General features: G+C 44.4%; 1 protein-coding gene across 2 annotated transcripts; it reads right to left on the reverse strand.

The window, feature by feature from the left end:
• Positions 1 to 40,972: 40,972 nt before the first annotated feature.
• On the reverse strand, positions 40,973 to 121,252 carry Cad74A (cadherin 74A). 2 transcript variants are annotated; one of them, XM_077648754.1, is made up of 41 exons: positions 120,601 to 121,252; positions 119,924 to 120,048; positions 119,741 to 119,830; positions 119,453 to 119,652; positions 119,240 to 119,329; positions 119,037 to 119,135; positions 118,111 to 118,245; positions 117,895 to 118,023; positions 115,906 to 115,984; positions 113,655 to 113,800; positions 113,174 to 113,362; positions 112,387 to 112,554; positions 110,171 to 110,326; positions 110,017 to 110,084; positions 109,649 to 109,898; positions 107,569 to 107,811; positions 107,404 to 107,476; positions 101,119 to 101,297; positions 100,146 to 100,272; positions 98,210 to 98,355; positions 95,449 to 95,584; positions 93,728 to 93,958; positions 92,298 to 92,470; positions 92,024 to 92,176; positions 89,280 to 89,402; positions 87,898 to 88,087; positions 82,874 to 83,100; positions 82,246 to 82,446; positions 78,045 to 78,155; positions 75,601 to 75,721; positions 73,082 to 73,336; positions 70,348 to 70,460; positions 68,771 to 68,941; positions 67,789 to 67,877; positions 65,870 to 65,962; positions 64,366 to 64,498; positions 59,117 to 59,241; positions 58,973 to 59,004; positions 56,016 to 56,046; positions 45,427 to 45,456; positions 40,973 to 45,246 (listed from the first exon to the last, which is right to left on the reverse strand). In XM_077648754.1, exons 2-41 carry the CDS (start codon positions 119,988 to 119,990, stop codon positions 45,159 to 45,161), a joined length of 5,460 nt encoding a protein of 1,819 aa, XP_077504880.1. In that variant the 5' UTR covers positions 119,991 to 120,048; positions 120,601 to 121,252; the 3' UTR covers positions 40,973 to 45,158. The 2 variants fall into 2 exon arrangements, with proteins under 2 accessions (XP_077504880.1, XP_077504881.1); XM_077648755.1 differs by having other exon boundaries at positions 119,741 to 119,851; positions 120,601 to 121,009.
• Positions 121,253 to 144,179: the final 22,927 nt, after the last annotated feature.

Genomic DNA, 144,179 nt, shown 5'->3' on the forward strand with positions numbered 1-144,179 from the left:
TGCCGTCCGTTTTCCCAGAAGGTGATGCGCATCTTTCGGTTCTGTGTTGGAGATCCCGACTCGACATTTGAGGCCGCATAAGGACCGCTGGAAAAGGGCCTTCGTTTGTTTGCTCGACGGGCAGCCGAATGTTCCGAGATAGTCTCTGTTTGTCTGCCTTCACCTCTCAAAAACACATCTCTACGGTACGAGAAATTCAACTGAAGGAAATCATAATGGTTTAGGAAGGCCAAGTCCTCAAACTTATACTCCAAAAAAAAATAACGTAACAGATCACTGCGGCGACCCACACAGGGACAATAAGAAAGCATTGGCGCCTCCTCGGCACTTGGTCGAGCTACCCAGCCCAAGTGGAGTGGTAATAGCGGGGGCGGGCTGGGCCCGGGTTTGAAGCCGCGTGCCTTGGCTGGGCTCGTGCTTTGAGTTTACTCTAGGCACTCCGCAGAGCACCTGTAACGTGAAGATGTTCGTGAGTTGCGACTTCACGGGTTCCCAAGCACATGTGAGCTCGGCACACCCACTTTCATCCGTGGGTGGCGTTTGGCTGTGTCCGAGGAAAAGGGGATCCTCGCAGTAGAGCCAACGCCATGTGTCTGGACATTTAAGGCGCCAGTTTGGCCCCAGCTTCCCATAGACGGCACTCCCTGGCTGACCCGACTGGAGGATATCGGCATACGCCTTTCCCCGTTCGTCCCTCCACCTTCCAATTTCCCATTCTTTCTCACAACTGCCCAGTCTCCTATTCCCTTCTTGGCTTTCCCTTTGATCCTCGCGGCTTCGACTAACATCGTATGGTTGACCCTGAGTTACGTCATATTTGGTTTTAGGCTTATAGCTGGAATAAGCATTTGGCGTGGGCAGGACTTAATATGTTCGAAAAAAACTCAAGAATGAAGCGCCTTTTCCCTGACAAATTATCTCTTTCCAACCAATGGCGTCTCCCTATTCTCATGAGGCAACTAGTGTCACAATGCAGGGAGGGGCGTATGAGAAAAGGGATAATCCCCTACCTGCATTGTGACTCTAGCAGTTACGTGAGAATCGGCCGACGCCATTGGCTGGAAGCCGCTCCTTTCTATTGCATACGACAATATAAGTTCCTTCTCCGTTCCCTTGTTGGGCGCCATATTAGGCAGATGGTACCGTAGCCCAGCGAGAAATACTTTTGAATGCTGCTTCTAATGTTACAGCATTAGAATTCACATCAAGCGATTCGCGTCCTACGTCCATCACAAAAGTTGCTGATTGGTCGCAAGAGGTCATGTGACCTTATAGTGTCATCATAACCGCCCTGATGGTTCACCCTCATTAGTATAAGGAAGTCACGTGACCCTGTGACTTAATCAACACCTACCCAACCTACCGTGTTGCGAGCTCCCTGCGTTCGTGCCAACTGGTGGCTATAAATTGATTCGCTTCAAATCAATTGTCATCTCCAAACCTTAGCACTTCACTTCGTGCGATTTCACATCCTCCCTTAGTCCCAAAAGTCGCTGATTGGTCGCGAAGGTGATGACATCACCAGGTCATATCACCACTTACCGAAAATTCAAAACTGAAAAGCAAGGGCGGAGCGCGCAACCGGGAAAGGACAAGACAAGCAGGTTGGAACAGGAGCTCGGTGGAATAACTCAGCCCACAATTATGTGCGTGCAAATAAAGATACAGTTACAGTGAGAACATTGTGGAAGTGGTGAAAAAATTGACACACACGCACAGATATATGTAGCAGCAACCATCTTCCTAATGCTGTCGCATTCCACTCTTAAGGTGACTGAAGCGTACCCATAACTTTTTCCAACTGCCCTCCTGCACAGTTTTTCCTAAAGGACACGAAAAATTTACAAGAAGCAGCTAGTTGGCGGAGGCTGCAAACGGGAACATTCTTTAACCTACATATACTTATCAAGATGTACCCTTCACAGTATTGGAACACACGCCCGTGGTGCGGGGCAACCCCCACGCTTTGCCATATAGCCTGGGAGTGTAAGCGAAACTACACGTTCCACCAGCACAAAACCCCGAGTGCGGAGCAGTGGGAGAGCCGGCTCACCAGCTGCGAGCTCGCCACCCAAAGGGCAATGGTGCAGCCCGCAAGCGAAGCAGCACGACTCAGTGGAGTCCTCGACTAGGGGCCCAACCCTGCTTTGAAGGTCAAGAGTCTGCAGACAAAGACCGAACGCTAAACACTTAATGGACCAAATAAAGGTTCTCTCTCTTCCCTACAGTTTCGCTTTATTTATAGCAAACTTCACTCTGAAAAAACTGCGCTGCATGCCTGACCTTTCATTGTTTCTCAAGGGCTCTAACCGATGCCATTGGATAAAGGTTTAGCGTAAAGAAGTTGTCAAACGGCGACCTTTTTGCTGTTCAACTTTCAGCACAAGAATGTTTCAGGAGTCACAAGCGTTTGGAGATATCCGCATAGTAGTAAGCCCTCACCGATCCCTGAATGCGTTTCGAGTTGTGTTCTCGAATAATATACTAAGGAAGCAAAATGTAACCACTGTGCACAGAATCGAAATCAAACGAGACAACACGGAAGCAGCACCAAAGCACATTCACCTTAGCTTCGCATCGAGCATATTTCCTTAGTCTGTGGAGGTATAGGTTGTACGAAAAGTTAAACGCGGACCACGAGGCGCAGAGCTGCGGGAGCCCAGTCATCTCTCAATGTGCCTCCCACGATCATCCTGGCGAGAACTGCAACGCTGAACCACTCTACTGTGCGAGCTGTGAACGAAATCATCCGGTATACTTCCGATAATGGCCTGCCTGAAAAAATTGAAAATGACGTTATCACACTTAAACTCGAAGAAAACATCAGGATAAGACAAACATTAGAACGGTTCTCGTTGCAGAATTTCTAGCTATTCCGATGTGGTGTAGTAGGACGCGGCATAACCGCCTTCCCAGCCCACTTGCAGTCAGCCTGGGCCAGGGCCAATCCGCGCCCGCCCCTGAAAGTAGCTCGCACTATTCCACCACGCCCCAAGGAGGCTGCGCCGACCTTCACGCAAGGCGTCCACATACCACTCAACACACAAGGAGGCCTGACACAAACGCACCCGTGTTTGTGCACGATCCTACAGCGGCTGTAAGCCGACAATGTACACAATAAACAAGCCAAGATAGTTCCGTGATGTCTACGTCGGACGGGCTACGGGATCCTTGGAACGGCCCAAAAAGATCAACCTCGGATCACGGGGCCGCAAAGCAACCAGTCCGCCTTGATGCGCTCTCCGCATTTCCCGGTACTTCCCTTCTCTCCACTACCATTGGGGATTGCGCGATTAAAAAATTGGCAGCGGAATGCACCAAAATAGACGGGAGAAGTAGCCAAAAAGCGGACAGACAGCCAACATCAAGCTTCAAACCAGGGCGGAGTCGTAATGTAAACATTTTGCCACACAGTAATTACCAAGGGCAACCCTGCTGCCTCTCATGTAAAGAGCGCATTTTTGCATTAAAGCGTGCTTATTCACGATGGAGTCCTTGTTCTCATTCCTATCGATGTTCAGAGGAGCTACAGTAATGCTAATGCGGCTGGCGTAGCGCTCGGCGCACATCATGGATCTAAAAAAAAAAACTCACCTGCGATGTAGCAGTAGAAAACACGGCAACAGTGGCGCTGATCCTTCGGTGCATAACCACATCGGAATCTGCAAACGCGCCGCAGCAGATGGGTGCCACAGGCACTGCTGCTGTGGATCCACTTTGAATGGATTCTGATATAACCGCACACTCTGTTGCGGGAACAGGGGGGAATTTAATGTACGGAAGGGAAGACTAAGTCCAAGAAATACATGGTTGCGACGAAACCGCCACCCCTCCCCCTCCCCGACCGCCCCCTCCAAGAGTGACCTTTAAATTCGCCCCTGTGAAAGAACGACAGCTGTTCCCTGGTTTCCACGGGCAAAAACAGCGAGGGGACCACGGTTTCCTAATGTCTAACTATACAGTGTGATGCAGATTTCATGCTTGGGACTTCACTAACCTTCTTGAGCAATGAAAAAAGTTCCACGAAAACAGAGATTGGGCAAGATTTTTTTTATTTTCTGTTTTAACGATACACACCACAATTGCTGTAAGAGAATCTGAAACACACACACTCTCAGAAGAACACAACAAAGTGAAAATCTAAGAGCAAAAGAAAAAATGACAAAAAGAAGAAAAAGCAAAAGATTGTAAAACTGTCACATGACAAAGAGGTGAAAAACAACGACTGGGTTTTACAGAAAAGAAAGGAGGTAATGAGTGAAGACCCTCATTATTAAGGGCGCTTCATTTTTATTTTGGGCGCAGGTTCATCCTGACACCCCGTGCTGCTATGTCTGCCGCCACAGATTCACCACCACGCTTTGTAAAAATCTGCTCTCTCCTATCTTCTACTACTGCTGCTGCTGCATGTCCCTACGTTTCTCCACTCTCTCTGCTCTCCTCTCTCCACAAAATTTCGCACTTCAACCTGTTGGTGGAGAGCCTTACCACATTGCTCCTCAGGCAAAAAAACACTGCTCAGTTCAGACATCTCCTTGAGCTCGTACGCCGAGGCACTCAGTGTCGCTCCTTTATGTCCGCATCTGGGGGACACGGGAAGAGAAGGCATTGATTGAAGAGACTCATAATGAATGGTGCCCCATGTTTTGGTTCCTGGGCGCAGGTTCACCCTGACACCCCTTGATGATGCCTGTCTCCAGATACCCGTCACCGTTTCTGGAAATGTGTTCCGCCTTTCCCTCTCCACCGCTTCATCTTGCTCCTTCCACATGTCTGCCTTGTCATCATCTGTTGTTGATGCTGTATATCCCTGTCTGCTCCCAGTCACACACAAGGAAAAAAAAGAATTAAATGCTGATAATGTCAGTACAGTCCGCACCACAATCACGTACACACACACACACGCAATACACACTCACACCACAAAGCAACTGTCTAGTGTGACAGCTATAGACAAAGTTCCGCCATCTCACGCTGTCGCCGCAAAGGAAAAAGAATCTGCTTCGATCCTTGCTTTTCTGGAAAGCGTCCGCCGGAGCACTTATATGAAGTCGCGCCAGCGGCGCCGCCAAAGAGGACGCAGCTTTCGCCGTGGCAGCGCCACAACAGCGGAGACGTGTCTCCGTCGCCTTGAAATCGCTTGTTGGTTGGGAACCTCCCGTGCTACCGCAGTGAAGTCGTCGGTCTCGGTTTTCCCTCTACAGACGTCTTCTGCACGAAGGACCGTATCTGTCTGTATCTTGAAATCTCGTAAGCAGTGGCACCAGGCTTTCGGAGTGGACGTGCCGGCACTGGAGGCGTACTACCTCAAAACGCCGTGTTGCACTGGCGTTCCATTTGGGCTGTGATGCCGGCAGGAACGTTCACGCATGCCGGAATGAAGACGCCCAGCACCGCGGTGGCCCTGGACAGATGCTCGCAGCCCTGTGTTTCCACGTCTGGAGGCGCGACGCCTCTCTCTGCGACGCCGGCGAGCCCAGACGAACGGCGCCGCCATGGCGCCGCACCGAACGACGGCTGCAGCGTCAGATGGGTGCAGACGCTATACCACCCCGGCTTGGAATACCGCGTCAGCTTCCGGGGCTGCGATTGTTCGGCGCTGCGCGTGGCCTACTTGTACTGGAACTTCTTCGTCGTCGCTTCACTGCCACAGATGACGAATTTATGAAAACGGCTCCAATGGGCCTTCCCCGCTTTACTTCGTCGAGTCGCGCTTTCCTGCCTTTTTAGCAAAACCTAAAGGTGCTTTGGGAGCAATGTTATTCTGGCAGGGAGAGAAAAATACCAGTTTTTATCAATATTTGGTTTCATCACTGCGCACTTGCCACGCAGATAACCACGCCACGCACCAAAATATAAAGAAGTTGACGCTGCACGTGTTTAAGCTATGTTCCATGAACACATTTTTCTTTCAAACAACGAAAAACCTGCCTGGCCAACAAGGCTACAAACCTCTTCAAGGGATGTCCGTGTTTTAGCTATGAAAGAAGCGTGCGGCCTATTAGTAAGCGTGAAATTTAGCTAAGAACATCAGTGCGCAGAGTAGCAGAGTGAATAATTAATTACGAATGACTTCGTGCGGGTAGTTACTGTCTCCATCAGCGCCAGCGTTGCGAACTGCACAATGGCGTCGTAGTCAACCGACAGTCCTTAGCTAACACATTCATGGTGAAGCCGTGGTCGCTGGCATACGCTGGTTGTTCACAGATAGGTTTGATGAAGTCCTAATCATTGGGTAAAGTGCACTTTGACGTCACTGGATGTGGGTAAACATGCCAAGTAGTTCCTCGGACAACGTTCAGATTCAAATTAAGTTACCTACCCAGATATTCTGAATAAAAGTATTTTTCAGCAGCAAACCGCTTACGAGCCATTCTTATCCTATAATGTAAGATTTCACTACAACAATCAATATATGCCCTGATCACCTGACGGCAGTCCTGCATCTTTTTCTATTAACGCTTTTGCTGCCGTGAAAACCGTTCTCAATTGGTTTTCTATCGCAGTCTTCACTGTTCGAACGTGATCGATGGAAACACTTTAATATAAATATTTTGCTATATGTCATTGGTATGAAACATTGTCTTCAATATTTTCAAAATAATGTCTTACAATTGTTCAATTTTCAAGAAATTTTCCCGACAATGCTGGACATGGTTCCACTCAACGCCTGCGACTGGAAACTTGCTAGAATGCATCTCCTTGCATCCATGAAAAGAAAATCATATTTGTTTGCATTCGAACTTTTGTGTCTGTATACCCCTTAAAGCTGGGGACCCGGTCGTTTGATCATCTATCTGTCGCATGCGGTTTTCACTTGTTTCGGTTTCAAGGTGAGTAGCAGGATAAAGTATTCATTCCTGCTGAATAACTGTTAATACTTCAAGAAGCAGCTATGACGCGCTCCTGGCCGCGGTGAACGTTACAAAGAAAAAAGTTAAGAAGAAAAAGTCCAGTATCCACCAGCGGGCTGAACTACATCGGCGTTCTTAGTGGAGGGTAGTTAAGCGAGGCACGGCTCAGTCGCAAGTGCGTTCGCCTACTACACTACGCAGCACCGCTGGCGTGGGCGGTTTAGGCTGTCAGCGAGCACATGCCGTCCGTTTTCCCAGAAGGTGATCCGCATGTTTCGGTTCTGTGTTGGAGATCCCGACTCGACATTTGAGGCCGCATAAGGACCGCTGGAAAAGGGCCTTCGTTTGTTTGCTCGACGGGCAGCCGAATGTTCCGAGATAGTCTCTGTTTGTCTGCCTTCACCCCTCAAAAACACATCTCTACGGTACGAGAAATTCAACTCAAGGAAATCATAATGGTTTAGGAAGGCCAAGTCCTCAAACTTATACTCCAAAAAAAAAAATAACGTAACAGATCACTGCGGCGACCCACACAGGGACAATGCGAAAGCATTGGCGCCTCCTCGGCACTTGGTCGAGCTACCCAGCACAAGTGGAGTGGTAACAGCGGGGGCGGGCTGGGCCCGGGTTTTAAGCCGCGTGCCTTGGCTGGGCTCTTGCTTTGAGTTTACTCTAGGCACTCCGCAGAGCACCTGTAACGTGAAGATGTTCGTGAGTTGCGACTTCACGGGTTCCCAAGCACATGTGAGCTCGGCACACCCACTTTCATCCGTGGGTGGCGTTTGGCTGTGTCCGAGGAAAAGGGGATCCTCGCAGTTGAGCCAACGCCATGTGTCTGGACATTTAAGGCGCCAGTTTGGCCCCAGCTTCCCATAGACGGCACTCCCTGGCTGACCCGACTCGAGAATATCGGCATACGCCTTTCCCAGTTCGTCCCTCCACCTTCCACTTTCCCATTCCTTCTCACAACTACCCAGTCTCCTATTCCCTTCTTGGCTTTCCCTTTGATCCTGGCGGCTTCGACTAACATCGTATGGCTGACCCTGAGTTACGTCATATTTGGTTTTAGGCTTATAGCTGGAATAAGCATTTGGCGTGGGCAGGACTTAATATGTTCGAATAAAACTCAAGAATGAAGCGCCTTTCCCCTGACAAATTATCTCTTTCCAACCAATGGCGTCTCCCTATTCTCATGAGGCAACTAGTGTCACAATGCAGGGAGGGGCGTATGAGAAAAGGGATATTCCCCTACCTGCATTGTCACTCTAGCAGTTACGTGAGAATCGGCCGACGCCATTGGCTGGAAGCCGCTCCTTTGTATTGCATACGACAATATAAGTTCCTCTTCCGTTCCCTTGTTGGCGCCATATTAGGCAGATGGTACCGTAGCCCAGCGAGAAATACATTTGAATGCTGCTTCTAATGTTACAGCATTAGAATTCACATAAAGCGATTCGCGTCCTACGTCCGTCACAAAAGTTGCTGATTGGTCGCAAGAGGTCATGTGACCTTATAGTGCCATCACAACCGCCCTGATGGTTCACCCTCATTAGTATAAAGAAGTCACGTGTCCTGTGACTTAATCACAACCTACCCAACCTACCGTGTTGCGAGCTCCCTGCCGTTCGTGGCAGCTGGTGGCTATAAATTGATTCGCTTCAAATCAATTGTCATCTCCAAACCGTAGCACTTCACTTCGTGCGATTTCACATCCTCCCTTAGTCCCAAAAGTCGCTGATTGGTCGCGAAGGTAATGACATCACCAGGTCATATCACCACTTAGCGAAAATTCAAAACTGAAAAGCAAGGGCGGAGCGCGCAACCGGGAAAGGACAAGACAAGCAGGTTGGAACAGGAGCTCGGTGGAATAACTCAGCCCACAATTATGTGCGTGCAAATAAAGATACAGTTACAGTGAGAACATTGTGGAAGTGGTGAAAAAATTGACACACACGCACAGATATATGTAGCAGCAACCATCTTCCTAATGCTGTCGCATTCCACTCTTAAGGTGAATGAAGCATACCCATAACTTTTTCCAACTGCCCTCCTGCACAGTTTTTCCTAAAGGACACGAAAAACTTACAAGAAGCAGCTAGTTGGCGGAGGCTGCAAACGGGAACATTCTTTAACCTACATATACTTATCAAGATGTACCCTTCACAGTATTGGAACACACGCCCGTGGTGCGGGGCAACCCCCACGCTTTGCCATATAACCTGGGAGTGTAAGCGAAACTACACTTTCCACCAGCACAAAACCCCGAGTGCGGAGCAGTGGGAGAGACGCCTCACCAGCTGCGAGCTCGCCACCCAAAGGGTAATGGTGCAGCCCGCAAGCGAAGCAGCGCGACTCAGTGGAGCCCTCGACTAGGGGCCCAACCCTGCTTTGAAGGTCAAGAGTCTGCAGCGATGCACACTAAGACCGAACGCTAAACACTTAATGGACCAAATAAAGTTTCTCTCCCTCCCCTACAGTTTCGCTTTATTTATAGCAAACTTCACTCTGAAAAAACTGCGCCGCATGCCTGACCTTTCATTGTTTCTCAAGGGCTCTAACCGACGCCATAGGATAAAGGCTTAGCGTAAAGAAGTTGTCAAACGGCGACCTTTTTGCTGTTCAACTTTCAGCACAAGAAAGTTTCAGGAGTCACAAGCGTTTGGAGATATCCGCATAGTAGTAAGCCCTCACCGATCCCTGAATGCGTTTCGTGGTGTGTTCTCGAATAATAGACTAAGGAAGCAAAATGTAACCACTGTGCACAGAATCGAAATCAAACGAGACAACACGGAAGCAGCACCAAAGCACATTCACCTTAGCTTCGCATCGAGCATATTTCCTTAGTCTGTGGAGGTATCGGTTGTACGAAAAGTTAAACGCGGACCACGAGGCGCAGAGCTGCGGGAGCCCAGTCATCTCTCAATGTGCCTCCCACGATCATCCTGGCGAGAACTGCAACGCTGAACCACTCTACTGTGCGAGCTGTGAACGAAATCATCCGGCATACTTCCGATAATGGCCTGCCTGAAAAAATTGAAAATGACGTTATCACACTTAAACTCGAAGAAAACATCAGGATAAGACAAACATTAAAACGGTTCTCGTTGCAACATTTCTAGCTATTCCGATGTGGTGTAGTAGGACGCGGCATCACCGCCTTCCCAGCCCACTTGCAGTCAACCTGGGGCAGGGCCAATCCGCGCCCGCCCCTGAAAGTAGCTCGCACTATTCCACCACGCCCCAAGGAGGCTGCGCCGACCTTCACGCAAGGCGTCCACATACCACTCAACACACAAGGAGGCCTAACACAAACGCACCCGTGTTTGTGCACGATCCTACAGCGGCTGTAAGCCGACAATGTACACAATAAACAAGCCAAGATAGTTCCGTGATGTCTACGTCGGACGGGCTACGGGATCCTTGGAACGGCCCAAAAAGATTAAACCTCGGATCACGGGGCCGCAAAACAACCAGTCCGCCTCGATGCGCTCTCCGCATTTCCCGGTACTTCCCTTCTCTCCACTACCTTTGGGGATTGCGCGATTAAGAAATTGGCAGCGGAATGCACCAAAATAGACGGGAGAAGTAGCCAAAAAGCGGACAGACAGCCAACATCAAGCTTCAAACCAGGGCGGGGTCGTAATGTAAACATTTTGCCACACAGTAATTACCAAGGGCAACCCTGCTGCCTCTCATGTAAAGAGCGCATTTTTGCATTAAAGCGTGCTTATTCAGGATGGAGTCCTTGTTCTCATTCCTATCGATGTTCAGAGGAGCTACAGTAATGCTAATGCGGCTGGCGTAGCGCTCGGCGCACATCATGGATCTAAAAAAAAAAACTCACCTGCGATGTAGCAGTAGAAAACACGGCAACGGTGGCGCTGGTCCTTCGGTGCATAACCACATCGGAATCTGCAAACGCGCCGCAGCAGATGGGTGCCACAGGCACTGCTGCTGTGGATCCACTTTGAATGGATTCTGATATAACCGCACACTCTGTTGCGGGAACAGGGGGGAATTTAATGTACGGAAGGGAAGACTAAGTCCAAGAAATACATGGTTGCGACGAAACCGCCACCCCTCCCCCTCCCCGACCGCCCCCTCCAAGAGTGACCTTTAAATTCGCCCCTGTGAAAGAACGACAGCTGTTCCCTGGTTTCCACGTGCAAAAACAGCGAGGGGACCACGGTTTCCTAATGTCTAACTATACAGTGTGATGCAGATTTCATGCTTGGGACTTCACTAACCTTCTTGAGCAATGAAAAAAGTTCCACGAAAACAGAGATTGGGCAAGATTTTTTTTATTTTCTGTTTTAACGATACACACCACAATTGCTGTAAGAGAATCTGAAACACACACACTCTCAGAAGAACACAACAAAGTGAAAATCTAAGAGCAAAAGAAAAAATGACAAAAAGAAGAAAAAGCAAAAGATTGTAAAACTGTCACATGACAAAGAGGTGAAAACCCACGACTGGGTTTTACAGAAAAGAAAGGAGGTAATGAGTGAAGACGCTCATCATTAAGGGCGCTTCATTTTTATTTTGGGCGCAGGTTCATCCTGACACCCCGTGCTGCTATGTCTGCCGCCACAGAGTCACCACCACGCTTTTTAAAAATCTGCTCTCTCCTATCTTCTACTACTGCTGCTGCTGCATGTCCCTACGTTTCTCCACTCTCTCTGCTCTCCTCTCTCCACAAAATTTCGCACTTCAACCTGTTGGTGGAGAGCCTTACCACATTGCTCCTCAGGCAAAAGAACACTGCTCAGTTCAGACATCTCCTTGAGCTCGTACGCCGAGGCACTCAGTGTCGCTCCTTTAAGTCCGCATCTGGGGGACACGGGAAGAGAAGGCATTGATTGAGGACACTCATAATGAATGGTGCCCCATGTTTTGGTTCCTGGGAGCAGGTTCATCCTGACACCTCTTGTTGATGCCTGTCTCCAGATACCCGTCACCATTTCTGGAAATGTGTGCCGCCTTTCCCTCTCCACCGCTTCATCTTGCTCCTTCCACATGACTGCCTTGTCATCATCTGTTGTTGATGCTGTATATCCCTGTCTGCTCCCAGTCACAAACAAGGAAAAAAAAGAATTAAATGCTGATAATGTCAGTACAGTCCGCATCCCAATCACGTACACACACACACACACACACACACGCAATACACACTCACACCACAAAGCAACTGTCTAGTGTGACAGCTATAGACAAAGTTCCGCCATCTCACGCTGTCGCCGCAAAGGAAAAAGAATCTGCTTCGATCCTTGCTTTTCTGGAAAGCGTCCGCCGGAGCACTTATATGAAGTCGCGCCAGCGGCGCCGCCAAAGAGGACGCAGCTTTCGCCGTGGCAGCGGAACAACAGCGGAGACGTATCTCCGTCGCCTTGAAATCGCTTGTTGGTTGGGTACCTCCCGTGCTACCGCAGTGAAGTCGTCTGTCTCGGTTTTCCCTCTACAGACGTCCTCTGCACGAAGGACCGTTTCTGTCTTTATCTTGAAATCTCGTAAGCAGTGGCACCAGGCTTTCGGAGTGGACATGCCGGCACTGGAGGCGTACTACCTCAAAACGCCGTGTTGCACTGGCGTTCCATTTGGGCTGTGATGCCGGCAGGAACGTTAACGCATGCCGGAATGAAGACGCCCAGCACCGCGGTGGCCCTGGACAGATGCTCGCAGCCCTGTGTTTCCACGTCTGGTGGCGCGACGCCTCTCTCTGCGACGCCGGCGAGCCCAGACGAACGGCGCCGCCATGGCGCCGCACCGAACGACGCCTGCAGCGTCAGATGGGTGCAGACGCTATACCACCCCGGCTTGGAATACCGCGTCAGCTTCCGGGGCTGCGATTGTTCGGCGCTGCGCGTGGCCTACTTGTACTGGAACTTCTTCGTCGTCGCTTGACTGCCACAGATGACGAATTTATGAAAACGGCTCCGATGGGCCTTCCCCGCTTTACTTCGTCGATGCGCGCTTTCCTGCCTTTTTAGCAAAACCTAAAGGTGCTTTGGGAGCAATGTTATTCTGGCAGGTAGAGAAAAATGCCAGTTTTTATCAATATTTGGTTTCATCACTGCGCACTTGCCACGCAGATAACCACGCCACGCACCAAAATATAAAGAAGTTGACGCTGCACGTGTTTAAGCTATGTTCCATGAACACATTTTTCTTTCAAACAACGAAAAACCTGCCTGGCCAACAAGGCTACGACCCTCTTCAAGGGATGTCCGTTTTTTAGCTATGAAAGAAGCGTGCGACCTATTAGTAAGCGTGAAAATGAGCTAAGAACATCAGTGCGCAGAGTAGCAGAGTGAATAATTAATTACGAATGACTTCGTGCAGGTAGTTACTGTCTCGATCAGCGCCAGCGTTGCGAACTGCACAATGGCGTCGTAGTCAACCGACAGTCCTTGGATAACACCTTCATGGTGAAGCCGTGGTCGCTGGCATACGCTGGTTGTTCACAGATAGGTTTGATGAAGTCCTAATAATTGGGTAAAGTGCACTTTGACGTCACTGGATGTGGGTAAACATGCCAAGCAGTTCCTCGGACAACGTTCAGATTCAAATTAAGTTACCTACCCAGATATTCTGAATAAAAGTTTTTTTCAGCAACAAACCGCTTACGAGCCATTCTTATCCTATAATGTAAGATTTCACTACAACAATCAATATATGCCCTGATCACCTGACGGCAGTCCTGCATCTTTTTCTATTAACGCTTTTGCTGCCGTGAAAACCGTTCCCAATTGGTTTTCTATCGCAGTCTTCACTGTTCGAACGTGATCGATGGAAACACTTTAATATAAATATTTTGCTATATGTCATTGGTATGAAACATTGTCTTCAATATTTCCAAAATAGTGTCTTAAAATTGTTCAATTTTCAAGAAATTTTCCCGACAATGCTGGACATGGTTCCACTCAACGCCTGCGACTGGAAACTTGCTAGAATGCATCTCCTTGCATCCATGAAAAGAAAATCATATTTGTTTGCATTCGAACTTTTGTGTCTGTATACCCCTTAAAGCTGGGGACCCGGTCGTTTGATCATCTATCTGTCGCATGCGTTTTTCACTTGTTTCGGTTTCAAGGTGAGTAGCAGGATAAAGTATTCATTCCTGCTGAATAACTGTTAATACTTCAAGAAGCAGATATGACGCGCTCCTGGCCGCGGTGAACGTTACAAACAAAAAAGTTAAGAGGAAAAAGCCCAGTATTCACCAGCGGGCTGAAATACATCGGCGTTCTTAGTGGAGGGTAGTTAAGCGAGGCACGGCTCAGTCGCAAGTGCGTTCGCCTACTACACTACGCAGCACCGCTGCCGTGGGCGGTTTAGGCTGTCAGCGAGCACATGCCGTCCGTTTTCCCAGAAGGTGATCCGCATGTTTCGGTTCTGTGTTGGAGATCCCGACTCGACATTTGAGGCCGCATAAGGACCGCTGGAAAAGGGCCTTCGTTTGTTTGCTCGACGGGCAGCCGAATGTTCCGAGATAGTCTCTGTTTGTCTGCCTTCACCTCTCAAAAACACATCTCTACGGTACGAGAAATTCAACTGAAGGAAATCATAATGGTTTAGGAAGGCCAAGTCCTCAAACTTATACTCCAAAAAAAAATAACGTAACAGATCACTGCGGCGACCCACACAGGGACAATGCGAAAGCATTGGCGCCTCCTCGGCACTTGGTCGAGCTACCCAGCCCAAGTGGAGTGGTAAGAGCGGGGGCGGGCTGGGCCCGGGTTTGAAACCGCGTGCCTTGGCTGGGCTCGTGCTTTGAGTTTACTCTAGGCACTCCGCAGAGCACCTGTAAGGTGAAGATGTTCGTGAGTTGCGACTTCACGGGTTCCCAAGCACATGTGAGCTCGGCACACCCACTTTCATCCGTGGGTGGCGTTTGGCTGTGTCCGAGGAAAAGGGGATCCTCGCAGTTGAGCCAACGCCATGTGTCTGGACATTTAAGGCGCCAGTTTGGCCCCAGCTTCCCATAGACGGCACTCCCTGGCTGACCCGACTCGAGGATATCGGCATACGCCTTTCCCAGTTCGTCCCTCCACCTTCCACTTTCCCATTCTTTCTCACAACTGCCCAGTCTCCTTATCCCTTCTTGGCTTTCCCTTTGATCCAGGCGGCTACGACTAACATCGTATGGCTGACCCTGAGTTACGTCATATTTGGTTTTAGGCTTATAGCTGGGATAAGCATTTGGCGTGGGCAGGACTTAATATGTTCGAATAAAACTCAAGAATGAAGCGCCTTTTCCATGTCAAATTATCTCTTTCCAACCAATGGCGTCTCCCTATTCTCATGAGGCTACTAGTGTCACAATGCAGGGAGGGGCGTATGAGAAAAGGGATAATCCCCTACCTGCATTGTGACTCTAGCAGTTACGTGAGAATCGGCCGACGCCATTGGCTGGAAGCCGCTCCTTTGTATTGCATACGACAATATAAGTTCCTCTTCCGTTCCCTTGTTGGGCGCAATATTAGGCAGATGGTACCGTAGCCCAGCGAGAAATACATTTGAATGCTGCTTCTAATGTTACAGCATTAGAATTCACATAAAGCGATTCGCGTCCTACGTCCGTCACAAAAGTTGCTGATTGGTCGCAAGAGGTCATGTGACCTTATAGTGCCATCACAACCGCCCTGATGGTTCACCCTCATTAGTATAAAGAAGTCACGTGTCCTGTGACTTAATCACAACCTACCCAACCTACCGTGTTGCGAGCTCCCTGCCGTTCGTGGCAGCTGGTGGCTATAAATTGATTCGCTTCAAATCAATTGTCATCTCCAAACCGTAGCACTTCACTTCGTGCGATTTCACATCCTCCCTTAGTCCCAAAAGTCGCTGATTGGTCGCGAAGGTAATGACATCACCAGGTCATATCACCACTTAGCGAAAATTCTAAACTGAAAAGCAAGGGCGGAGCGCGCAACCGGGAAAGGACAAGACAAGCAGGTTGGAACAGGAGCTCGGTGGAATAACTCAGCCCACAATTATGTGCGTGCAAATAAAGATACAGTTACAGTGAGAACATTGTGGAAGTGGTGAAAAAATTGACACACACGCACAGATATATGTAGCAGCAACCATCTTCCTAATGCTGTCGCATTCCACTCTTAAGGTGAATGAAGCGTACCCATAACTTTTTACAACTGCCCTCCTGCACAGTTTTTCCTAAAGGACACGAAAAACTTACAAGAAGCAGCTAGTTGGCGGAGGCTGCAAACGGGAACATTCTTTAACCTACATATACTTATCAAGATGTACCCTTCACAGTATTGGAACACACGCCCGTGGTGCGGGGCAACCCCCACGCTTTGCCATATAACCTGGGAGTGTAAGCGAAACTACACGTTCCACCAGCACAAAACCCCGAGTGCGGAGCAGTGGGAGAGCCGGCTCACCAGCTGCGAGCTCGCCACCCAAAGGGCAATGGTGCAGCCCGCAAGCGAAGCAGCGCGACTCAGTGGAGCCCTCGACTAGGGGCCCAACCATGCTTTGAAGGTCAAGAGTCAGCAGCGATGCACACTAAGACCGAACGCTAAACACTTAATGGACCAAATAAAGTTTCTCTCCCTCCCCTACAGTTTCGCTTTATTTATAGCAAACTTCACTCTGAAAAAACTGCGCTGCATGCCTGACCTTTCATTGTTTCTCAAGGGCTCTAACCGACGCCATAGGATAAAGGCTTAGCGTAAAGAAGTTGTCAAACGGCGACCTTTTTGCTGTTCAACTTTCAGCACAAGAAAGTTTCAGGAGTCACAAGCGTTTGGAGATATCCGCATAGTAGTAAGCCCTCACCGATCCCTGAATGCGTTTCGTGGTGTGTTCTCGAATAATAGACTAAGGAAGCAAAATGTAACCACTGTGCACAGAATCGAAATCAAACGAGACAACACGGAAGCAGCACCAAAGCACATTCACCTTAGCTTCGCATCGAGCATATTTCCTTAGTCTGTGGAGGTATCGGTTGTACGAAAAGTTAAACGCGGACCACGAGGCGCAGAGCTGCGGGAGCCCAGTCATCTCTCAATGTGCCTCCCACGATCATCCTGGCGAGAACTGCAACGCTGAACCACTCTACTGTGCGAGCTGTGAACGAAATCATCCGGTATACTTCCGATAATGGCCTGCCTGAAAAAATTGAAAATGACGTTATCACACTTAAACTCGAAGAAATCATCAGGATAAGACAAACATTAAAACGGTTCTCGTTGCAAAATTTCTAGCTATTCCGATGTGGTGTAGTAGGACGCGGCATCACCGCCTTCCCAGCCCACTTGCAGTCAGCCTGGGGCAGGGCCAATCCGCGCCCGCCCCTGAAAGTAGCTCGCACTATTCCACCACGCCCCAAGGAGGCTGCGCCGACCTTCACGCAAGGCGTCCACATACCACTCAACACACAAGGAGGCCTAACACAAACGCACCCGTGTTTGTGCACGATCCTACAGCGGCTGTAAGCCGACAATGTACACAATAAACAAGCCAAGATAGTTCCGTGATGTCTACGTCGGACGGGCTACGGGATCCTTGGAACGGCCCAAAAAGATTAAACCTCGTATCACGGGGCCGCAAAACAACCAGTCCGCCTCGATGCGCTCTCCGCATTCCCCGGTACTTCCCTTCTCTCCACTACCATTGGGGATTGCGCGATTAAGAAATTGGCAGCGGAATGCACCAAAATAGACGGGAGAAGTAGCCAAAAAGCGGACAGACAGCCAACATCAAGCTTCAAACCAGGGCGGGGTCGTAATGTAAACATTTTGCCACACAGTAATTACCAAGGGCAACCCTGCTGCCTCTCATGTAAAGAGCGCATTTTTGCATTAAAGCGTGCTTATTCGGGATGGAATCTTAGTTCTCATTCCTATCGATGTTCAGAGGAGCTATAGTAATGCTAATGCGGCTGGCGTAGCGCTCGGCGCACATCGTGGATCTAAAACAAAAAAACTCACCTGCAATGCAGCAGTAGAAAACACGGCAACGTTGGCGCTGATCCTTGGGTGCATAACCACATCGGAATCTGCAAACGCGCCGCAGCGGATGGGTGCCACAGGCACTGCTGCTGTGGATCCACTTTGAATGGATTTTGATATAACCGCACACTCTGTTGCGGGAACAGGGGGGGATTTAATGTACGGAAGGGGAGACTAAGTCCAAGAAATACATGGTTGCGACGAAACCGCCACCCCCCCCCCCCCCCCCCCCGACCGCCACCTCTAAGAGTGACCTTTAAATTCGCCCCTGTGAGAGAACGACAGTTGTTCCCTTGTCTCCACGGGCAAAAACAGCGAGGGGACATGGTTTCCTAATGTCTAACTATACAGTGTGATGCAGATCTCATGCTTAGGACTTCACTAACCTTCTTGAACAATGAAAAGTTGCACGAAAACAGAGATTGGGCAAGATTTTTTTATTTTCTGTTTTAACGATGCACACCACAATTGCTGTAAGAGAATCTGAAACACACACACTCTCAGAAGAACACAACAAAGTGAAAATCTAAGAGCAAAAGAAAAAATGACAAAAAGAAAAAAAAGCAAAAGATTGTAAAACTGTTACATGACAAAGAGGTGAAAAACCACAACGGGTTTTTACAGAAAAGAAAGGAGGCAATGAGTGAAGACCCTTATTATAAAGGGCGCTTTATTTTTACTTTGGGCGCAGGTTCATCCTGACACCCCATGCTGCTAAGTCTGCCACCAAAGAGTCACCACCACGCTTTGTAAAAATCTGCTCTCTCCTATCTTCCACTGCTGCTGCTGCTGCATGTCCCTACGTTCCTCCAATCTCTCTGCTCTCCTCTCCCCACAAAATTTCGCACTTCAACCTGTTGGTAGAGAGCGTTGCCACATCGCTCCTCAGGCAAAAAAACACTGCTCAGTTCAGACATCTCCTTGAGCTCGTACGCCGAGGCACTCAGTGTCGCTCCTTTAAGTCCACATCTCGGGGAGACGGGAGGAGAAGGCATTGATTGAAGACACTCATAATGAATGGCGCCCCATGTTTTGGTTCCTGGGCGCAGGTTCATCTTGACATCCCTTCTTGATGCCTGTCTCCAGATACCCGTCACCACTTCTGCAAATGTGTGCCGCCTTTCCCTCTCCACCGCTTCATCTTGCTCCTTCCACATGTCTGCCTTGTCATCATCTGTTGTTGATGCTGTATATCCCTGTCTGCTCCCAGTCACATACAAGGCAAAAAAAAAGAATTAAATGCTGATAATGTCAGTACAGTCCGCACCACAATCACATACACACACACACACGCACGCGCAATACACACTCACACCACAAAGCAACTGTCTAGTGTGACAGCTATAGACAAAGTTCCGCCATCTCACGCTGTCGCCGCAAAGGAAAAAGAATCTGCTTCGATCCTTGCTTTTGTAGAAAGCGTCCGTCGGAGCACTTATCTGAAGTCGCGCCAGCGGCGCCGCCAAAAAGGACGCAGCTTTCGCCTTGGCAGCGGCACAACAGCGGAGACGTGTCTCCATCGCCTTGAAATCGCTTGTTGGTTGGGAACCTCCCGTGCTACCGCAGTGAAGTCGTCGGTCTCGGTTTTCCTTATACAGACGTCTTCTGCTCAAAGGTCCGTATCTGTCTGTATCTTAAAATCTCGTAAGCAGTGGCACCAGGCTTTCGGAGTGGACGTGCCGGCACTGGAGGCGTACTACCTCAAAATGCCGTGTTGCACTGGCGTTCCATTTGGGCTGTGATGCTGGCAGGAACGTTCACGCATGCCGGAATGAAGACGCCCAGCACCGCGGTGGCCCTGGACAGATGCTCGCAGCCCTGTGTTCCCACGTCTGGCGGCGCGACGCCTCTCTCTGCGACGCCGGCGAGCCCAGACGAACGGCGCCGCCATGGCGCCGCACCGAACGACGGCTGCAGCGTCAGATGGGTGCAGACGCTATACCACCCCTGCTTGGGATACCGCGTCAGCTTCCGGGGCTGCGATTGTTCGGCGCTGCGCGTGGCCTACTTGTTCTGCAACAACTTCGTCGTCGCTTCACTGCCACAGACCACGAAGATCTGAAAACTGCTCCGATGGGCCTTCCCCGCTACACGTCGTCGGTGCGCGCGTTTCCATCTTTTTAGCTGGACCTAAAGGTGTTATGGGAGCAACGTTATTCTGGCAGGTAGACAAAAATTGCAGTTTTTATCAATATTTGGTTCCCTCCCTGCGCACATGGCAGGTATAACCGCGCCGCGGACCAAAACATAAAGATGTTGGCGCTGCAAGCGGTTAAGCTAAGGTCCATGTACAATTTTGCCTTTCAAAAAAAGAAAAACCAACCTAACCAACAGACCTACAAACCTATCTATAGGGGACTTTATTGGGGTACAGACACAAATCTCCGAGGTCATCAAAGGATGTGCGTTTTTTAGCTTTGAAAGAGGCCTACGGGCCTATTAGTAACAGTGAAAATGAGCTCAGAACATCAGTGCGTAGAGCGGCAGAGTAAATAATTAATTACGAATGATTTTGTACAGATAGTTATGGCCTGGTCAAATGTTTACAGGAATCCCCCGAGGTGGCGTAGGGCGGGAGCGTCCCGTCCCGGACGCTTGCCGTCCCGGTTAGCTCAGTTTGTAGAGGGACTGCTCCGGTGAACCGGTGGTCCCGGTGTCGAACCCCGGACCAGGACGAATTTCTCAATAACTGCGATGTTTCTGAGAAAGCTGTATAGCTTTCCTTTGTAGCCCTATGGCTGCGCTTGGGGGGATGCGAATGAGTAGTTACTCCCTTATAACAGTTACGGTCTCGGTGAGCGGCAGCGTTGAAAAGCACACAATGACCACATAGTGAACCGACTTACGTGGACTACTTTGACTAACACGTTCCTGATGAAGCCGCGGTCTTTGGGAAACTGGTTGGTCACAGGTGTGTTCGATGACATACAATATTTGGGAAATGTGCACTCTTATATCACTGGATATGGGTGGAAATTCCAAGCGGCTCCTCGGACAACATTCCGATTCAAATTAAATTATGTTGCACTCAACGCCTGCGACTGAAAACTTGTTAGGATGCACCTTCTCACGCCCACGAGACAAATCATATTTGTTTGCCTTCGAAGTTTTGTGTCTCTATACCCCTTTAAGCTAAGTACTCGGTATTTGATTATCTTTCTTTGCATGCGGTTTTTACTTGGGACAGTTTGCGCGCCAGTGGCAGGATGAAATAATCATTCTTTCTGAATAACTATTAACACTTCAACAAGCAGCTATGACGGGCGCCTCTTTTAGGTATCCACTGGTTTCGAGATTTCCTAGGATGGATGTTTAATGCTGCTCCCTTTAGCTGGCTACAGTGGAAGGGGGCACCATGAAATACAACACCTCTAGCTGCCACAATGACAGGGGTCTTCTGACAATGAGCAGAGCTCTTTACTATTGAACTGAACGCATGCAGGCACGAAATTCACACCACCATTTTGGCATTTCGATTTTATTATAGTGCGGCCGGGATAGAACCCGTGATTTGGTGCTGAAAACCACAGTCACTCGGAGCTTTATCCATGGCGTGAAATGTGTGGGCCCGGACGTGAGAAACTTGTCGCCCAGCGAGGTGGGGGGCAGCGTCCCGTGAACGTTCGTTCTTAACCCGTGACACGTTTGTGGCTCTGGCCACCCGCATGCAAGTCCGGCGCCAAGGCCCAGTGATAAGAGCGTTCGACTGCTGAGCCCGAAGACTTAGAATCAAATCCCGAGTCCTTTTCCCGCTTTTCGATGAAGGTAAACTTGCAGAAGACGCCTTTGTGTTGTGTGATGTCAGAGCATGTCAGAAAGGCCACATGTAGGTCGAAACTATTCCGGCCGCTTCCTTTTTTTACTCCCTCCTTCATCCGTTAATTCACGGCGCGGTTGACATGTTCATCGAGAGTGAGAGGTTGCTGCGCCTTTTCTTTCCTCATAACCGATTATTATTGCTCCCGCATACGCACGCAACGTTCCGAGCACGACGCTCCGAGTGGCGGAAGAGCAAGGTTGGTTTTGGCAGCGCTGGATTAAATGACGGGAGGGGGAAGGCTAAGGGGGCTGCAGCCCAGGGCCTCGATCACCTCGGACAGTAGGAGAATGGGGCCCATTTATTCTAACCTGCTTAGTATATGGAACCATGAGCAACGGAACTTCGAGCGACATGTATGAAGCGAGAAAAAGAACGAGCACACGGGGCCCCACGCCTACTGTAACAGCATGAGTTTAGCCTGTTCATATGGGGAGAGCTTGTCAAGCTGCTAAAACAGGAATCCTCCGCCACCACGGTGGGGCCCGTTTTCTTAAGAAGCGAGGTGCGCTTGCTTGGAAGATTTTTCGCGGTTTTCTGTCAGCCCGTCTGTCCAGTGCTGTCTGGAGAGAAGGGGCAAGGGGGAAACACCTAAAACATGTAACGTGGGATGAGGATCTAAATCTCCCTTGCCCCTCGTCACCACCACGCCACTCTCCACCTCTCAAATAGTTCCGCCGCTGTCCTTCTCATAGAAATGATGTGCTGCAGTACCCAACAGTAACTCCCATTCGACTTTTCTTTACCTTGAAGGTAATTTGGGCGGGGGAGGATGAGTCCGACAGCAGATGATGATGAATCTGATGGCATAGTCTAGGCAGGAAAGGAAAGAAAACGTCACACGTGCTTTTTCCAGCGTGCCGTGGGGCATGAAATGTTCACTGTTCGGGCTGGGGTTGTCGAAGAGTGAAGGGGGTGTTGGAGAGCTGGACACAAAGGCCTCTCTCCAGGGCCCATTCCTGCCTAGTGGCTGCGCACCATTGACGGAAAATAGGTCAGACTGGCTGCCTAACTTTCCAGAAAGAAGTAGAAAAAGATGACTCAGAGGCGACGGAAAACGCGTAACTTCGCTCGCGCTAGGAATCGCCCTCTCCCCTTCGTTCTCGCGCTCGGCGCCGAAAGAAAAATCGAGAACCTCCCAGAACAGACGAATGCTCCTAGCCAATAGGAAGACGAGACCATAATGGGAGAAGGAGTGAGTCTGTACTGAAAAGGAGAGAATTTGTACAAGGAACTCTATACAAATGTGAACGCCTGCTTTTGCGCTAGTAACAGAGAGACGCGGCGCGCGTCTATGAAAGGAAGATTATCGCGGGCTGCGATTCAGCCCCGAGCCGCCGGTTAAGCTTGCATAAGCCCGCCCGCTGAGGAGCTCTCGTGGGACGCACCACTCTCGGCAAGCCACGGACCATCCAGGCAGCGTGCGCCAGTCATCGGGACAGCCACCGTTGGACACCTGCGGTCGCGTCGGAGTGACGAGGTGCCCGGTGCGGTGAACAGTTAGCATCCATTCATGTGGAAATGCTTGGTCGGAAGCATCAAAGTGGTGCGTCTAAAAAAAGGCGAAGTTAGAAAGAGAAGAGCGTGAAAAGAAGCTACCAAAGATGACAAAGTACCTACTGAATGCAGCTTCCGCGGAGGAGTATGATCGCTCTACCCAGAGTCCGTGTCGAACTCCCAATAGTACCGACTGTGCTTCTGTGGAGGACTTGCCAACTCCAACACCACAGTTTCCTGGCAAGAAACAAGGTTTGACTCATCTTTGTTGTCTGGATCCTGTGAAAACGGTGCCAACCTCGGTCGTCCATATTTCTGAGCAACCGACGCTAACCGAGCATCATGCTCCTGAGTGAGCAACGTCTATGCTACTCGGCCGAGCCCCTGCCACAGACGTCCAGGTGTCCGGTCCGCCACGCCCGATTTCTACTACTGCTGATCAACAGGTGCCAAACCTCCCCGATGAGCCTCCTTCTACTGACGTGCGCCAGGAAACAACACTGCAAGAACCGACTCACTTGTTTCCTGTTAGTCTGGCTTCAAACAATCATGTTCCCACCCACAAAGTGTGCCTCGAGAGGACGAATGAGACGGCTTCTCGTTGCGGCAAGAGAGAAGTACAGACACCCCCGCAGCAAGAGGTACGTTGCCAGATTCTCCGAAGTGGCCCTGCTAAGTGGCCGGACGTTATTACGGACAGCTTTCGGAGTGTATGCCTTGAGGAAGGGCAATTGTATTTTCAAAAATCGGGCAGAAAATTTTCCGTCTTCCGAAAGGCAATACATAACTCAGAAACGCTATATGTCACCTCATCTTTTCGTGCGAAAGGCTGTAAATGGGGAGGCGTACGAGCGACATTGGTTAGGGTACTCGGAGTCCAAAGGTTCCGTTTACTGTTTCAAGTGCAAACTATTTTCGATTTCAAGCAACCTCAGTGCTTTCACCACGCATGGTTTTTCTGATTGGAAAAGAGCAGAACATAAGGCTTGCGCACATGAAAATAGCGTCGAGCACCGGAACTGCGTGGCAGCATGGCTCGCCCGCTCTAACTCGAGCAGCACAATTGACAAGGAGCTGGTTAAGCATCTATTCACTGAGACCGCTTACTGGACAGAGCGTAGTAGTCGTTGTAGTTAAGCTTCTAGCTGAGCGCAACCTAGCGTTTAGGGGCAGTGGGGAGATTTTTGTTTCACCGAGAAATAGCAATTACCGGGTTCGTACAGGCTTTGAAGGCACAAATTCAAGGGTTTTTAAGGACTTTCAAGGCCCCCAAAGGTTTTTTTTCAAGGACTCATTTCAATTCTCAATTTAGTGCCCTTTATAGTAAAACAACTTTTTTAAAGCACGCTGCAACAAATTTATTGAACACTAAGAAAAAGACGCACTTACAGACTATACTAGTTTGATACTAAACTAAGACAGGTCGTAACAAGCGTTCATGAAAGCTCCTGAAGCTTTGTGATTATTTCTCGCTTTAGAAGTTCTTCCGTCTTGCTTTTTGCCATTTTCCTAAGGCAATTTGACTTCACAATGTGCACGACGTCGCCTGTCTCTTCTGCTTTCTCAGCCAAGTTGTCTGCTGAAGCTGTCAGACGGTTGCTTCAAGTCTTGCTTTCTTTCGCTTTAAGGTATCAATTGTTTCCTCAACAAGGCGCCTCGACTCCCTTGCTTCTTCAAGTTGCTCCTTCTTCTGCGCCTCCAGATATGCATGATAACTATGCCTTGCAGCTGAAACGGAGGCCCTCAACTCCTTTGTTATAGGAATGTTAAGGATGCCACCTGCCTTATCAACGCGTCACATATAACACGTTGTGAGACATACGACAGACTTTCAGGTTTTCCACACGGACCTGCCGGTTGACACTAAATCTTCTTTCCACAGTTGCCTGGCCGTGGCTGAGCACAAGCAAAATTTCGACTACTGTCCAGAGCTCAGCGTAGGATGAATTGAACTTTTGGAGTTCTAAGAAAAAATGCCTAGTCTGTCAGAGCTCTGTTCAAACAATTGCAGCTTGTGCTTCTCCATCTGCAGCATTTAGGCGTACTCAGAGAGAACAGAGTCCCGTTGGTGATCGCTCAACCTTTTTGCAGCGATGACGGCATTCAAAACATTCTTGAGTCCTGCTAGGCACTGGCCTGGCTTGGCGCACATTTGACAGAGATCCAGTGAGGAAAGGCCTCTAACCAAAAGGAATCTTAAAGGACTCTTCTTAAGAACCTTTTTACACACACTAGCAAGGAACTGCTTGCATTCCATTTTAAATACAAACGCATCTTTTGCACTGACCCAGGAATTCTTCAAAATTTGTTCAGCTGCATAACCACTCAAGTGCTGTGTGATTGTTCACGTCTTCAATGTTGATTTTCAACAGGCCTGTAGTCCCAACTGATGCAGAGAGAGCTAAACACTTCAGAAACTTTGCGGGAAGCTTCCTGACTATTGTTTCGGGGTCCCTTGTCAGAAAAAAACACAAGTGGTTGGTCTGCCTGATAGTCAGTCAGGAAAGGCTTCAGAATTAGTGCAATCCCAAGGACAAAGTAAAGTTTTTTGCTTTGACTAGTGGGTCACTGGAGAAACTCGGCAAGTTTTGAAAGGAGGTTCATTTCGGCTGGCTCACTACTTTCTTGCACTCAATGTAAATTCTCGCACCAGGCCACATTGAAAGGGCTCTTTCAATTACATGAACGTTTTCAACAGAGCTATGGGCGACGTACGTACTTAAGGGGAAATGTAGCCTGTCCAGTCACCGCTATGAAGTCTTCTCGCCTCGCCGGGGGATCTTCAAACAATGCACTTAGACTAGAGAACAGAATGTCCACTCCCCACCCGCTGGCAGTTAGAACCGTCCTGTAAGCGTTACGCACAACGCGCGGACCTCAAGTGCCTCAATCTAGGCATTGTATTTGATAGTTTTTTTTGCAGGTGCTCCTGAAAGCTGAAAAATTTCAAGTTGACATTCGGTTCGTCCATGGACACTTGTAGGACCTGAACAAGTGGTAATGGCTCCAGCGCATTCAACAATTTATCCTCGATGTCATCTGTCATCGCGTGGCCCATAAAAACGGATGTGAAGTACCTTGTTATTTTTGGAGATGCATCCCAGTACCTGACGTGTATATCCATCTGTTTCTGATGGAGGTAACCATTTGCGGATTCATCAAACAGAACGACGTAATAGTCGCACTTATCTATTGCCCGATGAATGGATGATAGAAAGAATGGTCCAAGACCATGACACGCCAGGTAAGCGCACTTTTTCTCTCCACATGTGAAGACCTTTGCCACTTCGCTATCGGTAAACATTCTCTTGAACAGATCGCTTGTGTGGGTGGATGAGCTGTACGAGTAATGACACGTGACAACTTTCAAAGCCCACAATATTTCCGCTTCTGTCACTAAATCGTGAGCCTTGTTTGCGGCATTCAAATTCGAGGACTGCGTTTCGACCACACGAACGGATTCGCCACACTCGTGCGATGTCACGTAGTTAAACTTGTAGCTACCTGCTGCGTTCTTCATATGCTTGCGCTGTGTTTCGAACTCCTCTTGTGGCTCTTCAGCGCAGACTCTCCCATCGACGAGATGTCAAACATTTTTCCGCATCTAGCACAATGCGAACTCGTGGTGTACGGCGCAATCCAGTCTTTGTACTCATCATGGCTAAGGCACGATCGCTGGAAATTGCAATTCCTGGGCACTGCGCGTGCCGCAATACACGTGCTCTGAATAAGCCAACAGGAGGCGATTAACAAGCGGTATGAGGACGGCAACTATAAAAAGTGCATGACCGCAGCGAACAAAAAAACCCAACCCGACAATATAACAACATGGAGGACGAACGCCTGAACAGCCCGAACCGAACTGGATTTTCGATCGGGAGGCAACCCTAGCTTTCAATGAGGCCAGTTTATCAACGGGCAATCGCTGAACGCCGCCAATGACTATCATCACGGAATTCAAGGGTTTTTCAGGCACCACTAAATATTTCAATGTTTTCAAGGCCTTGAAAATCACATTTTCAAATTCAACGGTTTCAAGGACCCGTGCGAACCCTGAATTATATGGAAGTGCTTGAGGCCATTGTCAAGTTTGATCCCTTTCTAGAGGAGCACATCAAACGCTACGGGAACAAAGGAAAAGGTCACCCATCGTATCTGTGAAAAACCATTTGTGATGAATTTATCGAGCATATGGCAAAGGCTGTCAAGGAACTTCTAGTTGACGAAGTGAAAAATTTTGATGCAGTCTTGTGTTGCCTTGAAGCTATATCAAAGAACGATGGAAAAAAACGGTGACACTAGAAACGAAACGCACTCTCTCTTCAAGAAAATGACAAAACTAGAGACTGTATTCATGGCAATTATCTGGAGTGAAATCTTGGAAACCTTTTACAAAACGAGCGTAGCACTTCAAAAACCAGGCCTTGACATTTCAACTTCTGTAGACCTGCTGAGCTCTCTATGCTTTGTTAATTTTTTGCGACCTCTCTGTGATACAGTTGAAGAGTGAGCCCGCACGCTAAGTACCAACCAATGTTATCAGGTTGAGGGCAAACGCATATCGTTCTGAGTAAGCACCTGGACGGAAAAAGCGATAGTGAGCTACAAGGGAGAAAAAAGTTTATAGTAGACACCTGCAATGTTGTACTTGACAGTCTAGGCTCTGCTTTGCGAGTGCGAAAGGCTGCCTACACTGAACTCTGCGAAAGGTTCGGATTCTTAAAATTGCTGACAGAAGTTGAGAGCGAGGTCTCTCTGGCACAGCAGGCTGAAAAGTTGGTGAAAACCTACAAAAATGATTTCGAGCCAGCATTTTCCGCTGAAATCGTTCTGTTTGCAAACTTTCTGCACAACTCTGTGTGCCAGGACACGAGTGCCCTGGGGATAATGAAGTCGCTGCACGAAAGAAAGCTTACTGATGAGTTTCCGAACCTTTCTATTGCTTTGCGAATGTACTAGGCATACCCGTGGCAAACTGTGAGACCGAACGATCGTTTTCCACATTGTCGCTGATAAAAAAAATCGCCTTCGTTCGAGCCTCCTTGACGACGAGGTGAACTCGCTTGGTATCATGTCCATTGAAAGTGACCTCCTCCGCAATGTATCCTTCGAACAGACTATATCTGATTTCAGCAAAGCGAAGGCACGAAAGATGCCATTTTAAAACAGGACTTTGCGCTATACATGAATAGTTCCAATAAGTTCGTTGTGTCGCCTCCCAGCCTACACGTTGCCAATGAAACACTGAGCAGTGTAATTCAATATATGCAAATCTTTGTTGTTCGTCTCTTGTTTGTTCTTGTGATATTTAGCATGTTTATAAACAACTGTATTTTTGTTGTTTTTGATAGTGCCATGTTTATTTGGTGTCGTCCTTGCTTGTCTTACCTTTAACGAAAATATTTTCAAATAATGTTTTTTAATTACAGTTGGTAATTTTCATGTGTATTTTAGTGCATTTTATGGTGTTTGTATTGCCTTAAGTATTGTATATATCTATTGCATATTTATAGAGTAACGTGTATAACGATTACTGCAGCCTGATGCTTGAATTTTAATAAGGAATGCTTTGGATGCAACCATGCATCTCCTCAAAGGATTAAACTTAGTGAAGCGAACAAAGCCTAGTTTCAGAAGTATCGACATCTGAGCTGTGTTGCGTTTTATACGTTATTTTTCGTCTTGAGTGCACTAAACTTTTCCTTAAAGCCTAGATTTTTCCTGTAAACAGAATGCAGATTAATCACAAAGTGAACATATGTGTTGGTGTTTACAACAGCACGCGTTTCAAGCAAGTTTTGTTGTTTTCCTTATAATAATAACAATAATAATAATCCCATTGATCGCACTTCGTTCTTTTTAATTTGGTGGAATTAAAATGAAACATGGCATATTTCCAGTAGCGTAGCAGGCGACTGGGGGGGGGGGGGGGGGGTGTCAGTATATGGAAAGGGGGCCTGCATGCGCATCAACCCAGGGCCCACATTTTTCTTAATCCGGCCCTGGGTTATGGAGCAGCTCTTCGAGCAGAAAAATATGCACGAGAGTCCAAATCTGGACCAGTAGGTGAATTGTGTCCCAGATTTTGTAACAACATTTGCACAAGTCGCGAACAGTCACACAAATATTCGGTTTGTATTCGATTCGTTTTTATAGTAAAAACTGTTACAGCTGTCGTTTAGCCATGGAACCCTGTATTGTACTACAGAATCTACAGCATCAATCGTAAGACCCCAAGTACTTACTGAATTAATTCAGTAAAATGTATTTTAATGGCTGCAACCTGCCAACCGTGGCAGATGGCAAAGCGGCGAAAGAAACATTGCCTTCTCCACGTTAATGAGAGGGGGGGGAGATGGAGAGTATGTGGGAAAGAAAGAGAGAGAGAGGGTGGTATTAACCTAAGTGGCTAAACCGAAGCTAGAACAGCTTTGGCTGATTAATGCACAAAAAGCCGGTAAGCTTAGCGCTACAAATCTTTTAACTACACTATTCGTGCACGCTTCGGTAGCGAAGCTATAGCTTATTCGTGCTCGATTCGGATCAGAAAAAGTACCATTCGCACACCTCACAGTGTCTCACGGGACTAACGAACTTTTAGGCGTGCGCTTCCTCCAACAACACCGCCTCTTGGCAGGCCAAGCGACAGAAGTGTATTGGAATCGGCTGAGGCAGCACTCTCCGAAGATGGAAAGGTTTGGCTAGAACAGAGACACGGTGACGAATTTGGAAAGCGCTTCAGTGCCTAAGAAAATTGATGATCTATTTAAAAGGATGTTAAGTATACAGTCTAACGCTAAGTATGAGGGGCCCGAGCTTCTAGCCACCGTACGCCATGTGGCCGAGAAAGCGCGCAAGAATGAAAGATAGCGCTGTCCGAGGGAGTCGACGCCCTTTCGAAGGTGGACGGCAAGTAATTAGGGCACAGCAACCGCGTACACCGCCATGCAGTCGACTACGTTCTCGAAAATGACTTGACTGTACTGCAAGCGTACAAGGAGGGTACGTGGTGTCGTGGTGCTTCCGAAAAGCACGTTTAGGCAGAAGACAGTATAGGTGCCATAGCGAAGAACTTCATACCTGTTGCATATGATAACCAGCAGGGGGCCACGGTCGTCTGTACCTCAGCGCCACCACAATGGTATAAACAGCCTGCCCTGGCAGATTGGCGTGTTCTTCATGTTCTGTGTGTGTACCGACAAGCCGTCGGCAATAAACCTGTTCCCACCGGCCATCTCGACTCTAACAATGGCGACGAGGAAACCACGAACCTGCCGGCCCTGACTCAAGCATCAAAGCGCTGCAGCCATCATGAACGACGCCCAAGAATCAGCACCGTCCACTGGCCATCAGCCGTTCATCAGGCGCCAGAATTCTGTCGGAATTCTGTACCACGACAGGTAACATGGCTATCTACCTTCAGCGGTTCGAGGCTTTCACGAGAGTGAATAAGCTGGACGAGCAAAGCAAAACGGACGTGCTTATCACTATACTGGGGGACGGCGCATATACCTCTTTGCGGAACTTGATGTTTCTGCAGGTTCCCAAAAAAAGACTTATCAAGAGATAAAATGGGCGCTTCTGAACCATTACGCGCTGAAGCGGTCCGTAGTCACAGAGCGTTATAACTTTCATAAACGCACACGGGGACCCCGGGAGACAGTTGACGACTTCATCGTAGAATTGAAGTATTGGCGACGAACTGCTCGTTTGGAACGTTTTTGTCTGAGGCACTCAGAGACCAGCTTGTCGTGGGCGTGCGCAGCGAGGCTATTCGGTGCAAGCTTCTGGCCGCTGAAGACGAGGGCCTAACGTGGGATAAGGCGTGCGTTATCGCCACGTCCATGGAAGCCGCTAAGAGCCACGCGAGAGAGATGCTACCAGGATCCAGCGTGACACGAGAATCGGAGGAGGACGTCAGGTGGCAACGTGGCAACGGTGCTGGAACTATGCGGTCGACCAGCCACAATCCGCGACGGGGGACGGCGGGCGCATGGAAAGTGTCCGCTGACAAGGACAAGATACCGTCTGGCTTTCGTTGAGGGGGTCACCATCACCAACAGGACTGTCTGCACATCAAGGCAAGGTGCTACAGTTGCTCTCGGAAAGGACATTTAGCTAGCATGTGTGCCACAAGGCAAAGCAATTTCACAGGGGAAGAAGTGTCTAGTTTAGAATTGTACGCGCTACGAGAAAGAATTCATCCGTACAAAGTTGACATGAACGTAAACGGGTGAACCATTGCTATGGAAATAGGCACAGGCTCAGCGGTATCTATTATTCCTGAAGATGAATTTGTGAAACATTTTGGACATCTGCCATATCAGCGTGTGCTATTTTGCTTACGGACATACAATGGCTTAAGTGTGTCGTTGAAGGGCACTGTAACTGTAACTCATGGAGGCGCTTCTTATACACTGCCGTTAGTGGTAGCTGCGAATGAACAAGGGCGCACGGTACCGGCATTGCTTGGCCGAGACTGGTTGAGGCACATTCGCCTAAACTGGTCACAGGACTTCAGAGTGAATGCAATCACTAAACAGGATTGGCTGCTAGATAAGTACAAGTACGTATTCATAGGCCCAATTGGAACTATAAAGAGGTTCGAGGGGCTTATTGCTTTGAAGCAGGGAGCACAACCCGTATTCTGTAAAGCCAGGCCAGTGCCGTACGCCCTGAAAGATAAGGCTGAAAAAGCGTTTAAGGAACTGGAAGCGGCCGGCGTGTTGTACCCGGTACGCGAAAGCCAATGGGCAACGCCTGTTGTAGCAGTTCTGAAGAGTGACAAAGAAGCCGTCAGGGTATGTGGCGACTACCATGTGTCCCTAAACCCCTGTATAACGGTAGCTCATTACACGCTGCCATTGCCGGAAGATGCGTTTGCGTCATTGGCAGGGGGGACTTGTTTCAGTGTACTTTATTTATCGAAGGTGTACTTGCAACTTGAAATGGATAGAAATTCGCAAGAGTTGCTAACGATAAACACACACCTCGGCCTTTTTCGCTTCACGCGTTTACCGCTTGCTGTCGCGAGCGCCCCTGCCAGTTTCCAATCGGTAATGAATCGGATATTGGCTGGCTTGGAGGGACAATGTGCTATCTCGATGACGTTCTCATAACAGGAAAGACCAAACACGAGTGCCTGAGACGTACTGAACAGCGGAAGCATGGCATACGTGCCAACGCCGATAAATGTCAATTTCTGAAACACCGCGTCCGCTACCTAGGTCACGAAATTGATGCAGGCGGCATTTATCCCACGAAAGATAAAGTGGAAGCCATATTGAGGGCTCCAACACCGACTAGCGTCTCCGAACTGAAGGCGTTCCTAGAACTGGTGAATTTTTACGCTATGTTCCTTTCCCAAACAGCAACAACCTTAGAACCACTCTACAAGCTGCTCAGAAAAGATTGTCCATGGGAGTGGACAAAAGAGTGCAAGAGCAGCTTTCAGAAATGCAAGTTTCTTCTGAGTGAGGTTTCAGTGCTAGCTTTGTACGACGGAAACAAACCGCTCCGCCTGACGTGTGACGCATCGGCTAATGGCCTCGGAGCGGTGCACGCACCTACTGACGGTCACGACGAGAGACCCATCGCTTTCATATCCCGCACGCTTACAGCGGCCGAAAGAAACTATGCCCAAATTGAACGCGAACCTTTAGCCATTATCTTTGGCATAAAAAAAAAATTCACAAGTACTTGCTCGGTAGGCAGTTCGAAATATTGACTGATCATCAGCCGCTGACGCAGTTGTTCGGTCCGAGGAGACACGGCAGTCAAGTATCGATTGCAAAAGTGCAGCGATGAAAAAATTTCTCGGCCTCTTATCAGTATGTCATCAAGTACAAGAAGGGTCAACAAGTAGGCCACGCAGATGGTTTATCAAGGCTCCCGTTGGAAACAACTGTTGGCGATGAACAGGAAATCAATTTTTTTTCGTCACTATCGGAGGTTCCCTTCACAGCCGAGGAATTAGCTGAAGAAACAAGCAGAGATGAGGTTTTGAGAGCAGTAGTTGACATGGCGTGGCAAGGTTGGCCGCAAGAAACAGAAGAGCGATACCGCCCGTATTTTAATCGTCGACATGAGCTGTCGATAGAGCAGGGTTGTTTGTTGTGGAACAATCGGGTTGTTATTCCGACAGCCCTCAGGCCAAGTGCTCTGTCCTTAATGCATGAGAGCTACCCAGGAATGACGAAAATTAAAATGCTAGCCCGAAGTTGATTTGGTGGCCAAATCTAGACACAGATCTAGAGAGCATAGTCCGAACATGTGAGATCTATCAAAGTGCGCGGAATTCTGCTCAGTAAATACCGATTCAACCTAGGCCAACAGCTGCAAACCCGTGGGAAAGGGTTTACTTGGATGTTGCGGGAGTAGAAGGAAAATCATTGCTGCTGCAGGTAGATACTTATCAAAATGGCTCGAGATAAAAGTAATGCATGGCACATCAGCCTTCGCCATGGTGGAGGCGGCAAAGAGCAGTTTTCCGGCGTATGACCTACCCGGTGTTGTGGTGACAGACAACGGCCCATAATTCAGATCCAGTGAATTTCAACACTTCTTGGAGCAAAATGGTGTTAAGTCAATTTTCCCGCCACCATGTCACCCTCAGTCCAACAGGGCAGTAGAGAGACTTGTGCGGACCACAAAAAATTGCACCTTGAAATTGCACCTCGAAGATGAGAGAGCTGGTCAAAGGCAGTCCTTACAGCACCGCATCGATAATTTTCTGTTTTCATACAGGACGATACCTCATTCATTCACAGAATCAGCGCCCTGCCAATTGTTTCTCGGATGAAAAATTCGGACCAGACTGCCCATGCTGAAACCTTGCAGAATGAGGGTGTGGAAAAACATAAGTGAGAAAAATGCGAGAAGGGGAAACAGCCGCGAGTTTGCACCAGGCGAAGAGGTATATGTTCGCACCGTTCGCTACGAAAGGGTGATCTGGTGGCTTGGAAAAATTGTTAAGGTGCCAAAAGTGACGTTCCTGGTACGTGTAGGCGGGGTTCTTCGGTTTTGTCATGCAGATCACCTAAGATGTAAAGTGTAATCGTCAAGAATTCCCTGGTCCAAATGCCGCTGTCAGAGAATACAGAGCCTCAAAGCGAGGCGGTACCCGAAATTTCACCGAGTAAAGGCACATTAGACGTCGGCACGTCCGTGCAGGCGTCGGGGCCCTTGGGAGAAGGGTCAGTAAGCGAGCAGACTTCCACACAACAGCCAATAGGACCAGTGCCCCTGCGGCGATCCACTAGGACCCGGCAAGTGCCCAAAAGGTATGGGTATGAATGATCGCTAAAGGGGGGGGGGAGAGGGGGGAGTGTTGCACATGATAACCAGCAGGGGGCCACAGTCATCTGTACCTCAGCGCCACCACAATGGTAAATGGTACAAATAGCCTGCCCTGGCAGGGGGGTCGTGTTCTTCATGTTCTGTGTGTGTACCAACAAGCCGTCGGCAATAAACCTGTTCCCACCGGCCATCTCGACTCTTGCAGTACCTACGAATCAGAAGCCCTCAAAGCTGAAGACGGCAGCCATGAAGCTCCTGAGAGACAACTTCGAAAAGCTGTCCCAAGGTGTGAATAATTGCAAGCGGGACTGCCTACAAGTGTTTTTTTTTCTGCGAAACCCCACAAGGCGGACTGCCCTCTGAGAAGCTATCGGGCCAGTTTCTGCAGCAACCCTCACCGTGCAGGACATGTACAACGTTGCTAGCTCGGCAGTGGTTGGAGAAGTGCTCACCGCGGCATCTGCAGCCAATGCATCGTTTTCTGTAGATACTGGATTTATTCCACGGCGCCCCTCTCCCTCACGACGAACATTTCGCAGCTGTGCGTGAACATATCAAGCATTATGCTCCAGTGAGGTTCCAGAGGCCAGGTGGCCTGTCGGTTGACGCCTTAATTTTTAGAACTGCTTTCCTTTTATCTCTCCTTCACCATTGCTGATATTAACGCTTCCTTGTTCTTTCGGAAAAAGACAATATATATTGGCGCTAGCAGTACTCCAGTGTTGTGCAAGGTCCTTTGAACGAAATCTGACAACTGACTTCAAGGCTTTCTTCATGGCAGGCGTGTGTGCAGTGTTCTTAGGTAGGTCGACAGTTTTTCGTTCAGATTTTTTCTGCTGAACTCACATTTGCGATACTGCCATCGAGTATGGGGAAACGGCACCATGAAGGCAGTGTATAACCTAATAATGTAAAAAAAAGTCCTACGAGTGATTTCAAAGCAGCCTTATCATGCCGACGCACCTCGACTGTTCATTACTCAAAATCGTGAAATTACAGAAGTTGTATGACTTTAAGCTACTGTCAACACTTAAATCTGAAATACGGAAACGCACAAATACTTTGAAAACATTGGCAAACTGAAAAGTAACACATCTTTACGCTCAGTGAGGCACACAGAACTCTGGCATGTTACAAGATCTCGCACAGATTATGGATTTCAGATGGTTCAGTCTAGAATTCCACAGGATTTAAATAAATACCACTTCGCAATAGAGATATTGCGTGAACTTTCTAAACTTGACTTATATTCACTTTTTGTATAATGATTGCTAGTATTTCGCTGCTTATTCCAATTAGCGATGTAACAGGGATGTTTGCATTTTGTCTGTTGTTTACAAACTTGCATCGCAGTTGCAATATTTGTTCTGTAAATCTGTGCTACTCACGTCTGTCAAAGCGTCCGCTGTCAGTTATTGGGAGGTGGGACTAGTCAAGCTACTTATATGTAGCTTTTTTCCCACGTTCCCTTCCAAATCTCATGTATCATTTTGCTTTGTGGTAAAAAAAAATAAACTTCAAAGCTCTTACCTAATGACTCCCTGCCTGTGCTTGCAGGAGAGCTTCATCACGCACTTTTAACTTCAACTATGAATTTCCTAGCCACCATTCCTTCAGTTCCTAGAACTGCTGTTAACATCCCTTGATGATGGCCATTAATGCTGGAGTTTTTGCTACATTGAAGTAAGAAGGCACTGTTGCCTTACGAGTCTGCACATTAAATATAATGAAAAGAGAAATTTCAGCGAACTGTTTTTGGTATGAACTACCAGAAAAGTTGCCATCACGCCACCAAACCAGCTTTGACAACCAAATGGATCGTTTAGAAACTGCGAGGTTCACTATAGAGCCCTTCTGAGAGACAGCTGAATCGCTGTTTCAGAAGACGGACAAAGCGAAGCTGGTTGACGCTGCAGTCGCTGAACGGGGGAAATTCGAAGCTGCCTTATCTGCTCAGGGTGCATAAGGTAGCCGTCAAGCAAGGCATAAATGTTTTCTGCTCCCTGTAAACTTTCAGGCTTTTGCTCGCGTATTTAATGCGGCAGGTCAAAAAATCCTGTGTGCACGACACAGCATATGATAACTTTTTCACTTGTGCCACACGTGTAGCATACATTCAAACCCGGATGTATCGAACTGGAAGGAAATTGCGAAACAGTTCTATGTATAAAAAATTGCAATAGATCGGCTTATCTGTAAACTAGAAGAAGCAAAAATATACTGCACCCACGCTAGTGACGCGCTCTTGTAGCGATATGCCGCCTGCTGACGCGCTGGAAGCAAACTACTCGTTAGGCGTTCCTAGGCCTAACCTGCTTCGCATCGAAGCAATAGCGGACGTTCCTCTGTAACCAGCCATTGCCTATAATCAGATGCCTTATGCTGTTATCAGTACACTATAAACAGAATATTCTCATTAAAATTAAGCTTCAGCCGGTTTCCGCAATGCCTTCAGAAGCGAAGCACGCTGGGCACGGGCTGCCACTAGGCTTTGTTAGTTACGTTGACTTCACCGCATAATTGAGACGCTGAGTGGAAAATGAGCTGAAGAGAACGAAAGCCATCTTCTAGAACACCCCATGTTCACCCATTCATGCGGTTTCAGAGCACTAGCGCTGCCCGCAGGTGCCCAAGGCCACACAACCAACCCTGCTCCGTGCCTTTAGGAGGAGCGCCATTTGCGAGGGCATGGCGCGTCGTTCGATCGATATATCCACTGTTGCACTGAACGCAAGTTCGATAAATGTGAACATAAGTGCTATGCTTTTCCACGGAATTTCCAATGGGATGTTGTGACTGTTCAATACAAACAATAATTCGATATATTCAGGCTCGACTGTGCAAGATTCTTCTTACATGCAAGAATGTTTACATCGGCCAAACAGGCCGACATATCAGTGACAGGCTGCGTTTATATCATGCTTTCTTGGCTTCTACTCACGGGGCAAACCTCCCTCACCATTGCAGGCCGTGAATGTGGCTGCTACCCACTGTTTAGCAATGCTTTCTTGGCATTGGGGCAAAGAAGCGTAAAATTCTCAATGTTTGCTTCATCAGGATGCATATGGTGGTGACTGTAATAGCACAACTTGGGTCTGCTTGCTCGAAAAAAAATTTTGGGTTTTTAGGTCACTGGCGACAGATGTGCTGCCTGTCTGGTTTTGTCTGGTTGCCTGTCGGGTTCTTGTTGCTGGCTGCACTGCGCATGCCCCATTAGCCTCGCCGAAGGACTTATTTTCTCCAATAAACCATAGCTAATATTCCAGTCGCCGTATGCGTGCATTCCTTTTTCTCGTGCTTTGTCTATTTGACTGGCTTCCTTTTCAAAAAAATATGCACTCTGGATAAGCTACTGAGCAGAAAAATGTATGATCTTGAGCATGTACGGAGCATAAATATAATCATTTGTAGTATAAGATGAGCACTTTGCAGCACCTTGAGCCTTCATTGGCACTCGTCGACCACGTCACGGTCAGATGAGATTGCATGCCGCGCATGCGCGCTACACATCCCGTTCCGTGCCGCGGCCATTTCCTCTCCTCAAAATCACTACTTTTGAAGCAACAGCTTCACTACTTTAGGTAAAGCCGCTCTTCGCGTGGCACTAAATCTGACCTTTCACCTTGAACCGAGGAGAAACCACGTGACAGCTATGACGTCACTCAGCCGCCTAAACCGAGCGCTCGCCTCTGTTTCTATTGGCTGATGGCGTTCATTTTGTTCGTTGGCGTTGGCAATGCTCTAGACTCCGATAATTTTGAGGAAAGGAAGGGCGCATAACTGGCTCCTTGGGTCAGTGGACGCCTCAATAGCGCTTTGAGGTAAGTCACGGTGGTGAGAGAGATGTGGGCTGCATGCACTAGCGCGGACAACGCTGTGGCAGACACGCGGCATGGCCGCAGTGTTCTTTGGGTGACGAAACTCTCGCGATCAACCATTAAATTAACCACCACCTGCCAGGGTGGCCACGCTGCCTATGCAGTGCGAGGAGTCGTGTCTACTCCGATACATTAGCTTTCGCTCTCTAACCAGGTTGAGCAGTAGTTAAACAGCAGCTAATTTTTCAAGTTGATTTCTGCGACCGGTATTACAGGCCTTTTCACGACCCTCACAGGAACCGGTTTTTTGGGTTGTGGGGAGAGTGTTGGGGAAGCTTAACCCTCAACTCTTTCCTGTTCTGCGAGCCCAGCCCAGTGTGAAAAGAACGCACGTCAGAAAACAAGTGAATCGTGTTAATAAGCTGGTTACTTATATAAATTTTATAATAGTTACCATTATAATTACAGATTTGAACAACCGTACCCTGCCATACCAGCTTTTACAGCTTTGAAAACGCGATTCTGTTCTTCTCTGGCGCACGATGAATTCTCGCCCTCCTGGCACATCAGTGCAAACAGTGCGATCGCACAGCGCACACAGCCCCGCCAGCACGTTCAACGTGACCTCTGTTTCCACTGTTTAGGAAATTATATCCTGGACATTAGGGTTTTACACTTGCACATCCTGCGTATTTCCAGATATGTGCAAAAGCTGATGCTCGGATTCGTGATGTGCTGTCAGCGTTAAACGAAACGCCAACAGAAACAGCAAAAGATTTTAGTTGAAGGAGATTGAATGTTGCAGCTCCTGATTTTTAGTTTGATGCCGTAAATAACGAGGTGTTAATGGACCCGGACTGCACTTCTTTCCCAACAGGTGATATTTCGGTGTTCATGCATCACAGCTGCAGTTAGCCTGTTGGCGTTTCATGAGATGTATGCTCAGGTCGCTGCATGTGAGTTGGGTGATTCCACAAGAAATACAACTGCCTAAATATTTAAAATTTTAAATTTTCTTGATTATTTTATGTTATGCATACATTATTCAGTTGGCCAATAGCGAATTTTGGTTCGTGAAAATTCCAATATTGTGAGAGAAAAAAATTACAAATAACATCGTGGCAGAGGCAGTGTTTTTGCACACAGCGCTATTTTGAAATTTTGCAATGATGAAGAATCGAGATATTCAAGCCATGATTAATATATTACACATACTAAAAGGAAAGATGGAAATATTATGTCATACTTATTCCTACCATTGTGAGGAAGTTACAACTTCCTTGAAAAAGATCTCGAAAACGTCGCATCCAGGCTATATTCAAGATTTTTTTCTCCACGACTATTAGGTACATCTTCGAATTTGAAGAATAGATAAGTACCTGGGTGTGCTAAAAGAGTGTACTGACTTTCATTAGTATTTAAGATAGGGAAGTGCAAGAAACAGCCCTAAATCTGGCATTTTTGAACATCTACAGCAGTCTATTCTAAAATCAAAGTAAAAAAAATTCCTAATCTTTTTTGCAACTTCTGAAACATGTCTTTAGAAGGAGGCAAGAAAGGACATAAAAGAACATGTTGGGTGAACTCTTTTACCACCTAGATATTTATGTACTCCTCCAATTTGAAGATGTGCCTAATAGTCGTGGAGAAAAAAGAAATCTTGAATAAAGCCTCACTTTAGACTTGTGGCATTGTTGAAATTTTTTCTGGGAACCAGTAACTTCTTCACATTACAGAAATAATCCTGACACATTCTTTCCTACCTTTACTTTTAGCACACAAAATATACCCATCATGGCTTGAATATCTCGATTCTTGCATAACTGCAAATTTGTGAAACAGCACTCTGCACAAAAACACTGCCTCTGCCACAATGTTGTTCGAAATTACCCCCTGAAATATAAAATTTTCACAAAATTAAAATCACTACTGACCTACTGAATACTGTCTGCATACTATAAAAATATCCAAGAAAATTAAAAATCTGAACAATTTAGGCAGTTTGAACTCTCATGGAGTTGTGATTACCTGTAGAAAGGTGACCTACCCCAAATGCTTCAATTTTGTTTTTGCTTTCTTCAGAGCGAAGTAAATAAGTCGGTGGTTGATGGCATTTTCTTTCTACTCTTCCAAGCCACAACATGCAAGCTTTGACAAAGAGGCGATTGACAACCACATTACGCGTGGATTTTGTGAATGGCTGGGTGTTAACATAGGCTGAGAAGGTACATGTACAGTTGAAGTATGACCACACTCACTTGTTTGTTCTTCATGTCTACTAATAATTTCACTGCCTAGCTGTACTGGCACTTTAAAATGTGAACTGCTCATAGGCCCCATTCTGGCCAAAATAGTTGTAAATATGCCTTCAAACTAATTCTGAGTGCCACACCAAATTCAAAATAAAAAGCAGCTTAAAACCACCTCTGTACATTCGAAGTCCATGTTGCACTCACGTTGCACTCATGTGGTAGGATCGAGGAGCATGTGGGCATCAGCAAAAGAAAAAAAAAACAGCTTGATAACATGCAATGCTTTCTGCTTTCCTTCAGCAGACACACATAAGTGGTGTCCACAAGCACACACACACAAACTTATGTGCTTTACTCCATAAATCCAAATCCTCTCATTCAAGCCATCTGTCTTATTGCTTGTGTGGCCAGTGTAATGCACCATGCCTACACAAAATAAAATAAAATAAGAAAGCCATAATCTGTGCTGTGCTTTATTCAAGGTTTCATGACAAATGGGCATAACAAAACAAAAAATGGCGTTTCTGTGACACTGAAAAAAGCTCGAAGTGAGTGCCATGTCAAAAATACTGTGGAAAAACATGTATGGGAATTTATCTGTGGCACGTGGAAGAGCACAAGCATGACTCATTCTCACAGCAAACAACATTCTGACACAGCGGCCAAGCAGGTAAGGGAGCGTGAAACAGCCGGAGACAGAGCATTTAATTCTCACTCACCTTGGATATAAAGATGAAATCACATTGACTACATGCTGTTACATTGCCAAGAGGGTAAACACTGGATGAAGAACAGGAGCAAAAAGAAAAAGTACTAGCACTTCTAACAGTACATTACTGATACATGCATAAAACAAATACTTTAGTTAAGCCTGTGGCTCATTATTAATGATACTTTGATTACAATTAAGGTACATGTTTGCATTATACTGGAATGATTGCATCATTGGGGTACACTGCAAAGCACAGACCGCTTTACAAGAAATGCATACAATAAGAAAATAAATACTGAATAGAACACTGATGTCACATAAGGTTGCAATAATAAGTGACACTGCTGTGCAAGCTTAGTGCAGGCACACATTAGCAAATGACAACTGCTAAACAAACTGTGCATACAAGAACGAGCTTTTTTACATATTTACAATACAAAGTTCTGAAGGTCTTCAGCCAAAAGCTGCAAAACAAGAACAGGCATTTGGAATGGAGGAGGCAGCGAGAACAGCACATTATCAAAAAGTGTTGACTGCATGTGGGTGATCATCAATAGCAAATCTTTCGTGTTATCTTGTTCTGGAAGCAGTTGCTCAGGCTATGGGAGCCTTCAAAGTCGGTACCAAATTATTTTAATCCGTTCTTCAGCTTATGAAAAACAAGTACATGGCCATTCGTAATTTTTCTCTAAACATAAGAACTCTCTGTTCTGTGCTCCAGTCACAGTGAGGACTCTCATATACACAGACACTAGCAAGGGTTGGTCCAGCTAAGTTGCTACAGCTCATTCTCGTTTGTATATAGCTCTTAGGTTGACTTAACAGACTTAATAGAGGTTATCGTTTTGATAAAAAGCATTGAGAAATTCCCTGACAGAGAACAAGGACTTGTGCTTGACCATAGACCCCAAAAATAATGTTCGAAACAGATATATGAAACAGATGTATGTGGATTTAAGTACCTCCGCCAGACAGCATATGGGTCGAATATGAAGTAAGACTCATTTCATGAACACTTTAGCTCAGAATGCATTGCATCAAATCCTTGGACGTAAAACACACATGTACAAAAAAAACAGACATAGTGAACCAAGATTCCACAGTGATGTAACAAAGGTTTGGGGTCTGATACTTGCTCTAAGCACAAGTGCTGCTGCAGAACAGAAATATTTGTGAAATAAAGCCAGCTCACATAGTGCTGAAAGGAAATATATTGCAAGAAACTTCATTCAGGATAAAAACATGCCACACAAATCCTCTGTTAGGGGAAATAATTTCATAATTAAATAAACAAGTTCTTAGGGCACTACATTAAAATCTCCACAGCAAATCCGTTCTAGACTACTGTTGGGCCCACCATGTATATTTATAAATGTTACTTTCCAATATCAAACAAATATACCTACATACATTTTTGAATAATTTTTTTATTTCCACTGGATATCATAAGAATCCAGCAAGGCGTCATAGCACATGTACAGCGTATGTGCAATGGCTGACTGGGAAAGTTGAAACAAATGTTCAAAACAGCCTAAAAAAGCTGGAAGGGTGAAATGAAGTTGAGGCCACGAGAGCAAAATTTGTCTCATTAAGGCACGAGATGCAAGGTCAGTGTACCTCAACACAACATACCAAAATGTTGGATTGAACTGCAACTGTGAGTGAAATAGCTCCAATCTGTTGAAATAATCCACAAATAACCAAAAGTAACCCTTACCAACTATTCAGTTCTCAATTAAAACAGCTTCCATAGAGCCTAAGACCTCAAAAATAAACTGTGTGAAAGCACTGTTGTTACATGTGTAACCAATATTACGTAGGCTTGCATTTATAAAGCTGGAAATTAAAGCTGGAAGTGTTACAAGTGAAAACAACACAAACATTAAATTAATTATGCAATGGGTTAGGGCAGCAATAAGAAAGCCACAACTTCCCACAGCTGTTATGTGTATTTTCTTGCAATTTTTCATTACTACTACAAGATCAGCTTCTGTAGGCTGCTGTGGTGCATGGCACCAAATATTTCTAAATGGGCCCTTCGGCCTTCAGGCTTCACGAAGGTTAGCAAGTGAATCTATGAGTGCTAGCAAGACAGGTTCTGTGCATTTGCAGCTAGAGTTTCATATAAATAATTCAGGCACGACACACAGAAAAGCACAACAAAACACATAAAACAGATACACTTTGCAAAGCTACAGCATCCAGTGATCATTTACGTGTGATGGTTCAGTCATACCAAAATGTTCATTCACATGCGCAACCTTTGACACTATTCAAGCTCCCAACAATTCCAAGCAGCAAGCAGAGTTTATTGTGGCCTCAGTATTAAGTGATATGTGCAGGCATATAGCCCCCCAAAAAGCCTTTAAAATAAAGGTACAACATCAAAACATCTGGCCTAAGAGAGTTGGCCCACATGCTAAATGAGGTTAAAGTACAGTATATATCATCACCTCTCAACTCAATTTTCAGGTTGATTCAAAGTAGTGCATAATATAGCTACATAGCAATCTCTTCAGCCAACGCATTATTCAATAATGCATTTAGAGTAAGCTGAACAACAAAGAAAGCGACCAATCTGCAGCCTCAATTAATACTCATGTGTTACAAGGTTTTTGTTGACTGCAACTGAAGACCACAGCATAAACACCCTCAGAAAGAAGCTCACCTGTGATGACAAAATAATATAAGGAGTCTAGCAACAGGGTTCACATGCCGAAATATCAAGTGTTCTTTTCTTCTGCATCAAGTATTGTCTTAGGATAAATATCAGAGAACATAAGCAGCGGTATCACAATGCTTCAGTGCAGTCACTGTATATCAGACTAATTTCAAATCTACATAAAAGCTTGCTTCTCACACAGAAAATGCAACTAGCACTTTCTACATAAAGTTAAAGCCAAATGCTCAGGTTGTATGCCTAGTTCATTCCAGCAACAATGGCACATATACTGAGAACTGACCCGCAACAGCTTGTGCTTGAAATTGGCTTCTTGCCTTCAACAATGAGCATTGTTCCAATGCACAGTCTTGTTTATGCCATTTGCCTGGCAGACTGTGAAGGTAAATAAATAAAACTTTTTTAAATAAAACTGAATTAAAATAAAGTGAATACACATGTATCTGTTTTATTTTAGGTGATTTCTGTTTGCTTTCAGGAGTCCATCTTTTTACAACAAAAAATACCCCCTTGGCAATTCTACTTCGGCATTCTTTAAGCGTGTTTTAATGTATTGTGTATGTTTCAAATAGAAGAAGCTCACTGTTTTGACAGTGACACTGTCTTCTTTTCTGTTTTCACAGTACTTGGACTTAGATCCTGCTTACCTACACAAAAAAGTACTGTTTCAAGTAGTACTACACATTGGATGCTACATAAAATGTATTTCAACTAAATGAAATGCCCAGATAAAGATCTTCATGACTGCATCTTTAGAGCTACCAAAGAGGTGTAGTATACTGGCATTATGCAATGACATGCCACACTGCAAGATGTCTGACCCAGTCCAGTAGTGTGTGTATGTGGATAAGTGGAAGACTTGGCAGCAAAGAAGAGCATCAGAGCCTTGACAATTACAATGTTTCTTGTCAATTTCTCCTACAGCAAAAAGCATATAACAATTGCAACCTAGCAACAATGTTTACTTCTCTCTTCGGTAATTGCACATGTGCAAAAAAGTCGATGTACTGGTTATAAATCACTAGCTTCTTGTGGACAGAAGACTTATGCTCACAAAGTACTCCCATACAGCTAGTTTTGTACAGCATAAATGCTACTCAAGTTCTCTTATGGCTATGCAATCTGCACTGAATGCACATTTGGCCACATTTAAGCATGCATTGGGAAGCTCTAGATTCTCACTGTTGGTTGTGGTGCAGGCTCTCAAAGGCAGTCATGTCAAGAGGTACGCACTACTGAAGAGGCCCATTTTCACCTCATTGTCGGATAGCTTCTGAATGACATGGCATCCAATGCAGGGGCACGGTTAGACTCCTGCCATTCATAGATGCGCTGGTGGCTGTTAAGAAAAAGCACGGGAATGTACACATCCTGAAATAATTGTGCTACCAAAATGATGTGCAGCTACTATTTAGTTTATAATTTATAATGTGCCCATGCCATAAACGCTCATTAATGGCAAAAAAAACAAAAACAAAAACTTAAAAAATGGCACTATAAACAATACTAAAAAGCATACCTTGGAAGAGATATCATGGAGACTGCTGGGCTGTAAAAGCAAAAAGAAGAGCATCTATGATCTGACATGTTGAAAAACTTATTTTTATGGTCAAGCAGAACATACGCAAAAATTGTTCTGTGCAAAGCTCATGCTTTGCACAGAACAATACCCATTTTAGGTTGCGCCAAGTAATAATTGCACTAACAATGCTCAGATAACTGGCTTCAGGAGTGCAAAATGTTTTGGCCAGTGGTCAATTATTTCAACAATTGATTACTACTACTTGCAAGAAGCTATTCAGATGGAGAAGTATATCTCTTCTTGAACAAATGTTGCATTCTCCTTTGTTTTGGCTGCTTCTAAGACACTGTGAGAAATGATTCTATAAGGTACCTGCAAGCACATGTAGTTGCTTGTTAATGCCTCAAAAGGGTGGCTACCCTAAAAAGTTTAATCATGATCCACGTTCAATCCACTGCATGACAAAGGCCTCTCTTCCAAATCATCTTAAAAAGCCCTACCTTGTGCTAGTCATGGCCGCTCTACCCCAGCAGTTTTTCCCATGTACTGTGCAAACATGACCCTTGGCCGCCTTCCACAATACTGTGTTGGTCTAAGAGATCGCCAGTTATCTGTTTTCTGCATTATGCATTCTGCCCAAGTCCAATTCCTACCTCTTTAATCTAGGATGCCATTGCCTCAAGTTTGTTCTCTAATCTAGGGTGCTCTCTATTTCTTAGCTTTACTCCTATCATTTTACTTTTTGATGCTTATTGAGCTGTTTTTGTACTCATTTTAAGTCTTCCATTGTCCTTCCAGTGTCAGTCCCACAGGTGCGTACTGGCATGATACATATATATTGCATACTTTCCTTCTGAAGGATAGCAACAAACCGCTCATCGTAACCTCAGAATGTCTGCTAAATGCACTTAAATCTATTCATAGTCCCCTGTTAAATTCCTTCTCATGGTTCACATCGACCGCAACTACCTACTTAGCCTAAACAGATGACCTTGTTTGTTCACCCCTTCTAGTACGTCCCTATTTATAGATGATGATGTTCAATTTTTGTGGCACAAGGGCAACTAAAGCCAAACAGCCACAGACTTGAATGATAAAATCAGGTCTCTGAAAATGAGACCACGTTGCCTACTTTACCTTGCTCCTTCGGAAGGTTGTAGAAGTTTACTTAAGTCTACTTCACAGCAAGCTTAGGCCTACCATTGCACTTTGCCTATTTAAGTCCTCAGTAGTTCACAATTATTCCCCTAGTTATTTCACAAGAAAAATTGTCACCAAACTGGTTGTTGTTGAGGGATACCCCATTAACTCTTATAACTAAATTCTCTCAACCTAATGTTCTGAATGCACCTTTCCACATTCTCCTCATCTGACAGCTTCTATGATTTTTACTTTCTCAGTCCAACGGAGAACTATGGCCGCTTTGTAGTCCCTGCAAATATTTTCAAGCATATTGTCACCGAAAGCCGGCAGAAAGGGCAGAAGGGCACACCAGGACTAGCCAGGCAGACACATTCAGCGAACGAACGCACGAGCCAGGGAAGACAAAGAAGACCAGCGGGTGCTGTCCCACCGCATGGGGGCGCCAGTAAATGCCTAACACTGCAGCATTGCCCCTCCTCTTGGAAAGGCCATTGCCCCGATGCCGCGGAATGACGGAAATCCGGAATAAAGTCTGTGGTGCCGGACTTGGCAGAATAAGTCCTAGCGGGCGTGGTAGGGCTTCATACTGGCAACGTGGACGATTTCGGATGCCGCCTGCCGACTGGAGGAGCGAACAGACTTCTGCGGGAGCACTTCGTAGTTAACGTCACTAAGTTTTCGCAGTACCTCGTAGGGGCCGAAGTAGCGGCGCAGAAGTTTTTCGGAGCGACCCCGCAGACGGATTGGGGTCCAAACCCAAACTTGATCGCCAGGGTGGTAAAGCACCGCCCGGTGATGAAGGTTGTAACGTTGAGCGTCGCCTTCCTGCTGGGTACGGGTTCGCTGCCTAGCTAGCTGGCGGGCGGCTTCTGCGTGCCGAACGAACACTTCAGCGCCAGCGACAGAGGGACATGCAACGTCTGGCAGTAACATTGAGTCCAGCATAGTCGTGGCTTCGCAACCATGCACCAAACGGAACGGCGTGAAGCGCGTCATCTCTTGAAAAGCAGTGTTATATGCGAACGTGACGTAAGGCAAGATCTGGTCCCAGTTCTTATGGTTGGTGTCGACGTACATGGAAAGCATGTCGGCAATGATCTTATTGAGTCGCTCAGTCAGTACATTTGTTTGAGGATGGTAGGCAGTGATTCGACGATGACTGTTGCCACTGAGACGCATAACTTCCTTAGTAAGGGCTGATGTAATAGCCGTGCCTCGATCATTTAAAACGACCACAGGCACACTGTGACGGAGGACAATGTTAAAGATGAAAAAGCTAGCAATTTTGGCAGCGGTGCCGCAGGGAAGGGCTTTCGTCTCACAATACCGGGTGAGGTTGTCGGTGGCAACTATAATGTACCTGTTGCTCAATGATGATGTCGGAAATGGTCCCAGCAAGTCCATGCCGACCTGGTGGAAAGGAATTCGAGGCGGATCAGTGGGCTTCAATAGGCCGGCCGACTTCACAGGTGGTGTCTACCGACATTGGCACTCGCGGCAAGACTTAACGTAGTGCTGGACAACTGTAGCAAGCCAGGGCCAGTAATACTTCTGCCATATCCGCGCCAACGTGCAAGAAAAGCCGAGGTGGCCGGAAGAAAGGTCGTCGTGGCATGCGCGCAGAACTTCCGTCTCGAAGCACCATTGGGACCACGAGCAGGTACGGAGTGTCCGTGGGACTGTAGTTTCTCTTGTAGAGGATGCCACCGCGCAACCAGAACAACGATAGCTTGCGTGTGAAGAAGCGGGGCGGCAACGAGGTGCAGCCTTCGAGGTACTCTATGAGGGGTCATAGCTCGGTGTCATCTCGCTGTTGTTGAGCAAGGACGGACGTGGTTAAAGCGCCAAGAAAAAGGACCGTAGCTTCTCTTGTAGAGGATGCCACCGCGCAAGCAGAACGACGATAGCCTGTGTGTGAAGAAGCGGGGCGGCGACGAGGTGCAGCCTTCGAGGTCCTCTATGAGGGGTCATAGCTCGGCGTCATCTCGCTGTTGTTGAGCAAGGACGGATGTGGTTAAAGCGCCAAGAAAAGTGGGATCATCTTCCGTGTCAGCAATGGTGTATGGGAGAGGAGCATGGGACAGGCAGTCTGCGTCGCTGTGTTTGTTGCCCGACTTGTACACGATGGTAACATCGAATTCTTGCAAGTGGAGACTCCAATGCGCCAGCCTCCCCGATGTGTCTTTAAGGTTCGCGAGCCAACAAAGCGAGTGGTGATCGCTCACTACTCGAAATGGACTACCATAAAGTATGGGCGGAATTTCATTACAGCCCAAACGACAGTAAGGCACTCCTTTTCCGTGGTAGAATAATTCGCTTCAGATCGCGACAAAGTGCGGCTTGCATAAGCAATCACACGTTCAACACCATCTTGCCACTGAACGAGGACGGCACCCAGACCAACGTTGCTGGCATCACTGTGTAGTTCCGTGTTTGCCTCCTCGTCGAAGTGGCCAAGAATGGGCATAGTTTGGAGGCGGTTTTTGAGGTCGTCGAAGGCCGTCTGCTGTTCTTGGGCCCAGATGAAAGGTTGGCCGTTCTTTGTCAAGCGAGTTAGAGGCCTGGTTAGTCGGGAGAAGTCGCACAAAACGTTGGTAATAGACGCAGAGACCCAAAAAAACGGCGCACAGCACGCTTATCAGTGGGGGTCTTAAACGCAGAGACGGCAGCCGTCTTGTCGGGGTCAGGGCTAACACCTTCAGCGCTCACGACATGGCCCAAGAACTTCAGCCGTTGGAACACAAAGTGGCATTTCTCTGGTTTGAGCGAGAGGCCAGCAGATCGTATGGCCTCCAGTGCTGCACTCAAGCGCTTGAGATGCTCGTCGTAGGTGGCAGAAAAAATGACATCATCAAGGTAGACGAGGCAGGACTGCCATTTTAGGCCAACGAGGACAGAGTCCATCATTCCTTGAAAGGTGGCAGGAGCGGAACACAAGCCGAAGAGGAGCACCTTGAACTCGTACAACCTGTCAGGAGTAACGAACGCTGTCTTCTCGCGGTCCTGTTCCTCTACCTCAGTCTGCCAGTACCCACTGCGGAGGTCAAGAGAAGAAAAGTAGCGAGCATGACGCAGCCGGTCGAAAGAGTCATCGCTTCGAGGTAACGGGTAAACGTCCTTTTTGGTAATTTTGTTCAGTCTTCGATAGTCAACACAAAATCTCAGTGTCCCGTCCTTCTTGGCGACCAGCTCTACGGGCGAAGCCCATGGGCTTGTAGACGGTTGTATGACATCATCCCGGAGAATTTCGTCCACCTGCAGTCGTGTCGCTTCACATTCTCTCGCCGACACTCGATAGGGGTGTTGACGAATAGGCCGCTCACTGTCATCAACTATGATGCGATGTTTCGTTATGGACATCTGCCTGACCTTAGAGGTGGTCACAAAGCAGTCATGAAAAGAGTCAAGGATAGTTTGCAAGCGGCGATGCTGATCAGTGTTCAAAGCAGGGTTCACGTCAGCCTTAACTGTTCGACTAGGTCCTCCTGGAGAGGTGTCCCTGGACGTTGACAACGTGCAGTGGGTGGCGGGCTCGCTAATTTCATCCAAATTGGCGATGGCTATATTTTTCGCCAAGTGGCGGTATTCGGCACTAAAGTTCGTAACTAGAAGCTCAGTTCACTGGTTCTGCAAGGTAACGACACCCTGTGCGATGCAGACTTGCTGGCTCAGCCCCATTTTCACGAAGAAAATTGAGACCGAAGATCAGGTCCTTGGAGCACTCAGCAAGCACAGCGAAGCAACCAGTGAAGATGATACCCCGAATCTCAATCCTAGTGGTGCAGACGCCGAGCGGCATCACCATGTGACCGCCAGCGGTCCGAATTTGTGTTCTTGCCAGGGTGTCAGCACTTTTCACAAGAGGGTAGCAAGACCACGACTCATAACTGAGAAATCTGCGCCAGTATCGACGAGGGCAATCATATGGTGGTTGTCAGCGAGGACCGGTATTTCGGCTGAAACAACGTCATTTTCTGGAATGCGCGTAGTGGAAGGTTGACGGCAATCACATGGTGGTTGTCAGCGAGGACCGGTATTTCGGCTGAAACAACCTCATTTTCTGGAACGTGCATAGTGGAAGGTTCCGGAGTGGAGGGTCGAGGTGTTCGTAGAAATGGGACGTCGAGCAGAGGCTGTTCTGGGCGTCGGGAGGTGGTCGGAGCAGGTGGAAGATCGGGTTGAAGGGTCCAGTCGGCGAGCAGAGGATCTTGTTCGGATTGCGGAGCAACGGCGGCCCTACCCCCAGAGGTCGCCGTCTTCAGTTTTCCCAGCGTGGACTACGGGACTGCCGGATGGACGGCTGGCGACCTGGGGAAGAGAACTGACGGGGCGACGGCGACCTGGACGGGCGCTGTGGCGAAGGCGCAGGGGGGACGCTGGCCGACAGGTACTGCTCGATGTCACGGGGTCGTTCACCATAGCGTGGCCGGGGTGCGTCTGATGAAAACCCTTGCAGGCCCATCCGACGATACGGGCAGTGGCGCAATATGTGGCTGGCTTCACCGCAGTGGAAGCACAGGGGCCAGTTGTTCGATGTGCGCCACACGTGTGCTTTGCTGAGGGGTGGTCATGCGTCGGTGAGGGCAGGCGAAGTCGAAAAGATTTGATGCGGTGCAAAAGGAGCAGGGCAGTAAAACGCTGGTGGTGCTGGCGCAGAGCTGCGCAACACTTCACTGTACGTCATGACATACGGCTCAGGCAGCGGCTGGGGACAGGCCATTGGCTGCACCGCTCGACGGACTTCGTCGCAAATAACGTCCGAGATGGCTCTGACACCCGTGTGTTGCTTGACAGGGCGAAACTTCTGTAGCTCCTTGCGCACAATGCTCCTGACAAGCTCACGGAGGGCCTCACTCTCGGTTCCAAGCAGCGGCGTGTTAGCGTCCATAGCAGTCATATTCGCCGGATGGCCGTAGTGTGCGAACCTCTGCTTCAAGGCGCGCTCCATGCTCATCGCCTCCCGAGCAAAGTCAACCTGTGCTAGGAGGGTCGCGCACGAGTCCTACGAAAAGCTGCTCTTTCACTCCACGCATAAGATGACGCACCTTCTTCGTTTCGGGCATGGTAGGATCTGCACGGTTGAAGAGCTGTGTCATGTCTTCTACGAACATGGCGATGCTCTCATTTGGCCGCTGCGCTCGGGACTGCAGGGCAACTTCAGCTCGCTCCTTACGTTCGTTGCTGCCGAAGGTGTCGAGCAACTGTCGCCAGAAGTCTCGCCAGGTGGGGATAGCGGACTCGTGGTTTTCAAACCACGTCTTGGCGGAATCTGCCAGGGCAAAACAGACATTGCGTAGCTTGCGGTCCTCGTACCACAGGTTAAACACAGCGACTCGGTCGTAGCTGGCCAACCAGCCTTCCATGTCTTCGAACTTGTCGCCATGAAACAACGCGAGAGTGCGAGGCGTATGAAGAAGAAGCGGCTGGGAACTGACGGCATTCTGGGTGGTCTGACTTGCCGCAGTGGACATCATTGCGCGGGGTCGTGCCGTCAGGGGTTGAAACTCAGGATTTAAGCCTCGCAAGCGGCAGCTTGCCTTGTGGATAGGTGTCGTGTCCACGGGGTGTAGCTGGGCGTCGTCGTCGGCTCCCGGGAGCTCTTTGTACATTGGAAAATTACCCAGCACTGCACCAAAATGTCACCGAAAGCCGGCAGAAAGGGCAGAAGGGCACACCAGGACTAGCCAGGCAGACACACTCAGCGAACGAATGCACGAGCCAGGGAAGACAAAGAAGACCAGCGGGTGCTGTCCCACCGCAAGGCGGCGCCAGTAAATGGCTAACACTGTGGCAATATTTACATGTCCCTGCTGGACGCCTTAGATATGCTATGCCAGCATGACAGCTGGTGTTTCCATGGAGTCCTTTTTAACTTTACTGTAAGCAGTCATAATAGGGCCTTGTCATATTCTGCCCATTTTCCTACAGTCTCAATAATAACATGAATGCGATCGATTGGCAAGTGCCTGTTGACATTTAACAGCGTAAAACGCAAGGAACGACATTAAAAACAGACAGTGTAAGTGTTTGCGGTATCTCTGTTTTTTGTGTTGTTCCTTATGTTTTGTGCTGTGGAACATTATGGATAACCAACTAGCCTGCACCCGCACCCTAGTGAGTGCCTCTTCCGAGAACCAGTCTATTTCCTAGGGCAGGATTCCTCAAACTGAGTTACATGAAATCCTTGGGTTCCTTGAAGTGCATTTTGGGTTCCCCGAGCACACTTATCCATGCATGCCTCAACCCCACCTTTTCTTTACCCACTTTCTTTTGGGACTATCACACTGCAGCTGCTCCTAGAAAACTCTATGACTATACAGCCACTCAATATTATTCGAATTTAGGCATTTTTTGAGAGGCTACGAATCTGCATGCTAATTTTTGCATGCATGTCAGACAGGAAGAGTTAGAAGTCAAGACACATGGTGTTCTTCAGCACCTTTCGAGAGCCTCTGGAGTTCCCTAAAGCTAAAGAGATTGAGAAGCCCAATTCTAGGGCACAGGAAATTTCCAAGATTTTATTAAGCATAACCTCAGAAAATGCCTTCAACACAACAGACAATAAGCTAGTGGATCTGTAGTTTTTCGTCTTTTTGTGTGTGTGTGGGTGCGTGTGTGTGTGCGCGCGTGCGTGTGCGCGTGCGTGCGTGCGTGTGTGTGTGTGTGTGTGAATTTGTCCTATACTAGCATCCTCGCATATTTCAGGAACACTTGACGCCACGAAGCATTGTGTGCATAGGGTTGCAAGCTTTTTGAGCACCATATCTTGACCATTTTTCAGAAGACCTGCAATCACTTGACCTTCACATGGGTTTCTTCTTCCCTTCCATGCTTGTAATGTTTCCTTCACACCTTCTTTAGTTTCAATTGGAATTTTAATTTCTTTAGTGCTAATACTGCAATAAAAAGCTTTAAATAAAATACTAGGCAAATTAAAAAAAATAAGGCTGGATTGACTATAGTACCAGCAGCAAGAAAAGTAAATGGAGCACGAAAGTGATTTAAGTGAAGTAAGTGAAGTGAAGTAAGTTTTATTGCAGGACAGCTTAAAAATTGTAGTCAGAAAATGATAAGCATGACAAGTGCAATCTACCATGCTTAGCATCTACCAAAAGCATAAACCTTCACTGTTATGACATGCCTCAATAAATAAAACTTTAAATCTGCATCTGTGGTACATTCGCTTTTCCTGTAAACAGCACAATCCAGAACAGAAATTCTCTATTACTTCAACTATCTTACCCCATTTTTAGCTAATGATTTTTTCATCTTTGTTTTTTACTATGTAAATCTAGCTTCTCCCTGCATTTACTTTCTCTGTGTGCACTTAGGGAAACCACACTCCTTCAAAGTAAGTGAGGGTTTCATCAGTTTCTCAGTCAGCAACAACCAGGCAGCATGGGAGGCTGGATGCAAGAAACATCCAGTCTCAAATAGTGATGCTAGAAAATAGTGTAATCCTTTGAAAGTCAAAAAATCTCGACATTTCTAGAGAAAAGAATGACATGAATAGCAGCAGCGCCTTGTTCTATCCGCTTTGTCACATCATTCTCATGCCTTATTATCCTAGCACTGCAATGGGCTTTTTCTCTATGGCATGTAAAAGACTAAGCTTGAAAGATGACCTACTGCTGCCATGCAACATTGTACACTATCAAAAATAAGTACTTGTAATGCTATATATTAATGCGTTAGTATTAGAAAGGTCTCTACAAGTGGAAATGGCGACTGCTGTTTGTCAGTAGCCCGTGGCACCTGACCTCCGTGCTAGGAACGAACTTAGTATTCTGCCCATATGAACTTCTTATACTACCGTGGATATAACGGGCCTTAGAATGCCACTTCAAACATAACAAACTTTCATGCGTTAACATCAGATATAACAAGCTTTTGTGAGTTAAACTTGCATATAACAAACATTCGTGTATTACCTCAGATATAACAAACTTTCGAGTCCGGACCTCGAATAGTATAACGACTTAGTGTGTTGACCTCGGATTTAATGAACCTAAGTGTACCACCTCAGATATAACGAACTTTAGTGCGTCAACCTCAGATACATGTCTGCTAATGCATTCAAATGATCCACTGAGGTTTGCCTAAGAAATTTTATTTGCGTTAATAGCTATGTCAGTGGTGGTAAAGGCGTGGAACAACATAGGAGAGGGTCTTTGGGAGGCATTCCAGGAAATGTAAATGGAAATGGCCCTACATGCACTACACAGCACTTGCGCACAACAAGGAGATGCAAGACATACCAAAAACACTAAACCAACACAATGAAAGCCCAAGGCAGAAGCCAAAACACTGAAAAGGAGCATGAAGTGTGGAAAAAACCAGAAATACCAGAACAACTGTCCACAGATAAAGCATAACAGTAACAGAAAGCTTTGGAGGAGGCAGGATGCAAGTGTACCAGTTTGCAAGGTGAATGAACAGCGGGGTTGAGAATGTTGGGAAAGGCAAAGTGTCTGGAGCAGAGTGCTGAAGGAAAAAATAAGAATGCAAGAAAGTAGCTACAATGGGAGGCAGAAATGAAAAATGTATATATGATAAAAGCACTGATCAAAAAATGGCATGCCCGGGAGCAGGAACAGCAGCGTGAACAACTACCAGGCAGCTATCATATTTTGTCCCTTTGGGATGTGTACAGATGGGTCCTTAGACAACTTTACTGTTTGTGCACAAAAGGTGCACAAACAGGATGCGGTTGGCTTGTGCACCACACTGGCAAGACGAGCGAGTTGGTGATACATACTACTTGGAAAATAGCACAAAAGATGAAGACCGCAAGGAAAGGAAACAACAGGACCAATAGCACTGGTCCTGTTGTTTCCTTTCTTTGCTGTCCTTGTCTTTTGTGCTATTTTCCCAGAAGAGGTTTGTGCACTCTTTGTGTCCATTTCAAAAAACACTGACTCTAGTAATGGCCACATCATCAAGCCAAAAATGCAAAACATGTGCACTTTGTACCCTGACACAGACAGCAGTAGAAAAATTAGCTGAAAGCAATATAGTATTGGATTCTGCCTGCCACTATCATCACCCTTCTCCTCACACATAAAATGAATAAACACATGAGCCATAAGGTTTGTTTCAGGCAGTAGCCTCTGTCACCTGGCATTGGCTGTGGCTTCTGTTGATTGTTGAGGTTGTATTTAGGCTCAGGGTTGGTGCAGTTTCATTGCAGGTCTCACTTCCAGCAATATGCACCAGTTTTAATGCAATGGAACAATGTTTGCACAGTACAACCACTACTGCAATATTAAACTACAAATGAATATTTCATCCATCATTTATAAACATACTATAAACATTTCAATATGAAAAGTTATTACAATATATACAGCTGGTCTCTTTTATATCACACTAACTTATGCATGAACTGTACTTGGAAGCTACAGTAATAATCAAGTGAAAAATGCTGATGTAAAACCACTTACGTCTGCTCACATAGTCGTCTTGGACCACGCTCTGAAGGTAAAAGCAAAAGAATACACAAAACACAATAAATGCAAAAAGTTTCAAGTGCATAGTGCTCTTGCAATGCAGAAATATCCGAAGTGTAACACTGAGTGTTTCTATTTTTCTAACAATACGCAATGCAATAAAGCTGGCTTTATAAATATATTGTATACATTACTGCAATCACGACTAATGAACTGTTTGGAGCAGACCTTTGATAGAAAGTTTGGTAGGGTACACAAGATGCTACATAAACTGAAACACATCATGAGCTGACCAGGAGTGCACTATTATACATTATGCTATCTAAGGTGTATGCTTTTTATGCAAGCAAGTTAAAAAAAAAAATGTAATTCAAAGCATGGCTTTTTTTACCCTTTCAGGTACATCATAATAATAACTTGACCGCATCCTTGCTGCCATTACCTGAAGCACCCTCCTATTCTGTATTTTAAAGATAAAGCATAGTTGTACCACCAAATTAATGCTTAAAGGACCACAGACACCAAATTTTTGCTTGTGTGTGTTCTTCTTTCAAATGATGTGATGATAGGCATGTGTGAAAAGTTGTCTTTTGGTTCGAAGCAAATTCAAAGTGAAGAGTAATTCTCTTCGAATAATTTCGAACCAAATATATTTGAAATACTTCTGAAACACACACAAAAAAAAAGCTGAATGGCACCATAAGCATTTTTGAAACTATATATTTTTCAAACACACAAGGTCACTACATGAGAAAAAAGAATGCATTGAAGCTTTGTCCCGCCTATTGAACCTGTGTCGAGTTTCTGCAAAAATGGCTATCGGAAATTGGGGTAGCCAAGTTACATGTGGTCCCAACATATGTGTGGAATGCGAGGCCTATATGTGGGTAGCTCCTAATTGTGATTGTGTTGTTACGCAGCTGTTGCTTTTAGGTGATGACTCCCTGACACCTGCTAGGCGTAAACACTGTGTGCCCAGCGTCGTGCTCGTGCCATCACACTTGTTATTGAATTTCACGTGGAGCAGAGCAGCTGCGGCAGCTGTAGTCAGCTCAGAGTCATTCCACGGAAGTAAAGGGAGCCGCTTGTCCTCCGATTAGAGAGATTTAGCATAGCGCGATCCATTTCCGCAAGATGCCACTGCACATGCGCAGATCGCCCTGAGCCAGCTGTTTGCATGCCTGCCCCATTGGAACCAATCAGTGCATGCACACTGAAGGTGTGCAGAAACGGATTGCGATGTGCTAAATGTCACTATTGATGCATGCCGCCGTGCTGGTTACACGTGTGCACCGTGGGTAGCGCGGCCGTCGACACCTGGCAAGTACAGATATAGGCGCCGCACTTTTGCCTGCTCGTGTCTGTTGCTGCAAGCAATCGTAGACCGGCACTGGAATACGCGCGCATTGCGGTGCCATCACGGAGGAAGTATGCTGGACTGAAACCACACACAGTAGGCGTACCAGAAACGTTATTCACTCGAGACAAATACTTTGAAATTTCGAATACTAAACATTCGGACCGAATCGAATGTCGAATACTTTATTATTCGACTGAATATTCAAACTTATCGAATATATTCGCACATGCCTAGCAATAAACATTAGCATACATAGGTAGATTACCCCATGGTATTTTCCTACGAGTGCTAAATAATTTACATTTAACTTTGTTCTTGATGCTATTTTGATTTCAGTTCCAACAACCAAACGATGGCTGTGACACATATGGAGTGTTTAGGTCATGTGAGACATCATTATAGCGAAAAAACATGCAACTAAAGTAAAGTGTCTATAGCCCTTTAAGACAACTCGCATGAGCATCACATTGTGTGGTGTTTATGTAATGTGAGCTCTGTATGACAGCTTGATGTTAAAATACATGACAAATAATTATGCTGCGCTGCACAAGCAATATCAGAGATAACTAAACTGTAGCACTGTTGCCACAAACATTGAAAACCACTGAATGCAGGTGAGTTCCTGCAGCTATTGACAAACATAACCTAAATTCTACTTAGCTCTTCTTGTGAGAAATATTTCATATGATGAGAAATTAACCTGAAAAAGTGGATTTAGAGTCAACTTTATTTTTTTGCCAGCAAGAGGTACAAGTAGGGGGATCAACATATTGCCACTATGTTAGCCATTTACTGGCACCGCCATGCGGAGGGACAGCGCCCGCTGGTCTTCTTTGTCTTTCCTCTGCTCGTGCGTTCGTTCGCAGAGTGTGTCTGCCTGGCTAGTCCTGGTGTGCCCTTCTGCCCTTTCTGCCGGCTTTCGGTGACAATATAGACGGCAATATACAGTATATATATTTTGCGTTATGACCTTTGTAGATTTTTTAGGACATGTTTTCAAAATTGTTGCTTCTTTGAAGCTTGAATGTAAAGAAAAAAGTGTGCAATTCGGTACTTTAACTAGAGCAAGAGGTAGCGTGGGCGTAGACAGTGGACAGCTGACTAAACAAGGGGCAAAAAGGCAAGCTCAAACTCGCCCTCTCCCCCTACTGCATAGGTGTTACCCCTGATATGAACATGAGTAGTCTACATTCCACTGGTTAACGCACATGTAGACAGCACAAATTTTCTGAACACAGAAGCTGCTTTTGAATGTGATGAGCAATAGTTGCCAACAAAAGAGAGAATGAGTTCCCTGTCTCCCTTTCTGACCTACCTGTGCATGTTGCGTATAACAGTAGGGTAACATCTCTCTGGGAGGTTCATGACCTTGTACAGTTACCATGGGCACTTTTACTCCATATTCTCAGAGGATATTTAAAGGCATCTTTAGTCACAGTTCATTTAACTAATAAACTGAACTAGACAAAATTAAGTTATAACAAGAGCATCAGAACACAACATTTTGCATCCAGCAGCTAGCCCCATCTAATGGCATGTACCTTTAGGTTCTGAAAGCAAGAAAAACATAAGGAAAGTTGGGCTAACTCACGTTTTAGTTTTCTTTTGATGTTATTCTTGTAGCTGTAACAAATTACAACATTACTTTTTATACAGCACACATACTACGGATTGCAAACAAGACATAAAAAGCTGGACAAGGGCAAAGCTGAGCATGTAGCGCTGTGTAACTCACCTAGCACGAACAAAGCACAGTATCACAGTCAGTATAAATCCCATAACAGCAATGAGACAAGCAACAATCAGGACACATATTTCAGTCCATTTCATCTTGTAGGGGTTTCTTCCAGGTGTACACTTCTGAACAGAGATAAAAAAAAGGAAAAATAAGATTCAGTTTCATAATCTACAAAAAAAATAAGTTAATGCTAAAGCACAAGCAGAGACAAGCTGTAGAGTACAAATGCAATGTGTCCCTGTGTGCACATTGTTTTACGAACAAGACTGCTCTTGATGACTTCTAGATCTGACCTACCTAGTCTGATCCTCAGAGCACTAAAGTATGCCGCATATACACAGGTGAACAAAATTAAGAACTTTCTCATTCCCTCTATTTGTCTTTAACTGCATTTGGGTCCCAAATGATGCAGCTGTTTATATGTTATTTTGCTAGCAGTTCCCTACTAATTTATCATTCATAATAATGTAAAATAACTTATACAGTTGGGGTCCAACTGCTTCTCAAAACAACGGAGATGGAAGTCACTTATGGCAATTTCCAGTGGGTGAACCAAAACACATGCAGCAACATGTGGAGAGTAAACCACATGCACAACAGGAAAAGGGTTTTAGCAGTGCATTTCAGATGTCTGGAGAATAAATTAAAAGTAGGGGTGTGCGAATATTCGAAATTTCGAATACGAATTGAATATGTTTGATATTCGACGCGTATTCGTATTCGAGAAATTGATATTCGAGAATTTTCCAATATTCGAAAATTCCCGAATACTCGCCAGCGATCGTGTACTGCACAGACTTTTACAAATTCGACCATGCAAAACCACAATATCTGGGCAAATTGATCGAGTTAAAAATTCCAGGAAAACCATACAGAGGTCCTATTCCCTTCCTTCTCCGTCATTTATCACGCGGACCGATCGCATTCCAATGCTGCTAGGCTTGGTCTCGTGCGAAATTCTGCAAGTGGGCTCTCCCACATATCACACCTGCTGCGAACAAGATGGCTGACGGCCCGCTTCGAACAATCGCAACGCGAAATCGCGCTTTTTTTTTTAATTCTTCCGTAACGCGTTACATATTTAATGGCCACATCCGAAGAATGTGTCCTGTCGCCTTCATAACTCTCCGAGCGTGACCTCCGCAATCCCGTTTTGTAAACTACGCTATGCGGGAAAGCCTACTTGCGGAATGTCGCGGGAGCCTCCTGAAGGGGAGCGTCGAGTTGTCACAATAGGGCAAGAGATCCTGTAAAAATCTTGCCTATTGCGTAGTGCATTGTAACCAACACACCTCTTTAGTGGGCGTAACGGCAGTCGTGACAACAATCGGAAGGCCGTTGTCGCTAGGTAAAAAAAATAGCCTGGCCGCGTACGTAGTTTCAGTATCTGAGTTTCGCCGGTAGTCCAATCCCTGCTCCGCGCGGCTTTCGGACGCCGACTGGCGCGTCACAGGTTATTTCCTTTTCTTTTTTAGAAACCGTCTCGCCGTTGCCAGTGTGTGTGTTCCCGGCCCCTTGCTTCCATTTGTGCTGTTGTTTCAGCGCTCCAAAACGGGCGGCTCGTCACGGGCTTACAGGTGTTACCGCGAAGGAGCCACCTGCCTTACTGCATCTCATTTTCGGCAGGTTTTTTATTTCGGGGGGTGGGGGGTAATTTTATAAACCGAGGCCTTCGGATGAACCGGGCATTTCTTCTGGTCCCTTGAACTCCGAATGAATGAGGTTTTACTAGTCATCATGTATTTTTTGTTGCCAGTCTCGTCATTTTATAGATTTTGTTTTGGATGGCCTCATTATAGTTTGGATACTGTTATGCTGTCTAATCAAGTAGTATACATTTCTGTGCACATCATGTTTTTTATACGGTACTGAGGCAGTCTAGTTTTGTTTATTTTAGTTGCAAAGACCATACACTATTTTGAGAAAAAATAAGGGCAACAGCATTTGTTTATCATTTTCTGAAATTTTTTTTGTACTGAATAATATTCGATATTCGGTTGCATTGGTAAATATTCAGTATTCGATTCGATATTCGAAGCCATTTTTTCTTCATATTCGTATTCGATTCGTATTCCAAAATTTCAATATTCGCACACCCCTATATAAAAGCAAAAAAAACTGAAAGGAAAAATGTCACAAAAAATAAGGCCTTCTTCTCAAGAAAACTCAGCAATCTTGCCAGTATGCTTTTAAAATGACGGCAGAAAACATGCTGCGGCATTAGCATAAATTTAGACAAAATTATGCGACTTCCTCTATCCTTCCTCACTGATGCAAAAGTAGTTGGGCATGCCAACACCTGTTTTAGCTTGCTCAAAGGATGATCAAGTCCTCTAATTCTTGATTGACCACCAGAAGTTGAGTGCTTTTTAAAGAACACCGTATGGCTGCTTCCAGGTGCTCCTGTCTGTCAACTTGCAATTGCCATCATTGAAATTAATGGAGTGTACGCATCTTTAGCAGCAGTCAAAACTTGATGCTCAAACAGATTATCTTCATTAAATGAGAAATCCCCCTCTAAATGAACAGTGATGTAGGACTAAACTTAATTTAAAGGAAAACATGCAAGAGCTGGCTCAAGTCCAAAGATGTATGCCCGTGTTTATTAAAAAATAAAAAGACACTTTAAAATGAACAACAAAATACAAAAACAAGCTGTGACATGAAAACCCACTTCGCTCCACATGTACCAGACTGAGCAATAGTGAGAATAAGAAGAAAGAAATAAAAGAATAGGAAAGAATAGGTTCTTCCATGCTTTTATGTGACATAACACTAATTCTTGTATGTACCCCCTTTGCCAAAATAACTGAGCAACAGGTTTTTGCTCCTCAACCGTATAACGAAGCCTTTGCGGCACCATTAAAGACCGAAAGGTGTCAGAATGTGAGGACAAGGGTTCACCTTACTCTTCACAGATTCAAAGCTTGAGGGCTACTTGAAGGCTACCATACCAGAGCTTGAGGGCTACCACAACCACCACCTTCGGTTTTTATTAAAGGGGTGGAGACACCAAATTTTTGGTTGGTGTGTTCTTTGTTTCAAACGTTGCGTATTGCCCCAGGACGCATGATGCATGCTGTGCAATTCATATAAGTGCGGTAAATAATTTTTTATTGCATTATTTATACTGAGCGATTTAATTTTCGGTTTCTGAGCGCCGGGGTGTGCTGCGACGTCATAATCAGGGAAGAGCAGCTACCCTGGTCACATGGGCCCCAAAAGTTGTGACGCTCGTATTGCTGCGTCATCTGCTCTCATACAAGTGCTGTGCATAGCAGCGCGTTTCGAAATCATCTGCCGACAAACTTGATCGGTACTGTGATGTGCTGAGAAAAGCCAAGCGAGCGAGGAATGACACTGAGTCCTGAAACCAAGTGGCTCGCTTCGGCCGATCTCAGTTGACATACCGCGTAAGCCAATGCGGTTTTTGCGCTGTATTTCGCTTTGCCACGCCAACGCCGTTGCTCAACAGACGTCTGTGTCGGTGGCCCATAGCTGATACATTACAGCGACACGATGGCTCACTTTTCCTACCAACCAATACCCGTCTCTGTCTTCACTTCGCGCCGCCCACGCAGCCGCGCTGCGAGACATGCTCAGGGTCCCGTGGCTGCTGATTACGACATCTGCTGCAAGTTTAGCAAACAGTGCATGTATTCGCTAAATGAATGCTTCCAGACAATTGTACAGGGTCCATAATTAACCGCACGGGTACGTAACTCCTCCAGGAATGCGCCCATGACAACGACTGCATCACGGCACTACTTTTGTTTACATATCTGCATCTGTATACATGCACCAATTGCACGTCAGTTAGACAAGAATTGCAAGCTGCGTTCCACTTAGGTTAATCAAGCTCATTTCTTTTGCGCCAGTTGCGGGTTTACTTGTCTGCGCAGTGCGATAACTTTGCAAGAATCACCGAAGAATGCGAGTGCCAGCCTGGGGAATGCTTCATAGCCAGGTTGTTGACATTGCGTAGGACCGGCGTTTCTGACTCGTTGTAACTGCTTTTTTGCTTTTTTTCTATGTGTCCAGTACTTGAATTTAAATTGGTTTATCTATAGGTATGTTCGGCACCCATTTGAGACAAACAAAATGGCTTAATTTGTTGCCCTCAAGCGACGCCGACGACTGTAACTGCCGCCGCGGCCGCCTGCAGCATTGACCGACAGACTGGGTCACACCGCCTACCAGCGGCGCTTCCCGCATGATATATTTGCGTCCTAAGACATAAACAATCCTCGATTTCAGGTGACTGTTGTCAAAACTACGCTCAATGACCATTTGTATTCGCTAAAACTTGTGAACCCGCTCTCCACAATCGCTGACATTGAACATACAAGCCCGGCGGACTCGCTAGGCCTATTCGTATTGCAGGTGAGCCGAAGGGTGAACATATGAAATGCAGTCGCTCGTTTCGCTTATTCATATTACGGAGAAGGTTCAAACCAGAGAGTCATCGTCTCATCGACGGGAAAGTTTCGCTTGGCTGCCGATCTGAGGTGCCGGCTGGTGCGTCAGCGACGGCAGACGTATATGCCGATCAGCACACCGACCGCTAAGTCGCTGAAGCAGTGCCTCGCCGATGTCGCCGTTCATAGTACGTCACATTACTGTGTTGTGATGTCACTGCTATTCACTGATATTGTTCCCAGGGCTCTACGTCACCATAGCGCTAGCGATGGTCATCGATTGTGAGAAAGAGCACTCAGGGACTCATTGGAGCTCAATTAAAATATATTTTAAGCACTTGTTACGTCCAATACTTCGCCGTGGGTGGCCTTACATACAGAGGAAGCCCATAACAAGCTTACTATAGCCTCAAAATTTGATGTCCCACCCCCTTTAAGGTACATTTGTAGCACGTGAGGCATGTTTAAAAAAATTGTAATTATTGGATGTATCATATGGAATGCTGTGGATTCTTTGTTCCCATTTGCAGAATTTAAAATTTTCCACCACAGAACGTTAGGGGGCCTGTGCCATAACTGTCTAACTTTGAAAACTTGCACAGTAAAACAACTTGCGAAATTTCAAACCATAGCTAAGTGGAAAATTTGCACTAAATCTATAACAGCATAACCCTATGTAATGCAGAAGAGGGCTATTCAATAATAACTGTTCTTCCCCCCTTTTTTTTTTGCCAAACATTACTAAACAGACTTCCACCTATGACAACTCCTATGAATGTAGGCAATTTTACAACATAAGAAAATATTGCAAAATATTTCCTAACTCACCTCAATGCCTACAATGCTGTAGTTGTGGTACAGTGCCTGAACCTTATGCGATGATGACATATCCAGCATTTTGGCTACAACGTCAGGGCTCACAACTAGCCCATTCTCAAGCAGCTGAAAGCAAGAGCTGGCACTGCATGGGAGCAAAGCAAGTCACAGCTAAGTGATGCACACCACTAGTGACAGAACCAGCAATCTCACCAAATACACAGGACACTGAAGCATTAAGACAAATCAGTCTTTCATCAAGAAGCAGCAATTAAGCCTGAGCACAGTAATGTTTCTGCTTCCTCCTCTTAACCAGCTCTTTGTGCAATTTTTGCCAATGTTAGTGTCAGCAGCACGAGAATCCATAAAAAGAAAAAACATATCAAAAGCTTCAGCACAAAGTTTTTCAACATATTAATCAAACAGTGCTATAGACAAACTTAAAAAGCACCACTACCAAATCAAGACAGGGTTAACAAAAATAAGTGTGAACACCAATAAGGCAGCCTCCGTCACTCGCATATGGCATGTTCCAAAATTTTGGGTCTAGTTCAGGTGTTCCACAGAGAATTTGTGGACTTTCTAAATGCACAAAAACTGCTCAGATAGAGAAATGTGTTTCCTGTGTTGTAGTTATTGTTTGTAACATTAAAAGGCAGCTTCATCTTTTTATCATAGTCGTGTTTCAATTGTGATGGTAACACATGTTTTAGCTACATGCAACAAATTACTTAGTGCCTGCTGATTACACATCCAACTGTTATATTATGATGACATAAAGCTTTAAATTCGTCCAGAACTGCTATAAACATCCAAAACATCCACAAATCTTAACTTTGTTCACAAATCTCATGTATTCCTCCAGAATATTTTCTTTACTGCACAAATAGTTGATGGTTTTCATCTTTTTTTTTTATCTGCTTCACTGCAGCTTCAAAACTCTGCCCTTTTAACTCAGCAGGTGTTAAACTAGATGGCAGTACAATATGCACAAGGACTGTTTGGCAGTTGTGCCTTGTGTAGCCTAACACTACATGGTCATGCCATTTGATTATTTATTTGGTAATGAATCAGACATACAGGAACATTTTTTTGCCTCACAAACCGCAGAAGACATGTAAGTTCAATTACCTGCAATTAGAGCTGTTGTCATCATCAACACCATCAACTGACAGTTGTTTGCTAATGAAAATGCGACAACTTTGAAAAACTTGTCGTACTATGACTGCACTTAAAGCATGCGACAGGAGCATTTCACCTTTGTCTTTTAACCCTTTAGGTTCATGCATAAAGAAAGCTTTTGGTTTACTACCTTGAGAGCCTTTCATTAGCACACGATTGCCCTTCTAAATGTTTCACTGCAGAGACAGGTTTAATACGTCTATCTCATAAATGCTGCTCAAGTTTGTCAAAATATTTTGTTATTTTGGAGTTATATCAAAAAGAGGTCCTACTGCAGCCACATTTTTTTATTTTCCCTCGTCTCTTCTAGCCTATACAGTATTGCAAAACCCACCTTTCAAAGTCAAGGCTTCCATCTTCCCGCGTCGAATACTGGGTGTCATAAATGTTGGCAGTCACAGCACTGGCAAGAGCTTGGTTCAAGTCTCTGCGCACGGTGACAAGAACATTATTAGTAGATTTTACTTTTTGATCTGAAGGAACATGTGTCTGCATGCATGCACTCAGATTTCTTAAATTCAAACATATGAGCAAAAAACCAACACAATCCTATGTGCAGAGATGCACAGAGATTGTCACACGTAGCTGGTTTTCACCAAGTTGCACTCCTGCCATGCATGTATTTTTGAAGGGTAGATACTTGGGCTTGTCGGTTCATCTTTTTTTGACTGCACAATTTGTGACTTTTAGTATTTCAACCACAAGAATCCCTGCACCTACTGACACTGATGTACCTAGTGTACCAACTGTGCACTGCCTCTTGTTTTGTCTTCTTAAAGAAGGGAGCAGTGCAGATGTAATTCTTGTCTAAACTGGGTGCCACATGCAGAAGCACAACTGTACAATGTTGTGGAGCTTTGTTTTATTTGTTTTATGGTATGGAAAATTCCTTCGAGCTGTGCTTGGTAGTTCTTTGATTTTTGTTGTTTGAAGCTACTCATCATCATGAATATGAGACAAATGGAAGTATAGGTATTGAGTAACAACCAAAACTAAAGAACTATACTAAGTGCAGCTCGAAGAAATTTTTCATATTTAACAAAGTATACATGATCTACAAACGTGTCAAATCTGCTTGCATTTCGTCAATTAGACCAGAAGCTATTGAGCCTCTAATATGCGTCATTTTTGTCACTATCAGTCTTTTTCAGAATTCCAGTTCTAAATAGTTATCCACTGGAGACTAAAACTGCTCTCTAGTTACTGAGCGTAATCTTTTGGTTTAGGTGCATTTAAATGCTGCAGAAGCAGCCTTCTTTTCGCTGAAGTAGTTTCTCCAAAAAAAAAGTGCACTCAAGCAGGCAAGTCGAACAAAAGTACTGTTTTATGCACTCCGTTTCTGTTCACTCCACTCGTGTTAACTGCTATTAACAATGCATGCTATTGAAAAGTAAATATATTTCTCTTTTTTGAAAGCGGGAGGGCCACAGTGACTGCGCCAACATTGTGATAAATGGCCAGTGGCTGTGCAAGCATGGGACCCCAATCTTAACTAAATTTTATTTCAGCTGCTAATTAGAACAAAATATTTCAAAGCATCTTAAAAACCATGTGAACAATAACATGATTAAACACTTAATGCTTAAAAGGCGAACAGGCACAAAGTTTTTGTGTGTCGGTGTTTTTGCCTTGAAAGAGCCTTACAAGCACAATAACCATAAAATTATATTTGGAAAGCAGAGAGAAGCTTAACTAATTAATTACAAGCCATTTTTTACCATATCAGTTTCAGTTTTGCTCGCTGCTAACATGCGGCTCCTGCATGACATCACATTCAACCTGCTGCAGCATTGATGAATATGTGGGCTGGGAAATCTCTGACCTGAGGAGAAATTAATCTGCTCGTGCTTCTTCTATCACGTACTGACAAGCAACCTGTCAGATTCTCCATCACCATAAAAGAGTGACGTCAAAGTTTTTGTTCTGCTTGGATAACAAGTCAGTCATTGCAGATTTCTGTGCGGATGGAAATGTCAAAACTGCTTGCAAGCCACTGCTGAAAATAATATTAGACGATGTTCCACTCAATGCCAGTGATTGAAACTTGATGGATGGCATACCTGTGCTATGCTAAGGATACAAATTATAGTATATCCTTTGTTGGGCTTTCAAATCTCACGTCTGTGCCCTTTGACATGTTACTGATCACTGTGGCTCACCTAACATGCTTATCCTTTCCATCTAAGGTGATAACCATGCGCTATGTATTTGGTGTAATACAGTGTTCAAGCCTCAAGTTAAATGTCAACTTACTTTTCAAACTGGGGGATGACTTTCCTAATTTCTTGCGGCTGTTTGTAGAAGATGAATTTCATGAGGTCTGAATCATGAAGTATGTGAACCTGCAGAGTGAATCAGAAAGAAGAAAGGCTGTAGCCGGTTCATTATTAAAGTGACAAGCACTGCTTTTTCTTCTTACTTTAGGGCACACAGTTGACAAAGTTCTTACATTTAGCATGCGCTTATGCTCATTAGCAATTCATACTCTAAAAGATTCACATTATTATAGTACTATGTGGAGACTACGTGCGCCTTGCTGATTTTTGTTTTAAATAAATACAAATAACTGAAGTGCAGCAATTATTATGGGATGAACATACACGCTTTGTCTCATCGCTAAAGCTGTAAGTTTTCAAACATAGCACATTTTCTAGAAGCAGAATTTGTAAAAGACTGCTAGCTTATTAGAGAGACACTGAATATGAATACAACTTAATCAAATTATTCTCCGTAAAGATTGATTCTCTGGCTATTTAGGAAAATGCTGACATTTGTCCAGCAGCAAAAGATGCATTTATGGCTAAGAAAATCGAATTTGAAATTTTCCTGCCACTCGATTCAAAATTCTGACGTCTACACCAAAAAGAACTGGTTGCCACCATTTTGAAGTGAACGGCGATGTAGCATAGCCTCAAGGATCTGCACCCAAAAATTGGTGCCGATTCACGCAGCTTAACTGTAAAACTGGCCGCTGATGGCAACACCTGCATTTCCCCTTTTTTGGTCTTATCTAGCTTTAAAAAGCTCTGTTTAAATTGAAAGTGGTCTCTTTGTGAACAGAATGTGGTACCTTATTGACTCAGGCTAACTTCACTTTGTTCTCAGTGTCCTTATTTACCCGAGCATGTTCCCACAGCACAATGCCCACAGAGAGATAGAAATAAAGGAGGACCAAATAGATACAAGCAAATAACACAGCCACAAAATCTCAAAGAATGCAATCTGTGTTACCTACCCTCACATGTGTAACAGCAGTGTTCTGGGGACCAGGAGCACTCTGGCATTCAACTGTTATGTCAAAATACCCATCTCGGTATTTTCCCAAGCTTCGAACATTCCTCAGGCTGCCTTTGTGAGCGTCTAGCTCGAACTGGCCCATAACAGGCATTGATTCTTTTGATGATGGCTAGAGGAATCAGATCAAAACAATGATTAAGTTTAGTACCATACTTAGGTGTAAGTTACATATGAAAAAGCATATAGTATGTTTTAAAGCAAATGCATCATCTGAAATATCAACAAATACATGTCACAGCAAATTAACGAATAAATGATCCAATTTTAAAGGAAAGCCTCATGATGGCATGACACTTATAAATCAGGGCAACAAAACCATAAACAACGCAAGAATGTGCTTATCCCTGTGCATCAATCCTTGTCGATTAGTTGTATTTATAGCTGGAACACAACACTGAACGAAGCATCTACATTATCTGTAATGTACCAAACCTGAACTATTAACTTCCAGTTAGCAGCATATAAGATGCAAGCATAACATGACAAACATAGTGCTGTGATGAACAAGACATATACTTAAAATCCAGCTATATTTAGTAGTCATGTAACAAATGATAAGACTAGAAATATGACACCACATTCCTGCAAATGCAAGTGAATGTCTAGAATGTTGGCTCCGAGCCATGACTGTCTTTGGGTCCCCACGAGCATCAGTGACAGCGACTGAGGAGTACAGGCTAGTGTGAGTAGAAGTATCATGATAACAAGGAATATTTTGTACAGCTGACTGATACCCATGACTTGGAACTGTTTTGCACATGCACATAAAAGAACAATCAAAGAAGTACTAATGTGCTACCAGTTTATTTTGCTAGCTTGTCTCTGAAAAGTGCCACGGCACTATTACTGTACTTTGCAAATGTAAATCCACCGTGTTTTCTCATCCTATCAAAAAGCAAGTAAGAGGGTTTCACTAAATATCAAGAGTTGCAGGGACCCTAGGTGTGCCTTCTAGGACATCCATGGGTCCACCGAACCTCATCTGAGGAGAAATGATCAAAAATATTTTCATTAAAGGGGCTTGAAGATCTTAAAGATTAAAGATCTTTTGAGCACTTAATCTGTAACTATTTATTAAAGTCATTTTCTCGGGAAGATGAATCCAACCAAGGAATCTCAACATTTTGTCATGCACTTTTTGTAGAAATTTAGGACCTCATTTGACAAAAACCTGAAGCAAGGCGAGTACACAGGTCTGTAGGGCATTCTGCCCATAGCTGCTAAGTGTCCTGCCCAAAAGGTAAAGATAGAAAAGGAATGGGAGTGCAACAAAATGGTTGTGAGCACAATGTTTAAAAGTTGCACAGACATTACAAACATTTGTGTTCATATCAGACTGAAGTTCGCCCACGTTTTACACACGAAAAAAAACTGTACTAAGAATTTACCAATAAGTCCCTGTTAACTACTTATTTGATGTTTCTTGAATCAGAATATGCCAGATTTTAAGCAGTACCTGAATATATCTATTGCTCTTGTCATATGCAACAAAAGAAAAGGCGTAAAAGTACTTACTCTGTAGTATGTTACATTTCGGATGGAGTACATGATCATGTTTGATGAGCTGTCAGGGTCCCTTGCCTTTAGTGTAATTAGTTCACTGTTGATTTCAGAATTAATTCGTATGCCTAGAAAATAAACCAGCCAAACATTATTCTCCAATAAACTGAAAGAAAGCAAGTGCATCAGAAGGAAAAACAAATATAGAGTAGCTGCAATATGGTCCTGATGTTTAATAAGAAACGCAAATGTCAAGTATGTGAAGCACTGATTCAGCAAGCAGCATCTACTGGAAAGATAGGGGAAAATCTGCATTGGCAAAGGTGGAGAGGTGGGCACAGCAACGCCCCCAAGCGAGTGGCTACTGCGGAGAGAAGGCAAGCAGCACCAAAAACAAGTGCATGTCAACAGCTGATCAAGCCCAGCACACCAAGTAAGGCTAAATGTATATAATGCAACAAATGTAAAAGCATAAAAAGACCATTAGCAAGCCTAAAGCCAATCAAAGTAAACCAAAGTGTAAATGCAGCTAATGTATAGAATAAATTCATTAGCGAAACCATAAAATCTAGCCAAAATAAAGCGAAATTATTTGGCACAACTTTCAGGCTATGGGACGTGGCAAAAGGAAAAAATTGGCGGTGGTTTAGCACTGGTTAAACATGGAGTGGTGCGATAGCTACAGCTGGCCGAGTGGAACTTGCTCAGTTGAATTGCTAAGTGTGTTTCGCCACTCCGTTTCGCTGGGCGTTCCTTCTTTATCTTCGTCCCACTTGATACAGCGCATGCACACAGCTGTGGCAGCTTGGTTTCGCCGGCGCGCCGCGCCACCGGCAGCAGCAGCTGCTCCGCACTACGTGGCTGGTCACGTGACAAACTACGTGACGAACCACATGATCAGCCACGGTGCCGCGCCGCCGGCAGCTGCTCCGAACCACGTGACCAACCACGTGACAGCGTGGCGGTGCAGCCACTCTGAAGGCTCGAAATGCTACCGTAATGTAACTATCACTACAAAAGCATCAAATGGAAAAGCTTCATCCTACAAGCATATTCTGCTTACGCAGTTCATCGCATCAGACCATCCAAGTGCTTGACAGACATTGAACCCTCGCCATGCTTCCCATTTCTTACAAATAATTTTTGCTCTTTTCATCACAGCAGGCAGATGTAAGCTATCCGCTGCATTCCTTCAGCATCACAAAAGCAGGTGTCAACGGTAAAACGAAATCAGACAAAACAGGCTAAGCAAATGCAGCATGTTGCATGCCTGAGTCTTCTGCATAAGAAGCAAAACAGGTATAAAGTCGCATGTAACATGTCACTAGGTGGAGCGCCGCGAACTCCTCGTGGTGCTGGTGCAGACATGTAGCTTTCATTGCAGTGGAAATGATAAGGAGTGAGGCAAATTCTGAGGGGGCAAAATTTGGCTGTTGTTATAAAATTTCCCTCGAAATTCTTGTGCCAATAAATATCACATGCAGTGTTCCTTCAAACTGAGCAGATTCTGCACTTTTATAAAATATGTTTTAGGACTCTTTAAAGCCCAATATACTTTTGGATACAATACCTGCTCATTTGTTTAAGCTGTTGTGAAAATCGAATGTATGACAAAGAGCATTGAAAAGAGCACTGCATTATGAAGCTTGTTGAAGGCACCAGAGACCTTACTTACTAACAGTGTCGAACGAACACTCCATCCATTACATCAACTCAAGAGCATTCTAGTTGCTTCATGTTACTTTGATGGCGTGGACTTTATTTTTTTGTTGCAACACCCATGTAAGGGGCACCTTACAGGCTTAAAACAATGAGCGTAATACAGAGTGCTACACAGGCAGGCTACTTAGACCTGCAGCATGTTTACGGTGCGGCCCAAGGAGGGTCATTTTAGCTTTGAGGAGCATCAAGCTTCCTATGCTGTGACACAGAAGTAGAATTTGGTTAAGTTTAGGGGAACACTACAAAAAGCAGTGCAGAACCAACAATGAGCTAATACACATACACATATGTGCATGCATGCTCAGTGGAGTGGAGCAGTCAGTGGAGCGTTCTTAGTGGCTGCCTTGCAGTCAGTGCTTGTGCATTGTTTAGTGTTGCTAATTTTTGCAATGAATCTTAACCAGCTGGCCCAGCTTTCAGCCTTGTTCAGAGGAACATTTGTCAAGCCAAGCTTGTGGCCATTTGGCAAATCTGGCTTGGCAAGCTGAAGGTACACCCCTTTTCCTAGCCCCTTCCAAGGAACAGAACACTTACGAACTGTGGGCAAGCTAAGTTATCATTGCTAGTTTCCTTCTGAGTGCCAAAGAGCCTCGGAACTTTTAGTAAATTGTGCTATAAGTATCTCACTTTCTTGCTACAAAAACAAGAAGGTTGCATGCTTTCTAGTAGTGCAACATGCCAGGCAAAGCTTTCTACAAGCAAAGTCATAAAAGCACCTCACAAAAAAAAAAGACAAAATGGTAGAGGAAACAGATACACGATACTCTCCTGTTTTTCATTCTTGTGCTAAGTTCTTGGTGTTATCAGTTTAGTCAAGATACACTGACAAGCCAAAGATACACTAATGAGCAAAGCCAAAGCCCAGTATGAAGGCCTACAGAAAACTAAATATCCTATCAATGACAGTCTAACACCAAATACACAATTTTCCTACCTAAGGCCGTACACAAACCCACCTCTAGGTATACTGCATGCCACACATGCTGCTACAGTAGATAATATGCATAAAGCATACCCTTCTACTCACCAAGGACATAGGAAGGCTTCTCAAATGAAGGCGAGTTATCATCAATGTCCTCAACCTTTATGTCAACCAGCAGCTGCGTCTTGTCATCGGGATTGTAGGTGGCATCAACCTGCTCCAAACGCTTCGATGGCATGCTGACTTGCACAGTAAGAAGGTAGCGATCCTTTTGCTCCCGGTCAACTCTCCTTTTGGTTAATATCTCGCCCTCATTGTTGCCAGTCCGCTGAATAGTGAAAACATTGTCCATGTTGCCACCTGTATAAACAATTGTCAAAATAAAAAGCATATTTGAAGTGGACTAGTTAAAAGACAAACAAAAAATAGTGCTTTGCAGCTGACTGACTGATGAAAACCTATTATATTGCAACTCAGTTATAAATTACAAACTGTAACTGTTGTAACTGCCTACTGCAAATTACATTATTAAAAATTAAACAAATTGCCCCTCAGTTACCCAGTCTAGAAACGCTGCAGTAGAAAGATAAGGGTCAAATGTGGGGGGATGGCACCAATGACAGAAAAAGAAAGTCAGGGTTATGACCAGTTCTGGCAGTGCAGTGCATTTAGAAGGCTGAAAGGCCCAATTTTGCTTTGCTTCTGAAAGCTGCTTACTGCTGTCATGAATTACCACACACCCTTTGAACTAGAAGTGCCATGTAAAACAAGGAGCAACATGAACAGAGTAAGTTATTCTGAACCTGCAATGAAGCAAAATAGAAAGTTGGGCTTATTGGTATGCATTCATAACTGAAACAGCAGTATACAAAATATTAATAATAATAATGATGACAAAGACGGCATAGGACAGGCACTTAGAAACGAAAGAATTTTGCAACGTGCTGATTATATACACTAATTTTTAAAAACAAGAAAAGATCACAAAAGAAAAATCTGACGATTACGAGGCACTATCTAGAAAGCATATTTCTTTCCCTGAAAGCAAGAAAATATATGCACACATGCAGAAAGGTCAATCAGACATGCAAACCACTTTTGTCACTTGCAAGTTTAATGCATTTACAGAATTTCGTTACTGTGTAGGCGAGAGCATCTCAGACAGACAGACTGATGTGCCAACATGCAGCTCAAGGAATGTGATTTGCTAAGGAGTGGATCAGGCACACACCTTGTTTTGTATGTGCATAATTGCAGCTGCAAAGCTTTGCGAAAACTTCTGTCATCTTCACCCCCCTGACCAGGGAACACATATGAGATCAAACAGGCCTACAATACTACCAAGCCAGGAGCCGGCTGTGTGAGCCAGGCCTGCATCCTAGTTTCAGGGAAAGAAACATGCTTTCTAGATACTAGTACATACCAATCACTGGTTTTTTAGTGCACTAGTGCATACTGCCCGCAATCACGGATTTCGTTGGGGTCTGCCCGAAGCTACACTGTGACCGTGAAATGCCAAAGATAGGCAGGTGGTAGCGCGCATGTCATGTAGCTTAGCCAATGAGGAAGCGCCGTGGTCGCACAGCTGCAGCCAATGAGAGAGAGGCTATACAAAGGCTGCGGCTGTGTAGCGCGTGTCAGCGAGCGCTCTGCAGATGGTGTGAGATTCACACTGGGGACTCCGGACGGAGCGAACGTGTGTCGCTCGTGCACCCTCAAGCAGTGCTAGCGCACCTACTTCGAATTTGATTAACTATGCAAATCAGCTGTCATTTCTGTTTCTTTTGTTAACTCTTCATGTGTTTCAAAATTCACGCATACATTTCGTGCGCAGCAATAAAACAATTTAATTGCTCTTACCCTGTGTCGTTTTCTCTGGGTCTTTAATTATTTCACACTGCTGTTTGAACCCGAATCTTCAGTCTCTTACAAAACAACTGCTACACAAATATGGTTTCACTCATCCATGTATGATGTAGTGTATCTTTTCAGAAGCAAGATGCAGGCTAATAAGGGCAGCCTGCATGATCAGGAACACTCTAAGGATACAGAAATACCCACATAATACAAAAATTTGGTAAGAAGGATGGTGATCAAAAGAGATTTGATGTGCACAGTATGTACCTAACTTCACCCAGCAATACACTCAAGAAGTGAAGTCCCACGGTTACAAGTTATATTGAGCTAGTTGCATTCACATTGCTCACTTTACATCAGCATCCTTAAAAATGGTTTCAAAAATGAAGCAAAAGTTTTACTGCTCCAAGTTTGACCCTCAAACATCAAGAACAGACAGCAAGTGCAGTGCTGCTGATCACAATTGGACAAAACCTTTTTTGCTAAATATCACTGAGGCACTTCAGTGAACTTCATGCAGCTTTCTATTAGACTCACTATATACGATCTCAGGCGAGAGTGTAGTGATGTCTCTAGTGGCATCGTGACCTTAACGCAGACATAGCATAGCTATGGTACAATTTATCACATAATGTGCATACACCAATGGGCTTCTGGATCAAAGCATGTGAGAGAAACTTGTAGCAATGTAAAGGACTTATTTTATGGTCTTTCAATCTTGAAGCCTAATGTGCACAAACTTATGAACACCAACCAAGATGGCTTACCCACAATGTAGTAATCAATAAAGGCATTCGTTCCAATGTCCGCATCAAAGGCTCTCACTTTGCCAACGATAGTACCAATGGGAATTTCCTCTTTTATCTTCATCACAACAGGCTCAGCATCCTGGAAGAGCAAAGAGCGGTTTCAAAAGGTCATGCTAGAACTAAATGATGCAGCAGTGCAGCAGAGGACACTAGTACTAAATGGCACAATGGAGGATATGCATGCATTCATGTGTGTGGGGTGCTGTTACCATACGCCAACCCAAGGGGAATGTCAGCCCTGCCATTGAAGTGGCTCCTTTATAAGGACAACTCCAGGGGTTTTTCGAACATTTTGAGTTGATAGTTGCATCACATTACTCAGAGTCCTCTCACTTCGCCACAAACAGTTTTTCAAAATGCCAAGTGGAACCATTTAATAAAAGCAAAAACAACAAACCAAAACTCAGTCTGTGTCCAGGAATGTCGCTTTGTGTGACACAGTGATGATGTCACAAACATTACGAGAAAAACCCTTATACACGCATTCAATGGTCAAAACAACGACTAAAAATGAGGATCCCTCTCAAAAAGTGTCTGAGATGACCTAATACAAAACACAAAATTTGGTTTGTGAAGCAGGGAGCGGGTAATAATGTGTGGGTAATGAATGTGACGTTGCAAATTCACTGCTAACCGTAGAAATCGTCTGAACCGAAGCCACGGAAATGGCAGACTTTAAAATCAATTTGCGCCACAATGAAATGTGGCATGGCTGCAAAACTTGGTGGAAGTAATCAGAAACGAGAGAAAAACCTAGAGTATAAGTTTCATCAGAATACGATACCTCCAAAATGCCTGGAGCTGCCCTTTAATTTCAAACTTCATCATTAAAAATTTCAATCCCCTTGAAGCTTGATGCAAATTTTCATTATTATTTTTATTTCACAGGCTGTGTTTCAGGTTTCCTTGACCACTGCTCCATTCCAGATGGGAGGCCTTTGCTTCCAGCACCTATTATGAGCTCTTGCTAGCTCAGCACTTTTTGGGTTCTAAAATACAAGTTTGCGGTGTCAGGGTTTTTGTAACATAACAATGAAAATACAAAATGATAGTTATTCCGAGAAAATGGCTATACTGAAGTTCGTAGTCCTGGAAGTTTTTTTGGCCTGGAAGCACTATAGGCACTATAGGAAGCATTATAGGAGATCTGAGAAATATTTGTAAGTCTGAAAAAATTTACATGTGGCCAGATGATCTGATGTGATGAACTGCGTAAGCAGAATGTGTTTTGGAGCCCGATGCATTTCCCTTTTGCTGTATCCCATTCCCTGAAAGTTGTCCCATTTAATTTCACTTTTACTGTTCGAAACACGCTCTCTTAAAGATGTGGGATGTTGTCTGCAGCTTGCTCTGATGCTTGGTGGGCCTCAACAACCCCTGACACACCAAGCATCATAGACACCGCGCTAGGTGGGTCTACCATTGCCCCACCTTATGCTGCAATATGATTCCACTCTCAACCCCACAGAAATAAGCCCTTCATGGAATTGCAGTGAGCTGTGAGGCTCAAGAAAGATTTGACCAAAATGTGAATGTAGTTTTACAGCTCCATTGCATTTCTCAGCACAAGTGTCACATGTGGCAAGTAATTATTCAATTTTTGACATCACATGCTTTGAAGGGTTTCCCTCTTGCCCCTCATGGGGCAAACGAGGAGAGCAGCCCTCACTGCTTGCAATCAGTGCAGCTGGTGTACACTGCACCACTTAACCCCTTTATCACCCTCCTCTTTGCCATCAGTGCCGCATCCTTCTTGCCTCGCTCTTTCCTTCTCTCCCACTCCTTGTTTCTGATTTCGCCGCAGAGGCTTCGGCCACCCAGACCGGTATGTTTGCGGTGACAGTAATATTTGTTGGCCTGAAGTTCCTGGTGATGATTTTTCACTGTATCATCAAGGTCAGCAGCAATACTTACGGAAGACACTGCAATTGCATTGTGAATTATAGCTGATGCAAGTACCATATAAAAGGGTGTCATCATCAACCAAAATCTCACATTTTTTCCCCACGCTTTGGGTATGCCTTTTTGCTGTACTTAGAGAATGCAAGATGCTAAAAACTGCACAACACTCGGGAACAATGACACTATGCACAACCACGATAGACTCATGTGAAAGACAACAGGAAAAAGAAGCTAGGGCATTAACAATAATGGCTTACTACTACTACGCTATGCTATGCTATGCTATGCTACGCTATGCTATGCTATGCTATGCTATGCTATGCTATGCTATGCTACATACACTTCCACGTCTCAAAAAGCCAGTAAAAAAAATGCCACACATTACTTTGGACATCTCAATAAAATAGCTAACATACCACTGCACTGTGAATAAGACAGGTATGTCATAGACACCGTTCAATCCATGCAAACAATAAGTTTGAGCATAGTAAATTACTTACAGTTGACCTATCAAACTCGGGTTCATTGTCGTCAACATCGAGCACTACAACTCTCAAGATCTGGTGTGCTTCTTGCGGGGGAACTCCCATGTCATATGCCACGACCACAAGCTGTGCATAAAAACACAATGTAAGACCACAGTTCAGAGAAACAAATACTGAAACACAGCTTACATACAGAAAAAGTAGGTAATGCTTTTTCAATACAAAATGTTTATCACCATTAAGTCAGTGGTACCAAAACACAACCATAAAAGGCAGCATTAAACAAGTTAAAGGGCAAGTCCGGCATGCTCTTGACCTCCAAGCATTTTTACTAAAACTTTTAGCAGGCTTTCTGATGTCTTCTGATCCTTAATGTCCAATTTCGCAGCAAGACAGTGTTGTGTTTAGACGGAAATTAATTTTTAATTGTATAGTTTCATGACCTTCATCTGATCAGGACGATTTCTAAGGGCAACACGATAGCAAGGCGGGTGAGTTGGTGATACATATTGAAAAAATAACAGCGCAGAAAACAGGGACTTCAAGGGTAGAAAACACAGGACAAGCGCTGACTCTCAACGAAAGTTTAATCACAGCAAACAGGCAAATATAAGCCAACAGGCAATAACCAAACAATAAAACCACAAGGCACGTGCACTATGTTGGGTCAAGATAGGCAACCTCACTGTCACACAGGAGCAGAATGGTTTGCTGATGCACAATCTTGGTTTCTTTCTCATTTTGTAGGCCGATCAATTGACCAGGGAAATCGTAGAAGCCTACAAAATGAGAACAAAACCAGGATTGTGCATCAGCAAACCATCCCTGCTCCTGTGTGACAGTGAGGTTGTCTATCTTGACCCAATATGGTGCACGTGCCTTGTGGTTTTATTGTTTGGTTGTTGCCTGTTCGCTTATATTTGCCTGTTTGCTGTGATTAAACTTCAGCTGAGAGTCAGAGCTTGTCCTGTGTTTTCTACTCTTGAAGTCCCCGTTTTCCGTGCTGTTATTTTTTCACTAAGGGCAACCTTGCTTGTGTGACATCACAAGCTGCATACCCGTTGAATATTGCTCTGCGTTTGCTGAAGGGAAAAATTCTGAGCTTGCTTTTGGTCATTTAAGACAAATAGTGACCAAAGCTGTCAGAGTCGCCAGTTTAGCCAATCAACAGACACACAAGAGGTTTCGTGACAGTATCCATGATGTCATACTTTGGCCTACCATGAAGTCGTACTTTGGACGAAACCCAGTTTTGGTTTCAGTTTCCTGGTTTTTTGATGTTTTGTTATTGTTTTCTTCGACATTTTTAAGAATTATTTATCAGAACTAAAACAGGGAGGTCCATGATATATAATGTGATAGCCAACTCCAAATATACGAAAATCCTTCTGAGTTGCCTTTTAACTTGTTTGACTGCTGCACCTACATGACTGGGCCTATCTCAAAAACATCTCTACATATACACAAGCATGAAATCAAACACATCACGAAGCCATGTAAGTGCTGTTCCAGCACGGTCGTTACTGCACCATGAGTACTTGTTTTGTGTGCTAGTGCAGTTTAGCTCTTGACATTATGTTTTCAGTACACTGAAAATTTTCATTCCTCCCCGCCACATGCAAGGCCAAGCAAATTGCCAGGTCTTGAGTGGCCATAATAAAGACATACTTCATTAAACTACATACCTGCATTGATACCTGCGCTTTTTCTTTCGTCACTGCAGTAATCATCAATGCAAAAAAAAAAAACTGCCCTTCAGTAATTTGCACAGTGTCTTGTGAAACGAAAATGTAACCACAGGGCAGCCCTATTAAAGCCATCAATAATGCTCACCTCAGAGCCCTCTAATTAAGAGGACCAATAACTATGCAATCCCAAGTATACCAGTTTAGTGTGCAAACAGAAGTTACTGAGGAAACTTTCAAACAAAAACAGCAGCTATTTAATATTTTTATCGGTATTGAACCAGCCCACTGTGACAAAACAACTAGTTTACCTAAGTGCCTCATCCGCTGCACAACTAAAAGGTCATAAGGCACGTTTGTTTGTCTCATACAGCAACATAGGCATCATTCTTTCAGTATCAAGACAACAGTTCGTTGTCAAAACATAAAGAACTTTTAAATTACACCACAAAAAATAATCAGATTTGATACAGTGCACAGCTGAAACTTGATATAACAAACCTGAATTAAGAAACATAATATATGAGAAACTAATTTTTTGTATTCTCTAATACCAGCTCCACAAAAAAAAAAAGGGTCTTTTTTTTTTCCTCTTTTTAGCAAACTAATTTTTACTGAAGCCTCCATTTAAGCTTTAATGCATCACATGCTTGCATTGGGAGCCTGCATTAAAGCAGAAGACAAAAAGCGACCAAGGTGGGCATGTCATTAACATGCACCTGTTCAAGTGCACATGCTGGTGCAGAGTAAAATGACTTGCAAGATCATGGCAGTCAAGTGGAATGTAAAGCTACTGAACCATCTGTGGCGTTATTACAAAATATGCAGCGAGTGGGTGCGCTCTGTATTATGAGTGCACCAAGCGTGGGTTCTGTATTTTTGTGATAAGCAGCAATAAGTATACATTCCCCTCTTCCCATTCCAAGTATACCTAACAGTGATTTCTGCTCGACAAAGCTCATGAACCACTAGAGGATTGTAAATGAAATGGCAGCCTAATCTTCACAATTCACCATGTTGACAGGCAGGGTACCATGTGACGGCAGCCGTGGCCAGTTCAGGATAGCCTGCACAGAGTCTCTGCCCCCAACTGCACACTCGCGAAGCTATCAGACATTAGCCTCATATAAGAGAACAAGTAGTGCCACTGACTTGCAAGATTTCATTTATAAATGCTTGCTGAGAAGATACCTATTTACCAAGAGCTTTTAGGAATCTATGAGGTCATTTTGAGAGCCGAAAAATAGAAATCTTGATGAAATATATGATTCAACTAAGTTCTCAGCTGAATGTACAACTCTGTTATTTAGAGGCTTGACTTCAACAGAAATAAAAAACAAAATATAGAGACACCACAGCATACTGCAGTTAATGACCTTGTTTACCACATGCTCTTCATATGCTGAAGGTAAAAATGACTAGGGGAAAATAAATTCCTTGTTTGTGGCAATGGATACAAAACATATGAGCAGGCCACTGGCAATGGCGGCATTATATGGTGTATTAGCACAATGCGAAGGCAAGATAACCGCTGGTCCTTAAGGGCAACGGAGTGGATTCCAAGAGAAGGCAAGCGTAGCAGGGGGCGGCAGAGGGTTAGGTGGGCAGATGAGACTAAGAAGTTTGCAGGCATAGGGTGGGCGCAGCTGGTTAATTGGAGAGACAGGGGAGAAGCCTTTGCCCTGCAGTGGGTGCAGTCAGGCTGCTGCTGCTGATGATGATGATGCTTTAACTCTACTATGTCCATTTTAATTCATTGTTTGATTCACTCTTGTCTCTCAAAGTGCAACAGCAGGCTGAGTACCATAACTGGTGAATAAACAAGTAAAGTATAATGTTCAACAATATAGCAAAGGAGTGATGATTTGGAATGCGTAACATGGCTTTGGAAATATTTAGGCACAACATCCATTTACGCTTAGTCCATGCAGATCCACACCACGAGAGAGAAATTAGCAGGAAATAAGAATGGCCTGGTTACTGGAGCATATATCGTACTCACATCCTAATTAGGAATGTCAGCTTCGTGATATTTCTCAAAAGAAAAGCATGTAACTAACACACCCTGCTCCTAGTCCCCCATGGGGTCGAAACTTGGAAGCTATTAAAAAGGCTTGAAGTGAGGCTACAAACAGTGAAGTAAGCAAGCGGTATGAAGGATAATGATGGAGACAGATAACAGAGCAGAACATATTATAGTATTGCAGTTGAAATTAAAAGATCTAGCATTATATAGACAGATTCAGCCATAATATAGATGACAAAAAAAAATTGTAGCTTTCATCGCACTATGATTGGTATAAATAATCTTAATGGTATTAAGTACACTGTATATTTCTTTTAAAATATCCTTGCTTTACATCAGCAAACATACTCTCTTCAGTAGTCTGCTGATGCAAAGGAAGTTTATTCTGAAAAGTGGTGCTGACTTTGCGTCGACAACAGAAGCAGTGAACAAGTGAACACTTTGTTAAAGACGAATTGATACACTTGAGCCAAAGGAGCCAAAAGAAATAGAATTTTATGCAAACCGTGTAGTTGTCACGCTTCTCTCGATCCAGGACGGCTGTGGTGCTCACAAGACCAGATCCAGGGTCTATCTCAAACTCCAGGTCTTCTCCAACAGCACTGTGTTTATCAAGAAATTTATATGCTACCTGGCCGTTTGAAGACAGAGCACTATCTGGGTCGACAGCCTGGACTTGGAACACTGAAGCTCCAATGGTGACGTTCTGTAATGCAAAAACAAGAATACATGACCAAGACAGGTTAGAAATTTTAATCAAGCTGCCTTTAATAATTAAAGAGAATGCAAGCTTATTCTCTGCAGTCTCAGCTTCACTACACTTTAATACCTTAAAAATTCTCATCATAGGGCATTACATTGTTGTTAAGCTGCAATTACACTGCAATTAAACTTTTGCAATTGGCCTGCTATGTGCACAAGGAGATGATATTGGACTCTGGATAAATATATGAGACAGTTCCTGCTCCTTACGCAACAAAATTGTCATTCCCGCAAACAAAAAGTCAGACTTCTCTTTTCAATCATCCTATCCAAATCCAGGCAACATACTATCAAAGTTCAATGCGCACGAGTAAAGAATTCTGTTCAATAACTGTGTAAATCATAAATCTGGCTGCTGGCCTGAAACTCACCTCATGCACGTAAGCTACCTCACCCATTCTGGGCCGAATGAAGCGTGGTATGCCATCATTTGAAGACACGTCCCCGATAATGATGAGTATCTTGACATCTGTGTGGAGTGATGGAGAGCCACCATCTGTGGCTCGCACCGTCAGAAAGTATGGCTCTGACCGCCCCCTCCCAGACAGTGGTTGAATCACCGTAATGACGCCAGTCTTGTCGTTGATTGCAAAAAGTGCTGCAGAAAAAAACATACACCAGAAATATTTTCAGTACTGCGGAAACTTCTCCTGCTGAGAGTAACAAGAGAACCACTATGTTTATGTGCATACCCTTGTCTTACAGGTGGTTTCATAAAGTCCTATCAGAAATTTCATGCAACTTCTCTGTGTCACAAAATTTTTCAATATCGTGCCACACACATGGCAATAATAGAGTGTCTGTCCAAAAAACACCGTCTCTTGTGGTTGTGAGCAGAAGTAAGCATGAAATCGTTTGCAGTACCGGTATAGTGAACTAGATGGGGGTAGTGGGGTGAGGGAGGCCAGAGAGCAGCGGCGTCGGTGAGCCGAAAACCACAGAAATCTTGAGCCACCGCGTGGTGGCGCTAGTGCGCCTTTCACCTGAAAGCTGCGTGCCGCGTCCTGCCGCAAGCAATGGCATGTTTACCGGTTGCCTGCAGTTTCATGTGCACGCTTCGCATTTTTTGTGTGTGTGTGTGTGTGTGCAGTATACAGAGATAAAATTATGAGATGACAGACACTGAATGTAATTCAAGGGCTTGCGGAAATTCCCTTCATCCTAAACTTTTTTAAAAAGATGAGAGCATCAAACGCTTCACCTGTAAGAACGGATTTTAAGAAAAATGTGGCAGCATATAACATGGCCTCATCAAAAAATTTCCAAGAATATACATTGTGAACGAATTGTTCTTCAATGTGCACAATTCAGCCAGTTTGGATATTCACTCACATTTATGGCACTCTTTTTTTTTCATCAGTAACAACTACTCAAAAAATTACATATGTGGCATACAGTAGTTATCTGCATGCATAACCTGCAAGCTCAGTTAATGAAGTTGAAAACTGCTAGCCAATGTTTCGATGACCTCGCAGCAACTCACCCTAATGTGGCATAAAAATTAGCAATGATATATCGAAATAAACATGTATCCTTCACACATCTTCTTTGGTTGTCCTCTGCACTTTCATGCTCTGTCGTCTGCTCAAAAAACCCTGGTAGGGCCGTCAAGCTGTTCTCACAGTGTTGGCCAAGGAGCATATCAGTAGAGATGCTCAGAAGATTTGATTTTATTCGATTTGCCACAGGCTACATGGCAGACAGCATTTTGAAACTTAATCCCCTGGCCGGCCGCGGCGGACGTGTTTCGATGAAGGCGGAAGCAAGGCACCCAAGTACCGTTCAATGTCAGTGCACGTTGAAGAACCCCTGTGGTGGCCTAAATTCATGCCTAGTCATCCACTATGGCGTCTCTCATAGCCAACGTATTGCTTTAGAGAGGTTAATCCCATATCTCCCATACATGTTGGTATACTGCAGGCATCCCCTAAGGACAAAACACTGCAGCACAAGTGCCACACGGGCACATTTAATGGCATTAAGTCCCTAAAAGCACACTCAGCAGTGTGAATGGGATCGACGTATGCACCCATCAAGAGATTATAAAGTTTCACTACAGCCCCATAACATACTCACCGAACTCATCAGTACAACAGAACTCAATACCAACAGCATCCAATATATTGTGGCCCTCATGGGGAATTTATTTTTCTGTTTCAATAACGCTATCTGTTACACTCACAAGCTTCCTTTTATGCGCTCAAAGGTCTGCCCTTTTAACGTTAAAGGCCTTCCCGTTCGCCAGAAAATCCGGCGTCGGCGTTGTGAGCGAAAAATAACGAGCATGGCTTTGGCGGGTGGTCCCCAGAGAGCAACCTAGAAGGCAGGGGGGCCACCTAGATCACGCGACCTTGCGGTGTCGTCACAACCTGCACACCGGATAGTGAGCAAACTGCCCACCATGGCAGGTAGCGGTTAAATCAATGACTGGCCGCTCGCGAAGAGCAACCTGGGCCACACAAGGCCTGTACCGCTGGGAGCACTTGCCATCACAGGGCAAAGGCGCACTGCCTAACTGCTGCAGCACTGCGCCAGGATGGGTATGAGGAATCCCAGAGATCTATGAACGTAAAGTAGAGAATGACCGGCATATATATGGGAATTACCCCATTACGCTATCTCGTCATACGCTTACGGCGGAGCTTAAGTGTGCTCTCCAATTTTTGTGCGAGGTATCAGTGCAAAGCAAATATTGTGCGATTCACGTCAATGCTGGAGAGTTTAATTTAAGCACAGGGTTTAGGGCAATCTATCTTTATGTTAGTCGATCAAAGCACTAGTTTACGGAGTAATTTCTTGCATCATCTGAATAATTTTTTCCAGCCACTATCCCGGCCATGGTGACTGGATTAATTGGAGGAATGCAACAATAACCACCACGCGCGCTATGTATGTCGCGAGCAAACAAAAGTCTAGACCACGCTTTGGCAGTCAGTTTTCTTATGCCTTACGTGGCAGATATTGATAGATGTTTCACGCATATACAAGTAAAATTTACTTTTGCACATAAAGGGAGCAAACATTTCTATTTCTGTCACGCGATGCGGCAGAACGGTTTGAGCACTGAAGCGTGGTCCATTATTCTGCCCGTGGCAGTATGTGGTTATGTATGCTCTTGTGGCTTCATAATCAAATGGGGAGCGTCGATGCATAGTGTAGAACCCTAAGCAATTGCAACCAATCCACAGCACCAAATGGCTCCAACAAGGAATTATTCGGACGGAGCAGGACATTCATGCTTTGTAGCCGTATTCAGCTCCGCAAGCTTTGTCGGAGGAAAATCATGGCCTCTGATGGGTGACTTTTTTGCAGACATTGCTGCCATGGTACGCATTCAGTACTGTTGAACATTGGCATGAGTGGGCAAACTTCGCGGAAAACAAGCGCGCATAGTGCGCACAGCGCGACTCCAGCCTGCTTCAGGTGAAGGGAGCTACAGCGCCGCCTGCCGTTGTCCGTGCAAACAGCCTCGGCGCGCCTCTCGCCTTCGACCCACTACCCCTATCTAGTTCAATATAGTACCGGTGTAACACATTCTAGAGACTAAACCTGTTGCAAGGCAAGGTCTTGTCTTGACCAAACACAGCCATCCGTCCGTAGCGTCACTTGGGCGGCAGAATCCAATCAGTGAAATGGAGCCATTGCTCCGCACGAGACTGCAAACGTGCGGTTTGTGCAATGTGTGCGGCTCTCTCGGTTTGCTCACATGTCGCAATGAGTGCACATGCGCCACTCAGGCTGCAGGACTGAGCATACCTACGCTTCTTTGTGCCACAAGCTGGCTTCACCCGCCATGGTGCCAATGAGACTATGAATACGCTGTTCATACATGCACTGCTCTGGAAGCAGAGTAGCATGTACGCACCAGGGGACAGACGGAAAGGTTCATCAAAGTTTGTTTAGGTTCGCCTCTGGCTCAACGTTGTGCTCTCCATTCTGGCACCAGGTCACCCGCAGCCCGCTGACAACAGAAGCTAAAAGCATTTCATGCTTAAATGTATCGAGACAGATTTTTCTAGTGAAGGAGACGGTGCAGGGTGGCCTCCCAAGTAGGAACGTTGGAGGGGGGTTCTATGCATATGACACGACCCAACTCAGCTTCCTCTAACTTCAGTCTTTGCATAGTGTGGATCGCACCCGGATTGAGCAGTTGTCTTGTTCTGTCATCAGGAATAACGATGACAGAACAGTGGTATGTTATCAGATATTGCGTGAAATTGAACAAATCCTGTGACAAGAATCTTGCCATGATCCGTGAAGCTTACAGGGAGGATGCCACATCAAAAAACACGAGTGGCACAAGAAGTTTAAAGAAGGGAAGGAGGACGTCTAGAAGAAGTAACATGAAGGACTTCCATTAACAAGCCAAAATGAGGAAGATGTGGCAGAAGTGAAAGAACTTTTGCACTCTGATCGACGTCAAGCTTGTGAATGATTGCAGAAAAGTTAAATTTACAGAAATCCACTGCGCATTCAATTGTGTCAGATGATTTGCAGTTGAGGAATGTATGTGCCAAATTGGTTCCAAAGGTTTTGTACAGGCAACAGAAGGAAACCCATGTGTCAAGTTGTCAGGAACAGTTAGAACGTATGGAGTTTCAGCCTAATGTACTGTGATAACCAGGGATAACCGGGGAAAAATGCTGGAAAAGTACTTTTCCTGCTGCATTTCCAGCTGAAATGGTTGGAAATGGCATTTCCATTTCTACTTTTAGCTGAGAGTAAAAGGTATTCAAGCTGGAATAAGCTGGAAGTGGAAATTTTCCAGTTCGAGCTAGTGGGAAGAGGAAATTTCCCAGCTGGAAGCATGAAACATTCCAGCTGGACACAATTTCCAATAAACAATCCAGCTGGAAATGAAAACATTTCATTATATCCTCGTACCGTATTTTACATCACAGACATAGAGTAAGATGTCTACATCTAGCCTGAAGCATACATACATGCCTTCAAAAAAAAAAAAAGGACCAACAAAAATCCGCCCATTCAAGCACATATTAGGAAATTCAACTAAAGCCATATGCGTGACAGAGTCAGAATACTAGTTTCATGGCCCCTAATTGTAAATTACCCATTCTACTTGAGCCACAAGTTTTAAAACCAACCTGCAGATACATGTACAGATGCCCGAAAAGTAAAACGGAGCACACAAATGGAGAAAAACTTGCATTGCAGCACCCTCTAGAGAAGGATGCCCAAGCAAACAGCATGAGTGCACGTGGTACACCAAGCTTCCCAGTGCTATACTTTTGAAGTGCAGCTTATTAGTGTTCTGGACGAAACAGCTCAATTTTTCTGCACACTCATGCTTCATTTTATTTTCAGGGCAACTGTACACAAAATGGTAAGAGATCAATACACAATGAAAACAAGAGGTTAAAATATTTTTACATACTGATGGCTCCCATTTCAGGTTCATCCACAAAAGAGTAGCTGATTTCCGAGTTAGAACCGGCATCTTTGTCATTGGCCCTCACAGTCAGAATACTGAAGCCTGTCGGAACGTTTTCTGGCACAACAGCCGTGTAGCCCGACTGGGTGAACTCTGGAGCATTGTCATTCTCATCCTGGATTTTGATCACCACCTTTTCAAACAAGTAATCAACATAAGAAGCAGTGATTAGTTACAGAGAAATTGCAGAAGTAAAAAGAACGCGCATGATTTCAGTCATGCATGTTTCATGAACAATAAAGCTGAAGTGTTTGGCATAAACAATTAAAACTTTTTATCTATATTGAACAATGCACTAGAGACATTGATTAAGTACTGCAAAAGGGTCCAGAGTGATGAGTAAAAAAAAATTCACTGCCTGTATGTGCTGATTTAATGTTACACTTTATTTCCAAAACTGTTTTGTCTTCTCCTTTTAACATTTGAAATGTACCATTCTGAAGGCTTCTACATTAGCTGTCACTTTGATAACAACATTAACGAACAAATGAACAAATTAGCAAGACAAGGAACTAATAAAAATTATTTAAACTGCCACAAAATATAGCATAAAAATATTCAACACATATGTGCAGAAATTGACAGCATACAAGAGTGATGATATGATCACTGCACATGCTCACTGTAATGCATTCCCCAAAGTAATATCCACCTTGTTTTCTTTTAACCATGCATTTCAGCAACAAACACCTCCTAAACGATAAGAAAGAATTTAAAACCGTCTCCCACCTGAAGTTTCATGCTGAATTTTTATTTTGATGAAGTCTAAAATATAAATTATTTAAACAACCACAGAATATAGCATAATACTCCCCTCTGTATCGACTTATGGCCTTGAAGATATAATAGCACAGTACGCTGAGTGAATGAGCCTTTTGTTCTGAAAGGCATGACACATTTTATTTGGTATCTTGCGATACATGCCATATTGTTGGCTGTTGCACTTGTAAGCATTCAATGAGCAACGCCCTGTTTTTGTGCAAATAAAATCTGCACATGCTCCAGCCAGCTCAAAAATGCAGTAAACATGAAGCTTTCACGTGGCACTTTTCTAACACCCAGGACTGCCAAGACCTGTTTTCTGGTCCTACCTATATCATAACAATGATTGCAACTCAGCGGAAATGTGGGTACAGGCACGTGGCACTAAGAATAAATAAAAGACTTTGTAAACAACCCTGACGTTTAATTTTAACAGTAAATTAGAACCTGCTTATCTTCGGATATCTTTTACAGATAAGATTTTAAGTATACACGAGCTACATTGACTGTGCTGAACTTCTGCACAATGCTAAGGAGGCTGCTAAGAGGAGAGAATTAATCACCAGAACTGATGTTCTCCGCTGGTTTGAGGGTGCACCTGGGTTGTCAACTGCAGTCACCTGCAGGTTGTAGAGTGGCTGTTTTTCCCTGTCAAGAATTGCACCTTCCTGGATACCCAGGGCTCCCTGCATGTCAGCAGCACATTCAGTAAGACATACGCTAGCATTTCTTGCTATATATAGTGTAGTGAAGGTTAACCTCCGTGAACAGTGTTATAATCCAAAAGGCATTCTAGAATTTATATTAGCAAAGCATGTGCACTCAGTGCAAGCATTCTTTGATATCTATTAGGATTCAGGTTAACAAAGGCTCAATATAAAAAAAAAAGCACGGCATAAGGCAAATACTCACCATGTCGAATAAATAAATCTCCTCTCCACATGTCAGTCGACATGCCTGACATCTTTGAAATAGAAATTTGACATGCTTACATAGCAGTGTCATACTGTTACAGTGTATACCCTTCCAATTTTTTAACCTGAACGCAAGAGCGTCGACTGCCCGGTGCAGCGGCGCCGAGGCGAAGCAGAGCGGAAATCGGGAGAGGGAACGAGCATGCGCGTCGATCATGCCGCTGTAGCTAGCACAGTCTGCTTGGCTGTTCTCTTTCGTGCGAAGCAACCCCTGCGAAGCAAGTTTTGTGGCCAAGTTCTGAGAGCGTTTGTTTCGTGTTCTGTCTGCAGCGTGTTTGTGGCTCTTGATTGGTGCAAACGCAAACGTTCCAAGCATGACTCTAGCCCTCGGCTAAATATGAGGGTAGCGTCTCGAGAGCATTTGCTTCAACAAATTTAATGCAGCAACATCGAGGGTTTTCTTCAATCAGCTTTTCGTAAGTAACGATTGCAACTGGTTTCATTAACATGCTAGGCTGTTTATCGCAAATCTGCACTCTTTTCATATGTCACCCGCACTACAAGTAGCGGATAACAGTTCGTCGCACCCGCTTGGGGCTCCAATGCATAACAGCCGATGATGGGTAGGAGTTGCTTCGCACTAATCAGAACAGCCTGTAGCAGACGAAGCATTCAGGTTAAAAAATTAGAAGATTGTACAGTGCACAGATATAAGGAAAATACTAAAACAAAACCAACTTCACCATTTTACAGCAGTTATAGTTTTCAAAAAATGTGATCTAAAGCAAAGGCAGGCCGATGAAAAAGGCTGTTCATTCACAAGTGGCATATGTGAATTTCTCTCTCTTAGCACATACATTGCCTAAACACATGAGCAAAAGCCCAGTGGCACAATAAAGAATCCTTGTACATGTAAAAGAAGCAAAAACTTTGTGAAGTTCCTAACGACTTCCCTCGTTAGTAAGCTGCACACACATTGTTTACCAACATAACCAGCAGTTAGCGTCTTCACATCTGCTGTGTCTCTTGTCGTTTTCTTATGTACAGAAATTACTGTAGTTCTGAACGTACTGACTAATCCAGCTGCAAGTATACTTCTGAATGGTAAATGGTAAAACTAAATGGAGCCAGCAGCACCAGCAGCCCGTCTGGAATTCTGACAACATGCAATTATAATTTTTTCGCTGAAGTAGTATGCATTGCCTTAAGGCATGTGTTCTCAAACATTCTGGCCTCAGAGAACCCATCCAGCACTTAAAAAGCCCTGCGGGACCCTTTGTGTTATTGTACTTGCACCTTCCTGCTAGATGCACATACAAAAAAAAAAATGCAGATGCATAGTTCCTGGTGGATAGATTTGATTTGTTTTGATGGGGTCAATCATCCCAAAGCAACTCAGGACATAAGGGACTCCTTAGTGGACGGCTCCGGATAATTTCAACTGCCTGGGATATGCACAGTATATGAGACTCGACCGTCGCAGCCAGGATTGAACCCACGTCTTTCGGGTCAGCAGCCAAGCATCATAACCACTGTGCCACTATGACAGCCCTGGTGGATAGACTTAGTTGGAGATGATCATGGACTGTGACAGACCCCAACTGAAGTGAAACTCTTACTACGGCTTTCAGAATAATTCCCTGGGCATGAGCAAAAATCGGTATTACAAGATGCTCTGTGCAGTGCCCACTTTTGAGTATGGCCACCAACAACAGTCACCACATATTTGCAGTAATAATGGGTAAGCCTGCTGCAAGCTGTCTGTGACAGCATCTTTTATTTTGAACTTCAGATAGTTTTACACCTGCTTATCAAGTTCCAACTCGGTTGAAATAATGGATGTTGACTGTGCTTTAAAGAGTTAGAAGAGTACCCAAGCTTGGCTCATACCGTACTTATTCAAGTCTAGGCCAATAGTACTTTTTAAAAACACAAGACATTAAATTTTTAGGTCGGCTTAGATACGAAGATTTTGTCATGGTATTCATGATGAACTTTTTGCTAGCACCGCAACGAGGAGGGCCTTCACGGGCCTTCAGCCGGCTTACATTCGAGGAAATTTTTTTTTTATTTAGCCTTCAACTGTCGGCTGTCGGCTTAGAATCGAGGCCAGCCTAGATTCAAGTAAATAAGGCATTCCTCCTGCATTCATGCCTATCTTTGTATAGCTTCCTGTTGTTAAGCTCAAATGTTCCTCATGCTTATTTCACAATTTTTTTTACATGCCAGGTAAGGTGATATTAAAAGATGGGGAAGCAATCAATCACACTGCTGTGCAATTCAGAGCACACAAAACTATTTTTTTATTGTACTTCACTTAAGACGCTCATAATTATGGCTTTTGAGTAAGCCGTGAAAACACACATACTTAAGCATACAGGCGCAATACGTACCGTTGTTTCATTGATGCTGAACACATCTGACCCTTCTCCAGAGACGTAATATCTCACGACACCATAACCTTGCTGTGTGTCCTTGTCAGTTGCTGTTATAAGCAGGATAGTGTGAGGGTACTGAGTAGCCTCCGACACCATTGTTACATATGACTGAAAAAAGAAGCCCAAAGCTTGTATGCTCATTCACAAAATCAACAGCCAGCCGATAAAAGAATTGGCAGCAGGGCAAGCACGCCACTTAATATAAATGCTGTCATAATAAAGAGCTTACATTCTGTGAGAAAACTGGACTGTTGTCATTTATATCTTGCACATTAATGATCACTGTAGCAATTGACGATTTCTGGTTGTTTTTATCTTGACCAATGATGGCTTTCACATCAAATGCCAACACCTTTTCTGGCAGTTCTTCATAATCAAGCCTCTGGTTAAGTGTTACAGCACCTGAAAATTTCAGAGCCAGAAAAAAAAAGTTCAGAGCCAGGAAAAGGTTCATGAATTATTACTTGAGTACAAACACAGCAACATGTCACTAAAGATCAAAAGCGACCTGGCTAAGCATCCTTAACCCCTTCAGGCGCTATGAACACAACTGTGTTCATTGCAAATACATAGATTTTTTTCGCAAGTGTGAGGGAGGTAATTTCTTTTGAGACAAATTTAGCATATTGTAACTGGCATGCTTTTCCATGGTACTGCAATTACAATAAATATTATTTCCTATAACAATGAGCTTGGTAGTATGTCTTTTGGCATACTTGCGTAGACATATTTTGTCACCTGTATTTACATCATTTTTTCAGTGCTTCTGGAGTGATGAGCATCTTAAAAAAAAAATTATCTACAAATCCTTCGAGTGCTTAACTGACAAATTTTTGTTTTTCAATGTTACAATTTCCAACAATTGTATGAAATTTTGCACAGGCTTGAGAAAAAATAACTGGTGTTTCGCATTGCAAACCTGACTTATTGGCTTCCTTAAGGCCTGCACAGACTATTTAGGTGGCAAACAGAATTTTCTGAAGAGAAATGACAAATGATCCTGAAAGGTTCAACAAGCAGAACCAACAAAACGTTTGAGAAATTCACGACGCAACATGTTTGATCATCACCAGACAATCAAACTGACTACCTCGTAGTACAGGCAAACAGAATCTGGCAGAACTTCACAAGAAACAAGTCAGCACAAAATTTATTCCTCATTTTCAATCTGATGATTAGAGATGATTGGGCACAGCATTAGGCATAAAAAATGGGATAACAGTTCCTCACTTCCCGGCTTCCTAGACCCTGCTCCGCTTTTTTTTTCTTAATTTCCCAAGATCAAAAGGGGTCCTTAAAGGAATGTGCTATCAAGACGCAGTGGAGCACACACAAAAAGAAGAAGAATAGAGGCAGTAAGAGCAAAAGTTCCAGCACTGTTTTGAACAATAGAAAAACTGACGCGACAAGTGTACAATGCACTGAAATATATAAGAACCTAAAACCAACATTAACTTTTAATTTAATGCCCCCCCCTCTTACAGTGATGTATTTTAGCAGCCTGAACCATTACAACTATGGCAAATTTTTTCTATAATATGCCTTAATATTGATCCCAACATGAAGCACTTTCATACTTCGGGTTGCTTTCATGCTAGTACTAGTTTCATCAAGTTCCAATCAAAAATTAGCTTTTTTTTACACAACAAATTCACTTACCAGAAATGGGGCTAACAGAAAAGAAGCTTCCTTGGTCTGACTCAGGAATCTTTGCGAAGTTGGTGACAGCAGCGTGTGTCAGTGGATCGCGAGCTGAGACCGTGAATATAGTGGAACCAACTGTAGACTCCTCGGGGACGGTTATCTCAATCTTTGGGTTTGCTGGAGTCCACGGAGGAGCAAAAATTGGATTGCTTTCACTGTGCGCTTGGATGTAAATAGTAACCTCCACTGCAAAATAATGCAAAAAGCATGACATAAAGCACTGATCTTATCCATAACACATCAGCAATTAGAGGAAGTTTAAATCACAGATTTAACTTATTTATAGGGGTGTGCGAATATTCGAAATTTCGAATACGAATCGAATATGTTTCATATTCGGTTCATATTCGTATTCGAGAAATGATATTCGTGAATTTCCGAATATTCGAAAATTCCCAAATGCTCGGCAGGGATCGTATACCGCGCCGATTATTGCAATGGCAACTGTCGGCCCGCGCGTTCGCCAGTAGTCCAATCTCAGCACCGTGCCGCTTTCAGACGCTGACTGACACGTCGCTCGTCATTTCTTTTCCTTTTTAGAAACAGTCTCGCCATTCCGACGTCAATGCGCATTCCCATCTCGCTAATCTCGCGATATCTTCCAGCACGCAGAAATTCTGTGCTCGTCACGGGATTACAGGTGTTTGCACGATAGAGCCGCCTCATAAGATTACCGCATTTTCGGTATTTTTTTTTTCGAGGCCGCGGGCCATTTTATAAATCGACCTTCAAATAACCTGGGCATTTCTGTCGGTTCTTTGAACTCCGAATTAATGAGGTTTTACTAGCCGTCATGTTATTTTTGTTTCCAGTCTTATCATGTTATGGATTGCATTTTGCCTGACCACATTGCAGGTTGGATACTGTTATGCAGTTCAATAAAGTAGTATACATTTTTGCGCACATCATGTTTTGTTTTTTTATACGGTGCTCAGGCAGTCTAGTTTTGTTTATTTCAGTTACAAAGGCCATACACTATTTTGAAAAAGATATGAGCAACAATTTTTGCTTGTTTATCTTTTCTGAATTTATTTTTGTGCTGACCAGATATTTGATATTCGATTCGATATTCGAAGCCATTTTTTCTTCATATTCGTATTCGATTCGTATTCGAAAATTTCGATATTTGCACACCCCTAGTTATTTATAAACTACTTTACCAGCTAGTACTATGCGAATGGTCACAAAGGACTGACATCACATAACTATATATCAGCTAGAAGATGAGTGGTCCAAAGAGCTCGTACCACATAATGCCAAAGCAAGTGAGGCAACTTCATATCTTTGAGGACAACGACTACTAGACACAGTGCAAAAAGTTAGTTTGCAATTTTCAAATTTCAGGCCTGAATATCTAGCTCTACCACATGTCAATGAAAGGCCACGTTCTGATGCCATGACACTACCCAATGAAGTTATTTTAGGTTTTTTTATCTCATAGGCTTGGGTTCACTATATCACCAGACAACTTAAAAAGTCCTCAATAATACCTCACGTGCCAAAGGGAACTACAGTATGAAAAAAGTTTAAGTTATGCCATGGTTTCTCAGCAGCAAAGCATGAAGTCCTAAACCTTGCTGCTGTGTTTCATGCTGGAAAAGAAAAACAGTAAGGCAACTCTTTGAAGTACCGTCAAATTCACATTCCTTAATCTCTAACAAAAACCTTATGCCCACCTGTTGTCTTCTGGGGCTGAAGAGCCCCATTCTGATCAACAGCAGCCACATTGAATGTAATGACTGAAGCTGCATTGTAATCCAAAGGGCTGTTGACTGTTATCTGACCTGTCACTCCATTTATGCGAAAAGCATTCTGAAAAATTAAAAAAAGCATAGGAAAAAATTCAGCATTTTTTCACCTTTAAATTGCCAATATCAAGCACACTAAACTCAAATGCATTATATTTGGCACTGCCAATCGATACGCAACAAAACAGCAAGAAAGCATACGTTCTTGACGTCTTTGTAATGCACAGCTTGTTCATCATGGCTCCCAATGTTACCATACTTACCCGAACGTACAGCGGCCAGAGTTTATTGCAAGGGTTGCTTTGCCAGTGGGATTCAATTAAAGCACATGGTGTGTGTTCAATTCTATTATCAGTGAAAAAACTTGTGAATAAGGTTTGGTTTGGTTTATGGGGGTTTAACATCCCAAAGCGACTCAGGCTATGAGAGATGCCGTAGTGAAGGGCTCCGGAAATTTCGATCACCTGGGGTTCTTTAACGTGCACTGACATCGCACAGTACACGGGCCTCTAGAATTTCGCCTCCATCGAAATTCGACCGCCGCGGCCGGGATCGAACCCGCGTCTTTCGAGCCAGCAGCCGAGCGCCATAACCACTCAGCCACCGCGGTGGCTTTGTGAATAAGGAATTCAAAAAGAATAAAAGCAAAAATGTATGTAAACTAACACCCAATGAAAGCTTCTATCTGCAAGAAAACAAGATTACAATTGGTTTTTAGCTGAATAACATAGAAGAGGTAGGGGTCAAAAAAAGAAAGTTCAAAACTTTTCACAACACAAGTTTGTACCACATGACCTCGTCCTTCAAGAAGCTAACGCCTATCACAAAAGCTCCGTGTGAATGACGAATTGAATAAAACATATATGGTATGCCAAACCAAGCTGCTTTTTTAAACTGCTCCACGATACCAATTTTTATCGCTATAATAAATAAATTAGTGCAACTGGCATAAAAAATTATCCAGCTTTCAGAGCTTCCCACTTTTAGTACCTTTATATATAAATAAAGAGATGTGTGAAAGCTCATGATACAGATAAAGGCTAAAATTATTTTTTTATGAGACGTAAATATCCCACTGACGTCACCCAACTCGAAACTTTGCTTTAATTGTAAAAAAAAGCTATGATTTTGTCACGCATGCTACCACACCTGCAATTATTGCATTGCTGCTTTCATGAGCCACCACTGATGTGAAATTTGAAAACTATGTATGTCAATAAACACGTCACACATCACAGATATAAACTAAAGAAATGGGCACAAAGCTCCTGCCTATGAGCATGCTAAGGAAACATACATTTTCTATTAAAATTATGTCCTCACAAAAGAAACTTAGGTTCTTTGCATGATTTCTTGTCACTGCATTATTCCTTGTTTTGTGAATGTGAAACCGACCACTCTGTTGTAATCTCTATCGGCAATGCGGGTATGAAATAAATCCATTTCGTGATGCTCTTTGAAATATGTAAAGAGTCAGTAATAAGAAGTTCATATTACATATTGCCACATGCCTAGCACCGTGCGGCCTCTGCACTTAGTCGAAACGACGACAAAGCGGCAGTTAGCTCGAGAAGCGCGCTCAGGCTGGACCTGGCTCTGGGATTAAAATAACCGACCTCATTCTCGGGTTCTCCCCTGTGCCTACCTGCATGGCTCTCCTTTATATAACATTATATTGATAGATAACGTTTTTTGGGGAAATTTAAGTGCAAAGGATGCATTTCCCTATCCTATAAAAGTCTTGGTGGTGGGGCGAATTGAGTGGCCGGTAGCAAATGCTTTTACTAGATGACTCCTCGGTAGGTGTGGACTCGCCGCGCCTCGGTGCAGCTGCGGCGCGCGGAGCCGGCGGCGTTCACCCGGCTTCGCAACTGTGTTGAACAACACGATTCAACGCTCACCTCGCAGTTGCGCTGAACCACGTCTCGCCATTCATCTGATAAGATAATAAAAAGTGCTAAGTGTTGCCCGACGTTCACAGATAGCCATGGAGGAGTCGCGCGCTGGAACCAGTGCTTCGGCTGTGTATCGTAGACAGCTGATTAAATCTGATGATTCTTATGATCAAGAACGTCAAAGCCCTGGGGGTTGTGGCTCTGTGTATGCCGTACTACAAATTAAGCAGTCGGCCGATAGTTCTCTTCGGAGGCTTCAACAAGACCGAAGCCTCGTTTGCACATAAAATGCGAGAAGACTTTGCACTCGAACTCGGCTCAGATCATCAAGTTTCAACCATGCAGTGGGGCACATCGCTAGACCTGGTCTTCCATAAGTTCCCTCCGGGATATAACCTAGAAGCTAACCAGATTCTAACCACAGCAAACTACTACACAGGCCACAAGACAGTCTTCTCTTTAATCAACCAACAACCACAGCAAACCGTGTCTGACCATGCTTAATCGAGTTTCTGCTCTGTAAACTAGGTTCAACCGGGTTGAACCCCAGCCAATTTTTTTTATGTGAGCCTTATTGAGCTTTATACAGGAGTGAATAATTGGTAGCATACAAAACAAAACCATGCACTAGGCAACATATGTACACACCCACTTGCTGCAGCACATGAATTATATACTAGAAAAATAACCATACTCTTTTTCCCATTGATTAACATCATAACTTTTTAAAAATACGAACATTCCCTTATGCTTTTCTTGGTTTTGATGAATACTGGTTTCCTTTATATACTGACCTTATAGTTATATGTGATAGTTGAAGTGACCAAGGATCCAGTCTTGTCCCTTGCTATGATAGGCTCCTCAATGTCGTACCGCACCTTTGCCCCAACATCAGGATCAACAGCAGTTACGTTCAATACCTCACGTCCAACTGGTAGGCCTGAAGAAAAAAAAAAAGCAGGGTCCTCTGTCAGTTCAGTGCACTTCAAGTTCTTATCTTGCAATTCTCTTCTGTCAATTTTTTTCCCTTATTTCTTACGATTAGTATAAAAAAGCACACAAATATTATATTCTTGATTTCACTACAAAAAGCTGCTGAAATGTAACAGCGACTACATATTTTAAACTTGCCCAGGCTAGTAATGCATGTCAAAAAACAATTCAGGGACATGTAGATAAAGTTTTAACTGTTACAGGGCTGGCATAATATGGATTTTTTTCTTCAGGACACACTACATCGAATGCACTGTGCCTCTCTACCTAATTCTGCACATAAAAAATGCACAGTTGTTTCCTCTATTGTTTTTAAAAAGTACACCACTTCTGAAGTATGGATGCAGTTTTAAAATGTTACTCTTAATTGTTAAATTTGAAATTTAGTAACCTCTTCAAAGATCCTGCACCAAAGTAAGTACCTCTTTTTTACTTCATATCTTACAGTGTTTAAATACACATGTGGTGCAAGATGCTGCTGTTTTTTTTTTTTTGTAGGTCTAGAGATCCATCGCACAGACCAGGGGTACTCAAACTGGGCTCCTTGAACTGCTTTCTGGGCTCCCCAAGCGCCTAACTCCTTGCAACCTTCAACCACCACTTTTCCTTCACCCACTTTCGTTTGGTTTTAATCACCCTGTAATTATTTATTGTAGAGTGTTTCACTACAAGACAGTCATTATTCATAGAATTTGTGCATTTTATGAAGGGCCATTCATCTTTTTTACATGCATGTAACAGGGAGGGATAGAAGCCAAGACACGTGGGGCTCCTCAGCACCTTTTGAAAACCCTTGATGTTCCCTGAAGCTAGAAACACTGAAAACCTCTGGAAAAAAGCATAAATAAAAACGTGAAGAAAAAAAAACTGTTAGACCTACAGCTGTGAAATAATTTTCTGCATCCATTCACAAAAAATACCAAAAAATGCCAAAGCATATTTTGATTTATACTGACTGACTGTACTTAGCTGAAAGCTGAAAAGGATATACATTCATTCACTGGTGCTTTCAGAATAGTGACTGCAAAAAAAAATCTTTTGTACTCTAAAGCTAACAGAAACAAGAAGTCAGAACAATTTCTCAAAGAGTACGGTAACATCATTGTGAAAGGCCAGCGTTCTGCTATGTAAACAAATGCTCACTGGCATGAAGAATTTGCCAAAACTTCCTTCTGTCAAGCCTCCAACAGTTCATGGCAGGCTCAACTCATAGTGTTGTCCTTGACTTATAATGGTAACTTGCAGGCTGTTTAGTGCCCTTTCTAGTTTATGGCAATATCAGTAAATAACATGTAGTTTTTTGTTTAAGGCAGTTTAAAAACAAGAAAATGCCATACATCTTTTTCTTTTTGGCAAAAAAAAAAAAAGAACCGTTAAGGAATTAAATTGGTGTCAAAAATTGAACATCACAATAATTACAACTAGCTTCTATACATAATTTTTTAGGCCTGCTGATCCTTCTCTTGAACACTTCTCAGAGGTTTTTCAGATAATGCTATAATTTTTGTTGAAAAACTCATTCTTTCAAAGTTGGATTAAGGTAATAGCGAATTTATGTTTCTCTTGGTTAAGGAGACTGCAAGCTACATTTGCTCACTCACTCAGTTTATCTATCGCATCAGAGGACACTTACACAATAGGGCTGATGCTTACAGTTGTTACCAATTTGAACAAGCTTTCTGGAAAACCATCCTTCAAACCAACACTCCAGATTTCCCAGCAAGCAAGGGAACTTACTCTCAGTGACCCAGTGTACATAACTGTCCTTTGCAAAAACAGGTGGCTTGTTGTTGACATCTTGAACAGAGACTGTCACTGTGGTAAAGGCCTTCTGTGGTACTACACCCCCATCCACAGCATACACCTGGAAAAAAATATATTTCATTTTTAATACAGGGCACAAATACACTGCAATACCGAAATGGCATTGGCATATTTTCGTTATTTTTGGTCCAATGAAAACAGAGTTTTTAATGCCATAAAAGTGAACCGACAAAATGAATAACAGTACAGAATAACACTCAAACCTCATATGATTTTATAAATCAGTGGTTTTGGTTAATCTCAAAAGAACATCACTGAATGCAGAACTATCACATATGTAAAGGCAAGGAATGTGAAAGGGCACGCCTTTCTTTTGTCATTTTTATCCAGATGCTCTCAACTTTAGTACTTCCAAGCAACGCTATAGGAAAGATACCAACTGCCCAATTCCTTTGACTTAATGTAACAATCCTTTCACACGTGCTTTAAACAGGCAAAGTCTGACTGAAGGAAAGTTTTTATAACACACAACTTTGAAGTTCTTAGCATGTTCAAATTTATTAATTTTTTTTTTGTTACCAGATGTGTGTGCTTCTATCTAAGGTATATTATTGGTAGCACATTTGTTTTTTTTTTTATTTACCTTCTTGTTTTATTCAACCACGTTCTTTTTTTTTTTCAGATGAGCAAAAATGCAGGTATTTTCATCAGTCATTGTCCCAGCAAACAACATATTCAGGCAAGTGCACTTGCTTCACAAACAGAAAAAGCAAAAGTGTTTAATTTAGCTTGCATACACTTTCATATAGCATCCTTTTCAGAACAACCAACACGCAAATGGTTTCCCCAGAGCCAACAGCATTTCGTTCACTGCTAACAATACATGCAGTTTCGTACACTGCAGCACGACAAAACAGTAAGAACGTTACAAGAATTGTGGCATCACCAAAATGTGGTACGAGTCTCCATTCAGCTCCCTGTCCAAATTTGCATTTGACGACGTGCTGAGGATTCCTGTCAGCTTGTTCAGAACAAAATTGTCCCGGGCGCCAGAATCAATGTAGTAGCTGATGTTGCCATCTGGGCCATCTGGGTCAGTGGCCACTAACTGAAGAACCGTAGTTCCTGCAACAACATCCAATTGCCACATATTCACTGTTGTTACAACCTCTGACAGAGTGAATGGTGCTTTTGGATGAGGAAAATAAGTTTGTAAAGAAAACAAAAATGTCTGTTTCCGGCCTTGCACATAAAAAGATAGCACAGTGCACTATCCTCGAAGTGGGCAACCCAAAGACTAGAAGCATATAAAGCCGGCTCCTCTGAACCGGTGATCCTCCCCTCCATCCCTGAATACTACTTCTCCTGCTAGGATCTTGAGAACAAGATTGCAGTATCAATAAGGAAATAAACTTCAGAGCTTTGAGATGCTGCTTTTGTGAGCAAAAGCATGAGCCAAGGCAAAGAGTAGTAGTACTAACAACATGCAATGCGACTATCACAAATAACCCCACAAGCTGCTAGTAGACTGCTATGTCATGATTGCCTCTATGCACAGGCAACTTTAACTGCCTAGGACTAAACATTGCAAAAATTTCACACCCTAGGCCATCATAAATGTAAATGAAAAGCCGTACTAGGGCATGCAAGCATGTGCCTCCAAGTTGAAGTAGAGTAACAACAAAAATGCATGAACATGCACAAAGTGTGCATCCAGGATATGTAGCATTCATACACTGTACATATTCACTACGTACAGCCACAACACACAGAACCCACAATACAAAAAGTGACACAGGATACAAGGAGCATGCTGCAGCACCCTACTTGTCTCCAGTTGGCTAACTGCCTAATTTACTCCTGCGTAATAGACCATCATCATCATCATCATCATCAGCCAGACTACACCCACTGCAGGGCAAAAGCCTCTCCAATGTCTCTCCAATTAATCTAGTCCTTTGCCAGTGGTTGTCTTGCCTTCGCATCACATGCCCTGCCCAAGGCCATTTCTTCCTCTTGATTTTGACTAGGATGTCATTAACCTGCATTTGTTCCCTCACCCACTCTGCCCGCTTCCGGTCTCTTAACGTTACACCTATCATTTTTCTTTCCATGGCTCGCTGCGTTACAGATACAGCAGGTAAAATTAAAATCAACCAATGCTTGCAAGATTTATATGACGAGCATAAAATGGGGAATAGAAGTAAACTACTCGAAGTCGACGTTTGCTCATATCACAAAAAAAAAAGTGCTTTCCTTTGACTATAAAATGGTGTAAACTGCTTGCTGAATGTGCCTAGCTTCAAGTACTTAGGAGTAATCATTCATCATGATCTGTGCTGGTGCACCCATGTGGAGGAGGTCTGCTACAAAGCCTATAAAAAACAGTGGTATTTGAGAACAAAATTGCAGAATGCACCAAAAAATTTTAAGCTAACTACGTACAAGACTTTTATTTGCCAAGTTTTCGAGTATGCCTCATCCGTATGAAGCCCTCACCTAAGTGTATTTGCGACACAGACTTGTAAAAATTCAGAGAATCACAGTGAGTTTTGTTTGCATTATCAGAGAACCAATCCTGAAACAGACATGTTGAAACCTTGCGACCTGGAACTGCTAGAGACACGATGAAAAAAACAACGGTTGAAATTGTTTTTTCAAATAACCAGGAATCAAATAAAAATAAACAAAGCAACATATATTCATCCACCCCTGAAACATAGTGCACGTTTAAATCACAGTGCCACGATACAGTCTTATAAAACACGCCTAGATGGTTTCAAAAACTTTCTTTCCCTCTTGTATTGATATGTAGAATGGCCTTTCTGAATACACTGTAGCAGCTCAAATTTGTCAAATATTTTGAACGCCATTTTGAATTGCATTACAGACAATGGAAGAATTGACAATTGACAATTCATCATGCTGTTATTATTTCACGTAATTCTGTTTGCGCTTTCACGCATGCTTTGTTTTCTTCTGTATTCTGTGTACTTGTGCTTTGACCATATTTATGACCATGAGATTGTGACTGTACCGCTGATGCCTGAAATTCATGCTTCTTCTTGGCAATTCCTCTCCTGTAATGGCCCTCAAGTGAAGGCTACAGTATTCTTAAATAAACAAAACACCTGCTGGAGCAGTTTAATTGCTCTTGTGACACACATTATCATTACATCTAAGACAATGTAATATGGCATGGACTCTAGCATTGAAACCATTCACTGAACAAGACAATCATTCCCAGTACAACTGGTTTATGGAAAAATTCCCAGTTGGTTCCGACTGGAACTTCAAATGGTCCTAGTTGAAACCAACATGAACCAACTGGGAATTGTTCCATAAACCAGCTGAACTGAAGCCTACGGTATACAGAATAGCTAAAAATTCACAAATTCTGCAAGTATCAAGCTGCTGTTGTCATGGTAGCTCTCCCCACTATAAATGTGCTCATGAAACATTTGCCTAAAAACAGCCCTTTCAAAGTTTATTCCACCACATTCATAACCATCAAGGAAGAGCTGCATTGTAAATCATCAAAGAGAACTGTAAACACCTGTTTACACTATGGGCGTGAGGGTGCCACATTCGCATGAAACGAGTCAGGGATGCAGGTCCACAAAAATAGGTTATATTAACTCAGATAGGTTGCCAGGTGACATGGGCTCACATTGCCCGAACCAAACTTGGAGAGAGAACAGAATGCGCTCTCAGCACTAGCAGCACGCATGAAGCAGAAGCTGATCCGCATCGTTGCTTCTGCTTCTTACTGCCATGCCGATGATGACGGCGATAGTGCTACAACAAAACCTTATGCAAGGTATAGTATGCAATGCAAAAAGGGAGAAACACAGAGATAGCTAACTCTCACACACCCCTAGACCTCTGCACTGAACTGAAACTTTTCAAATTCCACAAGCGATAATGTAGCTGCCATTTCAGAATATTTCTAAATATAAAAAATCAAACACATAGATTAAGACAAACAGTACCTTCACCTTTTTCCGTTCGAGAACTAGCCATGTGGCATAAGAAACAGCAAAGTCACTTTCATATATTTTAGATGCACAAAGACTGCTCACAATGAGAGAAGCTGCATTTTCAACTTGCCGTAGCCCTCACATACCATCTCTCTGCCATTTATTTTACGCAACTGACAACCAGCAAAGATTATCTTCATCACAAAATATCTAAAAGAACTATAAACTCAACTCCAAGAGTCTCTCATTTTTTTTAGCGCAAACCCATCATGCTAAAATAATAAATAAACAAACCCCTCACAACTGCTTCCCTGTTTCTTTTAACAGAAAGAAGTTTCTATTGCAAAAGTTCGCAACTGAACAAAGAAACTTGTACTTTACACCAGAGCAGTTGAACTCGCGCTGCCAAGTGTGACGTCCAAAACTGCATGCCACGATGGACGGGCCACAAGTGATGACACCGCTGAACTTTTTTTTTCCTTTTTGTTGTTTTGATGTTTTTGTGCCTTGCACTCCATTATTAATGCAACAGCCTGAAGAAATTACTCAAAGCCATCACAATCTAAAGTGCTCCGAGCGTTGTCAATTCCCAAAGACAGGAAAGCCAATGATCTTGCTTCTTTCAAAAAAGTATTCGCTCATTAAGTGTGGAAAAGCATGTGGTTAGTTGCCATGACTACCTGCTGTTAAGCCAATTTTCCCAGTTAAAAATCTCTCTTTTGGGTGAAAACAGCACATCTGACATTCTTCAAAGGTAATCAGTTGATTCTGGAGCTCATAGCCCCTCAAGGACTTGTAAGAGCAGATGCACAAAGCAACCTTTTAAAGAAATTGCAGCTATGACCTCACTTCTTTCTACTTTCTGCACATTCCTTAATTGACCTGTGACCTGCATTCCGATCACTCATTCATGAATAGAGAAGGCTCACACTCAAACAACCCACCTTGTTCATAATGCTCATTCATGGGCCACTATATAATTCTACATGATCTATATATTTTCATATATGACTCATGCTTGAAACTCACTCATGACAATGACCAAGTTTCAAACACCACTCAAGGAAAAAATATATTCTCATGTGGGACATTGCTGTCAGTGTACCAGCATTTAAATAGGCAGCATAGAAAAGGGACAAAGAAAAGGGATAAAGGGATATGATAAAAATAAATGTCTTTTGTGGTACTTTCCATTTTACTTTGAATGCTATAAAATAAAATAAGGAAGCAAAGAACTGCCTGCACATTGTGAAACCTATCTTTCTCGCAACTTTCACATCTAGTTTACTTATGTATTAAATCATCTGGATTATACTGGAAAAAAAAGACTGAAAAAAGGCATACAAGACAAAAACAGTAAAATATACAATAGATTGAAATCACTGCACCCATTATAGCCCTATACCAACAAGCTTGCAAATTTATGATGCACTGCACTCGTGTACAATATAACCATAAAATACACAGAAGAGCGTGATGAAAAAACAACAAAATGAACACCTTTTTTTGTAGTCATTTCATTCTTTTTTCAGTGTTTCTACACACTTACAATGGCTCATTTGATGAATGAATAATGGTAAAAAGGAATGAAGAAAACAAAAAGGAATGAATCAAACATGAAAAACTGCCAGGTTTGTCAAGTTTCGTTAGCAAACATGATGAAGGAGGACTAAGCAAACATGAAACTTTGCCATGTTTGCCTAGTCCCTCTAGTCACATTAATGAATTAACATTTCCACATTTTGCAGCATGCTGTACTAATGCAAATAAGGCAGAACGATCAAAAGTTGGGGAGCAAACAGGACATACAAGGCATGTGTGCTAGGCCGTTCTCAACATTTTATGAATGTTCATAACACAGTGTACTCTAACACAGTGTACTCTAAGACAAGACAACAAAAAGGTGTGGCAAGCAATTAAAATGCAGGTGTGAGACCTAGGCGTAGTCTTTGTCAAAGGTACACAGGCTTGGGAGGTGCCCTAGACTGGCTCTGTAATGCCCCAAAAATCTACAAATGGAGCTGTCACTGGGGCACGAAGAGAAGCTTCTGTGATGTTCCTAGGCCTGAATATTTTCAGTGATGAGAAGAATCGTTCACACCCTCTGTAACTTCAGGACACTAGAACTACAACAGGAACACCAAGACAATGCCCTAGCAACAACTCTGCTCGCAGACGCCTTGGCCTGCATGCTTTTGCCCACGCAACAGTGCACAGCAGGTGTCTATGACAATAATATGTACGAGAGACTGAGCAAAATAACGATACATACACAATCACACAAACAACCATTGCAAGAAGAAAAAGTGTGCAAGATGTCTAAAAATATCTGAACCTTCCCTATTAACACTGACAGCATGACTAAAGCAAAATGCGGTGACTACAAAAGTTATGGCTCACAACCGGGCAGGATGCTGCTAAAGAGAAGAAATACACAGCACATTTTTTCTGCTCTATATTGACATCCCTCTTATTGCAATGCATGCCCTAACCTACAATGCTACCTCTTCCATGCACTTATAGCTGAACAATTCGCTTTTGCAACAAAGCACATGGGTCTCTTTTATATGGGTGGACGGAGCTGTGTCAGGCAGCAATACAAAGCAGCTTTCCCTCCGAACACCTTTTTTTTTACTAAAGCAAAATAAGCTTCCAGGTTGACTGATTATGCAAACTGCACTCATTCCAATGCCACGTGACTCTTCTTTGTTCTACCTAATACACCCATGCACTATCCCTCATGTACCAACGCAACCTTTTGGCAGCATCCTACATGTTTTGCAGAATGCTAACAAACAGGTCTGCTAAAAGCACATGACTAATGTACCTCACCTTCAATGCCTACCCTGCACAGAACACACTCCTGGGCAGGGCCACCATTTAGCCACCACCTTTTGTTATAAGGGGACAGGGTCCTACCCGATTCTTTCAGAATACATTCTCATGTTGTGTAAATGATGTAGGAAAGTGGCCTTCAGAATCATACAGCACAAAGTGTGTGCTCTGCACTCCTGCTAAATGACTGCATTATATTAGAGTACTGACAATTTTAAATGAATTCCATTTCAAAATAGTCATATGCTAGCATAATTAAAATTTTTGAAACTTGTAAATAATTTTACCTCTAATTTAACATGTATAAAATAAAAGAAATGGCAATTTCATAATTTTACTTGCACTTTGCTGAATAAGTACACACCAGTGAACGTAAAAAGTACTGCTACAATATAAAATTTTGCTAACATCCTCACCTGGTTTGGCATTTTCGTTGACACTTGCCTTGTATGGTGCATTCAAGAAATAAGGTGCACCTTCATTTTTACGCTGAAATTATACGAAATGGAATGTCAACAAAGGAATTTCCACAGGACTGGGAGATTAAAAAGGAGAAACCTCTACTATCAAAACTTTCTCACTTTAAGCCGGATGATGAATGGAATTTCTGATGCAAGCCTTGGCTCCCCGAAATCAGTGGCCTGTATTATCACTTCAAATCGGGTGGCACCATAAGGAGCTGCAGTGACATTCAGGCTTCCAGTTAGTGACAGTTCACCAGTCTCAGCATCAATCGAAATAACTTCTGGGTGAGTGAGATTGGTGGCTTTTATCATGTACTGAACACGACCATTCCCTTGGTTTGGTCCATCAGCATCTGTAGCCTGCAATGATGGCATGTGCTAATTAGCAATCTGCATGTGGTAAAGCAAAGCATTGCAGCATGAAGCATTACAGTGATACGGTGGCACACTAACATCAACACGACAACACAGTCGCTAGGAGCAAGTCGTATCAGCACAGTGAAATATACAGCAGAATTGATCTCATGTTGCTAGTAGTAATGCCCCAACAATGAACAATGGGAACATGCATAGGGAAGATGAGCCAAGATGTCCGATACTTATGCAGTGTGTTGTCAAAGAATGTGCTAGAACGAGATTTCCTTATAAGCAGCAACTGAAACAAGCAGCTGTATCAGTGCAAGTCAAAACTGCTTCAAACAAAAATGTTCTTTTCATACCTGAGCTGTAGATGCCAGAACTTTTCAAATACACATGATTATGCTGGAATTAAAATTACTAAAAATCTTTGCCTTGGCATACCACAACTGCACTTACTCTGCAAATTCCTTTAATAAAACACCACTCAAAACTATCCATCCGAAGCTCATCAGTTTAAGCTTAACCTAAACAGAGTGATGCATCATAGACAATTTTTACTAGGAGGCAAAAAAATACATCAGCATGTATCTCATCCCTTAGTTTCTTCATCCTTCACCGTCACTTTTACAAGCAAGCAACTCATCTTTGCACCAGAAAAGACCTACTATAAATAATCGGGATTGTCTGACACAAGGAACCTCTTGTACTTCAATCTAAGTAACTGATATCATTCTTGAGATTGCCTCTTTGCCAGTCTCCATCAGAGATAAGATGAAACTGGTATTGCGATCATGTGTGGGAAAGTTTCAAACTTGGGTGTTGCACTCAGTAATACGTTATCATGAAATGAATGCAAAGATTACATCTGCTATTCCACGTTCTGTAAACTGTACAGCTTAAGATAAGCTTAAAGATCCCCCCTTGCATTAAATTAATTGCTTACTATTCATTAATTAAACCAAAACTATAATATGTATGGATTGTGTGGGACCCAATTATTAAACTTCACATTAACAGTCTTGAAAAGGTACAGAGCAAACCTGTCAGGTATATTTACTCAAAATTCTCTCTATATGACGGGCCGAATAAATTAATGCAGGCAAGCCTCCATTGATTCAGAGGGTCAGCCATACGGACAGTATTCATACTCTCAAACAGTTAAGAAATAATTTATGTTTGAATCTCTTGTCTAACCCTGATATCGGCACCTAGCAATTGACCCTTCATAATGCCTATCACCTCTAGCACTTAGGCATACTTGCCACCACCATCCTAGTTCATTAGCCCCATATTTTGCACAGACAGATTTCTTTACTATTTTCCTCATTTTCTGCCCCACAACGATATTGAACATTTCATTTGTTTATTTGTTTTGTTTGCTGTTTCATTCAAGCTACTTGGACTTGAATAAGGTCTACAGTATCAAATAAGTAACACTAATTAACACCAAGATAGCTCTGATAGCCTTGTCAGGTGCATTTAGGCCACATGTGTCAAATCGCGTTTAGTCTGCACACTGAAGCACCTATTTCCACTTTACTCATAACATCTGTAATTCCACTATTTTGTGCGGCCTTCAGGGGGTTTTCTTTCAGCACTTTTAGCAGCTAGTTTTACCCTTATATCTAGCACACCAAATCTGATGTAAGTCATATAGCTGGTTCAGTTGATAAAGTAAGCAAAAGACAACTTCTTTTTGAGGCAAAAAAAAAAGAAGTGTTTCACCACAGGGCTGAAACTATATATCAAAGCAGTGCACCCCTTATCAACAAGTACCTTTAAGAAAAAAAAATTCTTAAACATATGGCTGCTAAAAATACAACACATTGTTCCATACCTTCACAAAAACAGGTGAGGAGAATTCAGTAGCATCTTCCACTAAGTCCACAAGATAGCTGTCCTTGGTGAACTTTGGAGCATTGTCATTCACATCCACAACCTGGATAAAAAGGTTTACAGAAGACACCTTGCCACCTCCATCCTGTGCCTCATATGTGAAAGAGTAATTCGGAACACTCTCGTAGTCGAGGCAGCCATTTTTGCAGGTGGCAATCTTTATGCGCCCAGTATCCTTTTCCACCACGAACCTGCACAAAGCAATAAACGCATGCAGCTTGCCAAATGAGGCATGAAGGAACATGCACATTACGTGGTAGTACTGTTTCCCCACATTCAATTTAGGTTTTGAGCAGTGAAGGAACATACTTTTCAGATCCATAGCCCTTCATTGAATATGACAATTTCCCAAATGGTCCACTGTCTGCATCATAGGCCTGAAATAGGTAGAAAAAAAATTGTATGTTAATTGCCAGTTTTGACACTACACTGTAAAGGCTGAATGTTACAATTTTGTGCATACCTCAAGCGAAAAAATAGTCATTCCATTCCTAGCGCTTTCAGGTACCTGTATTAGGTATTGCTCATTCTCAAACATCGGACCATTATCATTTGCATCCGACAGAGACACAGTAACAGTGGCGCTCGCAACTTCAAATCCATGCCGAGATGCCACAACCTACAAGAGCAAAACAAAAGGTTTAATGTAAGCATCTTTGTTGGCACATACACAATGAACATGCAGCAAGGCTCATTAATCAATGCACAAGCTTCTGTTAAGCATATTTCAGCAGACATTGTAGGCCTGTGTGCCATTTTTATAGCATCTTGTTGCCTTATGATGATTCAAATTTTATAATGACGTGCATTACAACACCATGTCCCCCGTTACAATTTTACTAGATAATAAGGAGTATTTGTTTGGTACAGAGCTATCAGGTCAGAATTTGCACATCTGCAATACCACAGTGGAAAGAGAAATGACAGAGAATTAAGCTACATACAAACACTCATTTTTCATATAAGTAAATATGGATGCAAGCAGCGAAATGATTTGAACATTAAAGGAGTACACCTAATTTTGGTGGCATGTTTTTTTCTCTACAATGATGCGGAAGACACTACTATGCATGAATCACCATGTGGTATTCGCCTACGACCGCTAAATAATTTATAATCGAATTTTTTTGTCATGCTGTTTCGGTTTCGGTTTCAACAGCTGAACAATGGCTGTGATGTCAAAGTGTGGTTATATATCACATGAGGCATGAAAAAAACTGCGACATAATTGCTGCTTCATTGTTTTAATTCACTACAGTGCTGAAGCCAGCCTTCCTCAAGAGCTGCAGAATGACAACGAATTTAGATGCACCGATTATATTGCAGTTTTTTATGCCTCGGGTGACCTATATTCTCTCACTGACGTCACAGTCATTGTTCAGCTCAATTGAAACTGAAACTGAAACAACACGAGAAAGAAATTTGATCATAAATTATTTAGCGGTCGTAGGAGAATACCACGTGGTGACCCATGTATAGCAATGCCTTTAGCCTCATTACAAAGAAGAAAACACGTACCCAAAAGTTAGGTGTCTATACTCCTGTAAGTTTTATACCCCCAGTAAAGAGAACAAATGCTCTAGCAGAAATAGGCTTAATGCTCAAAACTATTGACTTTTTTTAAATAAAAGACCTTATATTTTTTTATCATATAAATCTAACATAAATCTATAATATCATGTAAAACATCTTACTTGCTCACAACTGTAATTTTAAGCTACATAGTAGCTAGCTAGATACAAGCTTAAAAAAACACCAGTTAGTAACAATAGGGCACAGTCCGTGGTGTCCTGTATTACCCCACTCACCAACTCCAACAGTGAACAAATTTAGCTCTTTAATGTTTGGCTGTATCAAATAAGCCAAAGGCATCAAAACTGTTCAGCTGATAATTTCGTCTCGTGATCTGCTTCTTGTTTAGGTAACTAGAAAACCTTCAACAAAGGTCTACTTTTTGTCACGGGGAATTTCTGTTCAGCAGTCTTGAATTTGGGCAGATCTTCACTGCAGACTTAAGTTGTATCCGACTATAGGTAAAAAACTGTAGGGCCAGAGAAAACACTACGTTTGCTTCTCTTTTCACATCAAATGCTTATGCAACCAAAAATCATGCGCTGTTGATTTTGCCTACTACATAGTGCTCCATAACTACATTTCCACTGCAGCACCTTGCAAAAAGCAGGAAACATTTGTCAATAAAATAAATGCCATGCGCAATGTCATTCGTCATTTGGTAAATAATTAATATAGTGGATTGCACTGAGCAGCATATGCATATACCACACATACTAGTCACAACATGGCTCTGGCTTCCAATTCTCAAACCATTTATTATTCTGAGGAAGCTATGTTACAGCATTCGCCCATGGTTTTTAAGTGCTGTCATTCACTTGACCTGCTATATACAGTTAGCAAAAATGTAACGGTGGCACGTACTCCTCTCAAGTCTCACAAATCCTAGGCTAGTTTTCTGTGCACCATGACAACAAGAATGATGAATAATGTCTGGAAAGAAACTGAGTGAAGTTTTACCATGACATGGTAACTAACAAACCTAATCACTCTTAGCTCATGCAGACTCTTTTGAAATGGCAGCCATTAATGCAAAGACATAGATGACCTGGAGTGGATCACCATTATCAACCAAAAGCATATTAGCAGGGAGGAAAGAATACTAACTTGAAATACAAATGTGCGGGCATTTTCATCTTCATAATCAAGGCGGCTAGCATCAGCAACCTTGATGAGAACAGGAGTGCGGCCAACTGCTGACAGTGGGTACACAGAAAAGACTCCATCCGAGTTGTTGATGTTTCGCAAGTGCAGCCCAAATCTTGCATTTTCACCCTGTGCAATGAAACAGCCTACAAGTCTTGCCTTGAGCATGCACACAATCATAACTTTAAGCCCTTAAATTCCCTTTGATTAGATATTATATTTAAATATAGTAATAAAAAAATGTTTCCCATGCACATGCAAAAAAAAAAAAAAAACTTTTTAACTCAGTGTTTGACACATGAAAGCCTTACTTGATATACACCCCCTAAAATGAAGTTGTGCAACCTGAACCAGCTGCCAAACTTACTCCCAATATAGCTACAGCGTGCCATTTTGAGCACATGCATAGGGGCAGGAACTATGAGAACCACATCCATTTATTCTTATCAGTGATTAATTTGAAGATATCCAGCAAATAATGCAAGAAATCAAACATGCTAGGACCTCAGGCTCAATGGCAATAGCTGCAACATGGGCAATGTTGCAGCCACTGTGGTTAGGAAGTGCACGCATACAAGTGTTCACATCCCCCACCCTTAACAGCACTTATGTGCCTTGCCCAGCACCTGCATCTGTTTTCTCGCATATCTCAAACTACATTTCCCTGCAAACAATGTTGTCTCAGCAAAAGGCAGCTTTCATACAAATGCATGAACAATAAGCGTGTAATAACAGAACAGCAACTTACAACATCATTATCATTTACAACCATGTTGAGTCCTGGGATGGCAGAGTTCTCTGGTGTGTCTTCGGGTATGACTACACTGAAATTGCGGCTGCTGAACTCGGGCACATGATCATCAGTGTCTGTGATGACAATGTTGACATCTGAGACGGCCACTTCCCCTTTTGGAACCCCATTGACCATCTCAACTGCCTGTAAAAAAATGTTATCAACAAAACAAAGTAAATTTCTTTGTTGAGCTAACACACTTATCATAAGCTCCAACATCGGCAACTCAATTTTCCGCCTTCTCATTTGTCATCCTTAGTACTGCAGTAAGCATTTATTTCTGGCAATTTTTTTGTATGACTGCTTAACCACCCCGCAAGGACGATAACACATTTGGAGCACTTAAACATCTGTGAGGAAGGAACAAGTATAACCTCCTGTAGCAGTGTTTGTTTTGCAGAACCCATTTTTTGCATACAGAAATGGTTAACGATACCTGCAACTGAAAGCTGTAGAGCCCGCCACTCTTCTCAATGTCTTCATCTTCTCGGTCAATTGTCACATTAGAAGTTTCCACGACAACATGGTGAATCCCATTGTCATCAACATCCACTTTTCCCAACCTGAAGTATCCCTTGGTGTCTAAAATGTACAAATGCGGAAAACACATAAAATATGCATCCAGTAAAATGTACTGTGTAAATAAAACAAACTTATGCAGAAAAAATGAAGGAGAAATTGGCAACAGTTGCGCTTAGTAACAGACTGAGCATGCAAAGCTACTGCAGCAAGCAACACAACACAGAGTACAAAGTATAGTTTGCATACAACACAACCGAGCAGGAGTACAACCTAACAGAATGCATCAGTAATAAAATCATGTATTTCATTAACACAGACAGCATCAGAGCAGCGATGAGTAGGAATACACAAATTCAACACAGACATTGTGTGTTTCTGCTCATCTTTAGGACATACAACTATCAGCCACAAAAAATTTCTACTTCAGTGCCTAAAACCATGGAAAGTGAAGGGTTTCAAAGACTGGAACATAAAAGGTAGCCAGAAGATGTAAATGCCATAGAAATTTCCTAGGCATCGCCAACTGCTAGCTGCCATCATTTATTACCCTACAATTGCACAGAGCTTGAAGAATGCTGCACACGTGATCACCATTCATTTACTCAAAGCACGTTACAGTGAGCAGCTGCAAAATAACCTTCCAAAGACACTGCACGCTAAGCACTTAACAAAGTATTTTGTAAGCACACACAATTCACAAAAATAACTTTCAGCATTACTTGCCTGTACCAGGCCCATTTATAACACTGCAGCTCCATAGCTGGTGCAAGTCATTACTAAGAAACTATGAAGTGCTATACACCATTATATTCAGAAGAGCGTGTTGTCGGGCAAGTTGGCTTTGCATGATATAGAAGAAGTTAGCGCAAAACTTAGACGAAGACAGAGAAGAAACACACAAGACGACAGACGAGCGCTACTACCAACTGTTTATTGGGTCTTAACACCCGGAATATATATCCGAAAAAACAAGCATGCGCAGACAGTTGGAGGCACACACGTCATACACCAGCGCCGTGACGAGGCGAAAGGGAATCCAGAAAATCACATTCAGAAGTATAAATCTGTAAGGAAGGATCACTCGCACAGAGATCAGATAGCCTTTTAATGTGGAAGGCCTCCAGCACAAGCCTCGCTGTGACATTCCGGGTGTTAAGACCCAATAAACAGTTGGTAGTAGCGCTCGTCTGTCGTCTTGTGTGTTTCTTCTCTGTCTTCGTCTAAGTTTTGCGCTAACTTCTTCTATATATTAACACCATTATATATAGCAGTGGCAGTTGCTTGCTACAGTAGAACATATCTTCTCTTTAATACCTGAGTTATCAGAGTTACAACACTGGGTACTCGCAGTGGAAGTTTCACCTAAAAGGCACTGATGGCAAGGACATTTACAGTAAAGCATAAAAGCGAGTCACTTGTATATGAAAGTTTTCTCAAACTCTGTAAGCACTGACTTCGTAATTCAGTTTGGCAGTCCCAGAAATCTATATAAGATTATTGTGGTACAGCACAATGCAACAGCATAAATTTATGAGGCCAGTTCTCAAAATTAAAATGACAAAAGGCATGTCATAAAACAAGAGTGAAAATGCGACCAGCCAGGAATCTACACAGCATTAAATACCTACACAGCAAAAGAGGAGAAATCAATCATGTCGCACTAGCTGCTTGTATGTATAAACAGTGAACTCAATATGTGATACACCCCATCACCAGGTAAAGCAATGTACTGCCAAAATGTTAGAAAATCATTGGTAAGCATACAGTACAGTCAAATAAAAGCAAAAAGCTAGGTCACTTGCCTTATAGGACACACTTGAAACATTCTCTCTTTAATAAAATTAACCTGCTACCTCAACATGATACTGTCTGGCAACACTTATGAATTACACGATTAACTTCAATAAGTGAAGTGAAATTTGCCAGTTGTTGAATTGAGCACTCCTTTAAAGCATTATCAAACAATGCTTGAAGTTGATGAATGTCCCAGAGTGCCATGTGAAGTATTATTTGAAAATGGATGCAAGTACAAAATAAAAAGAAAGGATGAAATGCAATTAATGCATGGATGTTGTAAATTTTGAAAATAATTTAAAAGGAGTATCTGACATAAGCAGGATTCAATTACTTTTTCCCACACAACTAGACAAAAGCATCAAACATACCATTAACCAACTTGAATGACAACAACCTCCTGAAGCCAGCATCTGCATCGTGGGCTGAGGCCAAGAGAACTGATGTACCCTGACAAAAAGGATGAGTAAGAGAATCATACGTGCTGTCTTTTCCACTATTTCAACTGCAACCAATAGGGATTCTCATCAGATGACAGGCAAAGATATCAGCAACCTAAGTAGCACACTACCATTATTCAAATGAAGCAGCTCTACAAAGCTGATAAGTTTTATTCTTTACTCCAGTATCACTGGTTTTCACAATAAACAGCAAACACCAGCAAAATGTTCTTAAAATCCAGCTGTAAAAACAAACACGTAACATTAGTAAATTTTATGTTACGTGTTTGTTTTTACAGCTTTTATTTATTTAGTTTTATTTACTTAAACACCCTATGGGCCAGGAAGGGAATTACATAAGAGGGGATTTGAATAAATACTAAGAGCAAAACATCTGGAGCAGAGAGAAGTAGAACAATTCAATGGAAACAGGAAAATAATGGCGAGTTTAGAAGAGCAAGTACCGTTTCATCAGTGAGTGAGTAAAAAGCCATTGGGACAAAATGATACAATGAATGAGAAGATTTGGTGGGGAGAATTTTTAAAATAGTGCCATAAAAATGAGAAACACAAGTTAGAGATCAGTCCTCAAGGAACAACGTATTAATGAAAAAAGCTTATAAAATGTCTTGAAATCGGGGGTAAGATTCGAGTTCTCACTGGAAGGAATGTAAATCGTTCACAATGGCAATGCTAGATGGTAACGAATTCCATTCCGTTATATTCTAGGCACTATAATTCCATTATTGACAAGACCAGAGGCGAATTTCAATATAATTCAAAATTCTATAGCAATGTACACTGCTATTATTAAGAGCAAGCTTTTCCCATGATTAAGCATGCTTTTCACTTTCACAAGCATTCGTATGCATGGTTTGGTTAGTTCAAAACAAAAAAAGGCATGTCAGCAAATCCTAACAGGCTATAACTGAGCTATGGAATTCCCAGAATACAAATTATAATAAATAATGTATATAACATATAATGTATGCAATAATGCATAACAAATTATACAGACAAAAAGGAGAAACCCACACTTGGTGAACTATGAATGCTACAAATGACTAATACAAATTAAAAGTAAGAATTAGCAGCTTTGTTCAGCAGCTCTCAGATAATACACTAGCAGCATTTGTATTTTTTCACAATGCACATGTAAGATAATGCAGCCAGCTATAATCTGGCTGCACACTCATGTATGTGCATAAATACATTAACACCTAACTGTTATACATTTTTTGAAAGCGCTAAAACAACACGGACAAAGAAGGAATAGACAGGGACGAGCGCTCGTCCCTGTCTGTTCCTTCAAAAATGTCTTCAACATGCTTTCGAAAAATGTCAAACATGCACCAACTAGCCCGATCCGCCACTCTTCTAATTGTTATACAACAGCAACTAGGTGCTATTATATACGTGAAAGTCAGAACAGATTATGAAACAGATTATGGCTTGAAGTATTTACCACAATGTTGTATATGTATCAGATTAGCCTACAAAAATTAAATTTAAATTAATTTAATTTAATAAAAGTCAGAAAATAAAACTGCACAAAAGCTAGTCCACTTTGAAACAGCATGATGTCATTTTCAGATGTCTGAAATACAAAGCAATCAAAAATTTCATCTTTTACCTCAGGGCTGTTTTCAGCAACAGTCACTCTTCTAATTGTTATACAACAGCAACTAGGTGCTATTATATACATGAAAGTCAGAACAGATTATGAAACAGATTATGGCTTGAAGTATTTACCACAATGTTGTATATGTATCAGATTAGCCTACAAAAATTAAATTTAATTTAATTAAATTTAATAAAAGTCAGAAAATAAAACTGCACAAAAGCTAGTCCACTTTGAAACAGCGTGATGTCATTTTCAGATGTCTGAAATACAAAGCAATCAAAAATTTCATCTTTTACCTCAGGGCTGTTTTCAGCAACAGTCACAGAGTATGAGTCAGCGACAAATACAGGTGGCTGGTCTTGAACATCATTCACTTTGATAATAACATCAGCTGTAGAATTCATGCGATTTTCCATTGCAAGATCCTGAAACATGAAATGAGTATGACTTGACAACACTGAACAAAAATTAACTGATCAGTGTTTCAAAAATATTCAGGTCAAAATACTAACATTTGCAAATAGACTCATAACATAAGTTGTCTGTTCTTCGTAATCAAGGGGGTTCTTCAGTGTTATTTCTTGAATGAATCGTCCCATCCCAAGACGAACTTGGTTGAGACCAAACAGGTCACATGCTACTGGGGTCTGAAAATCAAAAGAAAGAAAATGCACATAAAGGTATAGCTAGTATTACAACAACCTTGTCTCATAACCAACAGTAAAAACTTGAATATGGCATTGCACAACTATAAATTCAAGAACATCTGATGCTAATGTGATCATGATGCTAAATTTAATAATAGCAGAGATCAAGTGCAGGTGACACAGAAATGCAAATGGGGCTAGAACTTAATAGCAGAGAACTAGAGTCACTCAGCTTCAAAAAATTTATCAAACTGAACTGAGCAAACATGGCCAGAAATGTCAAACAGCACTACACACAGATACATATGTCTTAGTCACAATGATGAATTGGTAGTGTTCATTTAACTCATTCTCCATTCATAAACCAGATATTCATTGAGTGAAGAAATGAAGCAGCCATGAAAGGCATTTTGTAGTTGCTGCCACTGCTTTATCTCTAAATCATACCCTCTCTCCTCAGCCATGACAGTGTGCTGGAAAAAACAAGGTTTGGTCTGGAGCAGCATGTGCAATACCAGAGATGTCCATCGAAACATACACTATCATAATATGTCCTGTATGTTTTCTTCATCAATGATACATTATTAATGTGCTCCATTCTCTTCTAATATATTGCAATATACAGTTTTTATGTAACTCCCCTCACATAAAACTCTGCCTGTAGCCTAGCTCTGAGGCATTCATTTATATACACCACCAACCATAAGCCCAGTGCACAATAATACTTGCAAGGATTCAACCCAGCATTTCAGATCAAAAATGTGAACAAAATGTTGTGTGCCAACACTCACCAAATTCCTCTGGCACGTAACTTCAACATCAGCATTGATTCCCAAGTCGTCATCAGTCACAACGATATTTCGGTAAAGGGTTGTTCCAACTTGAGTATCCTGTCCAAGGAAAATGATGTTCATATTCAAAGTGTCTAATTAATATATGTACATAACACTTGGAGGTATAAGAAGAAACTGTCAGTGACACAAAGTCAACTCACCTCATCAACATGAAATGTGTAAGGGCCATTTTCAAAGACGGGAGGGTTGTCATTGTAGTCGAGAATGTTTACCTCCCTTTGTAGCGAAACCTGTAATGCCCATAATGAAGGCACCAAGTCATAAAGGCACCATCAATGTCCCTTTCCCAGCATTAATCGCTGGCCAATGTCTTCTAATGGAATCTGACTCCGAGCATTCTTTACCACACTTACCGTGTTGGCTTTCTGGCCTTGAATCTTTTCATCAGTGATACTTATAATAACATCAACTGTGCTTTCTTCTTCCCTGTCCAATGGTCTTGTCAACCTCACAACCCCAGTGTCTTTATTTACGCTGAAGGTTCCTCCACTGATATAGTAGGAAACCTTTGTGTGTTCTGGATCTATGGCCCTTAATGTATAGACAGATGCACCTAAAAGGACAAAGCTGCATTATTGTCTTTCTAAGAAAAAGTAGTCAACCAGAAAGTACTTGACATATTAATGTTGAAAGGAACCTACCAACAGGTGTGTCCTCACGCAACGAAAATTTGTCCATGTTTCCACCGACTAGAAATTCCGGAGGGGCATTTGTTTGACCTTGGCACTTGCCTGAAAAGGTACAAAGATAAACTGACATTACTGGTCGTGACACACCGTGAAAACGCTGTTTATCGTTCTCATACTCAACAAAATTAAGCTCACCTATAACCCAAAAAATGGTCAACCACCTCCATATCAGACGTGCGGCGAACGACGTAGCCTCAGTCATGCTGTTGTCACAGAGCTGTCCTACTGCTCATGTCCTTTCATTCGAACCATCACCTCATCTGCAATTATATTTTGACCACACTACAGCATTAATGAGATCATATGACATATATGTGCACCAGTAGTACAGATCCTTACAGGTCCTAACTTCAACAAAGCGAAGATTGTAAAATTGGAATCTCCGCAGCAAAGAGCTCCAAAGGCGCGACCGCATACCACAGTCAGAATTTCTTTCTGCCAGACGGGCAGCAGCAAAGAAGCCAAGGTTAAATAGGCGCACGTATGTTTTTACGTGGTGGCTCTCTCTTTCCTTGCGGCGCTGCGCAAAACCGGTAATTTAAATCTCGCAACAGCCAGCGCCGGGCTGATGTTTTTGTATCCATGGTTGTCTATACCACAAGTAAGCTTGCCGAAAATGCAAACATAAAGACGCACAGAACATACTATCTATAACTCAACAAAAAATCGACGTGGATGTTTCGTAGAGCCGAATACTTTCGCGTCAAGAAACCTAAGGCGCGACTACTACCATCCGTACACAGCATCGCGGCACATTTGAAAGTGACGTGATTAACAAAACATGCAGACAGGTTCGCACGAAGAGGACTTACGTCAGTCGGCACTTATAACATGCCGTCGAGTGGCTTATTGATGCAGAGCGAAGGTATGTATATCCAGAGGTGTCAACGATCACAGGCATTCACTGACCAGCACAGCCACCGACCAGCATAACGCACTGAGCTTCCGGCCGAGCTTAGGACGCTGCCATTCTTGAAGTGCCCTTCAGTGCTTCCAAGACCAGTCGAGAAAGTGTAGAACAAGCCGACAAGATGCGCTCTGGAGTGACGACCGACAGAAGCGGCGCGGTAGACACCTTCGACTTGGCGGCGACGTCCCGAGCGTGGAGAGATGCACCGGACGGGCGAAGTATACTGTTGCTTTTCCGTCCTTCTCGCCTGTCGGTCCTCTTCCTTCCACCAAGTGTAAGGTGAACGCGGAAACTGCGACGCTGCTCGGAACAACCTGCGCGCCGCGCTCCGCAGAAGGGCGGCAGTTCCCAAGGCTTCCACTCGCCGCCAGTCAACGCACTAAACCGGTTTTCCGCCTCCATGACTTGACCCACACTGGGAAGGACCCTGCGAGAGGAGGAGAAGGGTCCGGGGGGGCCCGGTCGAGTCTGGAATTCTTCGCCTTCCCTACTGCGCGCCGCCGACTTCCTCGCGACGATTACGTCAGCGGCCGGCAGCGGACAGCGACTGCAGTAGCGGACGCTGCGCACGCATTGACCGCTTGCCGCTGGCCGCATGCGCGCGTGCTGTCGCAGCCTCCGTGCGCCAGCATTGGCCATTGGGTAGCCTGGACATATTACTTCTTTTCGTAGATTCCTACAAGTACGCTCGTACCTTTGCATAGGAAAACGAGTATGTGACGTGCGTATGCTTCACACGATGAAGAAGGCTGCGCAGTTGAAGGAATTCGAGAGTTACCGTCATCATTAGCCGGGGTCATCATAAGCCACTGAAAAACGAGTTCCCTCTACCACCAGCGATATCCAGTTAACCCTGCCCTAACCCTTGACCACATCACTCCACTTCATTCTCTGCCGCCCCTGCGACGTTTCCTTTGTCTTCGTATCCACTTTAATTATGAAACAAACGGTCATATATTCTGCATATTATACGCCCTGGCCAAGTCCATTTCATTGCAGCTTTATTTCCTGCTGCTCTATTTTAAAACATTATTTCCGTTCTGTCGGTTGCTGCGTTGCGCTTCGTACAATATAAAGTGTTTTATTTAATGTGCTAGCTTATGCTAGTTCTGCGTCCATTCATAAGGAGCGGCATTTGTGACATGGCAGGTAATTCAATCACTATTTTCCCAGAGCTTTCAGACAGATAAAGGTAGCGACGCTTGCAGTAACCGCTGAAGGCTTTTTTCTTTAACTTAACAGCAGCTCAACGTGAGCAACAAGCTTCGAGATCGCTATTGACGAAGGGATGCAAATCGCTCTGGAGAGCCCTGTTCATTTCAAAATGGTCTCGACATTTTGTAAACGTGCCGAACACACTAAGCACCGTCCCCCCTGACCATCTTCTACACACACACAGACGAAGGTCGGTCCCCGGCCGAAACCTCAAGTACAGTGTTCGTTCACCACGTCTGTTCTCTTTCTTCGCTTCCGTCATTTATATATACGCATGTCGCTCTTATATTCTCTGCCACAACATATCGGAAAACAAATCCTTTAAAAGCTGTCGCTGTATATCGTGTTACGCTTTGGTAACCATCCTGTCAATCTTTTTTTTTTAATCTATAGTCACATACCTGTGATCGCAGTTGGCCCTTAGACAGTATGCGCCTATATGATCAGTGTTGCTTTTTAGAAGCCGTATAGGTACATACGTGTATTTGCTATGAATGGCGAAAAAGTTAAGCGGCTGTTGCCGACACCGTCCGCAGCCGCAATAGTACTCCGTGAACTGTTTAACGAAATGTCTGAATTTTCTGTGAGTATTCGAGAGGATGCACTCAGCAGTGAACAGACTTCTAACACCGGATGCTGTGCTTACGGATGGCGCCATGTGGTAGAACATATCGCTTTCGGAACGCATCGAGACGTCATAACTGATATGTCCGCTGTATACACACTGAAAGCTTACACAAGTTTCTGAGCGCTTCGACTCGTAGATCCGTAACAAAGCACAAAAAATGCAGCCGATCTTGTGTAGTTAGTTCACTAAGAAGTAGGTGCGCTAGCACTGCTTAAATAATAATAATAATTGGTTTGGGGGGAAAGGAAATGGCGCAGTATCTGTCTCATATATCGTTGGACGCCTGAACCGCGCCGTAAGGGAAGGGTAAAGGAGGGAGTGAAAGGAGAAAGGAAGAGAGAGGTGCCGTAGTGGAGGGCTCCGGAATAATTTCGACCACCTGGGGATCTTTAACGTGCACTGACATCGCACAGCACACGGGCGCCTTAGCGTTTTTCCTCCATAAAAACGCAGCCGCCGCGGTCGGGTTCGAACCCGGGAACTCCGGATCAGTAGTCGAGCGCCCTAACCACTGAGCCACCGCGGCGGGGGCACTGCTTACCCCTGCTATACTTTTATGAGCGACGCATAGTGCACCGGTGTTCTATGAGACGCACTATGCGGCGTCACCACAGTCTCCTTCGCGCTTCAAGATCACGGAGAAAGAGAGGGAGAGAGCAGGGGCGGCTTGCACGAATCAAATAAGACAGTCGTATTCCCAGTCTAATCTTATTTGCGGCCTAAAACCTCTCTCAGTTTTGAGGAAAGGAGAGGTGCGTAGCTAGCTTACTTTGTCGGTGGACGCCTCAAGCGCGCCATGAACGCCGGCTAAAGCACGGTTACCAAGCTTTTGATCAGCGTTCGTGCTGCGCTTGAGGTGCCCACCGACAAAGTGAACTTGCAATGCGCCTTACCTTTTCTCAAAACCGACAGAGGTTTTAGACCGCCCGGCCCAGGCTTCGGACTGCCATCGGCGAAATCCGTGATTGCGGCTAGAAGTGGAGGGCTCCGGAATAATTTCGACCACCTGGGGATCTTTAACGTGCACTGACATCGTGTGCTGTGCGATGTCAGTGCACGTTAAAGATCCCCAGGTGGTCGAAATTATTCCGGAGCCCTCCACTACGGCACCTATTCTTCCTTTCTTTCACTCCCTCCTTTATCCCTTCCCTTACGGCGCGGTTCAGGTGTCCAAAGATATATGAGACAGATACTGCGCCATTTCCTTTCCCCCCAAAACCAATTATTATTATTATTATTATTATTATTATTATTATTATTATTATTATTATTATTATTATTATTATTATTATTATTATTATTATTATTATTATTATTATTATTATTATGCCCTTTCATGCATTTTGTCTTTACTACACTTGTGCGTTTGCACCGGTATTATATTGTTTTTTTCTCTCCTTAATTGTACATCACGTGTACTTGTTTTCATTAATATTATTTCTTTAATACTGTGTACTCACGCCTGATTGTCTGTAACGCGTTCACTAATTACATTTCTTATTGTGTATGATTGTATTTCTAGCTTGTATTTCAGAGATCTCTTACTCGTTCATATTAGTATTGGCTTTATTCTTTTTTGTATTTTGATATATGCTGTACTTGGCTGTTATCGGTCGTTCTTGTGTTCATTCTCTTTGTTTATTGTTTTATTAGTTATTTATATGTCTGTTGCCTGTTCTAGCTGTTTTCATTTACCGCTGTTCTCGCTGTTTCCTTGTTCTCGCTTTTTTGTTTCATGCTTGCTGTCGCTCCTAGTTTATGTGTCTTTTTTTTCTATCGCCTTGACTGCTGCATTACCTCCCCTGAGTGTCTTCCTTTGTAGTGAAATAAATGTACATTTTGTGCGTGTGAATGGTGTACCAGCACCAAGACCTTTGGGTTGTTCCTGGGCACCGAAAAATAAAGATTGATTATTATTATTATTATTATTATTATTATTATTATTATTATTATTATTATTATTATTATTATTATTATTATTATTATTATTATTATTATTATTATTAGAAGTGCCACGCACTAAATAGCGCGTCTCGACAAACTTAAAAGGGGCAGCTCTTGACAGCCAACGCCACGTGGCACAAATCGTATATTTCATCAGTGTGCGTGTTTTGCACGCTGTGCTGGCGGTGTAAAAGGCTGTGTGACTGCGTGGGCGTCCTGCTTTAGCAGAGACATCGCCGTTTCCGCGTCGTTAGTGCCATTTTTTCAGTGAACCGCCGTGTCCCGCTTTCGCGAAAATATACATAGAGGTGAAAACGGGCGTAAAAAAAAACTAGCAGGAAAAAAAGCGCGGCCGACCCGAGAGATGGAAATAGAGACTGTACCGCTCAGCAACGGCCCGATACATGTAGCTACTTTGTATGCTTTCCACACACACACAAAAATGGCTCCAATTGAGTAAGTGTTTTCTTTTTCTTTCGGCTGAAATATGGGCCCAGAGTAAGACTTTAAAAGCTCCTTCTCACCATCCAGCATCACGAGTTGTGTTCCATGTTCGTTAGAGTTTCTCGGTATTGGTTCCGAAGTTATATCATATATAACTGTACACAGGTTGGAATCCCACCTAAAAATCTGCAGTCGATGTATTCGTTAATATAATCGGCAGAATATTCCATTTGAGTTTAAAATTTAATTTCATTCGGTTACTATAAGTATACGGAACTACAAGGCATTGTGTGCCTTTTAGTTCCCTTTTAGGCTATGTCTGTTGGTGCAAAAGACAGAGCTACATTTGGAATCGCTGTTTTCTAGGACATTTTCTTCTCTATGAGGTGCTCATTTCACAGTGAGCATTAGAGCACACGATATTAAAAGACATATCAGCATATAGCATCGAAAACTGTTGTTAACCGCGCTGACTCCATAACTACTATATGCATCACCATTTTCTGGTGGCAATTAATAATTTTTCTGTTCGCAACTTTCCGACTACGCACACTTGCGCTCTTCCGGCCTCCTGGGGCCTGTGCGGCCCCAGTCCGCCCGTTTTCGCTAATGGTCCAGGTTACACTGTTAACACTTTTAGGCCCAGTGATTCCAGCTGGAAGCACCAGATCTACAAAGGCCAGAGTATGCTTTACCAGAGGAAACAATTTCTGCTAATATCACGATGAATCAACATTTAGCCATTTATCTGCACATGCTAGCTGCCTTTCACTTAACACGCAAAAGTTGTTATCCAGGAAAGCGGTACAAAAAGAAAAGTACCGCCTGCTGCCGCCATTATCGATTGGAACGGCCTCGTTTTCAGCGTGCACAGGAAATAAGGTTACTACTGCAAAACAAAAATTTTAAGTATTTTAAAGCATATAGAATATCGGCAAAAAACATGATTCTAAACTGAATCACTGAGAAAGCCCGTAAAATAAGCACCGCGGCTGTGTTTCAGTTACTTGCGGTTGCTTGCTTCGCGTCTATACAATATTTTTTCACTTTTGGTATGAAAAGGTACGTTCTATCATCGACATACATTCAGTGCACGCGTTTTTTGTTTGTTTTTTCTTGAAAAAAAAGGAGGACCAAGAGTATCTCACACGACGTGGCAAGGTGTTAGACATTGATATCGATTCATTCTATGATAAAATAGTCATCGCACGAGTGCACAGAAAGAGAGCAGAACGCGAAAGTTGAGAACTTGCGTGCGATCTCGGCCTTGACATGTAACGGCGCCGAGAGTTTAAAGCCATCCTAAAATGTACAGCTTTTGTCAAAAATATACAGCCCAAGATATTTGCTTCCAAGCAATGTAACGGGGCTCTCAAACACAGTCCTAGATGTGGAAGGGTCGAGGACGCGAGTTGCCCCCGCCGTTGTGAGATTAGGGTCGCTGAGGGTGCAAAACGAGCCATGCTGCAGGGCTGAGAAGGACACGTCTTGGGATGTATATTTTTGACAAAGACTGTACTGTTACAGAACAAACGCGTGCGTGCACGCCGAACGACAAGCTACCGTAAACAGAAAAAAATACTAACTTCCGCCGAGAGAAGCACGTTAAGATACAAATCCTTTAACAAGTTGTGTGATGACGAAGTCTCCGAGAAATCGTTTCGCAATGTTTTACCTTGGGCAAAAAGCTGGGCGGTGAGTGTTCTGAATGCAAATTGCCTATAGCCCTCCTTAAGCCACGGCTATTAAAAGAGAGCGTGATTTTCCTGCCTTTCACACGCTGCCTCTCAGGATAACCAGGGCTTGCCTTCAACCGACTCAAGCTGCCGTGCGCAATGACAAAAACAGAGGCGAAAGCTGTGTGTCATGTCATATATTGGCATATCCTTGGCAAGAACTGTACAATGCATACCTCTACGTCAAAAAATACAGGCATGGTTTCGAAGCTATTGGCACGAAGTCAACATCTTCACAGAAATCACCCTGCTATGCATTTTTCACCCAATAAGTCCCACCGAGTTAATTCATTTCGAATCACGCAAAAAAAAAAAAAACTTGTGAAGAACAGGAGGAACTTGGATTTTTTTTGTCTTTTTGAATTTTTATCTTCTTTTCAAATGCTATAGTCTCTGGGTATCAATTTCTTGTATCAAACAGTTGTTATTCGGGACTGAAAGGGTTAAAGCACGTTGGGAAAAAGTGTTGTTAAACGAAATAACTGCTATAACGAAGGCAATTAATTATGTTCACACGAGTCCATGTACAGTAGTGAACAAAAAGTTATGATACTTTGAATTTTTTGTAAAAAATTTTAAAATATCGCGGGCATAGTAGAGCAGTTTGCTATTTCTCAGTATATTATACGATGCAATAATACCCTCCCTTTCCGCCAGGAGTTGTTGGGAGTGTTACCGTTTGCCTTCAGTTCATTTTTCATTGTTGTCCTTTCATGGGCACTTCTGAATGCGTTCATTTTTCTTCTGTTATAAGTTATTATTAACTTGCTGTCATTTTCAAATGACAAATTCTGCGGTTACCTGCATTACTGCACATTTTTATATGCAGTGGGTGGAGTGTGAGGTAAACATAACGTCATCAAGGCTACTCAAATAGTAATTATCCGCGACCACAACTACGGGATGAAACTCTACCAGGTTCCACTGGATTTTAGATTAGCGCAGTCCACGCGTTCACAAGTTTTGAAAATAGTTCAGTGGAGATTTCTGTTTTTCGATCTTCTCAGAAGATAAGCCAGAACGACCAACGAAGTTGTCCAAAAAGACATTGTTCGCGCCAGACTGAAAACTCTAGACTGTCTGTTATCGATTTTTAAGATTTGGCCCTGGTATCAGGCTATACAATGACTGAATGGACAGTGAGATTTCAAGTGCGATGTGCTGAGCTAAACGACAGGAGTCCAGCTCAAAACCCTGGAATTTGTGAAAAGAACTGGATTTCCAGGATGAGGTAGATCAAGGGACATATGTTGTCGATGGGTGACGGATGGAAAAGTGCGATTTCGTTAGAAGAGGCGAAGCTCTTTTCGTGCGGGAACGATGGGATTCGTTTTATACGTCGCCTCAAATGCAATTTACGTGGACCTCGTCATCAACTTCCCATGTTAATCCACAGAGGCGGGAGCGTAACGACATGGGGCTGATTCTCCGCTCGTGTAGTTTGCCTCCTTGACTGAATTCAAGGTACCATGACCGAACAGTTTTATCGGGATACCCTTGAAGAGGTTATGCTCTCATGGTAACGTAAGAATTTTTTATTTGGATGTACGTTGCAGCCTAATTATGACCCGAAGCGCTCTTCTACGCTTGTGAAAAATTGGATGAAGAGGATGGCGGACATTATGGAGTGTCCAAGCCAGTCTGCTGATATTATTTCAATTTAACAACATTGGGTAAGCATCGGGCGCTGTCCGGGGGATAGAAAAGTCAGCATCACCGAACAGAAAGTTGACCAGCTGCTGCAAAAGTAGGGAAACATAGACCAGACGTTCACTGACATTTTACTGGACTCCATGCTTCGGCGGTGCCAAGCAGTGATAGACGTAAAAGGCTTACGCGTGAAGCACTGGCGCATTACGTCATTGTGAAAAGGCATTCTAGCCGATACCTTCAGGCAGTGCAGAAAGCAGTTCTTCAAGAAATTGGCTGTGGGCATAAATTTTGGCTGAATATCATTATGCATATTTGCAGTTGCGTAAAAAGTCTGTCTTTGTCGTCCCACCAACCTCGTGCGCAAAGTTAAGTACAGGAAAAAAAGTTAAATTCGAAAAACTGAAATGTTTTTTTTTTCTCACAACTGTTTCTCACAACGAAGCGAACATTTCGTACCAAAACATCACCTGTCATCCCGCCCTGCCCTTTTGTCTTGCGCAAGGCGCTGTTCGACATTCACTCGATGTGGTGTTCAAAACTCACACGTCTCGCATGACGGCGGACGGCCATCTCTCAGCAGTAAAATGAATTATTAAACTACATTTTCTCTCGGCATGCCACATAAGCGTACATCGTTAAAATTCTATCGCACGTGCAGTCGCTCGCCGGCCTTTAGAAATACAGACCATGTGGTGCAAGATATTAGTGACCTATGACATTGGTGTGCATACATTATGATTACACTGCGGTAACGTCCAGGCGCACGACGTGATTGAGTGAAATACACAGTGGCCTGGAAGGCTTTGAGGATGCAGCGGCAACATAGGCGAAGTGTCTATTATAAGCGAGGCCAGAGAGAGAACAGGGCGAAGGTCCGGTGGTGGAGCTGCCCAGCTTCCATGCAACTACAAGGAATGTGGCTAGGGATGAGGAGTGGGAGGCGCAAATTATGATATCGTTGGGCTGGCGGTCACAACGGGAAGAGTAAGTTGTACAACTGTGAGCAATATAACATCCTCCGGGAACAGCAGTTTCTTTCTTCTTTTTTTTTTTCATCCTGTTCACGGAACGTTTTTCATCATATCAGATTGCCATCAACTCATCCGCATCTTCTTCCCCACATGCTGCACCGTTTATTTTCCGACCGACCTCCGGAAAGGTTCTGGAGACCGCAAATAATTAACGCATGGTCACAAACCTAAGTGCGACGACGTACGATTTTTGCTAAATGTATTCCTGATCGCGTATTCCAACTTCGCGCGCGCACATCGGCTGCACGTTTCTTCTTCCGCAGCGAGCGACTATTCATCGGGGACGAGGAATAAACGAGGCTCTGTACTATGCGGTTCACGCCGAGCAGCGCGCTGGCCTTTGTCCGCCTCGACCGCCTCGCACCATTTCCAGACGTCAGGAAGTGCGCCGGGCCAGCCCACGGGCCAGCGCCTCTCAACAGGCTATGAAATAAGAAGAGAAGGGTTACAGACACAATCCTCCCGGCTTATTACATAGCCCCCCCCCCCCTCCCCAATCCCCCGTCAATTCAATAAGGTGAAGAATGCAGTTGATGCTCGAGGCAATGTGACCCGGAGCAGTCGCCGAGGCTTGTCGTTAGCTCCGCACTTTGACGCGGCGCAGTGAAGGGTAAACGTTCGCGTAGATATGGCAGTGCTGGCCTGGAATGTCGCTTTCGCTCCTCTCAAATCATGCTGTTGTGGTTGTCTTCGTGTGTGTGTGTGTGTGTGTGTGTGTGTGTGTGTGTGTGTGTGTGTGTGTGTGTGTGTGTGTGTGTGTGTGTGTGTGTGTGTGTGTGTGTGTGTGTGTGTGTGTGTGTGTGTGTGTGTGTGTGTGTGTGTGTGTGTGTGTGTGTGCGCGTGCGTGTGTGTGTGTGTGTGTGTGCGTGCGTGCGTGTGCGTGCGTGTGCGCGCGCGCGCGCGCGCGCGTGTGTGTGTGTGTGTGTGTGTGTGTGTGTGTGTGTGTGTGTGTGTGTGTGTGTGTGTGTGTGTGTGTGTGTGTGTGTGTGTGTGTGTGTGTGTGTGTGTGTGTGTGTGTGTGAGATATTACACATTGACGCTTCCTTTCAGACTTCATAGAAGTATAATTATAGTCAGAAGTTCATCTCTAACTGCCGAGCGTGTTGAGGGCATTGCAGTATAACACACCAATTGAAAACTTTATTGCCACATATGGAATAATAATAATAATAATAATAATAATAATAATAATAATAATAATAATAATAATAATAATAATAATAATAATAATAATAATAATAATAATAATAATAATAAAAATAATAATAATAATAATGATGATAATAATAATAATAATAATAATAATAATAATAATTGGTTTTGGGGAAAGGAAATGGCGCAGTATCTGTCTCATATATCGGCGGACACCTGAACCGCGCCGTAAGGGAAGGGATAAAGGAGGGAGTGAAAGAAGAAAGGAAGAAGAGGTGCCGTAGTGGAGGGCTCCGGAGTAATTTCGACCACCTGGGGATCTTTAACGTGCACTGACATCGCACAGCACACGGGCGCCTTAGCGTTTTTCCTCCATAAAAACGCAGCCGCCGCGGTCGGGTTCGAACCCGGGAACTCCGGATCAGTAGTCGAGCGTCCTAACCACTGAGCCACCACGGCGAGTCCACATATGGAATGGCAGAACAAGAAATGAATACAGATCGAGAGGCGAACAATCTGCACGACCGTGTTTGTCTCGTGGTCTTCTCAAACAGCTAGACCGACAGCCTTTTTATTTATTTATTTTTTCATATTCCGGCGCTTGTTGCGGCTTCATATCATATACATGCCGTCATGGGAGCGTTCATCATTCTGCTTTCGTTGTTCTTGTGACTCCGCGGAAGGGATGAAGCAACACGCACTGCCCGATATAAACAATATTTACGCAACCGCGAGAGCTCCTAATCCAATTCTCTTGGTCTAGTTTGGTTTAGTTCATGGTGTTTGCGTCTCAAAGCAACTCAGGCTATGTGGGACGCCAAAATGGAGGGCTCCAGATAATTTCGATCACCTGGGGTTCTTTAACATGCCCTGACATCGAACAGTACACGGTTCTTTCTAGTATTTTGCCTCCATCGAAATGCGACCGCCGCGGCCGGGATCGAAACCGTGTCTTTCGGGTCAGCAGCCGAGCACCATAACCGCTGAGCCACCGCGGCGGCTTCCAGTTCTCTTCAGTCATCTTAAATATTTTACACTGTGGCACTTCAGCATACAGACACACCACGCGCTCACAGAAAGCTGCGCTTGAACAATAAAAGAATTCCTGTCTTTTCCTGTTCAGTTTCACTCACAGGGGACCGGATTCGCCTTATTCGTCAGAGTAGTACCGTTGTACTATGTAGTCTCTAGGACAATCGGCTGGTGATTTTAGCGTGTGTGATGTGAACTAACTACATATCGTCTGATTTCACCAGCACACATGCATGATAGAATTGAAGCCCAACTGTCACGTCCACGATTGTGGTCTGAAGCCACCGGCGGATAAGAAATCTAAGCGCTTTGGCTCCAGTTGGCGTGACCTGGAGACTTTTGTCCCCAATAGTTCATAGGGCGTAGTACATGTGACTATGCTTCCACTTACAGAAGTCGCCTGGCAGCTCGCGGCTCGCGGTATGCCTGCGCTTCACGACTGCAGGCAACTAACAGCAAACGGAATAGTATACTCAAGTTCTTATCGACGTGTGTTAAGAAGCCGAAAGAGAAAATGGCTAGTGCGGTACGGCTTTGGATTGCGCTACAGATCTCCGTAGTATTTTGTTCTTTGCCTTTTTCCTTTCCATGCTTGTCACGAAAAAAAAAAAGCGTCCATGCCTTGGCCGGATTTATGGTGGGAACATTGAGGGTGGGACCCACACGGCACTATCACAGGCCGCAGAGAACAGCATAACTTTCGGCAGAGACAACGTGTCGGCGTATTAAGAAGGCAATTGGTTTAAGAAACGTGCAGTATATATGCGAAGAGCTCCATCGACGACACCCAGGTGACTCGATTGAGCCACGCATGCGCACTGCATATGCGGGCTGTCTGGAAGAGAGTAACAGGTTTGTTGTGTCTAGCCTGCCATTGAAAGGTTCGAATCTTTGGCCCAGGAAATGTTTTTTTGCCAAGCGGCGATCAAACAAATTTTATCGCATTATTTTAAATTTTTTTAAAGGAGTTTTCACCTTCGTGGGGTACTGTGCCGGGAGCATGTTCCCAAAGTGCCACGTACACATCCACACTGCAGATGAAGACTCATGCAGCTGCGCTCTCGGCTCCCTTTCTTTATCCTTCGCGCGGCCTTCGCAACCCCCGGGAAAGCACGTTTTATGAACGTCTTACGTAACGACGCACCGGCCGCATCATGTGTCTGAAGCGTGAACGGCCGCGAAACTTACACCTAGCGTGCCAGGGACGGCGAAAGCGTAATTTGAAAACTCCGCACGCTTCTTTTTGATTTCTTTTTCTCGCACGCAGCTTTTAAGCGCACGCAGGGGGCTTTCCGCGTCCTTTTGTTATTTTCCTTTCCACAATACTTATTTTGCAAGAGCAATCCCAGCAATTCGTCGCTCCCCCCCCCCCCCCACCCCCTGGGGTCTCCTATCTTTCTCATTATTTTTTTTTATTCTTCTCTTCTCCAGTTCCCCCCCCCCCCCCCCCCCCCCCCCCCCCCGAGCAAGAATCTGTTTTGCCGCCGACGCGCGGCGTAAACACTTCTTCGTATCCTTACGCAACAGCGCAATCGCTACGGAGAATCGATACGGGTTCATGTTTCTCGGAGTGCTTGAACGACGAGAAGCGAGTCAGGCGATGGAGCAGTGGAAAGACTAACAACTGTGAGGTTCTTTGCCTGCACGACGCCGCTGAATGCAAATGAGCTGTGAAAAAAGAGGCAAAATATAATGGAGAAATTTGCTCCTCTTAATTTGTTTGCCTTTTCGGCTTTTCACTGAAGTCAGGCGTTGAGCGGTTTTCTTGGATGATACCCATTACCAATTTTCACTCGCGGGCTAATACAAAGACTATATATACGACGCGATAACTGTAGTGTGTAACAGTTGACAAGCATAAAGCCTGCAAATGAAACAATGTCTTATAACAACCATGGGCGCTAGTGAAGAGTAGCTGCCTTATGAAATCGCACCAAACAACGTTTTCCTCTTCTTGCCAGCTCACCTAGACAACATGGATTACCTATCTTCCTATAACTACGGGCCCGTGTATGCAGCGCACACTTCAGAAACATGGCCGGTCTTAATTGTTATTCAGGCTAGCTACGCCTGCATAGAATGTCTACCAGGGGTGACGTTAGCTCTGCAATGCAGGCGAAAAATCGCCGCAAAGTGCGGACGCATGACGTGACGTGCGTATACAAATTGAGTTGGCAAAAATTTGGCACGCAAGCCTGTAGAATACTATCCGCATGAAAAAGAAAATGCTAGACTGGCTTACTCTAATAGCGAGCTCCGTGTCATTTGCGCCTCCACAGAAATTGGCCTGTCTGGGAACTACTGATTGCATACAAGCAAGGCAAATGTGACATGCTAAGGTTTGGTAGAGGCGCTCCTTATGAGACTAAACTAGAAAAAAAAAAGTGAACACACCGTATTCGGGGAGAATACGAAAATGTGCACCCCCCCCCCCCCCACACACACACACACACACGCACACACAGATATCAATAGCAATAATTGGAGAGGTTTTTCGCGGCGGCTCGGTGAGTGAGTGAGTAAAATCTTTATTGAAAGAAAGTGTAGATTTGTGGTCACTAAGTGAGGTCCAGACCATGTAGGTCTCGTACCGCACAGGCCCATTCGACAGCCTTGACTTGAGTGCCTCGGTCGTCGCTGACCTTTACTGAAAGCCACGCGTCAGGTGAGGGAGCAGCCATGAGATCTGGGGGTGGGGGATGTGCTTTACAGTCCCAGATTATGTGGTCTAAAGTAGCTTTTGCACCGCAGAAGCAGCAGTTAGGGCTGGAGGTTGTAATAAATATGTGCGAGTACACATTTGGGTTGGGGAAAGAGTCGGTTTGTAGTCTTCTCCACGCCACCTGCTGCTCCCTTGACAGGGAGGAGTGCGGCGGCGGGAACTGCCTACGTGCGAGTCTAAAATGGGTGGTGTGGTCGTGATAGGAGGTTAGCGCTTCACCGGTTGCCTCCGGGTTCAGACCGTCTACTGCTCGGCCGGCTTTAACTCGAGCTTGTGCGTTGGCGGCCTCGTTTCCGGGGTTTCCGGCGTGCGCCGGGACCCATACCAGGTCAATGTCTCGGAGGGGGGATGTGTCTAACATTTTCCAGGATATTTCTGGCCGTGAGTGAGATGCGGCCTTTGGCAAAGTTCGCAATGGCATATTTGGAATCGCTAATGATGGTTGTAGCGTCCGTAAAGGCGATAGCTGCTGCAATTGCAGCTTCTTCCGCGGTTTCCGCGTTCTTGGTAAATACTGTAGCGGCCATGAGTGGAGTGGCCAGGTCCGGGTCCTGAGGATGAGATACCCCACAGATGGCGAATCTGTGGGGGCTGTCTTGGTAGTTGGCTGCATCGACGTAGATGACGTCTGGAAGACTCTGCAAGCGTCGATGCAGAGCTCTGGCTCTTGCTTCCCGCCGACGCTGTTGGGTTTGCGGGTTCATGTTCTTGGGTAGAGGTAATATTTTTATCTTTTTTCGGATATGGCTAGGAACGGGGCCTGGATGGTCCGCCATATGCTCCCCTTCGATGCCAAGTCTGTCCAGGATGATTCTGCCCGCTGCAGTGCTGGAGAGTCGAGCCGTCTGTGTTGTTAGGTGGGCCTCCTTAAGTTCAGAAAAGGTATTGTGTACTCCCAGGGCGAAGAGTTTCTCGTTGGCTGTGAATTTAGGAAGGCCCAACGCCGTTTTGTATGCATGCCGTATTAGGGTATCGATCTTTTGTTCTTCTCCTTTCTTGAGATGGAGATATGGGAAGGCATATGTAATTTTGCTGATGACGAATGCTTGAAGGAGTTTGTATAGGTCGTGCTCCTTCATGCCTCGTCTCTTGTTGGCGATGCGCCTGATCATGCGCGCCACCCGGTGTACTGAGCTTTCGAGTCTCCCCAGTGCTACAGTGTTGCGGGAGGTGTTGGAGATGTGGAGTCCTAAGACCCGTATGTTCTCCACTTCATCTATGTTTTTGCCTTGGATCGTAATGTTGATGGGGATCCTGTCTTCAGGTTTCTTGCTCCGCCGTACGATTAGGAGTTCTGATTTTGGTTGGGAACACTCGAGGCCGGCTCTCCTTGCCTCCAACTCAACCGTTTCAGCCGCTGCTTGGAGAGCTTCTTCAATTTGTCCATCGGAGCCGCGGTTCGTCCAGATAGTTATGTCGTCTGCGTACAGAGTGTGATAGATGTTTTGAATTGCGTTGAGCCTGTCTGGAAGCTTGATTAAAGCCAGATTAAAGAGGAAGGGCGACAAGACTGCTCCTTGTGGTGTCCCTCTGTTTCCGAGCCTGATTGGGGTGGATTTCAGTGGTCCAACGGTGATCTCCACCGTTCTATTTTCTAGGAAGGCTTTAACATAATTGTACGCCCGTTCGCCTGGGTTGAGGTCGGCTAGGTGTTTCAGAATGGTATTGTGTGACACGTTGTCGAATGCCTTTTTGAGATCGAGGCTCAATATTGCTCTTGTGTTCTTAATGGAGGGGTCGGGTATGTCACGTGATAGCTGGAGCATGACGTCTTGGGTGGGGAGTCCTCTTCTGAAGCCCACCATGGAGTGTGGCATGAGGTTGTGGTCTTCGGTGTAGTCCCGTAGTCTGTTCAGAACCACGTGCTCCATGAGTTTCCCGAGACAGGATGTGAGGGAAATGGGTCTTAGGTTGTCCACGTTGAGTTTCTTGTTGGGCTTTGGAATAAATGTCACTCGGGCATGTTTCCAGCTGCTGGGAATGATGCCTGTCTCCCAGCATACGTTGAAGTAATCTGTGACTGCAGTGACAGATTTCAGGTCCAGGTTACGGAGGACCTTATTCGTAATCAGATCTGGTCCTGCCGCTGAGGTTGTTCTAAGCTGGCCCAGCGCTGCCCAGACTTCTGCATCACTGAACGGCTCGTCCAGCTGCGGATTTGGTTGTCCCGAATACTGTGGGCTTGTTTCTCCGTCGTATGCGGTATTTAGGTATTGGTACCTGATGAGGTCCAAGAAGTAGTGTTCGTCCCCGGGGTGTTGATGGATGACTTTAGCGAGCTGTCCTTGCGCAGCCGACTTGGACTGTGTGGGGTCGAGAAGGTGGCGGAGCAGGTGCCACGCCCTCTTACTACCCAGGTGTCCGTTCAGGCTGTCACAGGTTTGATACCATTGTTGCCGGGTAAGTTCTATCGCATATTGTTCAATTTCTCTTTCGAGTTGGGCGATTCGACTTCGTAGCCTTTTGTTGAGTCGCTGTCTCTTCCACCTCTTCATAAGACTATTTTTTGCCTCCCACATGTGTGCCAATCTTGAATCGAGGTTAGGTTGTGCGGCGTCTGTTGTTATTTCGCTTGTGTGCGACTCTACATCCTTACATATTGATTTAAACCAATCTTGGATGTCTTCGATTTCAGTCGGGGCCGTTTGATCCCGTTCTTTCCGAAATTTTTCCCAGTCTGTAAATTTCGTTACCTTCCAGCCTTTCTTCCGAATCTCGGTGCGAAGGGTAATGGCCAGGATGTAGTGGTCGCTGTTTAGATCCGTGCCTGCGTTTCGCCAGGCGGGGTTCTGCACATTCCTGGCTAGCGTGAGGTCCGGGGTGGTGTCTCGGCTAACGCTGTTGCCAGTTCTGGTCGCTGTGCTAGGATCGTTTAGTAGCGAGAGTCCTAATCTGGCTCTAGGTAATTTACAAGAATAACAAAAAATAAACCACCAAAATAATAGGCGGCTCGGTGGCTGTAGTGTTTGCTGCTCAGCATGGGGAAAATCCCGGAGGATGATTTTGATGGAGGAGAAATGCAGAAATGCCTGTGTGCTATGCGATGTGAGGGCACACTCAGTCATCCCCCCCAGGTGATTTAAATTAATCCACAGATCTCACACTACAGCGTCCCTTTCTCCTTCCTTCAGGCTGCTAATTCATTACTTCCCTCAAGGCGCGGCTCAGGTGTCCACCGTCAGTGAGACAGTTACTGTGGCTTTCCTTTCCTCAAAACCACCCACCCCCACACCACCACCATTAGTGCGTGTGTGCGTAAGGACTTGCATTGGCACGTAAAATACCGCTTGGAGTTGGGGGGGGGGGGAGATGGTGGTTTTTGAGGAAATGAAATGGCGCAGTAACTGTCTCACATCTCGGTGGACACCTCAACCGCGCCGTAAAGGAAGGAACAAAGGGGGGGGGGGGGGGGTATAAGAAGACAGGGAGAAGGATGTTGTATAGTGGAGGGCTCCGGAATAATTTCGACCACCTAGGGATCTTCAACGTGCACTGACATCATACAACACGCGGGCGCCTTTTGCGTTTCGCCTCTTGCTGCGCGGGAAGAACACTGAGATTGCAAGAAAAGGGAGAAAAGGGTCATTGAATGGATAGCGTTTAGGACACATTACATCAATGAAAGAAAAAACTGAAATGAATAGTATGTCGACTGAATACGCCAGCACCTGACACGCGTATGCTTTGTGTCGGTGTGACGCGGCGGCAATCGGAAGCGCCGCAAGCACGACGCTGCAAGGTGCACATCACTGCGAGAGCTCCCACCGGGGACCGACTCCCACCCGCCGCTGGGAACTCATCGACTCCGCTCGACCTGCGCGACCTCGACACAGGGCGCCGATAAAGCGAATGAAACGGCTATTAGAGGCCGAAGGGAAAATACGCACGGCGGCTAGTTTTGAGGAACGTCAGGCGTCCGCACGCACGAGACAGCCGCGGGGGAGCGACGACCTCCTCTTTGGCCGTCGTGACCCGATCACGTTCGCCCGAGCATTCACATCCGGCACGGCGCCGACAGCTCCGAGAGGAGAGTCGCCGAAGGATGTAACAGTGAGACGGCGGGGAGCATGCACCGTGAACAGCGGGTGTGTGCAGGGGCCGATGGAAACACGAAAGGAATGAAAAGAACTTCGCGCAGCGCTTGTGTGTGGAGAGGCAAATCCGCCGTCCTTGCGAAAAACATTCCGTTCGTTTTGCAATGCTGCGTATAGCTCAATCGCACCATGTAGTACGCGCGGCAGACAGAAATAATGAGGCAACGTGTATAAGCATTGCACGAAGCGTACGCCTTCAATTATTTTAATTTATAATAAATTAGCTAGCGATTGCTAACGGTAAGACTTGTCGACTACATAAAGCTCGCATTACACAAAGGGCGCTCGCGTTAAAAAAATTAAAAGTCAGCTGATCTTCGCTCCACTACTGATGTAGCAATTCAGTATGGAGACATCTTGAGCAAGATTGTTGACAAATGCGATTAAAGAATAATTCAGTACGCTTACGCTATGCTGCGTTGGTCGCGAAACCCTGCGAGACCAAGCGTAAACGTTGCCTTTTTTACAGCGAGAAGATGTCATAAGAGACATCATCCGCGATAACCGTCAGTGTAACCAGTCGCTTCGCCAGAAGGAGAAGCCGAAGGAAAAGAACAAGGCGAAAAGCATCAAGCCGAGCATCGGCGTCGCTGTATAGCTGCAACTTTAGGCGCGAGAGGGAAGCACCCGGACCAACAGACACGATCCTCATCGAACGCGAAAACCCAACAACCGCCGCATTGGCTCAGCGGTTATGGCGCTCGGCTGCTGGCCCGAAAGACGCGGGTTCGATCCCGGCCGCGGCGGTCGAATTCCGATGGAAGCGAAATTCTAGAGGCCCGTTTACTGTGCGATGACAGCGCACGTTAAAGAACCCCAGGTGGGCGAAATATCCAGAGTGCCTCACTACGGCGTCCCTCGTGGCCTTAGTTGCTTTGGTACGTTAAACCCCAAATCAAACGAAACCCAACAGCCAAAACAGATTCCATGCTTAGATTCCTATGACAGCTTCTCGCTGAATTAACAGCTTCAAGCTATAGCTTAACCGTCCATTTTTTTTTCCTTTTTGTATCCCTGCCCCTGTCATCCCTTCCCTCACGGTCCAGGTGGACCCCCACAAAGACGTTCTGCAATCGCACCTTTTCTGCTTAATCCGTACGCAGACGCTCACAGAGCGTCCGAGAGGTGTTTCGAAGCACTTGGCGGCGGCGTCTTATACGACCGCGCGTCTTACCCGATGACAATAATGGTGGTGAAGAACACAAAAACGCGGCCCCGTTTAGCATGGTCGGAAAGTACGAGGCGGAAGTCTAGATTATATTTCTCCATTAATAACATAACAGTTCTTTTCAGGATGAGAGTACTGACATAACTTGTTTAAAAGATATTTGGCACATGTCGAAACGGTTGATTGTTAAGAAATTGTGTTATCTTGCCTTCGCATTGCATGTCCTGCCCAAGCCCATTTCTTCTACTTGATTTCGACTAGGATGTCATTAACTCGCGTTTGTTCCCTGACCGACTCCGCTATTTTTCTGTCTCAACGTTGCAGCTATCATTTTTCTTTCCATAGCCCGGTGCGTTGTCCTAAATATATGTTGAACACTTTTTTTTTTAGCCTCCACCATATACAGCCGTTATTTATTTTCACTTGAGAGATGCTGCTAAACTGCCATTTATGATCTGGGAGGTACCTGCCAAATGCGCTTCACCCAATTCTTATCCTTACAGTGATTTCACTTTCGTGATCTCGATCTGCGGTACTACCTGTCCTAACCACTACCAGCGCTTGGCTACCTATAGTAAACTGCTGTTTTCCGAGGCTGTTGAAATGACTCTAATTTTCTGCATATTAATTTTTAGATTCTGCTTTGCCTGTCCAAGTCACTGATTCCGCTTTGTAATTCGTCCCCTGAGTTACTTAGCAAGACAATGCCATCTGCGAATCGCATATTACTAAGGTATTTCCCATTAAGTGAAACCGCCGTGGTGGCTCAGTGCATGGTTATGATACTCGGCAGCTGACCCATAAGACGCGGGTTCGATCCCAGCCAGGGTCGTATTTCGTTGGAGGCGAAATGCTAGAGGCCCGTGTACTGTGCGATGTCACTGCACGTTATAAAGAACTCCAGGTGGTCGAAATTATTCGGAGCCCTACACTACGGTGTTCCTCATAGCCTGAGTCGCTTTGGGATATTAAACCCCATAAACCAACTATTTCAATTAACTCTTATCCGCAATTGTTCCCAATCCAGGTCTCTAGTACCTCCTGTAAATACGCGGTGAATAGCATTGGCGATATCGGGCCCACTGCCTGAAACCCTTCCTTACTGGGATTTTATTACTTTACAAGCACTATAGTGGCCGTGCAACCGCTCTAAATATATTCCAGTATTTTTACATGTGGCTCTTCTGCACCCTGATTCCATAATCGAGGTTTGAGCTGAGTCAATTGATTTCTCGCAATCTATGAAGGATATACAAAGGGTGGAAGTACGGGCGAGTTGGTTGTTCAGTGTAGCGTGGTTGCAGCGCTCCCTTTCGTGATGTTTTCGCGCTGTGACCACGGTGCATACATAGGGGGTTTGCTATATTCTGCGCATTTCTCTACTACTTGATTAATAGTGTGAATTAATAATGCTATTTACTCAGGTCCCTCTATATATACTGTTTCTCTCGTTTGTCACTCTGACAGCAGTTCCCGCAGCGAATTGAACTTGTGCGCTACATCGCGGCGCAGGGAATATAAAATATCTGGCTGTGCTGCAAGCAGCGAAAAATAACAAAAAATATGCAGCCGCTGAATGTAGGATGCACATATATAGCACATCACGTAATCATGAGTATTTCCTAACTATACAATGCAACACTGATGATACTTTGTGAAAACATAGAGTATAATACAGAGCGCGCTGGTCCAGTAATGCGATGAACAGGCAAACATGGAAAAGACACTTGCAACCACATAGCGCCTTCGTTGTCAGTTCACATCAGCTGTCCTAAATTTGTGGTCTAATGTGAGCGCATATGAAGCCTCGTGCGCAGCCTCCATGCATATATATACCGTTGTGACTTGTACGACTCTCTCTGAAATTATGTGGCCACCATTATTTAACTCTAACCCGTACTTCGAGCACGAAGATACATTCGTGAGCAACACTGGGGTACATTAAACGCCCTCTGTATTAAGTTAGATTTTCTCTTTTCTGACACTTCAGCCCCGCTGGATTCAAATGCTGCAAGCAGGGCCTTCACATCGAACGCGGCGGCACGGACTGCGACGCTTCGGCGCCCTCGAACTCTCGCCTCAGACACTTGTCTTGTTTTTGAAGAAATTGTGTGCTTTCCGGCAGCTCCCGTTGAATAGGCGGGGCGCCCCATGTGATGACCTGATATTAGAGGTATATGTGCTTGGTCCTCGCAGCCGAAGGGGCAGAACTGTTGGCCGTGCGCCTCTCACAGGGCGACCATTGTTCCAAACGGGCCCCGAAGCGCCTTGTAAAGCGTAAGGTCCCGAGGCACCGGCTCCGGCACGGCGATTAGACTTGGAGGTCGCGAGGAGGACGCCCTCTGACATTTGCCCCCGGTTCGTAGCATTTTGGAGCGCCCAGCCTGTATCATTATCGTGTCTTCTTAACTGCAAGGAAAGAGAGAAGAAAATGTCTTTTAGCAAAGACTGAAGAGGTCAGCCCTGCGAAATGGCAGAGCAGTCCTTGTCTTTTGCGATGGGGATTAATAAGAAGCCACAGTGCGTGAATAACGACTTCATTTTGTTTTGCTTATCACAGCGCCATTCGCGCAAGCGCGCAAAGGGCCCTAACACTCCTCTTCGCACCTTGCCACGCCACCGAACTCAAAGGGCGTTTGAGAGGAAAGCTTGGTTTGGTTTATGGATTTTAACGCCCCAAGCAACTCAGGCTATGAGGGACCTCATAGTGGAGGCCTCTAGATAATTTCGACTACCTGGGGTTATTTAAGGTGCACTGACGTCGCACAGTAGACGGGCACTAGCATTTTGCTTCCATCAAAATGCGACCGCCGCGGCCAGGATTGAACCCGCGTCCCTTCTGGTCAGTAGCCGAACCACTGAGCCACCGCGGTGGCTCAAAGTGAAGTCGTTTGAGAAAGAAATGTTCATGACCATGCAATAGCTAGCCATTGCTTTCACAAATTATCCATGACCTTGAATTGTGGCAACCGGTGCGGGAAAATGGGTGCACGCTTGTTCATTATTCCAGTATGAGCGGCTGCAAGAAAGCATTAGCTGTGCACAATGGAATACTCAGCTTATGAATATGAACAGATTGGTTTGAATGTAATGGAGTTTCAAAATTGATGATGATGATGATGATGATGATGCTGATGATGATGATGATGAATTTTTATGGCGCAAAGGCATCTGTGACCAAAGAGCGCCATGACACAAAGTATTTTGGTCGACTGCAAAAATTGGTCGATTGCATGACTGGTAGTGATGATACAGCTTTCGGAAAAGTCCTTAACCAGAATTGACCATGTTTTTTTCTGAGCAATTTTCAGCACAGTGCGCTCTTTTATCCGCTCGCTTGTGAAGCAGTGACTAGTCACAAACAGCATTCAGCAATTGTAGCAACTTTTAGCACGAGCCTGAATGCCGGTTGCTTCCAGCCGAGGTCTCTGACGAAGCTTTCACTTAGTGTTATACTTGATACACAAGTCACGTCATCGAGGGGAAAGTGTTACGCTTGCGCCCAAATTCAAGAGCTGTCAGTGCGTCGCCACCTTGAATGAGCTCTCTGCAAGCCGGGCGGGGTAAAGTATCAGCGTTTACCTAGAGGGCCGGCTGCCAACGATGCGTGCATGCATAACATATCTGGGTCGCAGCACGCGTCGTCGTCAAACACGACGGCATGTAGGAAGTCGTCAGGCAAAATGTGCGCACCGGGCTCATTGTCCGGCCGGAGCCGAAGCACGTGCTTGTACGCGGAGACGCGCGAGCTGCATGGGAGGGGCGGCCGCGGTCTCCGGCATGCGCGCGGCCGGGCGTCGGCGAAATTATCCACGCCTCGTGCGTCGGCGTCTCGGCTGCGTCAGGGCTGCTGCCGGTGGCCGTCAGCCGTCCTGAGCTCGTGAGATGCGTTCAAATCGGGGATTGAAAGCGCTCCAGCCGCGGCTAGTTGCACGGCGGTCCGAAATGAGCCCGCGCACGCGTAGGCAGCCGATGTGGGGTGCATGGCGGCGCAGCGCCCTTTGAACTCGCAGACGTTAGCACGTCGGAAACTGGAACCGAATGACAGGTCCGTGCGCAAACGGGACACTGGACTGTGCGCACCTTTCAAAAGATAGGCGAAGGTGGAGGCGGGCTAATGTCGGTGCAAAACGAAAGTAAAAGAAAGATCGAGGTCATGTCGTGTGCTCGATAGGCGGTAAGAGAAAAGGAACGGAACATGGGATGCGTGACGACAAATTGTTGCACGCGTGGTGACCGTCATATTTTTTGTTTTGTTTTTTTTTCTTTACTTCAGGAGCAATATACTTCAAACCTTTTCAGAAACGAAGAGCCGTGTAAAGTGCTCTGGTACCGAGAATGATGCGCATGCTTCTTTTTTTCCCCCTTTCTTTTTACCCATGTTTGCTAACTTTTTTTTCTTTATTCTCTCAGCACACACACACTCAGAGCTAGATACACCACCTCGGGCGAGCCTAGCAAGCCAGCCGTGAAAGTTGCCTGGTTTTCCTGCACGCTTTTTTAATGCATTTCCGGCTTTGCGCGAGATATCATGTATATACGACCTGTCCCGCACCGGCCTGCGCCAGGACATCGCATCGTGACGACATCCCCGCCGTGCCGCGCTCTCGGGATGTAATAATTTTTCTCTTTATTTATCTTTTCGGGACTTTGCTTTATTTC

The sequence above is a fragment of the Amblyomma americanum genome, chromosome 1 (assembly GCF_052857255.1).
Source record: "Amblyomma americanum isolate KBUSLIRL-KWMA chromosome 1, ASM5285725v1, whole genome shotgun sequence".
NCBI lineage: Eukaryota > Metazoa > Arthropoda > Arachnida > Ixodida > Ixodidae > Amblyomma > Amblyomma americanum.

Coding starts and splice junctions, on each gene's coding strand:
- Cad74A (XM_077648755.1), bottom strand. CDS start 119,990: ATGACTGAGGCTACGTCGTTCGCCGCACGTCTGATATGGAGGTGGTTG. Junction 89,403..92,023: donor TCAGCATCAATGAAACAACG/GTACGTATTGCG, acceptor GCTGACATGCAG/GGAGCCCTGGGTATCCAGGA. Junction 88,088..89,279: donor AGCGGAGAACATCAGTTCTG/GTGATTAATTCT, acceptor TTGTTTGAAAAG/GTGGTGATCAAAATCCAGGA.